The 121,896-nt window shown below is 38.7% G+C and overlaps 1 protein-coding gene across 1 annotated transcript; it reads left to right on the top strand.

Moving 5' to 3' along the window:
* The first annotated feature begins 82,421 nt into the window (after window positions 1-82,421).
* Window positions 82,422-121,635, top strand: LOC124169331 (nucleolar protein 10). The gene is made up of 14 exons (XM_046547914.1): window positions 82,422-82,560; window positions 82,644-82,689; window positions 82,877-83,091; window positions 83,168-83,304; window positions 83,404-83,616; window positions 85,740-86,013; window positions 92,892-93,011; window positions 93,107-93,251; window positions 94,050-94,210; window positions 103,315-103,496; window positions 118,826-118,919; window positions 119,172-119,464; window positions 120,665-120,764; window positions 121,299-121,635. The coding sequence occupies exons 1-14, from the start codon at window positions 82,495-82,497 to the stop codon at window positions 121,428-121,430; spliced, it is 2,178 nt and encodes a 725-aa protein (XP_046403870.1). The 5' UTR covers window positions 82,422-82,494; the 3' UTR covers window positions 121,431-121,635.
* Window positions 121,636-121,896: the final 261 nt, after the last annotated feature.

Here is a 121,896-nt window from a genome sequence, read left to right on the forward strand (position 1 = left end):
TACGGGTTAATGTCTAAATGTATGAACGCGAGAATGAACGGAAAAATTCACCGTGTAAAAACCCCAAAATGTACAAATGCATGAACGCGTGAACGGAAAATAGAACCTGTTCTAAGTTCGTTCATGCATTCGCACAAGTTGATAACAGAGCCACCTGGTGGGAAACGACACATTCAGTTGTCATCTGCAGGGCTATTCCACGGCCGTCTTGGCTATTCAGTAACTCTTTACGCGTATTTGTTCATTTGTACTGTATCGTAAGTGCTTGAATCCTACCACAAACTCACCATTTGCATCTACACTAATATTCGTATAGATTATCCCTGTATGTATGCCGGACATACCAAGTTTATGCCTATGGTATCTTATTGGTTGTATTATGCCGGAACAAAACAATCGATGAGGTTGTCACAGAGTTTTCAACACGACATTTGTGAAATACAACGGCTATCATACGACTTATAGAACACATTTAAACATAATTTATATCATACGAAATAACGACAATTCTACCTTTTATGCGTCCGAGGTGGGAATGCGCTGGCCCACCACAAAAATACTACTCACATTACGCAAGTTCATAAATCGACAAGGCCTCTAAACCAACATCTTTTCCATCAACAGCAAATATCTTCTTAACTTTATAACCGTCCCGGACAAAAGTAGAACAAAGTATTAAAAATATCTACTCTCATACATCATCTACACTCAGTGAAACAGATGACAGAAAAATGTCTAGTAAACACGGCTTAAAAACAAGATGCGTCTACAAATTTTCAGCTCAAGTATTAACTTTGATAACGGTTTAAAATAAATAGAGTACTATTGAGATATAGCATTAAGCGAGCGATAACGATAAATATTAAATATAAATAAATATTACTGGCACGAAATGAAACAACTTCGGCAAACTACAATGAAAACCACTGTTTACACGGCAGCGCAAATATATTAACAGTATGTGAAATTTCCTGGTCCTACAGGAAACAACGAAAAGGGAATTATTTTCTGGTAGGTATAGTCTGCTTCCTACCTAATGATACTGTTTTCACATTTAAATTTTGCGCACTGTAAAGGGAATAAACAAAAACTAAACGGCTCGCGTTACGAGAAAATGTGTGAAAACTTGTACGAACGCATGTACCGTGTAACCGCTCACTCATGCTCCTCGTTCACGCAAACGTCCATGAATTCAGACATGTAAACAGACACGCATTCATACATTAACCCGTCAGGTTAATGCACCGTGTAACCAGGCCTTAAGACTATTTCCAGTTCTTCCGGCAAGGCGGCCAGTAAATTAGTCTCAACAAATCAATAGCACCATCGAGTATGCATTGATGCTGTTTTACTTAAAACCAGATAGGCGTTTACTCTTTTTGAATGATTGCATTTTGCATTGCAACTACATTGCATTTTGCTGTATGGTTTCAGCGAAATTTTCATTTTATCAAATGTCGTATGGTGGCAGCACTTTGCAAGGGAACATATTTTAATGAGCGTTGGAAGGAACTGGGACATATGATAACATTCGCACTTGGAAAAATTTTTCGGTTTTTCAAAATTCCTTTCGAAATTACTAAAATAAAAAGTACAAAATACTTTCCTCCTAATTTCTTAGTAGTCTTCAGTGGCCAGTAATGAACCCGGAACTCTGATAGATGCGAAACACAGGGGCGCAGCCAGGAATTAAGGCTGGTGGGGGGGTTTAGGTGCAACTACTACCGGGGTGTGTGGGGGTATGGAATACCCACCAGGATAATCCGTTGGTGCGAGATTAATAAATTGCGAAATTTTAAGATAAATGGTTGAAAATGGTGAGTTTTACAGCTTTCCGAGGGATATTTTGTTAACCCTTACACTATTCTATTAGTAATATTAATCCAATTAAGTAAAAAGGATTAAACATATACATTTCTCTTAGCTCTTGGGGGGGGGGGGGTTTATCCCCCCTCGCTGCGCCACTGCTTACGACAATCACCAAATAGCCTGATTCAGCTTAGTCATCCCGCGATGTAAGGTGAGAATATTAATCCACGAGTCCTACGGATGACCACTGTTACTATGCTGGTAGAGGAAGTAGTCAGGGATATGGACAAGTGAACAAAACAACCAACCAACGACGTGTAATCTGGCGATTTACTTGCCAATACCAGTCAAAATATCCCGTATGCACTTTAAAATGCATCTCACGTCCTGCAAGCTGACTCATTCATACTCCTGGATAATTAATACTCACCAATATGAATTGCAATTGCAGGAGCGATCAGTGGCGGATACATATGCAGGGGGGGGCGCCCGCATTTGCGGGGCCACCCGTATTGCCAAATATGGCAGAACCACTATTTTAACTTTTCTTTATATCATAAGATGGCATTGTCTTGAATATGTGTATAATCACTTAAATTAAATCTTATTAACCTCAGCATTTGACTTTATTACTTTTTATCGCGATAAAAGTCAAGGTAACTCTTTTGCGACCCCCTCCCTCTTGAGTTTTCTCTGTATCCGCTAGTGGGCGCGATACAAAAATCAAGAATTGAGAAACAAAATGACGGTTCCAAGAAAACACTCGGTTCATCCCTGCAAATAAAATTCAATTGAACTCCAAATAAAGAACAATATACGGAATGTTAAGGAATTCCATCTCCCTGAAAAACATCGACCAATGAAAGTGATATTAATCAATGCCATCTGTAAAATAAATCAGCATGCATGAAATTCTCCTAAAAACCCTTATCAAAATATCCCAAATTAAGTCTTCCTGTCGATTTAATTGTTTCATCTAACGTCTAGTAAAATATCACTCAAACCAAGCAGGTTTTAATTTTAATCTGACAAAAAACAGAGGTTACCATCTTGATATGTTGAACGTTAGTACCTATAGGAGATCCCCTTCTGACATTTTCCCGATCACTGTGGTATGATAATTTGGTCATACTTCGATTAATAACAGTGAGTTGGATAGTGGTGAACCCCTTAGAGTCGCCCGAAAGTGCACCACCATAATTTTAAGGACGAACTCCCTTTATTTCAATCTCAACTCCTCACGATCTATATTCAATTTCTAGACTCGAAAATCGCGTATTTTTCCAGTCGTTACTACAAACAATATTTAAAACTACTGATAACGTGGACTTGTGCGCCTACTTGAAAAAATCTGAAGCACCGTAGCAAAAACATGAATAACGAATGATACTGAAATCTTGAAAAGTTGACAGCTCCACTCCTATAACCGTGAAAAATTCTACAGGGGAAAAATATTACTTTTGACCGGAATTCAACACCGAAGATTATGTAATAATGAAATAAATATAACATTACGACTGCATCTGGTGGAGATGACTTACTACTATTTCATGCACGGGTGAACTTCGATAGATGATTATTCCACCCACCACAATACTCAAAAATCCCGCTCTATTCTTCGAGAAATTTGCAAATGACTGTTTAGGCGTCAGCTGTGTCATTGTTATAAACTATTCCCACCAGGGCGAACGAGGTATTTATTTTCCGTAATCTATTTAAGTACCACATTCATCACGAGTAAACTAACGTGTTAGCACTTTCTCCCGTCAATAGTTCTGATTATAAAGCAAAATAAATGCAAAATATTTAACTTTGTAACCATCGAACAATTAGAGAAATTATAACGCTGGACTGAGACCAAAATTTCGTCGCGGATTCCCGATTTGCAAAGAAAGCAAAACACGAAATTTCAAAAAATATAATCTGGTGAGCGTGAAAGATGAGTTAGCCATATAAGTTGCAATACATACCATCGTCCGCCTGAACACCAACATGAGAACCACACACATGACTACACTAAGAATAGCAGAACATAAAAAAAGCAATAAGGGGATAAAGAGAAAGAGACAGGGAAAAGGGATAGGTTGCATGGGTTTCCTGTTGCCACCCAAAGGGGTACCATGCTAGCATCGCTGGGACCCTATTCTCGGCCTTCGTCATAGAAGCGACGAAGGCCGAATGGCCGGCCCAATCACGCATCTCGTATCTACATCTCTCATGATGATAGACACGAGAGACGTCCTACTGTGCCATGTTACAGCCCCGCCTTCAAAACGGGCGAACGAAAGGCTGCCTTCGGAAGTAAGAAATGACGAGACAATATTAACATTTCCTTAATAATACTTTATTACAATATGAACAGTCGCATATTGCTTACAACTAGGTACAATATAAATAAATTACACTACCATTTAACAATTACAGAAAATTGAAGGTCATACACAAGCATCCACCAAACATCAGAAAAAAAAGCAAACATTAGAAAAACAATATCTAACATTGAACCAAAATAAATGCTGCTATATTATTATTAATGGAGGAATGGGTGTTTCATAGAATTTCCTAATGCCTTTAAGTGTGTGTTTGTGAGCCACATTAATTGCCTAACATCTTTAAGTGTCCTACCTAACCCATCAGCTAAATCACTTTATTCTCCCTCCACTTCTCTAAGGGGTTTATACTCTGTACGCTCCAAGAAGATATTTAATTAATTAACACTACACGACACAACGAATTTCGATAACGGGCGCGATAATAGATTTATGATGTATTGAAGAATTTTGTTAACGCAGGTAGAACGATCTTAAGTTTTAAGAATAATCCTATTTCAAAATTAGGGTAAAATTTACGGAAATTAATTTATCACAGCCACCTGAAAAAAATGCACACGGCATAACGAAAACACAGTGTAAGAAATAAGCACTATCGAAATTTAAAGCAGTGCAAAAATAATGAGAACAAGCTATTTCTTTAACTATAATCTCGTCCACCTGAAAAAGAAACTACGCACTATGCAAATTGCCCTAATAAAAGTAACTTCAAATTAGGCAAATATGAATTCAACGTGAGAGAATTCGCAATATCATCAACTTGGAACTGTGAACAGAGTATAAAAGGTTTCTCTAAAGCCCCGTCGGAGGGCCCTACCGCGAAGAGACCATGTCTCGTAAAATAGCCTTAACCGCCCTACACACTATGTGCCCTGGAAGAGGAGTCGATCCCTTACCTCGAATCATCTGCAAGGTCCCTCGGCGGAAGAACTCTGCTTTCCATCGGCGATCCCGCGTCGCACTGCACTAATCACACAACTGACCATTTCACAAGAACACTATTACACTCACACTGCACTGATCACTCTCTTCTCGGCTGCTTGCTTCACTCATGATGATCTCGTAGAATGTGATGGAGGGTGAGAAGATTGAAGCCACAATTAAGTCAAACGAAGGCAATTGATTGATAATTTAAGAAGATTATGTTGTGACTATTACGAAAGAAGAACGTTTAAGGTAAGCTGCATGCTTCACAGAGAATGTCAGGAGACCTCTTCTGCCTTAATAAATAGTGTAAAAGAAGTTAGAAAAAAAATAGACAAAGATAAAAAGTCAGAACCCGTGCTTTTGACAGGTATCAAGGTTTAGAAATAGGCGATGAAATTGGATAATTAAGCAAAAAACCTAGGAACTAAACTGGACTTACTTAAGAGCAGCAAAGTTACTCTCAATGATGTAGAAGGAAGTGAAGATAATAGAATGAAGTTTCTAGACATACATTCGGAGATATGATCTTAGACCCCGTGAAAGATGCGTGCATTGAGGAGAAGATTCATATATATTTTTTAAAGCATGAGAGAACCCAGAAGAAATTGAATTATGGTAAAAAACAATAGAGATAAACCAAGGTCAACATTGGCGCAAACCGCTTTTGTGTAAGAACGTCAACGAAGTATAGAAAGACTCAGTGAAGACAGATTCAGGTGCACTGCCAGAAAATAGAGCATTGAATAAGAAATATGGCATAATAGAATGAAGGAATATGAACAACTTGCGAAGCGCTTGAAGTAAAACTAGAGTATATTCAAGTGAAGACTCAGCTGGGAGAGCGTTGGGCATGGCGTAGAAAACTGAAGAAATGACCGAAACACGATGACCCCCAACGCCCTCGCCTGAAATGAATGGATTGAATATATTTTAATATCTAATTCATATTTAGTACTTCGATGCAATTATTAAATATTTACACTAGAATTTCATATGGATTATGTACGAGTCATTAATTACGAGGGTAGTAGTAAGGCCCATGACATTGGCAGAGATTAATAGGCACTACGGAGTGAAAGCACAAATATTCACGAGTATACACGATAACCGTTTCACAATCTCCATTATTTCCGAATAAATTAATGCAGATAATTGAAATAATACTTGTTCTTCGGCATTCAATTATCGACTTACATTTTCAAAGCATGAGACGAGGCAACCACGATGTCCTGGAATCCGCAGACACTCCAGCGCTTCAACCTCCACATTACGCTCACAGACAGCACTCACGTAAGTTAACAGCACGGCGGACGAAGAACCATTGAGAATTCGAAGTGAACGCTCTTGGCCTTATATACGCATCTAGAGCCGTTGGTTGGGTGGAAAGGGGAGAGGCTGGGGGAGGACAGGGGTCCGTCTAATTCAACGTGAGCACTCTAGAAAAATTATATTGCAGAACTCTCGTTGAATGGTGTTCGTAAGGATAATGTGCATAGGATGGGAGAGGGCCTTTCAAAAGTGGAGAAAATGACGACATTCTTCAGAGCTGGCGTCAAACAACTGACAATCACACGACTATCTATCTCCCTACCACCCTTAACGCCAATGATAAGGAGCTGCATGCAGTCTGGCCCGCTAACCGATAGCCGTCAAGAGGCCGAGAGCGCGTTCGATGACTGTTATGTTCCGCACAACCCGAAAATGCACCCTCCGAATGCTTAAGCGGAGAATTGGATATTGTCCGATTCGACTTGGAGGCAAGCATTAGAAGCGAATGGGATTTTCCACAGCACCGACGACTCAGAAGAGCGTCTTCACGGAATGGCTAGCAATGCCGATGATGCCCATACGAACAGAAGTTATCTGGGCTTGCAATACGGAATTCTACTTTTTACCTGTGTTACTCACCTATCCCTGCTTTCAGTTTGTAAGAAAACCTATCTTCGAAGAGCCCTAAAAATTTCATTGCGTGAATTATAATTTTTAAATGGAAACGTTCGAAGAATAGCCAATGAAACACAATGGAACCCAAATTTTGGATATCGTACTAGGTTCATGATTACTCATAAAGTCTATTACTTATCGACCGACAAAACAGTGAACAGCTTAAAATGGTGTTTGGAAAAAGGAGAGGACAAAGACCCGAGGCCTAGGAAGCAGAGGAAACCAGATTTTGGTGTAATGACGCATATTTTAAATCTCCTCAATGGCATTCCTCAAATATGATATAATCGCAAAACAATCACCCTTTTTTAACACGTAGCAACGGGCAACGGATATTTAACCATTATTCACGTTCATGTCGTACCTGACTAAACGTCCTAAGAATGCGGCTTCTTACTCTCTCTAAGCATAGATATGTTTTATAACTGAATTCAAAGAGTGATATTACATTATTTGGCATGTATCGCGTGACCGCATGAAATATTTGTCAACTCAAAGGGCACTCAACTAGAAATAACAGAGACCTCAATGGAATCCGTCCCTAGTGGAAGATTTTTGGGGGGTCTGCTACTTCCCCCTGCAATTTCTTGAAAAATTGAAAAGATAGAGTAGGCCTTATTAAGAGCTGAATGAAAGGTCCATGAAAGGAGGAGATGTTGCCGAAATACTCAAAGCTAATCCACCCTAATCGTAAAAACACTAGTAATAATTAGGATCCTGTGTATGTACATAATGAGGATCACCTTGTCCAGAAGAAATCCCTTCTCCTGAGTATTAGCAAACTGTCTCTTCCTCAGGGAAGGATTAAGAGGGGGTCACAGGGGTCATGATTCCCCGAACCCTACTCTTATGAAAATTTTTCAATTTATATTAGCCCAATAGCTTTTATATTCTTGTAAAGGAGTGAATGGGGTGTTTATGCAAATGAATGGCTGCAAGTCGCAAAACCGTGAGAAGTTTGGGTTGTATTCATCGTAGAGCGAGTATTCCATGCTCGCTCTACGATGTCAATTAATTCACCTGCACTTCACAGTTAACACAACACTGACAATGAATTATTTGGTGAACCTTAGACACTCTCACTTCGCTCTTTAGCTGAATGAACACTCGCTCATGCGGATGAGTAACACATTCAGGTAACTTCACATAATTCCAAGAGAAATGCACACTGCTTCTTTCATAATGAAGAACTAATGATAATTATCCAAGCGTTGAGGCAAAGACTTGAATAGAACGTTGACAGCTTGATTTTTGGAATGCACAGTAATTCATTGAATCGTTCACTCCACCTTTCGTAAACTGTAAAAAAATTCAAGAAGTATCTTTAAGATGTAACACTTAAATTCGGTACTGATGAAAGGAGGAGTTGTTAATCATTTAACTCGGAAGGAACATGAAGTCTAAGCCAACAATGTGGGTACAAAAACTCCAATAATTGTGACCAAATCATATTGCCAGAGAATGTTTCTTTCTTGAACAAAATTATCAGCAAGTATGATTAAATTTGTAGACTATCATGGATTTATAGGTTATTTACGAGAGTAGGACTTAACCGTACACTTCAGCATCGGAGGATACACCACCTTATCCCAACCGAACTGCTGCGAGACTAAAACCTCACTAGGTAGAATGAGGAGAAAAACCCAAAGTGACGCACAGCTTATTACTACAACTAACAGCCCTGCTAACAGCACAACTAACAGTCCTGAGAGGTAATGGAGGACGGCGAATCAATAAGGATATTAGGGGAGGTTGCCGTGCACAACTCGCCCAAGTCAGAGTCAAAATTGTTGGCCCGATTTCGAGTCGAAGTGCATCGCGAAGGCGTTCGGGAGAGGTTCGGTTGGCGCGTCATAGGGTGGAGAGCTGGTTGTTAAGGGGAGGTATTGAAGGAGAGGAAGAGGGGATGGGGGAAGGGGAGTCAGGGCGCCACAAAAGAGCCCCTCTACATTCCTCTCGTGACGTCACATGAATTGGTCACAAGGTTCGTTTTACTGCGAATAGTCGCACAGTGAGCTCTTATGTTAATTTAACATTGATAAAGCAATGAATTTACAAGTACGAGTCAACACGTGAATTTATAAACCAAATCACATGAATATGGACGTATATTTTGCTATTATGCGTAATATTGCTATGGCGGTGCGGTGTTCATGCGGTGGTCCTTTTGCATGGTGCAGGTTGGTGATTAATCACCCCCTGCCAAACACCCTAAAAGTGGCTCGCAGAGTATTATGTTGATGTAGGAGAATTTGAACATGCTCTTTTCCCTGTTCAATTGCCTTCCCAATTGGGTTGGTTACACGGTGAATCCTTAAGTTACATCCAGGAGAAGGTCTTAATCATTATGCACGTAAGAAACATGTGATGAATGTTTCCAATGTCCTAACTCGATTATTATACTAAGTATTAATGGTTCAACTCAACTATAAAGTATCAAGGTTTTCACTTCCATTAGAATGTCAATTAATTTTCGTACCATGAACTGTGAACCCCAGAACTGCAATAAATTACTTATTATTATCACCGCTTAATATTTAATATTATTGCATAATTTTTATACCTGGGTGGAGGTCGTGGCTACGGCGGTTGGTGACGAGGATTGTAGTCCTCTGATCCCCTAGGAAACCAACCACCTGAAGTATAGATAGTTTAAAAATAATGGCTAATATTTTATGCCTGAATAATTTGATTTGGGTTCAGTATTTTCTATCTTCTTTTTGATCTTCCTGATGTGAGTTAATATTCTGTGCCTGAGTATTGTATATTTTTAAATTATTTTTAAATGTTTATTTTTCATTTCCGAGAGCTGTTTTTTTTTCAATCTCCAATGGGTCATGAATAAAAGACGAAGTGATTGATTAAAAATCATTTCAGCGCTAAATATAAAGTACAAATTTGCTTAATTTTCGTTGCAATCGCCTCGGCGATTGACGTCACAGATCGTTGCTGCGAATACCTTCAATGAATTTTACCGATATCCTGAATCTAATCGTACGCTTTAAGGCGCTTCCCATCCAGCCAAATTGTCACTCCGGAGAAATATGCAAGTCAAAAATCGCAAATTCATTACAGCACAGAGGGTAATCGTACACGCCCCATTGACATTACTCCAAGAACAGTTGGTTTTCACCAGTGCTTTGAGGACGGGCGTTGTCATGTATCAGAACACTTCCAGAATTCAGCACGTCTCTTATTTTATTTTTAATGGCTCCGCGCATTAAACCAAGCAATTGCTTTTATCGTTAAACCCGGAAGAATCAAATCTTAAAGTAACGCGCCTTATTGATCCAAAAACAGTGTGGCGTAATATTTCGATTTTTTAAGGATCGCCTGAACTTCATTTGTTTGCTTGGTGACTTTTAATGCCTCCATTGCTTTGACAGTAACTTTGTTTTAGGTTTGTCTTATGCAATCCGTCTCATCTTTAGTCACAGTTGATTTTTTTAAAGTTCTCTTTTATCAACATAAAGCACAAGAAATGTCAATGCTTAACCCATTCGTCAATTTTCGTCGGTGTCACTCCACGGTTTTCACTAAGCGATAGAATTAATGGCTATGATATCTACATCTTCATAATACTCTGCGAGCCCCCTCTACGGTGTTTGGCAGGGGGTGACAAATCACCAACATGCATCATGCAAGAGGGTCGCCACATGCACACCGCACGGTCATAGAAATACGACGCATACTAGCAAAATATACACGCTTATTCATTAAAAAATTGCTAATGGTTAGTAATTCCTAGAGCAAATACATGCAAGGTTAGAAATATGAAAAAGAAACATGCAATAAGTGATCCTAGCGAGCGACGCCAATAATCTTATCAGTTGAGACAATGTTGCTATCCTTAATAGTACGAGGGAAGAATGACATTTTAAATCTCTCTGTTTTGCAGTCTATTTCTTTTATTTTATTCTCATGACCACGTCTACTACAGTACGATGGTAAACGAAGAATGTGATTCACGTCGTCTGAGAAAATATCTTCTTCGAATTTCCTAAGTAAGTTAAGCCTATACTTCGATCTACGCTCCTGTAAAGATTCCCATCCTAACTCGTGTAACATACTGGAAACGCTGCATTTTTTGTCGTAACAACCCATCATAAATCTGGCCTCCCTGCGCTGTACTCGATTGATGTCATCTATTACTCTTACTTCGTAAGGGTACCATACGCTAGCAGCAAATTCCAAGTGAGGCCTCACTAGAGTCAGGTAGCTTATTTCTTTAACCTTTTAGTGCATTTACCGAGAATTCTTTTTACAATTCCCAGTTCACGGTTAGCTTTCCCGCATACTTCACGTATGTGTTTACCCCACGAAAGATCCCGGGCAATGGTGACCCCCAAGTATTTGACGAATTCGGCATTTGATAGTGGAATCCTGTTAGTGGTGCAGCTCCTCCTTGAATATATATCCTTTTCCCAAAATTCATCACCATACACTTTTCAAGATTTAATTCTAACCCCCACGTACTGCACCAGTCATTTATGGCAACGAGGTCCTTTTCCAATGCTAATCTATCGCTATGGTCGTAAACTTCTCTGAATACAACCACATCATCTGCGAAGAGGCGGATTTCGCTCGTGACCACGGTGGTAATATCATTAATGTAAAGAAGGAACAAAAGAGGGCCGATAACACTTTCTTGGGGTACTCCTGAGGTAAATTGATTTGTATACGACCTTACTCCATCCAAAACAACCATCTATTTGCGATCATTTAGGAAATCTTTGATCCAACCAATTACGTGTGTATCTATGCCGTATGCTTCCAACTTTTGAATGAACTTTAAATGCGGAACCTTATCGAATGCCTTTCTTAAGTCTAAAAATATGGCGTCGACTTGAACATGTCTGTCACGCGCGGATAAGATATCGCGAACGAAGAGAGCGAGTTGAGTTTCACCAGACCTCCCTTTTCTAAATCCGTGCTGTTCTTTTGCTAACAGATTTTGGCTATCTTGATGGCCCATTATCGAAATGAAAATAATACGTTCAAATATTTTGCAAGAAATGGAGGTAAGTGAAATCGGGCGGTAATTACTGGGCTTTTCCCTATCCCCACCTTTAAATATGGGCGTGACGTTCGCTGTTTTCCGATGTTTAGGGAATATGTGTTCTGCTTGAGATTTTTCGAACACTATCTTCAAGTAAGGCTCTATCACTGCTGCTGATTCCCTATACACTCGAGCTGGAATGATCTTGCTATTAAGGCTTTCTTCTCGCCTTAAACTGACATATTATGTCCTCAGATGACTGAGCTTGTGGAAAGGAGGGCGTGGAGTTACCCGCTACGTGCGATACCCTTCTGGATTACTCACACGATCCATGCACTAGACTGGAACTGCACTCAGCGTCCAAAAGAACGGAAGGGATGGCGGGCGCAGAGCCACTGATTGCTTTCTCTCTTCCCCAGATCCTGCATCCGAGTCGAAGTGGATCTGCTACGCCCTCCGAGTCTACCCATTTCAAACCGAGAGAACATCTGTGGCCCAAGTCCTGGACAGCGCGGCTTGCAATAGTCTAGGGGGACTGAGATAAGTCCTGGGATGAGCGGGTGTCGGCCATTGGGAAGGCGGACGGATGAGGGAAAAAAACGTTCTTTTCATCGAATTCTAATCTTAAATTGTCTTCTCTGATACCCATACTATCTGAGCTCTACTTAATCTTAAAATTTAGAGAAACTTCCTTTCACAGGATTGAATTAATATTTCATTAGTCATCATGTGATTCTAACATGACTTGATGTCCATTGGTCTTCAATGTACATCAAGCCATATTAGAATCACATATGTATAAGGTAGCTATCTGGCTCGAGGCAATTTAATCCAATATTCGCAATATTGTCGAATTTAATATCTGCCACATGTACCTGAAATAAGATTTCTTCACGACCTAGTCAAAATACGATAATATAAAATATTTTTTAAATTCCCAATTTAAAATAGCATAAAACCTTCCTTATTAAATCATACTAAATTTCACCTTACGTCCATTAGGCATCATGTATTTCTTTCCTTACTACCTTCCCTCAGCAGCATATTGTCTATCTTTTCTTCTCTAATTATCAAATCGATTAGTTGAGAGCACACATGATTCCATCGCCTAATAAATGATCAATCCCTTCCTGAAAATTCGAATGTGACCATAAAACAGTTGCTTTGGCAAATGAGAACTTGTGGGAACTGTTCTCCACCATTGAATTCAAATACATATTGTAAATTATCTCAATGACCTGAGCCTTATTGGCTAGGCTATCACAAAAAGGACAAGTTCTTTCAAACATAAAGTAGTGTTATAATGTATTAAACTAATTCCGCTTTATGAAAACAGTATCTCACAAACAGCGTCACCATGAAATTCGCTGTACCAACAATGCAAAGGACAACGAGAGCGCATCGCATGACAACACAGCGGACACTCTACGTCATCTATTCAACAGCCCTGATGAGGACACGGTGGTCTCTTTGGGGGTTTTATCGGCTTCCCTAAAGTTTCGGACGAATACCAGATCACAAGGCATCATGGAAGAAGAGAGTTCCGGATGATTTTGATTTAACTAGGTCTGCCACATGGTCATTAATAAATGTATTAAATAATAATAACTTATTGACAAGACTTGACGACGATTAGATACCATAGCAAGGATTTTGATGTACTTATCTATTATAACTTATTAAATGAGGTTCATGGATCAATTATGGGGCAAAGTTTGCTGTAAAATATTGCAATGCAATAATTTATGTCGATGCCAAAATTTGTGCAATTAGCATTTTGTACCCACCCATGAGAATCAGTTACTTGATTTTAGAATATGAAATGTATAACAATAATTTAATAATAAATAAAGATAAAACATCAGCATCGATGGAGGAGCAGCAGAAAGAGTTAAGATGCAAAGATAAGGTTGTTCTATCACGTTAGCATTTATGGCAAGTATTCATTGTAATGGCGGCTTGTCATAACATGCTATGACCAGAATGATGTATTCCAGACGTCCTCCTCAAAGTGCTGCCGGTGCAATCCTTCATAAATCTCCGCCTCCACCAGTATTTGTATCAGGGTGACAAGCCACTATATTTATCACAGCAATCAGACCTCAGAGTGTTATCTACAAAATACATTAAAAACTTTCTCTGCACCCTTGTCATTAAATCAATGCAAGTCGAATAATTGCTAAAGAAATCCACCGTTAGTGTAAAATGTTGTTGTAAAACATTGCATTACAATAATTTATGTCGATTCCAAGATGTGTACCATTAGCATTTTGTAACCAGCCATCAGAATTACTAGCTTGATTTAAGCAGATTAAATGTAAAACAATAATTCAAAAATAAATAAAGAATAAACATCAGCATCGATGGAGCAGCAGCAGAAGAAAGAATTAAGAGGTAAAGATAAATTTGTTCAATCACGTTAGCATTTATGGTAAGTGTTCATTGTAATGGCGGCTTGTCATACCATCCGAAGAACAGTGATTTGTTCCAAACGCACTCCTCTAAGTGCTACGGCATTCAAAGTGCAATCTTTGAAAAATCTCCTCTTACCAGTACTTGTATCCAGTAGTATAAATGTGTATGACTAGTATTTGTATCCGGTAACACAGAGTATGAAGCCACTACAATTATCACATCAACCAGACCCCAGAGTGTTACCTTAAGAATAAATTATAAACATTCTCTTCGCCCTTGTTGAAATCAATTAATTCAATGCATGTCGTACAATTGTTAAAGAAATCCGCCTCTAGTGTAGTAGGTTTCTAATTGTGAAATTTGTTTAAAAACGTAGCTCACAAAAAAGGGTTTGCGCCTAGTTATAGATTTTATATCAATAGTTTGCTTTAATAGATTCACTTTCCAACATCCGTTGAGTAGGATAATCCCCGCAGCCAGCAGCCGAGGAAAATAGTATCTAGGAAATCCCGGGTAAGAACTGTATCACTCAATAAGTGCCACAAATGAAACATATAAGGCTCACAATATCCTTTTTTATGTGACTCTCTAATTTTTATCAGCTACGAAGACTTACGTGTTATGAAACTGACAACTAGGTGATACGATTTCATGATCGTCAATTATAACGACGAAGCTGCAAAGCTGTCACATTTTAAAATGTGATCACATTTTTAATCAGAATTGAGAAGTAAAACGACCTTCAAGAAGAAGCTTGGATAAGGTGAAATGAAAAACGAACAACATGTCTATCGTGAGCGCACGTGAGGTTGAACCATCGAATCAAAGGTATTTTCTTCAATTATGGCATTGAAATCACTTATCTTTTCCTGGAAAGCTATTATCGTTTGATCAAAACCATAAACCTCCATAGCGCCTGAGGGTCAAATGCATTAACTGAAGTAGGTTGTCAAGTTACAGCCCTCTTTCCATGCAGTTTGAATTTGGATTTTAAAATGAAATCTAATTGTTTTAGTATTTAATACATTTTTCCCCTTAAGGGAACTAATAAAATCGGATAAGGTAAAAATTGAAAACTAAAGATTACTTTGATGCGTGACATAAGGGGGGTGTGGAGTGCCGGAGGGTGGAGCAATTGGAATTCTATTCGAAGTGTCCTTGGTTCCAATCTAGAGTGAATCTTAGGGATACCTCCCCCCCGCTAACAATAATGCTCGAAGCAGAAGGTGGCCTAGGAATAGCAGTTCCCACCCCCTCTCCTGAATACGCGAATGTCACAGCCCTGAGATGAACCTCGATTGGATTATTGAGACCAAGGGACTACATATAAGAGGCCCAATTCCATTCCATAGGAGGCTGATTGCTGTTCTCGCCTCTTCCGTTGCATTTAAATCAGTTTTCAAAAATGTCCGCGGCGCTGTGATCAGTGCAATGCGATCAACCTTTTCCTAATTTTCAGAATAATGTTTGTAATTATGGGGAATAGTATTGAAAAGTTATGAATTTGACAAACCGAAATTCTTTTACTAAAACTGCGGTTTCGGGATTTAAGAGTGGATGACGACCCTACTCTTAAAATACCGTGAGGATTGCCAATTTTTCGTTATTTCCTGACACAAAATTTCGTCAACATTTTCCTGACCGATGTCTTTTAAACTCTTCAATTACATACAACTATGCATAAGGTTTTAAAAAAACGTAAACATTTATGAAATGTTTCGATCGATATACCGGCAAAAAAAAATAAAATTGGTGGACACTACTCATTTTTTCCGGGAAGAGTTTTACTTTTTAGTGTATTACTCTCGAAATATGGATTTCATAGGGGTAACTTCTCTTAGATACTAAATGGACGTGACCATATAATATCGTCATCTTAAAACCCCCTGAAGCCACCTAAAAAATTAAAATTTGCATATAAGTTTCCTTTTCGGGTACTCTTCGTCACAATTCCGGAGCTCTTCCAAGCCTTACCACTCATCGCTAAGGAATTGATGTGGACGATAGATGACCCCTGGCAGTAAAACCTATACTACCCCGGTAACCGCACATCAACCCCCCAAAAAATAAAATTTTGCACATAATTCTACTTTTTGGGTACTTTTCGTCACAATTCCACCGCTGGTTCTTACCCCAACGACTCATCCCTACGAAATTCATGTGAACGACTTTCGACCGCAAGGAGTGCACACATGTAAACCCCTGGTATCCCCCTGAAACCCCACTCCCTAATGTAAAATGTGCCATTAATATAACTAATAACTTCAGGCTTTATTTTGTGAAACCTCTCCATATTGGAGGTAAGGAATTCATCCTAGGATGGTAAACCTATCAAGTCACAACTTCACCACCCCAGAAGAGGAGATCCTGAATAAAGGTATGAAGTTCGCACCACACAGACAGTTTTCCCACACCCGAGTGAAAAATTTGATGGTGGACTGTGAAATATCGCTATGGAGAGAGAAGAACGGCACGAAGCAACTAGTGGCAGATAACATTAGGAAAACATTCTCACATCCACCAATCCCCCTTATCACAACAATGTAACTTCTTCCTGCACCATTCACAACATAATAGACTCAGTAAAAAGTAAAAACCTAGTGATCACAAAATCAGATAAAGGGAACTCCATAGTGATATTGGACAGAAATGTTTATGCCGATAAGTGTCTAGATTTCATTAGAGGCAACGAATTCAAACTTCTACACAAAGATCCCACGAACTCATTCCAAAAGGAAACCCACGACGTGATCCACAGGAGCGACGGATTGTTCAGCTACAAAGAAAAGATTTGGCTATTGCAAAAAAATCCTCTCCCGCTCCGGTTGTATGGTTTAATCAAATTACACAAAGCTAACTTCCCAGTCCGGCCAGTGATCTCAAGTACTCCTTCACGTACACATTAACTAGCAGCAAAACTGAACCACCTGATTTAAGATTACACGAAATTCATCCCAAAGTATGGCATAAAAAACTCATTAGACTTAATTGAGAGAATCAAGGATGTAAAAGTACCACACAATGCCAAACTGATCTCCTTTGATATCAACAGTTTACTCACGAATGTCCCAAAAAATGAAGTTCCACCAACCATTAGAGACCACCTACAAAATAACCATGTCAATCCCGTAGTAATTAAAGAAATATTGGAACTTACTAACACATGCCTCAAACAAAACTTTAAACATGTTCACTATTGGTACAGATATGTGGACGACGTGCTATGCTGTTGGACCGGCACCACTAGGCAGTTAGAACGATTTTTCACATTTATCAATTCCCAGAACAGCAATATTAAATTTACTATGGAAGTAGGTAATAATTCAATTAATTATCTAGATTTAAACATTCAACTAAATGAAGGAACACATCTTTTTTATATTTACCGAAAACCCACCTCCACCGACGTTACCATTCCCGCGGACTCATGCCACCCCTTCCAACACAAGACAGCAGCGTTCCATCATTTAATCAATAGACTCATCAAAATTCCTCTCAATAAACAGAACTACAACAAGGAATGGAAAATCATTCAGCAGATTGCAAAGGTTAATGGCTATCAACCAGCAGTAATTGACAACATCCTCAAAAAAGTGCGGAAGAAACAGGCCTTATCAATGGTGTCCTCTCTCTCCCCCATCAACACCCCAAAAAATTGGTGCAGGATTCCCTTCCTAGGGAAAATTTCTCATTCCGTTACCTCTTGCTTCCCGAAAGAAAAATACAGAATCGCCTATTACACCCCCTCAACTCTCAAAACATTGCTGCCCAACTGCAAAGATCGTTTCCCACCAGAAAGAAGAAGTGGAATTTACTGCCGTAAGTGCGACGATTGTGGCATGAAATACATCGGCAGAACGGAGAGAAGTGTTAGCATCAGAGTGAGTGAGCATCGCAACTGCTTCAAAAAGAAGAAAGATCAATCCAACTTCGCCAATCATTTAATAGATGGCAAACACAATAGTGATTTTAAGCCGGATATCCTACACTCAGAAGGAAACAGGAGGAGACTCGATGCCCTGGAAACGTTGGAGATTATACAACATTTAAAGAGCAACACCCCCCTTGCCAATGAACAAATGCTCCCCTCCCACTCCCCTCTCTTTTCCATCCCCATCAATGAACTCCTACAGTGACAACCTTTAAATTTTCAAGTGCCTATCCACCTGTGTGCCGTTAAACTTTCCAAGAACGAATACTAAGCAGTGCCTTTACCAAAATTCCCCCAGTGACCCATGTCCTTCGGGGAAATCATTAACCCATACCAGCACCTTCCACAACAGGACTCAACGACCTCCCATAGACTATTGTGATTTAGAAAACTCAATGTACCCCGCTAATCATAGAGGTAGCGTCTAATCCTCTCTTTCTTCCCCAACACCGCCACCTTCTTTAGCTCTCGTCTCCTCACCCACTTTAACCCCGCCCTCCCCTGGCTGGTCAGATCCTCACAGGAAAAACCCTCGTCCCAAATCAAGGCTGCCCCTTTCCCCCTTACCCCCACCCCCTCTCTCTATTTCAGCCCGTGTTCAACCCTCACCCCCGCTCTTTCAACCAGTCCTTTTCCTTTCCAATAGATGTCCTCACAGTCACTTGTGTACTTTGTGTATAAATGTATGATGCATGCAAGATCAGTCACCTGACGATGTAACCAAGTTACGAAACCCGGGTCGTGCCCATAATTAAATAACAGTGAACCTTACAAAGTTTTATTTCCTTACTTCCAGTAAAATGTGCCATTAAGGCTACTATTTGGGAACTTCTCGCAAACATTACGCCGCACTACCCGTCCCCTCTGAGCTCTAGATCCGGAATATTTGGTGAGGGCGGGCCTTCGTAAACCATACGCGAAAAAATACCTGAAAACCCCCGATCACCTCCTGGAACCTCGCCGACAAAAAAATAAAAATTTCTTAAAGTCGCATTTCCGAGTAATTTTCGTCACCATTCCGCCGGTGTTCAACGCCTCTACCACTTATTAAAACCCCCGATAACCCCGTGAAACCTCCCAAAAAAAAAGAATTTTCTGATAAATCGCCTCTTACGGTAAAAGAATCGTCAGAATTCCGCCACTGTTCCGGACCCCCAGGACTTATGGCCACGGAATTTATGAGAACGATTGGTGACCAATGGTTTAACAAAAGTATAAAACCATCGGTATTCCGTTGGAACTCGCCGCAAAAAATTAAAATTTGCCATTAAGTCTTATTTTATGGGTATTTGTCGCCACTATTACACCGCATTGCATTACCCTTCACAATCATCGCTACATAATCACTGTGGACGATTAGTGACCGCATGTATAACACATTAAAACCCCCGTATCCCCCTGTGTGCCCCCCTCGGTGAAGAAGACTCATTATGAGGACTAAGCGGAGGTTCCGTTCCGAGGAGTAACTGGCATGGGCGAGGGGGAGCTTCAGTAACCCTCGGGCGGAAAAGCCGCCCGAGGGTTACTGCCCCGTGCCCCGTTCACACTACGTTCTTTTTACGCCGGTTAGCCGCGACCATGGTTACAAAACGAGGTGTGAACGCAAGTTCCCGTTAACCGTGGTTGGGATTCTGACCACCGTTTTCCGACCATGGTTGGCGGTAGTTCATGCGTGTGTGAACGCAAGATGATCAAGCGGCGCAGCCGCTGTGGGCTCCCTTCACCCCTGGGCGGCGGTGTCGCCCCTTATACGAATAACGGTGAAACAGTTCCGAAATGACCTTGCCCTTTGGGCGGCGATGCCGACCCCTGACGAGGAACGACGTAACCGTTCCGAGGAATAAGCGGGGTAGCCACGGGGGGGCACGGCACGGCACTCAACCCCTGGGAGGCGAAGCCGCCTCTCAACGAGGAACGGCGAAGCCGCAACGAGGAATGAGTGGGGCGCTCTCCTACCCCCTGGCCGGCTAATTAGGGTGAGATTATTCAAATTAAAATTCTTCGAACAACCACAAAAGTAGACGGTGAAGCCGGACCCTGGGTTCCAAAGGGGGGGAGCCCCTTAGCGAGCACCTATCCAACATAAAATGGCTCAATATGAGCTGTATCCGGTTGCTAAGGAATAAAACAAAATTTAAATAATAAAATTTCCATTTTGAATAATGGTTTAATATGTTATTTTGACGGAATGCAGAGTCTTTTTATGTAATGAAGATATCAACGCACGCAGTTTTCGAAACGGAAGGGAAAAACGGTTGGCAAACGAAAAATGGACAGGTTTCTTATTTGATATATACTTAAGCGAAATATGTTCAACGAACATAATAAGGCATCAATAAAATTTAACAATATATGTCAGTTAGATTGATTGAAAGTCGCACTTGGATGTGAAAAACAATGGTTACTAAAGTTACAGCTAGAAATATTTTTTTATTAACACCGATGAAAGGAAGATATAAAACAAAGCACGATGAAAAACATTCTGTGGGAGAGCCGAAACCTGCGTTTCAAGACATAATTAGTAGCTAATTCATAGTTGAACTTTGCGTCATCATTTTTTCTGATAAAAGACTCATCAGAAATCACCCCGCAAGCATTTTTTTATAATGCGATAGGGTGGTTTTGTGGTTTCCTACCATATTTTTATTGCCCAAATCGAAAGATTATTACTCCTGGAGTACGTATTTCATACTTTTAGATTTTTAAATGACGATACCTATTTTTCGCGATTAAAGCAAAAGTGAAAAATTTCAAGCGTGCGAAATCGCGACGGCTAAGTACGAATACTGGGAAAACTCCGTGTGACGTCGTTCTGGTTCCCGCTGTCGCAAGTGAGGTGACCTTGGGGCGAGGCTTTGAGCGCTGATACGACGCAGGATGCTAGCAGGTAGCAGAGTACCCTGCTAAATGGCATCGCCTGGCTTAAATAAGGATTATTAATACCTTATCAAGCGAAGGTAACTTTCCGACCTTGGGCAGTTTTAATAGGTGATTATTAAGAGATGTTTCTCTGTGCCTCATGAATGCATTGGTAATCTCAGACAATGTAAAACTCCTGTCTACTCGTATAGAAACTAGGTCCCTTTGACGTCACGTTAAGTGGAATCGCATGGGCGCCAATCTGGCCTTTTTCAAATGAGGTTAAAATTGATCATTAACATTCGTCTAAACTGGGATTTTTAAAGCCAAAAACTTTGCATATTATTAATACACTAATGGTGGGTAAGGAATCGCAATCAATGCCTTTCGTTTTCTTTGATGAAGGAAACTACCCTATTGTTGAAGCAGCATAGAAGTGCGAGGGCTTTTCAAAATCCATGTTACAGGAAATTTACCAGTAAAGAAAAAAGAAGATCATTATTGAAAGGAGTAAGAGAGGCAGGATATTATTACTACATAAAGAATGCTTGAGTAAACTTACTCATAGACATATTATGTAGGCAAAACTTAGCTAGCAGCATAAATCGGCTTTACCTCACCCTTTGTACATACTTAGGAAACCCTTATTTAATTTATTTTGAAAACATGTTTCGGCCTTCACAACTCTTTGAATTCCAACGGGTGCCATTGGAAAGCTACAGAATAAAGCATGCATCAAGTGAAATTCTCACGTCTCATAACCGGAGACTATTTCTTCACGAGGAAATGGAACCCATCTAAGTATTCAACATCAGCATGGCACTAACCAGAATATTTAAGCATTAGAAAGGCATTTCTTTGCATGCACTTATCGCATGTAATGCTGTCTAAACCAGCACAATCCAGTTGAATCATACCCAAACAAATCATAAACCATTCACAGTTGATTAAATTGAGGTTTAAAAAATCATTTTGCTCAGTCTTCATCTAATTAAGATGATTTTCCAGCCTCAAAAACACTTATGAAAATTTGAATGAAAAAAATGAATTAGGTCGCCCGTAGGTGAACCCATTAACGTCAAGTAAAAATAAAAAAATACCTAACGTTGCAAGGAACCAGGAAACGATTTCGAACGAATAGGTTTTGTCCCCTCTTTTAAATGAGTATCGAAATAAATTCCTGACTTGATTGCAACGAATATTACTTCCCGAGCAGATTAACCTAGTTAACCAATTAGTTTCACGCTATTTTTTTACCATCGTAGCTCTAACGAGGCCATGCGAGAAAATTTATTTCTCCCTCGCTAACATTCACCATAATATACAAGGTAAACATACAACGCTTACTTAATAGTTTTTATTTTGCCTTTAATAAAGGTTTAATTTTATCAGATGCATATGGCTATGGTAAAACAGCATTAAAAAAAACGAAAAACTTTCGCTCGGACATTAAAAATCATGAACCCCCCCACATTCATGTTCATTCTGCAGCCATGTCGGTTCAGTTAATTGACTAATAACATGTAAACTGTGAGTTGTTTGAATTTTAGCCGTTACTTTCTAACTTCTTAAGATTTTGTGTGGTTGGTAAGTCATATTCAAGCGTTTAAATTACAATAATTCTTTGTACGTGTTTAAATTGCATCTAATTATCGTTACTTTCATGTAATTGAACGTCTAAAGAAACTTTATATTTGGGCACCAGTCCCTAGGTAAGCGTAAACGTGTTCTTGGGGCGAAATGGGGATGAAAGAAAAAAGAATGATGGTATGGGAAGGGACATCTTTACCTGCGGCGATCTTCATTAAAAATACGCTGAAGGCGGGGTCGCTTGTTCCATTTGTAATAAATCAGCTCACAACTCTTGTGGAGGAGTGCATAGCGAAGCAGATGATTCTGTACTTGTGAGTGAATGCTGTACTTAGGCTTCAAAAAAGACTTAGCAAAAATTTACTGCACCTAAAAATTCATTCAAATTAAAAGACAAGAACATGCAAGTTGAGTTTTCCTTTTGTGTCACATATTATATTCTTTTTTAAATTCATTTTCACAGTACCTCATTCAACCCCATTCGTGGGGCAGTACGGGGCAAATGACATTTTTTTTATTTTGGGGAATAATATATAATTAAGATTTTTTCCATTGTATTATATTATTTTTGTTCAATACATATCAAAAGGTCAATTAAAAGTGAGAGGTAATTTTCTGAAACCATTCCGTACTTGTTCTTTCACGTTTTGAATTTGATACCCCATTCTGCCCCGGAACCCCCCAAGTATCATATTTTTGTCTATAAACCCGTCTTGAGTCATACACCTCAAACAATACAGGCTGTGTGTGAAATGGATAAGATTATAAGGAGAGAGGTGAAGGATTGACTGAACAAGAATTCAGTCGAAGGAGACGGAATGGAAGTATTGTGGCCCTTCGTAAGGGAGAAATGCAACATTCATGATGGGAGAGGAAGATTCGAGGATGTGATAGAAATCCGTTGGGAGAGAGGGTCCATATGAATGGGAATTTAATCGTGAGGAAGAAAGCTTGACATTTAGGCAGTGTAAATAACTAAGTGATATAAGCACGTTTTATGTGTGTGTGGGAAAGTTGCACCACTCATTATTCCTAACCTAGAAGAAAGCTTATTTCTTTTTGCATTGAGTATTCAGTATAGGAGGGTCCCCTGTCGTTTGACATTGCAAGAGTACAAGCATGGCCGCATTCATGATATAGAGGATTCAGAATATTATAACCCAGGATGGTCTGTATTTCCTTGTTAATAAAGTTTCATGCTTTGAAGTGAGCATTTTATGCATTCCAGCAGTACATGCCTCACAGTAAGACGGCAACCGCATCTATCAAAGAGGGATACCTTTCGTTTTTCTTCATTAAAGAGGCATGCATGCGTGAGCGCGGTAATAAATAAGCAACTGGGAATAGTAGACGTAATTTTGTCAACAGCGGAAGTTAAAAACGCATGCTATAAATCAACTTTCGACCACTGACTGACTCACTCAGACATAGTTATGGGGTGAACGAGACGGAATACAAAAAAAGTCATAGAACCGACCCCTCTGAAATCGTCCAAAGCTCTACGAAAAATTGCAGAAACACCAAGTTTTCTATTTATCTTTAATCAAACTAAGGTTATATATCACTTAAAAATGACTCTTAAGGAACCAACGGCGCATAAAAATTGTCAGAACTGGCAGATTGACAAGAACAGGCTACAGGTCAGGGGGAAAGTGAGCCCCCACAGGGAACGAAAGCGAGTTAAATCTTTAAACCTTTAAGTACGATAGTATTCTTCAAAAGAATCCCACCATACTATACTCCATAGGTATTTAGGAATAGAATCACCTTGATTCATTTCTTTTTAGCACAATAAATTAATAACAATAATAATAATAATAATATGTCTTTATACAGGCTAGTTTAAGACTAATAAGTCCCCTATTCCACCTAACCCCTTGATAGCTTCAATTCAAACTTATTAAAAAACTGTAAATAATCGTTTACAATGCAAAAATATACAATATACACTAATAGTGAAATGTCAAACAAGATTAAAAACTATATGAGATAATTTTATTTAAGAAAAAATATTTCTGTTAGTTGGAAAAAAAACACGAGGGTGTAGTATCCTTCGGATAAAAAGCCAATGCAGGAAAACACCCACAAAAGATAGAGGGCGTGATTAGGGGGGTGAAAAAAGGAATAATAATAGGAAATACAATATTGGCAAAGGAAACTAAACTTGGTCATTAAATAGGTAGAGAGTTGGTCTACGGATCGATGTGCTCTCGTTAAACCTAGTTAAGTAGGATAGTAGGAAGTAGATCCGTCGAAATAATCCCAGCACACTCTACTCTATAGGGTAGGTAGGAACTAACTATGAAAGATTCATTTCTTTGTAACTTAATAAATTAATAATAACAATAATATTTATAATATTAATGTCTCTATTCGGGCGAGGTTGAGATTAATAAGTCCCCTCTTCAACTTCACCTTCATAAGGGCTCTCAGTCGATGCCTTTGCAAGGCCTAAAAAAATCCGACAAGTGCAATGTGACCAACGGAAAATAATCGCCACGCCTACCCTGAAAGAGCGAAATTCACTCGTTTTTCGGTATATTCTAGAGTACGTTCCACCTTCAAGAATACAAACCAACCTCCGTTTTGAATCTCCGAGGTTATGGGGTTTTCCCTTGGAAAAAAGTGGCCAGAAAAAAATCACTTGTACCCTTCTTTGGCTTCTCACCCCCTCATTTTTAATTCACATGTATGTGGCTTAATCTCTATCCTCACCAACAGGGGCGGATCCAGGATTCCTTTCTAGAGGGGGCACAAGCAAGGCAGTATCCAGGATTTTGTTCTGGGGGGCACAAGGATACCTCGTAATGCAAAACGAACGCGATGATAAAGGGACCGTAGGTATTAAAAATCTTTGATATTTTTAAGGGTCTTGAGGGGGGGGACGTGCCCCCGTGTCCCCCCCCCCAGATCCGCCTATGCTCACCAATCCAACCAAACTTACTGTTAAATAACTGGGTTATAACTACGGAGTAATTTCATTTTGAAACAATGAAAGAAACTACTGACTGTTGCAATTTTATATTCTTGTCGCCACCGAATGGCGGCGTCTTACCCTTAATTTATTTCCCCTTGATTATTGCCTTATCGGAAAACAAATCGAGAGTAATTTGAGTGAAAGGGAGTAGGCCGTATTTATAAAAGGGAACACTGAGAAGGGAAGGGACACTGCCAAAATTCCTCTTAAACACTCCATGTAAACCTACCTGAATCCTTTAAAAATAAGTTCAATCACCCTCGGTAATATAATGGTCGATAGCCTCGCTCGACAGCTGATTGCCAACTGTCTATGATGACCTAAGGACATCTATAATGACTTTTTCATCCACGAAGAGTGTGACACCTTGGTTGTCTGTACACTCCACATAATACTTCAGTGTCCATTGACCTCATTCGAGCCGTTGGAGGTCGACTGGGTGACAAGAGGGATCTGTGTCCATCGACCTCGCCCATAACTTTGGCAACCTAAAATCCTTTGGTTAGTTATGATGGTTGTCCAGATTGTGCGGAAGAAACCTCGCAGAAATTAGACCCATAATAAAACAAAAAATATTGATAACATTTTACGTATGCGCCCAGATTATGGGGTCAAATATTTACCTTACTGCTGTGCAATTGTTTGAATTCAATAGCAACAGCAGTACAAATATATGTATATCTTACCAATTAGAAAAACTATTCAAATAATCGTGCAATGTCGATATTTTCCACCGAAGACATCAACATGAATGTATAAAAATAGTAGCAGCCACTGCAATCATGGAAAAACAATTGAAAAATGGTACAATGATATTTGGATGGCTCAGATGGATCAGTGCTTTCGAGACACGGTCAGACTTGTTCAATAATAACAGCAATGAAGAAAAGTCATCAGCAAAAAATAAATGGAAAAAGCCTAGTACTACAAATGTTTAATGAATAAAGCTAATTCTGCAAATAATTCACACAGAAAGGAGGATACAGGAAGGTAGTATAAACATAATGTTAAAATACAGCGCATAAATATGAAAATAATACACAACCAACTAAAAATCAGGTTTAAAAATTGTTTTAATAACTATATTCAATTGGTAAGCAAATTTGGAAAAATCCCCTTATTTTAAACATAGTATCAATTAAAATAATAGTATATTTTAATCATACCATTATCATATGATTGAAGAACGTTCTTCAGAGCAGTTACAATAAATATATCACTCAAACATCCATTCCGGTGATAGTGAGACATAAAAAGCAGATGCATTTCAAATTAGACAAATTCTATAAAAAATCAATAACTTTTACTCGCCTGATAATAGAAAAAAATACTTTAAAAAAATATAATGCCAAAAATTGATGCATACATAGAAACTGTAAAACGTATTTCAAGCATAATAACAAAAATAATATACAAGACAAACGATCCAAAAGGAAAACATTAAAAGAGAAAAAAAATAAAATCAAAATTAAAAATAAAAAGTACATAACATAGACCTACGTAGACTTTTAGATGACACTAAGATACCACACTGCTCTAGCCAGAGGAAAGTCTACTATCACCAATCAAGATATTAACAGCAACATACAGTTAATACACATTACAAATGGTATTGTATAAACTTTCCTCTGTTACTCCTCCTCCCCATGTAGAGGGAGCAGTTTGGATTTGAAGGGGAGGGAGGGTGGGGAAGGGTTGATAGTAAAGGAAGGGACAGTTAGTATTAGTACCACTTATACTAACACTACTACTACTACTACAACAAGCACACAATTCACTCACTCACTCACACCAATTCACACACCTACGGTGTACCCCATGATAATCTAAAGAACCCAACCATCGCAGCAGACCCTCTAACGGCGAAAACACTAGGAACCTGAACTAAATTACGCATGGCGACGACCGAAGTACTGAGTCGGTACCAAACTATTTTCCTGGTAGATAAGCTACGCATGTAGACGACCTACGAATCCTAGTAGATTCTTTCCTAATCTCCGGCCTAATTCTCTCACAAAGCTGTAAAAAAACACATTACAATAAATAAATAACAATCAAGCACAAAGCAATAAAATAGCACACACAAACAGTCCGCAGTTAACTGATGAAAACAACACCACTCCCGGCCTTCTGCTTCTTCATTTTTTTCAATCTTCGGCTCTTGGGACGTAGTTCCATGCACCTCTTCTCCAGGGCAGCGTGGCATTCAGCAATATCACCTGTTGCAATGAAAAGCATCATTAGTACTCACGATTAAACTATCTGTCTCATTGAGGTTTGTCCGCGGTATAATTATTAAAAATTGTAATATCTTAAGGAAGACATGATTAGCATGAACTGGATGTATCAATTATTCACTAAAAAGTTTACGCAAAATGATATATTCGAAGGTGACTGGAATTAATTGTTTCTTAATTGAAGTGAAAAGCAATGAAGAATTTAATAGTATCTATCACAATTATCCATCGAACTCAAATATTTTTTACATGGCCTTCATTAAAAATGTGCACAGTGATAATCTAGAGTTTGATTACAGAGTAGTAAAAGAGTAATCAGTTGTATTGCATTGCATCTTTGCTTTTAAGCTCGAGAGGACGTTTTTCCTGGGGGTAGGCCAGCTTTCATATTAGTGTCACACCAATAAATTGTCAACAAATTATTCAGAAAATTGAAACGTTCATACATAGTGCAGGAAATGAAGGAACTGGAAATGATAATTTAATGTTGATGTCTATAGAGAAAGGAGAAAGTACAGCATCATAATATAATCTCAATGAATAATTACAATAGACCTATTCGGAAACAAATTATTAAGTTTTCTTCATGATCGTTTTTCGAAAAAAATAATCACTCCTCACGGCAATGGACTTAGGCCCAGTTTCACCAACACGGATAATATTCTCTATAATCTCAGTTTTCAAAAACTCGGTTAAAATTATTATCTCAGAAATGTGAGGACCGTGTTTCACCAACGACGTTTTATCTTAGTTTTCAAAAACCGAGATAATCAGAATAAATGATTTGGCTCGTACGTTTTTCATAACTCTGACGTGGGAAAAACAAATGACGGTAAGCAACCGTATGACATGGAATCAGCTTTAATATGCCGGTAAGTGTACAATTTAGTACAGGGTGATAAAATGAACAGCAACAGTATTAATATAGGCGATGAGAGTTCGAAAAGCTCAACTATTAATACATAATAATAATTTTTTCGTGTAAGGATTTATTAATTTGCCTTACCGAATACCACGCACGGGTAGTAAAAAATAAATAAAAAACAAATAGGGGAACCGCGTTTAGCAAGAGCAAGGAATGCGAGAATATTGCGGTAAAAAAACTGGTAAGCACCTTTGTTTAATGCATCGTTATTTAAAAATGAAAATTTTTAATTTACCGAGACTCCCAGATTTAAACAAACACAGTTCTTGGTTATTTTGTGCTACAATAATTAATTACGTCTCACATTGGTCAAATTGCGATTTTGAAGATAACGATGCTGTTACATAGGTATTAATTCAGGAATAGGACAGAGATAAAAGGTTTTTGTATATATATATGTAAGAAAATTCAAAGAAAGGCTTGTGACATTTATGAATACGAACATATTTTGGCAAGAGTTGTCGGAATTATTGGCTCAAGAGGAGCATAGGCATGGGAAGTTTAAGAGAAAGAAACGTGAAATTTCTTTGACAAGGGGAGATCACGTACCCCATTATGATGATAAAAAATTTTCCTCATGTCTATGCTTGTTTCAATTAAAATTATTCATATACTTGTCGCCGTATGATCAAAACGAAGACGAGAAAAAAGCTATGCAAAAGTTGCAACTTCGAAGGCTCGAACCCTGATACCCTGGGTGAGAGTCGACGACGCGACGGTACCACTGCACCAACTACTCGAGATGGAAAATGTCGCGCTATTTTAGCATTATACATCATTATTGAATAAGGCTTGTTAAAAGTACCGCATGAAAATTAATTAATTACAGCCAAACTAAGGCTCATTCATTAGAACCACTACCAGTTTATAGATGTGTTCGCCATTCCGAATGCTATAAAATATACGGCATTGGAAACCTCCGGTTCCCCTTGTTAGTAAAATTCGTCTTCTTCGATGAGAGCGAGAACTGCCTTTGCAGTTTCATATGCCATTTTGGGATGAGTAAATAAATGTACTTCACCATATATATTAAAATAATCTGCACGCTCATTTATCCATAATGAACGTGGTCTCCGAATAGAATGTCGATATTCTTCATCGCTGTCATTCGTATTTTCCGAGAGCTGATGAAGCTGCATGCGCGCCATGCCATCTGCCCTCAGATTAACTCGGATAATAAGCTTTGGACTGCGGAATATCGTCAGTAAAAGTATAAACCGAGATAACAGCCCAAAACCGAGTTAATGCATCTGGTGAAACACGATTGTTGTAATATCTCGGTTTTTGAGAATATTATCCGAGTTAATTCAATTATCCTCGTTGGTGAAACTGGCCCTTAGTGTGAAACGCATTCTCTTACGAGTAGAAAACTTTTTAATGGTAGGTAATTCCATAATGAACTTTTTACGATTAATGGCTTATAAATTTTTACATCGAATATAAAAGCAGTTACCAGAGCAGCAATTCATCAAAACGCAATAATTTATACTACTTCAAAATCACATTTTACCAACAATTGGTTTACTTTTGCTATATTTATGAAGGGATTAATGCTTTTTGCATCCATTTAAATGCTCAAAACGCTTGTATAAGTTGAAAAGGAAATAAATTACTTCCATTCCTACCATGAAGTAATTCCGTTGAATCCGTTCTGATGTCTTTATAATCCAGAGCAGTTCCGTTTCCTTCCGAATCAATTCCGGGAATGAGAATACAGTTGAAATTCAAACTGTTAAGATAAGAATGCGTATATTAACAGAAATTCCGCATTTCAAACGAGAAAAGACTGAAATAATAGCGCTTAAAAATCAAATGAATGAGGCAGTTTATTTAAAAAAAAAATAATGATAGATACACATAAGAGTTTGATATAGGTACTTAAGTAAGTTGATATGATAATTTAGTGTTTTAGTTGTGTTTTAAGCCCGTGTAGCCGAGTAGTTGATCATGGATACGCTTGTATTGCCATATTTCTGATTTTGTGTGTCGAGGGGCAAAATTGGAGAGTGGGGCAGGACCGACAGAGGTTGGATACTCTTAAAGATGGGGATGATTGTAACGAAGGAGACGAGGAGGCTTGCAAATTTTGCATTTAGTTGTATTCCAGTTCCAAGAATAAAGTGCGTTGAATACAATGTTTGAACTGCAAAGGATGGGCTCACGAGGCGTGTTCAAATTGTGAAGAAGAAGATGACAATGTCATTTGCGATTTATGTACTTAAGTTCATATCCAACCTCACATATTGTTAATTTACTATTTCATGTTGAGGAATATCACACACGTGTTAAAAGAGTGATTGTAAAATAAATCTATCAGAATTGTACAATAAAGGTTTTGTAAATGCAAATTCAATGGGTGTCTGTTTTGCCCCACCTATGGGGCAAAGTCGTCATTTTGTCAATGGTTGAAAAAAAATCATAAATATACTTAATTACTATCATAAAATGCATTTACATTAATATTCTACACCCTATATGTATACATGTTACCATTAACCCCATTTAAAAGAATATTAGCAACAGAAGGATCAAGTTTTAAATGAAAGAAGGTTAACCGGTCGGTTTTCCCCTCCCCTTTCCCCTACATAAGAGTTTGATATAGGTACTTAAGAAAATTCCTCAAATACGCAAATACGTTTACAGATTTAAATAATTTATCAAGAACCCTCACTGTCTAGTGATCTTGAATTGTGAAAACATGTTTCCAATATCGTCACATTAACGTTAAAATTAAGATTGAAATGCAAATTTAAAAAAACGTTTGCTTAAAATTAATCCACATTCAGTTGAAAATTATTAGTTTACATAATTGATTTTATCCAATAAATAAGGTTTTTCATTTCAAAGTGAGATAACATGACATATGAATGTGATTGAGAGTGGAATGTAATCTTACTGTAACGTGATGGCGCCATGAACATATGTTCTCCAAGAAACGTAGAAGCATGCTCTATGTCCTCTTCGACCGTCGTTTTCTTTCTTCTGCTCGCCAAATCCGGGGCTGACTTGTGCCTAGGGAGAGATAGGATTAGTATGCACATGCAAAAATATAAAACCCTTGCCTAGCCTTACGTTACGTAAAACATTTGGCCCAGATGGCCCAAATCAAAGCTAACGCTCTCATCATCTTCTTGCTGTGGTCGCCTTCGAAGCGGTCTTCTGACTTCTTTTCTTCAAATCCAGAGATACTTGGCCGTCTTCATTATCTTGCCCTCTTCTACTGATGTCTTCTGCTCTTCAAAACCTGGGGAGAGGTAGGATTAGTATGCACATGCAAAAATAAAATAGGTACCCTTGCACTCAAAGCCTCGCATGCACACCACGACAACATACAGGGGATATCTTTGCACTCAAACCAAGTGAAAGTCCCATTCCTGTACGCTGCAATGGATTAGCGTACATTCTCAACCCTGGTTCAAAAGGCTAAAATTAACGCACGCATATAATCGCCTAGCCTTACGTTACGCACATGTTTCGGCCCGGATGGCCCAAATCAAAGCTAACACTCGCGTTATCTTCTTGCTGTGGTCGAACGCTGTCTTCTTTTCTTCAAATCCAGCGATGACTTGAATCTGCGGAGAGGTAGGATTAGTATGCACTTACAAAAATATACATAGCATTTCCCTCCCCGATCACAACCAAAATGTAAAGGGCAAAACACAAAAAAGGGACCATTAACACGTACACACGCTCGCACTCACGCACCCCTACCTATTTTTTTGAGCCCATTATCTAAGTACTAAGGTTTATAAATACCATTTAATTAATTACTTGGATCCATACCTTTAGCGCTATTTTCATCATTTTCTCAACCGTTTTCTTGGCCAATGGGAATTTGGGACTTTATTTCACGTAAATTGGTACCAGTTATCATAACCTCTCATTAGTTGCAACCATTTAACCATTCTTTACTCTTCGAGTCATTTTTGACTCTTTGATTTTTGTTCGTTCGATTGTCGTGATCCACGGAGATTTTATGTACCTCCATACCTTGATTCATACCATGTGTTGTTTGTTTGTGTATTGGAATGAATGTGTAAAAGACGCTCGCACGAAAGTATCACTCATTTGACGAAAACACCTTCCGATAATCAGCCTAACATTAAAACCACCGCCCCCTCATTGACGCCTCATCCCTTCCTTGTTCATCTATGCAGCCGATGACTTGAATTTCTTCATTTGGTGGTTTCACTCTTCCTTACTCAGTAGACACTTTTTCCAACGCTTTCATTCTGTAAAGAAGAGAGAAGAGAATTCAAGTTAGCTCGTAAATCACAAATTATCCTTCAGAAAATGTCCACATTACATTCCAACTCTTATAGTCTATTTTTCAAAAGATTTTTTTTAATATAAATACATCAGAGACAAAATTTACGGATTGAGATAAATTATATATATTCTTAAATTTATAGAAAAATGCCCACGATATGTCACATAAATAAGGTATTTTACACATTGATTTAAATTCGGTCAATATTTAATCAATAGATGAGGTTTCATTCCCTCTGGCAGATTGCAAAGTTAATATCATAAAACGAAATGTTCTTTTAATATTCCCGAGCATCGATCTTCTCTTCTCCAACCGAACATTACCAATATTCAAGCCAAATAATAATTATCTTTAATAGGGTGGTTTCCTATTATTTTTTTATTGCCTTAATCGAAAGATTATTACTCCTGGAGTACGTATTTCACGCTTTTAGATTTTTAAATGACAATATCTATTTTTCGCGTTTAAATGAAAAGTGAACATTTTCAAGCGCGCGAAAACGCGACGCTTAAGTATGAATGCCGGTAAATATCTCCGTACGTCGTATTTCTGGTTCCCCCTCCCGCCCGGTGAGGCGACCTTGAGGCGAGGCTTAGCGCTGATACGTCGCAGGCTGCTAGCGGGTAGCTAAGTACCTTGCTGGATTGTAGCGCTTGGCTTAAAAAAGGTTTATCAAACGAAGAAAACTTTCCGACCTTAGCCAGTTTTAATAGGTGATTATTAAGACATGTTTCCCTGAGCTCTGTGCCTCATGCATGCATTGGTAACCTCAGACGATGCATAACTCCTATCCTCTCATGTAGAAACTAGGTCCCTGTGACGTCATGTGGAGTGGAATCGCATGGGCGCCAATCTGGCCTTTTTCAAATGAGGATAAAATTTGACCCTTGCCATTTGTCTAAACCGGTATTTCTAAAACCAAATAATTTGTGTATTATGAATACACTAATGGTGGGTAACGAATCGCAATCAATGCCTTTCGTTTTCTTTGATGAAAGAAACTACCCTATTGAGCGTAGTTTCATTACTATATCCCAAGGGATCAGTTTAAATTCAAATTTGCTTTGATATCTGTATTATAGAAAGTTCACCGCTGTCCTTTGGGGTAGGCTGGGAAATTACTTTCTTCAACATACACATTAAAGCATAGAAAATTACTCCTCTTACGCAATGAGAAAAGAATTGCAACGGCATTATCAACATATTAACATACTTCAGTTATAAGGAAACGCGAAGCCATCAATTAATAATTATTGTTACTATGGTTAGCATAAAAATAGTTGTATGTGAGCTCCCCTTTGAATTTCTCTTAAATTCTACACTTCACGAAAATGCGAATCAGGAAAATTGTTTATTATGATTTATATCTGTTGGCAACTTCGAAGATAACAGAAATGTAATGGGGTGGAAAGTAACTTGAGTGAAATCGGCTCTATAAGTAAATAAGGGAGGATACATTTTATTTCTTGGACTTTTTCGTGTTTATTGAAATATAATATCCTATCCTGGATAATCCTAAATATAATATCATAGATAAACTTTGGTTCATATCAAGGACTGATACATTTTCCATGTTAATGTTAGAATACATCTCTTATTTTTAGATCATTTTCCCTGATTCAAGCGGAATATTTTCTAGATCCAATACAATATTTGATGGTGACATACTTTTCCAAACCCAGAGTACTCCATAAGAATTTATTGTCGACAGTTGAGATCATATATTTTTATTTTCTGTCTACATCGTTTGCAACACCAGTCCAACTGTCAATTTTCAATGCTCATTTCCATTAACTACCAATTACGTAAGTAAATGCCTAGAAAAAGCTATTTGGATAATTATTTTTCTATTTATGACGCATATTTTTCCGTAAAAATCTGGCGGCTAATTGGAAATGTATACTGCAAATGTATTGGCAATATTCGGCAAACACTATAATTAACGGGCTGGTGAAAAAAACTCTTTCTTGATCTGAAAAAGTCTTTTCAACTTAAAACGACCATAACATACTGTAGATAAGTAGATGAAATAAATTCGTTTATTTTCTCGCATGAAATCGGTCGATTGTATCAAATTATAACAATCTGAAAGTAAGGATGCAGCAGATGTCTACGGTCAAGTATTTCTAAGACTTCGAAATAACAATTAGTCCTCGATAATAATGGAATACTTTAAATCTTACTGATGTGCAATGAAAATTTTGTAGGTATTCTATTGCAGGCCAAAATTTTTGTTCGCCGAATCATTTGTTCAATGTTTCTGATGAAGTACATACTCAGACGCCCAGAATTTCAAGATTGAAAGAGTGGCTCTATACTTTCCCTTCCCTCAGCTCTGCGGAACTTAGTGGAGATTTTCCTTGGAATGGGGGAGGAAGCATTGGCTGTTACTAATCGCGCTTGAAGCTAATGTTTAGGGGCTGTAAAGCGTGGTTGGACGACGCGGAAAAAGTCAAACCAGTCGAATAGTCAAATTTCACTGCACAGTAAACTGCAGTGTAGAATGCATTAATTTTCCAAAATTTACATTTCAGTTGTACAAGGCGTATTCAAACAGTAAGGGCCGTTTGGTCACAGGAAAAAATATAATCATGTGAAACACATTTCATTGGCACTTTTAGTTAGCTAAAACCTAGTTCACTTGTCTAGATAATCGCCGTTCACTTCTTCCCGCAGATTCCCGCGTCGTTTGTTTTGATTCTCACCTCTCATGTTGTTGTTTTGCAGTACACACCAGCTGTAATTGTTTTCCCAAATTCCATAAAATATACCTTTTATGTCCCGTGAAACGGTAGCCATCAATTTTCGACTTGTGTACGGAGTTTCCTTAAACTTTTTCGGTTTCGGTGAAGATGAGCGTCGCCACTGCATCGTTATAGCTTTATCGTTTCTGAACCTTCTCATCTTTCCTACGGACTATTTGGATTATACCTGTATGGCTAGACATTCCTCTATGGCCTTCATAAGGTATGTACCTGTCCATTTTCCAAAAGCACGAATTTATTATGCTTCTTAAATAGGGAGGAATCTGTCAAATAATATTACCTTTTTCCACTACTTTGAAGGCTTCCTTTTATCTTGGTTGCCATAGAACTTTTTCCCGTGGCGTGTTTAAATTTTTTCTCTCTTGGCGTTGGCGTTTTAGCGTTTTATAGTTTCTTTATAGGTCTCGTAAGTTGGACTTATAATGAATATTTGTAACGCTTAATATATTTATAGATGGTGAATCCGCTCATTGATCTAGTTCATTGTTATTACCGGCTCTTACTCCGCATTATTTACTTAAAAGTAAACGTCATATAGCATCATATGAAGAGGTATTTCACTATCAATTGCGCATCTTATCGTTCTCTTACCTGAACTAAAATTTTCTCAATACCTATATCCCAATTTTCCTTTAGTTTGTCAAATGTACTCCTGTTTTGTAAGCCCTCACACACACGATCGTTTTCCCTGTCCCATGGAATCAGAGATCGAGTGATTGGTTTTAAGGATCCAAAATGTGACCGCCTGACCCATATTTTTCTGAATGCCACGCCTATTCCCACCGTCTCCCTCACCATAGCTTATCACCTCACATTCCACATTTGCAAATCCTCGACGCATTAAGAATCAGCGAAATAAAATGGCATGAAATGCTAGAAGGAAAAGAGTGGAAGCATCAGAATTATAAAAGCAGGATCGCTAAACGGTTACGCAAAAAATAAAGTGGGGATATTTCTAAGAAAGAGCGCCGATTAAAAAGCAACATACTGTTCAATGAAGGGTTATTTATGGTGAAGACAGAAACCAAAACCCAAAATTACTGCAAGCCTATAAGAAATTTTAATAAGATTCAGAAGACCACACACTCCTGTGTGCTTGGCCTGAGTCCGGCAAGCGAGCGCGCGCGTTGATTAAGGATAGGATGAGTGCTGCATGCTTGGTTTGAAATAACCCCCTGACAAATACCCCCCTGGTGGTGGCTTGCACGTTATCAGTGGATGCATTTGTACGCAACATTAACATACCACAGCCGAAGAAAACTCACTTAAGAGAAATGCCAGTAGACGTGAGATACATATATTGAATATATTCTACCAAAAAAATGAAGAAAAAAAACGACGACAAAAGTATAAGCGCGGACACATGCTGTAACGTAAGAGCGAGGTAGTGTCAACTAAAATAAAAAAACTAATGAAATCGGCGAAAATCATTTGGCAGTAGAAATATTGAAGGAAACACGGTATCAAGTAGATTTTCTGGAGGCAGAAAAGGAAATAGCATCGAACGTGACCGAGAAATCGGAGAAAGAGAATTATAGAGTCTTAAGCATCTTTTAATGAGAATTGTTTGGGAGAAGGAAAATCGTCTATGAAAAACTTAAAATGGATCACGCAGAAAGTCTTCGATCTCATTAAGACATTACTAAGCATAAGTACTCGAAAACTGAAGACTGCAAAAGGAGAATAAGGAATGAGATTTGTCGTATAGCCAGGGAGGCCAGAGAAACGTGGATAAGGAATACGAGGGTAGCCTTTTAAGTATCGGGAATAGAACGTTCCTTATCAACTAGCAACAATAAATGGTGTTTATAAACAACTTTCTGAGTTGGTTATTGCCCTAGCAAAGTTTCATTAAGATCGGCCTGATAGTTTTAAAACGGTGGCGCGTCAAAATTCACAAGTCGCTATACGAGATGGAATTATGTCATGAACAGTACGGCACCATAATTTTCTATAACTTTCGACGAAGCCTCACCCAGCAAGAATGCGTTACTGAACTTTTTGTTGTTTTTGGCAAAGAAGCACCATCAAAGACAACCGTTTATCGCTGGTATACAGAGTTTACGCGAGGACGCTCTAGCCTCAGTGACGAACCGCGTGAAGGGCGACCAAAAACCGCCGTCACTCAAGAAAACGTGGATGCTCTACGTAATATGAATATGGAAGATCGTCATGTTACATACCGTGAGATTCAGGCATCATTGGACATCTCAGGGACCTCAGTTCCAAAGATCTTACACGAAGAGTTAGGTGTTAAAAATTGGTTTGCCGCTGGATACCGCAGCTTCTCAGAGAACAGCAGAAAGCAGCTCGAGTCAAATGATGTCGAAAAACTCTACAACGATTCAACTCAGGAGCATCAAAGCACATTCACAACATCGCAAGTGGTGATGAATCATGGATCTAAAGCTACGATCCTGAATCAAAACTCCAATCTTCAGTATGGGTCTTACAAAGTGAGCTGAAACCGACAAAAGTTGTTCGCTCTCGCAGCGTTTCCAAGAAAACGACACATCGTTCGTAGCCAAATCAGGGCATCTGGCGACGATTGCTCTATAAAATCAAAGGAGATCCATCACCTGCCAGTTAATTCTCAATGCTATACGATCATTTTCTTTCCGGAAGTGATCGCCGAGTTTCGGAAAGATAACCCAAATCGACGCATTACGCTCCATCATAACAATGCAAGGTCACACACCGCTCGAGTCACAAAGTCGTTTTTGGAAAAAAAACGTCTAAATTGTTGATAATCCTCCATACAGCCCGGGCTTAAAGCCCAATAATTTTTTCACATTCCCCAGAATCAAGAATATGCTACGAGTAAAGCGCTTCCAGACGTCTGAAGAAGCGGTTGATGCCTACAAAACAGCCATTTTGACTACCCCCTACTTCGCAATGGAATAAATGTTATAACGACTGATTCCATCGAATGCAACAGTGTATTGACTATCGTGGAGAGAACTTTTAAAAACAATTTAAAAAATTGCGTTATTGTACCTCTTATAGTTTTCTTCATTCCCAACACTTAAAGGCTGCCTTCGTAAATTCTAAGACATATACTTATAAACATCACGGAGAAGTAGAAGCTGCCTAAAGGACAGAGAGGGACCACTTCAAAATAAGCTCTTATAAAAATTTTTTTTAAAAAACCAGCCTTTATATTTAGATTACAGGGGATGAGCAACGTTTATATATGACACAAAGCAAAAAAACTCAGTGACCCCGAAAAACCAAAAGTGACGTATTAAAAAAGTCACTATATTTATTAAATTTTCAGTGAATGGTAAGCCCCCTATGTTTCAAAATGCCACCCCTATGCTTTTAAATGCCTACCCCTATGTTAAAAATGCCACGAAACACGAAAATCGACCATTTGGAACTTCTTAGATCAAAAACATGTTTTGGGGGGCTATAGGTTGACTGGGGGGTGGTTAAAGGGGGGTTGGAGAGAAAAAGTTATATTTTCAAGTATTGTTATCGGAAATGAAGAAGTGTGCAAAATTTCAGCGTTTTTGCTTCACAGAAAGTGAGTCAAATTTCAGTTACAAGATTTGTACCAGACAAACAGACAGGTTGGTGAGTTGATATAAAGACTGTAATAAAAATGAGCGTAAGATTTACTACCGCAAGTGACAAAAACGGTGAACGTATGACTGAATTGTTGTGATCGAATGCTGTTTGTGTCCATTAGAAAAGAACTGCGGTAGTCCTCATGAAGAGAGCGTCGGGTGCTGCCTTGACCTTCTCTCCTTGGGTGGATAAACTTAGACGAAGTAAAGTTTAACTATAGCATCCGCAGATACAGCTAGACCACACGCAACTTAACTGAGCCTACCTCTTAATGATATACAATATGATAAGCGAGACTCTACGTATTCTTTAGGATTACATTATAAAGAAAACCTTAAGATGGATACCCATCAACTGGACGGTTTTTTATAATGTCAAAAAAATATTCTGTTCGTTGATAGCAATTCATTTAAAAAATAATTCATGTACACTGGATCACTTGTCGTAAGATACTACTTAGGAAGGATAATACCGTCCTTGCACTTCTATGCATAACAGCGACTAAAAGTTACATGGACTTGTTTGGGAAACACTATTTGTTGTTCTTGATACACGATAACGTTTAATTTAGTTCTCCAACGCCGTCAATACTGGCCCAGTCAATTATAGCGACTAATGTCAAAGAGGACCCCGTTCTGAGATCTCTCAGTCCAAATAATTCACCAGGACCAGACGAAATCCCTTCTCTCGTAAATAAAGAAATAGCCGCAGATATTGCTCTCTCATTGCCGCTGATATTCAGAAAATTCAAAAGGCAACATGAAGTATCTAATGACTGCAAATTGCCAATGGAACGCCGATATTCAAAAATAAAGACAAATTGGAGATGGATTGAATATCTGGAAGAGTTGTAAAAAGGAGGGACACTCGGTAGGTATTAAAGCAACCGAAAATGATATAGAATTTATGGAAGATGTAATAGGAACCCAAATAATAAGACCAGAATTTGACGGAGCAGAAGCGTGGATTGGAATTAAACGCTTATAATCATGAAATAATTCGGAGTACTTAACAAGGTGCTTGACAGGTAAATCATCCATAATTTATTTCCAAAAAACAAATTGGGGTGATAAATTTAGGACCCAACTATGAATAATCACAAATTAAGAACGGAGTGAGATGAAGTTGTGCTATTTATCCCTTAATTTCAAAGTTAACAACTGGAAATGGCATTGATGAAATCAAATCAAAGCCGCCAGGAGTCTTCAAGGCGAGTATTTCATTCATGAGTAAAGTTTAGCTGAGACTAATCAAAATTTAATAAGTAAAAAAGTGTAGGACAGGGATCAATATCATCTGGATATCACCATCAAATATTAGAGTGAAGCAAAAGATAAGAAGTCAAGAATAACATAAAGATTGGGAAACAAACACTGGAAGATGCCGTCCAGTTATACTATTTGTGAAGCACAATAATCAGCGATGGAAGAAGCAAGAAAGAAATAATCAGTAGAATAGCCCAGGGGAAGAGATCTTATCAGAAAAATAATGGATCAATATTCTTCTAAGAGCAGTATATTTGCTTGCTTAAATTATATTAGCTTGATTATTAAATTAGGAAACGATTCACCTGAACTTACAATTGGAGTAGGTTTCCCTATGGTAGTGACTAATGGACAATGCCAGACGAGGAGAAACTGATGGCTTTCGGCTATATGAAAATTCATCTACATCGAAATCTACATCAAAATTAAATGAGTGAGGAGTGTGGAATTCCTCGGAAGAGTGTGGTAGAATATAAACTATTTGAAAACTTTACGTAGAAGATAGACCAATACAATCGGACATATCTTGAAGTATTAATCTTGATGGCCTGATGAATTCAATGTAAAATAGTTGTCAACACAGCTAGCAGAAAACCATTCCCTCACCAACCCTCCCACTCCTCCCCAATTTCCCCCCCCCTGTATAACCCTCTCCCTCCACCCCTGCCAGAATTGGGTATATATTGGATTGTAGATATTACAAAGAGTGTACTTGATAATGACGCCTCAGCGTCGAAACGCGTCGTACGAATAAATTTTCCTGTGAAAAGTTACCAAGGTTGTACATTTTCATTTCAACATGGATTTTCACAAATTTAAAGCCGAATCAATTGAATTTAGCAGAATACATTTTTGCATGTTGCAATTCATTCATTAATCACTAACTACGACAATTTTCGCTTTCTATTACTAACCAATATTAATTATTTCAAACTTATCATAAAATTTCAGATTGTAGAATATCTTTTTCCCTTTATTTTATCCCTCACCTCAATCTCCCAAATTCTTCTAATGAATTGAGATTTCGGACCTGAGCGAGCAAGTCCATCACATAAATTAGTGGAATGAAAATAACCCACAACGGAGGTTCTCTCGTACATGACAAAAGAAATTTCTACAGTTTAGAGGAAATAGGTCCCTACGACAGTTTAGCTCAAGAATAAATGACTCCGTCAAGGTAAAATAGGTTCCGATTGTATGATTAATGACTTACTATGCTGTCATCACTGTCAATACTATCTATCTGCATACATTTCATGGCATGTTATAGCTGATGCTACGCTAACACTTGCTACGCTAACGTTTCTTTTCCTATAATTAACTAATACTTTATTTGCATTGTAGCATGTCCGTATCCTTAGCACTCTCCTAGTTTCTGGTCAGAGCGAATCTGTCCTGTGTCCGGCAAGCGAGTGCGTGTCTGGTTAAGGCTAAGATGAGTATTACCTGCCGAGTATGGAACCACCCCATGCCACACACCGTAATAATGGCTTGCACGGGAACACGTAGTGGTATCTGAAGGCAATCAACGCAAGACAACTAGATGACAAAAAATCAGGATCGGAAAACGTATTTAAGGATTCAGAAAGGAAGGGTAGGTATACAAACAAATTTGAGAGATTCTATCCCTGTCCACATTTCATTATTATAAAATATTATAATACATTCACTCAAAATTTAAGTTAGCTACTTAACACTACCATTTTTATTTTCTCCTAGTTGCCTTCATAGGCACCATAGCCACGTAGGATCAAACTAGTAAACCATGTGAGTATTCGTAGAATAGAACACTGTTCAAAAATAATAAAAATTAAGTATCGTCCACTTAAAACAATATCACATAATACGCTTTACGAACTGCATCGGTTTTCGCCAACATGTAGCGACTAAGAGAGACAAGAGACACAGGAGATCTATGCAAGGGAATATTTGAAGATTTATCAAATAATTTCTGAATGGTATTTACTCACCGTATTTCGTTCTGCTTCATCTTCTTCGCAACCACATTGCAATGACTCATTAAACCCCTCCCGTTTCACGAAATTGACCCGCAACCCCAAAATTACTCGTGCACCTGAAAAGCAAAAGTTCGCATTGAAGGCTGGTAATGTCTAAGAATTGAACGTTTACAGTTAAAATAGAGGATAACTGAAGGATGATGGTGAAGGTAAAGGCTACCACAAATTATCATACTGACGATCTCAAAGGGGAAATATGTGGGAAAATTAAATGCCAAATGGAGCGCTGTAAATCCAATTCCGATCGCCAACATTTTTTCTCTCATACAAAATATATGACCAACTACAACAGAGAGGTTTCGGAATGGCAGTAATATATCTGAACGAAATGAGTCGATTGCAGTTTATTACGCTGAAATATCAAGGACTTTCTAAAATGCCTTTTAGATACTATAAATACGTCAAATATTAGTAACTAGCCATTCAGGTAGCCATAATATAGTAATTTTAAAAGACTAATTAGGGTTGATAACTGGCAAAAGAAGTTATCACATATAGGAGCTTGATTTTTTAAATTTCAGGTTATCTCATAATCAATAGCAAAGCGGTATGGCTGGCATGAAATGCACTGTTCCGAGTTTAATGTTAATTTGACTTTGTAAAAAAGTATCTAAGAACCGGAGTACTGGAAGTAAGCTACCGGATTGCCGTAAAGATCATAATTCGTGTAAACAAACCAATATTTATGATGATCTAAGACACACGATAAATGTCAAGTATTACTACTTGCATGTCACTTACATCAATGGTCGACACACCATCACGGAATGCAATTTTCAGAAGTTAGACCTATTACACTCGTAAATGAATACATGTGTACTTAGTCAAGGGGGCCAAACGAGTTGTACAATGGAAATATTCGTCAATTAAAATCGCTTTGGCGGCAAATTAAGAATGGCTTTTTGTCCATCGTCGATATAATTCTCACAAAAGAAATTGCTTCGAGATTCACAGGACAGAGAGTAAATACTTTTGATTTTAATCGGAGAGAATGCTTCCCTATCACAGGCTTTAAAAAACTACTCTAAAAGAAAATTTAACCTAAAGGAAAATTCTCCACATAGCATTGAAAGTTCGAGCTTTGACACTACGGAAGTAATAAAAATTGATAATTCAAAATAAGTAATAGTCACCCTGGTCACGATTACTTCATGAAGTTGAAGAAATAGTCCTTGCAAATTATCCTCCACTTCAAAGAATTGAAAAGGCATTGAATATTATACACAAATGCTTCACCAAAAGAATAGTGTAGTTACTCACCTCTTAACCCCAAGAGAGCTTGCCGCGAAGTGAAGTCAGGATGCCGCAGAGACTTCTGACTCCGTCGGACACATGACGAATGCCTGTGACGTCACGATATTTTCGAACCGATTTCTTTTTAAGACAATTAAAAAAAACTAGAAACCTCTACATACCTTCGATTTTACGTTTAGTTTAAATGTTATCAATTTAAATCATCAATAAATAAGATTATATTAAATATTATTAAAAAAATATATCGCGCGGAAAATCAATAATCGGCTTAACCAATAAGATTTGTTCATACAAAATTAGCGCCGAATTTCTTTAACGGCCAACGGCCACAACACACGTGGAACAATATTCAAGAATTTTCTCGTCTTCTACGAAGGTCAGTAGGACTACAGAACACGACATCGCATCACGGAAAAAGATAGATCCAACGAAAAATTTTCAACGGTTGGCATTCAACTGTCGCTTCCAATCCAACACCCCCTCCTCCTTTTTACGAAGAAAAACAACACATCCCAGTCCCTCACAAGCCATAATTTTGTAAGTATCTCATTTTTGGATATTTGAACTCTTTTAAATTAATTTTCTAAACTTTTTCAGCCGTTTCTCAGTTCGTTGAAGTCACCGTCTCCTTCGGGGGAAGGAGGATGAAGAGCGATAACTACAAGCTATCAACAGAAATACAAAGAAGAAATTCAACAGTGTAGGCTGAGGTAAGTGAGAACATGTAATGGTATTGTGAACAGAGATGGTCATTGTAATTTTGGTCTATTCACGTTTATACCAAAGCATTATCATGTCACTGATATAACTAATCACGTAAAATTATTGCATATGAGAGTGAATAGCGGATATAGGCAGTGTGTTAATGCGGAGTTCGTGAGTGAAAAGAACATATTAATCCCATAATTCGATAATTGTGGTAATAAGTGAGAAGCATAATTTTGTTCGTATAAGTGCATAAAAATGCTCCGCATCACAATTCACTCCATTACCATCAATGTATGAAATTTATTTACGTTAACATTATTATTACCTTAAAAGTGAATGAAAGCCACATTGAGCATAATTAGCCTAACATTCTATTCAAGGATCGTATTCGTTTAGGGATCATACGGGTCAATACTACGTCGGAAAATATGTATTATTTCTGTAGTAAAAATTCTATGAAACGAATATATTTCATCGACATCCCAGCTTTATGGCAGCTACGTGTGAGTTTTTTTTCTATTTCTTCATCATTGCTGCCCTAGGTTCGGTCGCAGATAAACTATCAAATGACAAAAACATATTATTTGTTATCTTGTTAATTGGTCAAGCATTGACGGTGAAACCGACACAGTGCCGAAATAGAACTTTCAGCACCAATAAAGATCTCCAATTTTCGAAAAGATGTATGTTATTAAATTCAGTCAGCAACTTGATCAACTATTTCCATTTAGCCTTAGGTAACGCTAAACTTTCTAAGACTTATTCCATTTGTTCATTTCTAAAAGCGTTAGTTAGAAGCTGGAAAACTTTTCTTGGCCTAAATAAAAAGTCATTAATACTGAATAAGCCACTTGTCTTTTCCTCTGAACGCCGACGAAATTTATAACTGTTGAATGCAATATAAAATTAATACACTAGTATTTACTTTTTCTGGTCATTTGCAGATTCGCTGCCCAGATTCTCATACCCGGGTGGGATAGTCTGATGCCGTCTTTATTAGGGGAAAGGGATTGCTAAATGATTCATTGCAAGCAACAATGGAGCCTCTATTACCGACTGTAGATATAGTTTACCTGCAAAAGCTATTACTTCAGGGAAAATGTAAGGAGCGACTGATGGAATTGACCTCTTTCCGTGAATACAGCCCAAATTCTTGGTCTTCACCGTCGAATCTTAGTAGAGGTAAGCAATGTCATTTTCATTTCATTATTTGAATTGATCAGTTTTTCACGACTAACATTAAAAATCGTTCATTTTGTTGACTGTATTAGTGAATATTAGTTCGGAAAAGGCATCTTGAGTAGGCTAAAATATGTTTTTAATAAGTATAAATTTTGGTTTGGTTTGGTTACTACTCTCAACTATTATCAGTCACAATTAATGGTGCACTTTAAAACCCACTAAGAAGTATGCCTATGAGAGGTTTATAGATTTTAATCAACGCGTTTGGTATGAGAATTTTTATGAAAGTTTCACCGAAAATTCATACTGCGAGACTTTCTTATCAGTGTTGTGTAATTCAATAATATTGGTCGAAGTCAACTGAAGTTGAAGAGAGAGCCTTTGTCCGCCGATATTTTCGAACCGATTTCTTTTTCAGACAGCAAAAAATACAAGATATCGCTCATAGATAAAGATCGTAGATGTCAGATTTCATTTATATTTTATCCATTAAAATACATCAGTAAATACGATGATATTAAATATTATTAAAATATTTTCTCTCGCGGAAAAATAATGCTCGGCTTAACCAATAAGATTCTCTCATAAGGAGGCGTGATATTTCGATATTCGAGATATTTTGAGACCTTTAAGCATGAGAGAAGCTGACTAAATATTCGCCGAATACTTGAATATTCCGATGAGAATCACAATGAGTTTTAAAAAATAACCTAGAAAGTTTTCTCAGATTTACTTCAGCTTTGAAGTTTACAGTTACTGTGGACCCAGTGAAAAAGGAAAAAATTAAGAGGGAATAGTCTTTGATAAATTGACAAATAATCTTGACAAATGAAAGAAAAATAAAGGGCAGGAAACTTGAGTTAACCTAATATGTGGCTTGTGTTTCCGGTATACGGTTGACTGTACACAAAGGATCTATCGCAGGTAAATTCCATTGACAATCCAATAGAATACTTTATATGAATGGTGAAGGGTGATACTTGTGGAAGAATATTGTAGGATATGAAGTTAAGATACCTTGAACTTTTCCACATAAATATTTATTTAAAAATGAGTCAACATGTTTCACTGCACTGCAGAATCATCAGTTATCATGAGTCCAGTGATTTATGTTGACTCAATTTCAAATAAATATTTCTACATAACATCTACATAATACCCTGCGAGCCACCTCTAGGGTGTTTTGCAGGGGGTGATCAATCACCAGCATGCAGCATGCAATTGGACTCCCACATGCACACCACACCGTCCAAAAAACGTCCCGTATAATAACAAACTATACTACTATATGCTGTTAGAAATAGAATATAGAATAGAAATTCAGAAACATGCATTAAGTTTTACATAGGTTAGTAGGCTACACTACCAGTCATGCAATCTATTTACGAGTTCTATTGCTGCCGTTATAATCTCTTATTGATCGTGGAAAAAATGACATCCGGAATCTGTCTGTTCTGCAATCTATCTCTCTTATTTTATTTATATGATCTGATCTTCCGTAGTACGTTGGCGTCCGCAAGATATGGTTAACTTCGTCAGAAAAGACTTAGTCTATTCTAGTCTAAATAGTCTAAAAGGTTTAGTCTATTTTTGAATCTACGGTCCGACAGAGATTCCCATCCGACTTTATCTAAGAGGTCAGTTACACGAACAAGACTATCGCAACGACCTTTCACATACCTGGCAGCTCTTCTTTGCACGCGTTCTAACTCTGTTATTAAGCCTTTTTCATGAGGGTCCCAAACACTGGCAGCGTATTCCAAATGTGGTCTAACGAGGGAAAAGTAGCTAATTTCTCTCACTTTGTCGTCGCACTTTCCTAATATTTTTTCACAAAACCCATTTTACGATTAGCTTGACCGGTTATTTCTCGAATATGTTTATTCCACGATAGATCATTATTGAGTCTAACCCCTAGATATTTCACGGATTCAACTGCCTTTAACTGGGTGCCCCAAATGATATAGTTACGCTGTAGGGAGTTATTCTTCTTCCAGAAATTCATTACGACGCATTTTTCCAAATTTAATTCTAACTGCCAAGCATCGCACCAAGCTTGGATAGCAGCAAGGTCATTCGTTAGTCCATCTATATCTTTGCTGGAACGGATTTCTCTGTAAACTACAGCGTCGTCTGCAAATAATCGTAACTTACTCTGCACTACTTCGCCAATGTCGTTTATATAAAGAAGGAATAGGAGTGGGCCAATGACACTACCCTGAGGAACGCCAGAAGTGACTCTAACCTCATTGAAGACTGCACCGTCTAATACTACTCTTTGGACGCGGTCGCTCAAGAATTCTCTAATCCAGGAAATGACATCTTCGTCTAGACCATAAAATTTCAGTTTTATTATTAACTTTCCGTGGGGTACTTTATCAAATGCCTTTTTGAAATCAAGAAAAATCGCGTCTACTGGAATGTTGTCTTCCCCGGAGAATAAAATATCTTGGGGGAAAGCGCTAACTGAGTCTCACACGACCAAAAAAACAATATTTATGTGGAAAAGTACAAATTATCTTTACTTCATGCCCTCCAAAAGAAAAGTTTCAGATTTTAGCAAGTAATACGTCGGAAAAGAGGCATTATCACGATTAAAACCTTAATCTAGAATATATATTTGTACGAGCGTTAGTGGCACGTCCTTATAAGTATTGTTATTCAGGAGAGAGATAGATATTGGTGGTGACTTCGTATAAAGTTGCGGTCAAATAGGGTCCTCCTCGCCGCGATCACTGCTTCACGTAGGTTTGAACGTTCATGTGTCAACATAGCAGTGGGAAGGGGAAAATGCTGATCTACTGCCGAAGACGAAATGCGTTTCTCACTCCAACCCACTTCTTCCACGTGGTGACTAAGTTATTCTTATCTATCTCTCTCTCCCTAATTCCGCTCAATACATACTTCCTGAATAATTTTGCCAGCACGTCAATTCGGAAAGTCAAAGCGATTGAAGGGTAAACCTAAGATCAAATCTTTTGCGAAATTTTCAGGTAGAATACTATTTGCCTGATGTTCGAGATATTTTTAGACAGCCTCATTATAATATAGTAGAAACGATCGCTAGGATAAGATTAGGGACATAGGCAATAGAAACGATAGATTTAAGATGTCGTTTTTGCCGCGTAATACATGCGATAGTTTAGCTCTATGATACCTTGACGTGGACTAGATGAAATTGGCTCTGTATTTTTTATAACAATTTCCTATAATTCTCAATATCTGCATGAATTTCTTGGCATATTACAATTCATACATGACTCTTTTATTAAATTAACTATTCGTTCACTACTATTGGCATGGAATCACCCCGTGCCACACACCCTAGTGGTGGCTTGCACGGTATCTCTTAGCTGTAGATTTAACTTACACACATTTTATTGGAGTTTAAAGTGCTACTGAATGACGCATGATTGCTAATCCATGTAAGGTGTCAAATTAAAAGTATTATAATCTTGCCTAAGTCGAGCTTGTTTAAATTGGTGGGAGTGTTACACGATGGTAAATGTGCAATAATGGCATTTAATATCTATTGACCTCATCTGAAAATCGTTTTTATTACTTATCCTGCTATATCACATAGAACCAGCATGCAAAGAAAACTGCGGATTTTCAAAAAGACGCCACCTCAATCTCCGCCAGTCTCAATGAATTCTCCTTCTCGACATAAAAGTGGGACCTAAAACTAATTCGTTTTAAATAATCTTCACCAAAAAATGATTAAGCTTCATATCGACCAAACTGCAAGAAGAGAAGACTCCCTACCTTTTATTTTCTCACTGGTCCATGGAATCACCCCGTGCCACACACCCTAGTGGTGGCTTGGACGGTAGAACCATGGGCGTCAGAACTCAGCTTTACAACAGCGATTCTCCAAAATACTTATATTCACCAACACCTCACACAGAAAACGTAACTGACAATCGTTTTTTTATTAACTATTGGCACTTTCACTTCACTGCACAGCTGGATGATAACTCGCTACTTGCTTTGTGTAACATAGCATGTAGCTTTTCTCATTATTTCCATGAGACATGCATACTTTGAGCAGTATGACCGATGATGATACTCCAAAGGTCAACCAAATAGCTTGAAAGGGATCGTTGAAAGCTTGATGTTAGGGATGTACTTCCATTTAATGGATTAGTTGAATTATTCACTACAACTTTTGTAAGCTCTAAAATAGAAAAACAAGAAATACCCTATAAGCTATACCACAAAAAATTATATTAAGGACACTATAACTTTATTCATATGACAAGAAGGAAAAGTTATAGCGGAAATGTATGAAATGCGCACCTATTTAAGCCATTTTTAAAGACCTGATTTCATTGCACTTTAACTGATTCAAGTTATGTAAATTTCCGTGCATGTTATAATTGAACGAAAAACATGTGAATGCGTGAACCGATTTAAAGCGTTCACATATGAACTTGTACACGATTTCGCTCCTGCAGCTAGGTTTCGAAAATAGTTAACAAAACACGAAAAGTCTGAACCAAGTCAAAAACTATGATTCAACACTAGAACTACCGATGGAGTCATTTTGACTTCTCGCAATTTTTTTGAAAAACGTGTACTATTTTATTTTCTAGAACTATTTTAATCAAAAAGCCTAATTTTGTGTCAAAAATTAATAAAAGTCACGGAATTTCAGGTCAGAATTCGGAAAATTTTAGCCAGGGCAGAGAAATAAAAACCGCGAGAAGTCAAAATGACTCCATGCCGGTAGTTCTAGTGTTAATACAAAGAAATAGCATGGGAAATTAGGTTATTAACAAGTATTTAACTTACCATTTCTCTTGAGTGACAGATCGTTCACCTCTCTACGATAACCGAACTGCTGTGACACTAGAAATTAAACTTCGCATAACAGAATGAGGGGATAAGGCCAAAGAGACGCAATGCTTCTTACTTACACCACTGGAGGGGTAATGGAGGGTGAGGAAACACTAAGGATCGCAGGGGAGGTTGCCTAGCACAAATATCCGAGAGCAAAGTCAAAATGTTTGGCCGGATTTTGAGTCCGAGTGGGTCATGAAGGCGGTCGGGTCAGGTTCGGTTTGCGCGTCGTTGGGTGGCGTTGTGGTTGAGGGGAGGTAGTCAAGAGCGACGGTGAAGTGGGGAGGGGGACGTCACATGCCTACGTCAGTGGCGGTTTGCCCATAAGGACTCTCGGACGCCGCCCCTCCCAAATATTTGAAAAAGTAAAAATAATAATTATCCATTAATTTATAATTATACATTGATTAATGAAAGTGTTTTTCAGTCCCATGCATCGAAAGTGTTGGAAAAACACGAAAAGAAATAGCGCGAAAAGTTCGTATTTGTAGCCGTGGGGCGCTGGCCAGAACGTCCCAATCCATCCCCATGCAGTTATATGGAGAGTAGTAGTGGTGGGGGCTGCTGGTGCTATGACGCGTCTAACATGCTGCCTTACGGAAGCCTTGGGACGTCGTCCGAGATTGCGCAGAGCGACGAGTGAGTTAACATCGCTGCGCAGGCCGGCGGGCGTATAATCTGGCGTCTTCTTGGTGCTGCCACTGAAAAGGGACCTACGGAATCAGAACGGTCACTGTACTGGGTGTAGTTATACGATTTTAATTTTTAATTGCTGGTAGGTATTGCTACAGTAAATAAATTATCCCATTATGATTGCGTTTTTTGGTGTTTGAATTCCGGAACACATAAAATCCAACCAGTTAAAGGCCGTATTGACGAAGAAAAACTATTCTCGATTATTTGCCACATTACGAATTTCAAGAACCTTGGGGAAACTAATATTATAATATTTAGGCCTTAACAATGCATTAATATCTTTCCGATGATTAGAAATGCGGTACCTATTTTTCAGATAAATTTATCAAAAGACCTGCAGTATTAGGAAAAATCAGTTAACATTCCCCACTGATTTATAATTTAAGAAATAGGTGCGAGCGTGATAGGGTGAATGATTAAACATGATTCAAACCGTAAAACGTGACTTTAAATAGAGTCATCCAATGAATGTCAAGAAGTGCCGCGTACAATGCACCTTTTGTGTGTAGGTTCATCATTTTTCTAGCCGTCCTTGTTGTATTAGTTCATGTTCACCTAATTCATCAGCGGCAGAGCGGTAGCTGTCTGACGGAAAATGTCCACTTGGGTCTGATTTAAGTGGCTTCGAAGAGTTCACATCAGTGCGGAAATCCTTACAGCTCCCATCTGTGGCTCACAGTCGTCTTCTTTTACGATCTAGAATTTATATATTATTATATCATGGCAATGATTTCGAAGTCATGGTTATTCCAAATGCGACCCGTTGGCGTCTCGTGTGTTTACCACTTATGAATCTTAGACTCAAGGAGATGGTTCATGACGTCCTTTGTTTGCTTGAATGCCTTTGCTGACCTTAAATTCGTCCCTCAGCTGAATCAGCATTAGTGGACCACGACTTCTATCTCCCTTGAGTCGTCCTTATAGTAACGGCAAGACTATCGAAAAGAACGGAGTGAAATGAGTTCAGACATCATTTTCGAGGATTTAACTGTGCGTAAATGCCGATTAAGAAGTTTCTTAGTGCTGTGTGTACATTCAAGAAGACAATTTTGAATTGATCAACAGTGCTCGTTTTCTTTTAGGGAAATATAGGGAAAAATTGTCCCAATTCTGTGTCCAGGCACCTTGTTCTTTTTGGTGGTATTTTTCGTCGGCCTATTTTGTGTCGTCCCTTGTTTAGTTATAGACTAGTGCCCTTGCCATGTGTTCAATCGAAAAGAAATTGTTGTCCGGCGCTCATTTCAACGAACGTGTAATTGATCACTTTGCTGGACAAAAGGAAAGAAGGATGGACTTCTGCAATACAACTAAAGGCCTGTGAGTATTTCAGATTTTGTTAAAAATGTGTGAGAAATGTTTAATTATTGATTTTAAATCATACTGTATTCAAGAATCATCGCGAACACCGCCATCAAAATTTACATCTGCAATAGGAAAGCGCGTGCATTCTAGTGGTGTTTGTTGCCTAGTGGAAGTCAGTGACACTCCCCTCCCTCCTCAGGTGTTACAAGTGTCATTGCTACCTAAATCATTGCAAATGTTGTATAGATTTGACAAATAACGTATTATGATTGCAAAACGAACAACAGAAGTGTATTGCGGGCATATCCGCACGAAGAATGTATGCGATAAAACCTAAAGTTACGTATTTTCGTTTGTATTTGCAAAATATCGCAGCAAATATATTTTTATTCTTCAAGATCATTGATCAGTATAATTGAGAGTCCGGAATGAGCCGATCCGTATGACCGAGAGTCTATGGCATTTGGTATTTATTAATCAAGCTTTATTAGGAAAACTAGGTATTTTTGTTGAAAAAAACGGAACATATGGCATCACAAAATTTAATTCCTAGATTGCCGTAAAACTTAATAAAATACACGAAATATTAAAAACTTATGACCCCCCGGTGGAGTGCGCCCCCCCTAGCATTTGACTCACGAGCCGCCACTGGCCTACGTAGTCTGCAATGTTCACTAATAACGGTCACTTGCTCGACAGCAAATCTGATCATAAAAATAAAATATGAAATTGACTGTAGAACATCTAGACACTAGAGAGACTGATCGAGACTGTAACGGCAGAGTTAGGGCTTATTGATATGTTTGTAGACTTTAGCCTGGCCTGAATGATGATACATCTGTATAATACCCATCGAGCCACTTCAGTGGTGTTTGGCAGGGGGTGAGTATACACCAACATGCAGCATGCGATGCACTACGTCTTCGTGGTCGTCTAAACTAGTACTAGCGTGGTTGTCTGTGCGGTTACTACGATAGATCAGATCATAAAAATAAATAAGAAATATGGAATGTACAACAGTTAGATTCATAATATTGTTTTTTACACCATCGATAAGAGACTATAATGGCTACGTTAGAACTTACTAATAGGTTAGTTTAGGTCAATGTAGCCTACTAACATATGTATTCTTTATGCATGTTTCTGAATTTGTCTAGTATCTCTCACAGTATGTTTTGCGTGATCTAGCTTCATAAGCTGACTACCTTCAAAAGTAGTTGTCAAGTTTTGCCTTTCCATGGATATATAGTAGTGTATGGCATGTATAGTATAGAATGGTAGTATAATTTGTTAGCATGTGTAACTTTTTTACGACTGTGTGGTGTTCCTGTGGGAATCCTTGTGCATGTTTTATGATATTGATTGATCACCCCCTGCCAAACACCTAAGAGCAGCACTCGCAGGGTATTATGTAGATATAGATGAAATAGTTTCAAAGATGTTATGTTAATTTTACTCTGTTCAGGTAGAGCATTTTCTAGTGCGAGTTAATACGTGAATCAAGGAAACAAATCAAGGCATGTTCTATTTTTTTGTTTTTTCGCCTGCAAAATTTTTATGGTTTCACGGTGCTTTCTTAAGTTCGTGCATTTACACATTTCCTTTCACGTAATTATACTGTTGCCAATCATAATCACTAAGGAGGTGTTCTTAATCGTTATTTACAAAAATTAATATGTGATAATTTTTTTCATGATAAATCCTTATTCAGCAATTTCGACCATATTTGAAGGCGCAACTCAACTCTAAATGACTATGTGCTTAACTTCCATCCGATTCTCAATTCACTTACGCGACATAATCTGCGGTATCCAGAAATGCAAAACTTTTCTTAAAATTAACAATCAATACATAATATTTAATATTACTGATTACTGTCTATACTTGGGTGGAGTTCGGTGGAATTGTACTCTTCTGATCCTCTTGAAACCCGACCACCTCAGATGTAGATAGTACAGAATAAATGAACACTATGGCTAATGTTTTATAGATACCAGAACAAATTAATTTTTATACGATATTTTGTGTCTTCTTTTCGACTAACACGCTTGGAATTGAAAATCTGTACCAGAATATTTTACATTTTTGTATTATCTTTTGCAAGTTCTTTTAATTTACGAGGGCTGTTTTTTACATCCTCCGATAAGACATGAAAATGGGAGAAGTTTGTTGGGGGGAAGGTAAGCAATTCTGGCGGGAGTTAAGGTTCTATGGAACATCATCTACCGTAACGGGGGGGGGGATATTCCATAGCCCTTGAATGTTCCTGAAGAAAATGTTTAAATTAGCCTCTACAAACAACATTTTAAGAGCTACCAACGACAAAAATTTACTTAAACTTTTGATGTTTTTCATGATGTCATGAATGAAACAAATTGATAGATTAAAAATCATTCAATCATAAAGGTCACTTTCGGTTACTTTTCAATTACTTAGTCGTGTTTCCGGGCATGCTTTAAAATACCTTCTTCATAGAGCGTTATAAGGATAGTTTTCAATGAATTTTCCGCTATCATTCCGTTACATTTTCCCTCCAGCGAAAAGGTGGAAGTCAAAATCGCCAGTTCAGGATTTCACGGAGGGTGATCGTAAATGTCCCATTGAAATTCCTCAAGGAGCAGTTGGCCTATACCAGCGCCGAGAGGACAAGAGTTGTCATGGGTCAAAACGCTCCCAGAAGTCAGCATGTCTCATCCTATGCTTTGAATAGCGTAATAGCGCAATCGGCGAAGTGATTCACACTCTTCATATGCATTTATTTTTGTACCCACAAGCAACTTGAAATCCACAAGCAATACACCCTTTTCATCTCAAAACACGTCCAGTCTAACCATGCGATTGTTGAAGGATGGCCTGAATTTTCTTGGTTTTCTGGGTGTCTTTCGGTAAATTCACTGATCGCCAGTATGACGATGTAGATGACCGATCGGAGATCGAAAAAAAATCATCCCTCTTATATATTTTCTGTTAAAATTCTGCACTCTACATATCTAACATGACTTATTTCTGGTCTGGGACGCCGTCAAAAATGCTATTTTAAATTTCCTTCAAATTTCATAGGGCATATCTTAAGATATGATGGCTTGATGAATACAATCGTCCCAGAAATAATATATTATTCAACTTTAGGGTGAATGGCTTCATTCGGTAAAATGCTGGCTATTTTTAGGAATGACACAGTGAATACTGTCGAAACCTGGTTCATGCCATTGACAAAATTGTGAAAAATTCAATATTGGTGTACCTGTGATTATTTTTACTGATAATATTGTTTCCTGTAAAACTTTGAAAAGTAATAATTTATTTTAATGTTATCATAAGTACCATATGTATTTTGAAACCAACTTGATTAAAGCAGATACAATGTATGGTACCATTACAATAATATAATAATAAATAAAAATAAAACATTAACCCCAATGAACAGCAAGAGGTAAGAGGTAAAGATTAAATTACACTATCACTAATAAAATTCATGGTAATTATACGCATTGTCATACCATCCTACGGACGAAGTGCTGTGCTTCAACTGTCATCCACGATGTACTCTACCAGGTTGCGGCAGCTCTTTGAAAAACCTCCGCCTTTAATGGTACTTTAATCTGGACGTAAAGGGTGAAAATTCAACACTATAGCCACTGCACCTACCAAATCCTAGCGTGTTCGGCTAATAATACAAAGAAATTATAAGCATTCCTTGTGTCCATGTCCAATTTTTTTGACTCAACGGATGTCCTATTATTGTTAAAGTACCCAATGTATGCTAATAGAAATTGTTTTCATCGGCGCAGTCGCGTATCCGGCTTCTTCAGGAGGTTTGTATGATAAATAAGGTTGCCTTAGGCTATAATATATATAACTACGTCCATAAAGCACTAGGTGCCTTTTACGCATTATGAAAGATAATTTTATGCCAAAAATTCAACAACCGAATCCCATTAATTCGTTATCTTTTCTTCCAGGATACGTGACTTATTTCTGGTATTTAATGCCATTTGGAAGTTTTTTTTATTATTGAAGCTTTCGCGGAAAAATATGACGAAAATTATTCCTATCAATTATTTCCTAATAATAAGAAGTATTTAACAAGTATTCAGGCTCTCCACCACTGGTACCCCTTAGCTTCTCACCCCTCCTATTACCATGGAGAGCCGTCAGTCGGCTGGATTCGAGTGATAATTACTGCTTGGGATAGAATTGTAAAGGAAGCAATTGCTATTAGCCTTGAGGAGAAGAGCTAAAATAAAGATAAAGGCTTCCAACTGAGCAGTGCCTGGAATGCCATAATTAATCGCTACACCCGCACTCAACAATAACGGCAACCAGAGATATCAATAAATACATAAATAAGTACCGTAAGAAGTACCATTACAAGTGAACCCCTGAAGACGATGGCAGACTTAGCCATTGAAACGTTGGGAGAATTAACCCAATACCACACCCGGTGGGAATTCCGAGAAATTTTTCTTCAACTGTTGTAATTTATAAGAAACCTGTTGATCCAATTGTTGCAGCAGCAAAAAAGAGCGAAGGATTCCCGAAATCCATATTAAAAGAAATTACCAGTTAAGTGAGAAGTTCTCCATTGATAAGGAGAAAAAGAGGTATTGTTGCTAGATAAATTGCTACAGGAATTACTGACTTTGGCAATTTTTGCCCTTTCATGAATATACATGGATTTTTTTGTTATAATTTTTGTTGTTTTATTACGGAGTCGTGTGCTTGTGGCGGTCCTCTGCATGCTGCATGTTCGTAACTGATCACCCCCTGCCAAACACCTTAGAGGTGGCTCGCACGGTAGTATGTAGATGCACTTGTAGATGATGGATGAAAATAAGTTATTAAGGATGCAAATAGTTCGAAAGGGAACAACACCTTTAAAAGAGATAAGAACCTGTCGATCCAATAGGGTAGTTTTTTATTTTTTTTATTGCCTAAATCGAAAGATTATTACTCCTGGAGTATACAATTCACGCTTTTATACTATTAAATGACGATATTTATTTTGCGCGATTAAATGAAACGAGAAAATTTTCAAGCGCGCGAAAACGCGATGGCTAAATATGAATGCTGGGAAAAGCCCGTGTGACGTCATTCTGGTTCCCGCACCCGTACAGTGGTCGCAAATCGAAAAAAAGCTGGCCAAAATTAATAACGTTGTAATTTAACCTAAACTAGCAACGAAAATTGAAGTTACCTTCTGAGTTCGATCGCCTGAATCTGATTTTGGCATTATGTTTACGCTATCAATCTATTTTAGCATTTTTTGAGATGTTATTATTTTTTTAAAATCAGAAAACTCGGTATAGATGTCATTGGTGTAACACCTAATTTTGAGTGGTTTGTTTTGGTTGTTGGTGTGACGAAATAAAAGCAATAATAAGCAGCAGAGGTGGAGTGAGGTAATTGTTGGGATTGTTGACGGCGCAAGAGGAGATGAAAAGAGAGGACTCGGTTTGTGATAGTTATGGCGGACGGGTGTTCCCTCGCTCCCGAGTATGTATTATTTAAAGTGAAATAAAATGTTTGAAAGTAACGTGAAAACGAAGTGAAATTAATCGAAACGTTACATTTTGGCGCCGCAACGTGTAGGGCACGACTTCTCGAGAGGACGAGACCACGGAACGCCTTGAAGAACGAGTCGCGTCGTAGAGAGCGGGAATTCAAGATGGCGGGAGTGAAAAAATTTTACGAACTGAAAAAGGCGGATTTACAAAGTTTGTTGAGGGATCGGGGATCAACGACCCAAGGGGCGAAATTTGAGCTGCAGGAGCGTTTAAAACCGCTTTTGATAAAAGAAGGGGTAGATATAGAGACACATGAGTTTGAGATGGAGACGCAGGACCAAGGATACAGTGACCTACGGGTGCTACTAAGACAGATGCTAGAAGAACAGAAGAGTCGAAATAGAAAATGGGAAGAAGAACGGGAGAGTCGAGATAGAAAATGGGAAGAAGAACGGGAGAGTCGAGATAGAAAATGGGAAGCAGAACTGGAGAGGCGAGATAGCAAACAAGAAGAAAGAGACAAAAAGTTGGAGGAGACAATGAAAAGCATCAACGAAGGGCTAGCTGCGTTTCGGCGAGAATGTAAGGGGAGAAAGGAAAAACAAGTGGAGGAAGTGCCCGGGAAGATGGCGGACGGACAACAATCCACCACAAAGGCAGCTGGGCTAGATGAGGAAGCAGTCCAACGCATCGTGCGTGAGAAAGGCACGGGACCCGACGTCGCAGTGGCATCCGCGGTGCAGTTGAGGGTTCCGACGTTCGATGGGGGGCATACATCGGGACCCCGTGAGGAGCGTGCGTGGAGGACGTCGGGAGGCGCGTTCCAGCCCAACCAGCAGCACGGATGGGACTCGAAGAAATCACAGCAACGGGAGTGGCAAGCGTCGAGCCAGCAGAGAGAGGGACGACGAGACAATAACTTTCGCGGCGATGGATACGTTCACCGGCCGGGCGAGAGATCAGCTGATCAGCGGCCTGCACTAAACAATGTAGCGGAGGCGCGCCAACCGGAGCGACAGCACCTTGTCAATTCCATGATGGCGGAAGGAAGCAGTCACATAACCGAGCTTGGATCGGCGGGAGAAGGTGACTCTGAGAGGATCGCGAGAATATTTAGGATACGTGAAGGTAACGTAAGAAGAGACGAAGGTCGGGTGAAGAGAAGAAGGAGGAAGGAGAAAAGGAGGAGAGTAAAATTTAAAATGGGGCAATTAGATAGGTGGCGAGAGTGGTTACACCCTGGAGAGACGGTGGAAGGGTGATATGACAAAAAAAATGAGGGTAAATACATGTGTAATAATTTGATATGGATGATTACAAAAGTGTTTGTTGATTATTTATTAAGTACATAGTTAATATTTATATGCTTGGAATGAATGATGACAGTGATGAATGAATGAGTAAAGTGAACGGAGAAGGAAAGTGATAAGTAAGAGAAGTGTGACAGATGGAATAATGAAATGCCGGTATGTGAAGTGGAGTGAACTGTGTTTGTGTGATGGAAAGGGGGAAGTTCAAAACTGAAGGCGTTGGGGCCACGCCCGTAACCCATAATACTTTGTTTTTGAAGGCTTTGAAAAAGAAAATTGCATGTCATTCCATTTTCTTTTCCAATGGGGCAAATGTAACACCTAATTTTGAGTGGTTTGTTTTGGTTGTTGGTGTGACGAAATAAAAGCAATAATAAGCAGCAGAGGTGGAGTGAGGTAATTGTTGGGATTGTTGACGGCGCAAGAGGAGATGAAAAGAGAGGACTCGGTTTGTGATAGTTATGGCGGACGGGTGTTCCCTCGCTCCCGAGTATGTATTATTTAAAGTGAAATAAAATGTTTGAAAGTAACGTGAAAACGAAGTGAAATTAATCGAAACGTTACATTGGTGATTGGCGATAACTCGTTGTTGATGGAGAACTTAGTATAATTTTAAGCTAAAGGATGCGTAAATTGTCCTTAAAAGCCATGACAGAACTTACGACATGAAATTTACGTGATTCGAAGCCGCGACCATCGGCATAGTCGGCGATATACCGAAATCGGAAAAACTACTCACACTAATTATTTTTTTGGCTTCTATGTAATTGATAAGTCACTTTAGATCAAATAAATTTACTGATATTAAGGACATTGAGGAGAATATTGCTTAAATTTCATAGTAATCACTTTTTTGTATCACAAAAAACGAATTTTAAAAGAATCGTCTTCCGATATCACCCCATTTGACCAATTTTCGTTATGCGAATCACTTAAAATTAATAGATTTTCACCTCACCTGATTAGGAGACCACGTTTTTTGGAACTTCTGATGTAATTTAAATGTATGGTTCATTTATTAAAAGGAGCCTTCGAAAGATATCTTCATTATTTAACGCTCTTGAGGAGTTTCTAGCTCGGTGCTCTCGGAATTTCCTCATGTTGATGTCCCTGACCTCCAATGCTTCCTCCGATAAAACTCCAATTGGAAAAAAAGGATTCTTTTGCAATTTATGTTCCAAAAATATAGTACTCTATGTACCATTGGTGGCATGTAATACCAACCATAAAGCTCGATGTACAGCTCAGCTGTTTCCATGCAAAATTGGCTGAAGGCTTCATTATTTATCTCATAGAAACAGGATAGGTATTTATATATACCAATGAAAGTCGATGGATAATTCTTTCATCGATACCTGTGGTGAAAATAGCAAATCACATTAATAATTATACTTCATGCATCTACAGAATCTGTTGAAAAAATTGCATACATGAAACAATTACACATTATGACTGTAAAAATAGCAATTACACAATGATATGAAATGGAATAAAGACCACAGTAACATATATTATATATTTTTAAATGGTTTCACACATTCATACACAGACCCATCACAAGTTATTACACAAAATTGTAAAATTATGTCCTTGACTTAATTACATTTAATGTTCACAAAAATTCAATGTAAAATGTTTTATTGTTATGTCTTCATTCACAAATAAAATAACGGAATTCTTTTTAAAACATTTCCTAAATAATACAGTTTAACTAAATCAAATAAAAACTTCATTGTCGTCAGTTGAACAAATTAGTTTAGAAAAATTACAGGCACATCAATATATAGCATCTAAAATCACCTCAAAGCACAAAATAGAAAAACCATTAATACCAATAGAAATTTAAAAATGTATAAAATTTATTCTGGTCAGAGTGATGCTTAAATATATTTTCAAAATTGCTTATATGAAAGAATTACTCATTATGACTGTAAAAATAGCAATTTCACAATGATATGAAATGGAATGAAGACCACAGTAACATATGTTATAAATATATATATTATATTTTTTAATTATTTCACGTATTCATACACAGACCCATCACAGCTTAATACACAAAATTGTAAAATTATGTCGATGACTTAATTGCATTTAATTCACAAAAATTCAGTGTAAAATGTTTTATTTTTATGTCTTCATTCACAAATAAATTAAAGGAATTCGTTATTATTACATTTCCTAAATAAATTAAATATTTCATAATAAAAATACATTTCCAAAATTGCTTGTATGAAACAATTACACATTATGACTGTAAAAATAGCAATTTAACAATGATATGACATGGAAGAAACACCACAGGAGGACATCATATATTTTTTTAATGGTTTCACGTATTCATATTCAAACCACAAATGCACCAACTGTTTTAGCCAGGGATAAGTCATACTTGCATTTCATCAAATAACCTATACAATTTGCAATTCACTACATCTCAACTCAAATGAGGGTGTGGTTAATGATTTCAATAAGGATTTGGTGCAAATTGATGACTTATCCCTGTTACACCCCCTCCCCACGATGAGGGAACAGTTTGGATTTGAGGGGGACATGCACTACACTACCAACTACACTACATGCGAAATTAAGAAGAATAAAAAAACTACATAAAATATTAGTAATGAAGTGCTACTACTACTACTAATACCATTCACTCATTCATAAATCACATTCCATTCACTCATTCATAAATCCCATTCATCCATTCACACAGCCTACCTAAATAAATACTTCATTCGCCTGAATTTATCTAACGCAATAATAATACGGATTCGTGGCCACGATATACGAAGACCTGCCTAATCTGAGTTATTTCTAATCGACGGCAAGACGCAATATAGAATCCCTACTCTCCTGCCCCAATCTAAATCCAAGCTAGAAAAAAATACATGCATTAGTAAAAAATATACAAACACACCCTGTACAATAATACATACAAAAAATGCAACAAAAAAAACAACTATCTTCAGGCTTGATGTCTTCTATGCTCCTATCTTCTCTCTTCTCCAGTCTTTAGAGCTGTAACCACACGTTATGTCTCCAAAATCCAGCGGTTGTTGTCCACAAGCTTCACCTATATAGTAGAATGACCAAAGAAAACATCCTCAAAATCCAACGTAGAGGACTCCAAAAGAGTTAACTCTTTGCCCAAGACATACCATTTCAAGGAAGACACTCAGAATGTTAATATTTTCAATGACTAGAAACTTTAAAAAATCAAATATACAGCAGTTTATAATTCCTAGTATTTCAAAGCTGATATAATCGGAAATATTTCAACATATTTCGGAAATATTTCAACATATTTCGATTATTATTTAAACTGCTGTAAGATATAATGGGGCATTAATGAAATTTTGTCAGAAGAGTTACTGCGAGCAGGGTGTCTTTTTAATTTAAACTTTTTCAATGACTGACTTATGATTCATCGGTATTATTGAAAAGTAATATCAAATATATGGGCTTCTGTATTTAATATATACTATAATAGGAATTGGAAAAAATAAAAAAAATAATTATTTCCCTAAACCGTTGGCAATATTTAATCACAATGTAAAACATGTCAACGAAAATAAAGTAATCAACATGAAACAAAAAAGACCAGTCTAAAAACCTGAGTTCCCATCAATGATTGAAACTTTGTTGTAGATCTTATGATTATTATGATTATTACACTCATCAAAGTCAAGGAAAAATTCAGAAGGGTAGAAAATATGAATGCAAATTCATATTTTCTCACAGGTGGGGTATCCGAGAATGGAACACGCATATTATTAATTGCTGACTGCTCAAAAGCGAGGCCATCGTGGAAACCTCAACATTAAGATAGAAATGGAAGGATCAAATAAAATGAAAATATTACATCTACAAAAATCCTTCCTTCTAAATGAGCATGAAATTGATTAAAATTGAAGTTTCGAATCGAAACACCCGAAAACAAATGCTGTCGTCATCATGAGTTTCTTGATATTTACCACGGGATCTTCGTTTTTATAATATTTTTTAAAAATTGGATGTTCTTAATTTAGGGTATGGTGGAATCAAATTTTCTCGCGTTGGGAAAGTGAAAATATGTATTTCTTTTCTCACGCAATGTGTATTTTTATTATAGAAATTCCTTAATCAAAAGAAAAAAAAACTGAAATTACAGCATCTGATCCACTAGTTAATATTTCTGAACCTAACTTTCAATAGCCAAAATAATGAAAAACTGAACAAAACAAAGGCAAATGAAAGAGGAATGAATGAAATCTTACCGTCTGCCAGCAGCAACAAGCAATTCTCCCAATCCATTCACCAATGTGGTTTCAGCGAGGCCTGGAGTAGTCAACACACTCACAATCAGTGTCCAATGAATCTGTAGTTGTAAAAGAAACGAACACTCATTTAAAGGCAAAGCAGAGCCCAATAAAGTCAAGTATATGGCCAAAGCAATCAATTCATTTTCACAAAAATTATGGCAAATGGACATCACAGAGCAAGTAGGCTCACCTTTTAATTGAATTTAAAAATCTTTATATCTCAAAAAAGAGTGAAATATAAAATTGCCGGTTTTGCAGAGGCAAGTGAAATAATATGCTTTTAATTATTTATAACTACTGTCAGTTAAATAGTTAAATAATTTCAATTAAATGAATCTATAAATTTGCCTAAAATAGGAAAACCTATGGATTGATGAAGCGATTAACCTTGCGCAAAATAATAAAATTGTTTAATAATTCTATTGAAAATGAAAAATCAAGATGGAAAATGAAATTTGTAATTATATATTAGATAATTAAAATTTAAAAATGTGATAGTTATTAGGAAAGCTTTATATTTGGAAAATATTATTAAAACACTTTAAATGGAAGTGATATTTTGTTATGAATTTGATTAAAAAACATGCCATTAAAAATATTTAAGTGTGATTATTACGTGTCCATTCAGACAAATGTAAAAGCGCAGATTGAAAAAATGTTGTGCACATTCGAACAATATAAATTAGCTTTTCAATTGAAAGTCAAAAGGTAAAGAAACCTTTGTTTCGGAAATAGTACCTTCGGTTACTAAGTACCATAAACAATTTTAAATACTTTTAATTAACTGTCAATGACTGAATATAATATTAAGTCCATTTGTGAATATTAAGGTCATGATGGGCAAATTAGTAGTTCAATGCAAGCGTGAGCTTAATTGAGTTCCGTTAAAGAATGAAAAATTGAACATACACAACGTTTATGTATTACATGTATACGTTGTATTACACATGCAACAGAAGTGAACAATTTCAAAATTTATGTGGGAAGAAAAAATCAAATATTAATGAGATCATACCGCTCCCCATCTAAAGGATATCATGTAGAAGCCGGCTCCGTAAGGTGTCACCATCCCAACTTCTTCTATTGTCTCCTTTATCCTTATCATGATGTCCTGCGATGACTCGTGCCCTAGGGAGAGAGCGGATTAGTTCATACACAAATAAATAACCCTTCCGAGGATTTGCTTACACCCCAAAGCAGCACACAAGAACGTGACAATGGCATCGATAGGAGATCATAGATTTCCTACCTTGCCACAATCACATTCCTGCATGATACTATGGAATGCGTAGTGCAAAACCACGGCACACTAAACTATAACTAACGCACGGAAAAAACGCCTAGCCTTACGCAAATAAAATTCAACGGCCAGAAGGGCCCAAAGCTAACATGTCGTCTTCTTCTGGGGGTCCCGCGATGCCATCGTCTTCAGTCTTCGCTCCTTGAGATGTCTTGATTCTTCTCTTCACATCCAGCGATGGCTTGCACCTAGGGAGAGAGCGGATTAGTGCATACACAAATAAATAACCCTTCCGAAGATTGCATCACTCCAAAGCAGCACACAAGAAAGTGACAATGGCATCGATAGGGAATCATAAATTGCCCACCTAGCCACAGCCAAATTCCTGCATGACGCAATGGAATCCGTAATGCAAAACCACGGCACACTTAACTATAACTAACGAGCGCAAAAAAGCCTAGCCTTACGCAAATAAAACTCAATGGCCTGAAGGGCCCAAAGCTAACATGCCGTCTTCTTCTGGGGGTCCCGCGATGCCATTGTCTTGATTCTTCTCTTCACATCCAGCGATGGCTTGCACCTAGGGAGAGAACGGACTAATGCATACACAAATAAATAACCCTTCCGAGGATTTGCACCACTCCAAAGCAGCACACAAGAACGTGACAATGGCATCGATAGGGAATCATAAATTGCCCACCTAGCCACAGCCACATTCCTGCATGACGCAATGGAATCCGTAATGCAAAACCACGGCACACTAAACTATAACTAACGCGCGGAAAAACGCCTACCCTTACGCAAATTGAAATTCATAAGCCAAAAGGGCCCAAATCTAAGCTGCAAATGTCGCAAGTTGTCTTCTTATGGCGCTCCTTGAAGGACAGCGTCTTCAATCTTCTTTGTGTAATCGTCACTCTTCCTTCCTTGAATTCCAGCGATGGCTTGAATCTGTGGAGAGGTAAGATTAGTTCATGCACAAACAAAAAAATAAATCAATAACACTAAAATGCAAGCCCTAACGCCGATCAATGGAAATTAGCTACGCAACAGATCGATATCTCGCAGCACTCGCAAACGTAAATAATCACACGCAAGAAAATATCACACGACAGAGAATACAAAGCACACGCAGTCGCATTGTTGCCGTTCTTCGAGCTCAATTTGATGTCTTCAATCTTCATTGCTGTAAGGGAAAGGGGTACAGACATATTACAATTAATTACAAAAGACACACCCAGTTCAGACGAGGGATTATCAATATCCACTCATTCCCGATGCACACCCATATTATCTTCACTCTTCGTTCTTCAGGCCCCAGCGATGTCTTCAATCTTCGGGGCCTCGATTAGTTCTTCATCCTTTATTTTGTTTTCTTCTTTCTTCACTGCTGCAACAAATTGCGTTAGTACAAAACCCACCCAAATACATATTTAAAAAAACACATGAAAATACCCTAATTGTATTTCCTGCCTAAGCATGCTTTCTTTGTCTCCTAGGACCGCTCTCATTATTAGATAGTAATACCTTTAAACTGCACTTTCTGGTACCTTCATTTCAGCGCTGTTTAGAAATCTTTTTAAACTTGCTCCCTCGAGCCAATACCTTTCGTGCACTTTTGTCACCTAGGGCTCGAACCTCGTTATACCTGAGTGAATTCACTTTCCACCACGACTCTCCCATAACTCGAGTTGTGTGGTTCAGATGGCACCTCATTTACCATTTCGAATCCAAGATAACCTGATATACCTCCATAAAAAGATACTCAAATGCACAGCATCTGAGGAAAACTGCACTCTTCACTGCCGTAAACTCAAAGTGACGAATGGTGTCCAAATTCTGGGAATCAATTTTCCTCCGATATTCATTCTGGAATTAAGAAAAGAAATATGAATGGTAACACAAGTCAAATATTCCATAATAACATAAGGATATTAGCAGTGGAGGTCCCGCGAGGCCATCGCCTTAAATCTTCCTTTCTTCTAAGGATGAGAAATCATTCTTCTCCTCACATCCAGGAATGGGTTGCACCTATGGAGAAAGAGAGGAAAATTATATGAATTTGGTCTTTGATTTCTTAAATATGTGTCATTACACCTCAATTCAACAAACGTTTGTCCTTTAGATCTAAGATTTAGATAAAAATTTCTGTATGCGTTTACAACCACGTCAAACTTTATCCCCTTAGAACGTTTTAAGAAAAAAATGTGGTTTTAATGCTCACTGTGATTTTTCGCATTTTTTCCTTAAATATATGTGACGTGAGTCATATAAATCCCTCTATTTCACCATCAAATCATACTAGTGCCAATATTTAAACATCATTCGCAGCTAAGGCTTTGCGTAAGACATAAGTAAAATAATCATTAAATGCCCTTCCCTACCATTGTGATATTGAAATGCTTAAAAATGTTGATTAGCTTTCCTCAAAAATAATAACCCTAAATACCTAACCTTTATTTTAAAATGCAGTCTCATCTACCCTAGTGTTTCAAATATAAAATTTAGTATAAACTCCTGCACGAATTTTCAGAAAACATTTAATTTTTTCCGTTATGGCTGTCCGACTCCTCTATTGAGAAGGCCTTCCGTGGGCTCACAATATCAGTCAGTGGACGTGATGACTACTCCAGACCATAGTAGTATGGCCAACAGCTTCAGTTATTAACTATCACCAATACAGAAAAGCCCTACGGGTCATGTCTGTTGCTTTGTGGTGGAATGACCATTAACGATCAATTATATCCTTATCTCCATTTAAAAATCGTATTAACGGGTGATAGAGCAAGGGCGATTTATATTTAACGGCAACCACCCGAAAAATTCTCATGCAATAGGGTTGTTCACCATATTTTTTTTATTTAAGAAATTGAAATATCGTGCTTCAGAAGGAGCAATGACAATTATATTACGCTATTTTCTTCATTGTACATGTTTAGAGAAGGCTTTAAACAGTGACAAATTTTACGTTACGCCAAAAAGCCCTACTTCCATCTTGAATTGATGTGTGACGTCACAAGCCTGTAGATGCCCTACTGCAGTGTTTGAAGTGGCTCAGCAGGGTTATTCCACTTTTTTTTAAAGATCTCCAGCGTCTGCCGCCAGACCAGTGTTTAAAGGAAATCCAAATTTATCCTTTAATAAGAGTAATAATAAGCAAAATTACCCTTACTTGTACATATTTATTGCTCATCATATCACAAATAGCACTACAACGCACACATTTCACGAGCTGTCTTTTTGATACGTATAATCAGTATATTCCAAATCAACTGATTCAATAAAAACCTTGGCTCACAATAAATATAAAACACAATAATGTAACACAAATAAAACATGACAATCGGTTTTCCAATCACTCTGCACACACAAAAGAATTTGCACTCCTTGAAGTTCGAAAGGATTCTCCACACCTCACTTACCACTCATCACTAACGACTTAGAATCAGTTTACGTTATTTTACATTGACATTACGAAGACAATGAAATGAATGGGCTGAAACAAATTATTAAACTAGCTAAACCAGTTATTGTAGCATCAAAAAACTTCGCATTTCACTTTCACTCTTACCGTAACCAAAATATGACCAAGACAAAAACAAACAACAGCGCAACGAAATTCGTGAAATGTAAACACTGACGAATGCTCCAAATGAATTGGCAATAGGTAATAAAATCAAACAGAACTTAGAGGCGAACAAACGAATGAAAATTATTATACGTTCGATGTATCCTCTAAGTACAACTAGCTCAAATATGAAACATATCCTTCGCAATAGTTAGATACCTTAGATCGAAATGTATATCGAATCCTTGATAGATGCCACCAACACCCAATGCAAATTAATGGAGTGATAACTAAAATGATTCACCGATGCAACATTCCCACCGACGAGGAAGAATCTTAATTAATTAACGAACATACTCGTGAGCAGTGGCGTAACTAGGAATACGCTTTGTGGGGGATAGAGGGGGCCTTTGGGGGGGGGGGGGTGAACCTCCCCCAAGCTAACGGAGGGTCCGTGAAAAGTTTTGCAAAACGACTTATCTCGATGACTCAAATGACTTGCTGCCATGACAATATTAAATGAAATTTAACTTTAAGCAGATGCAGTTGTTATGTGCCAAAACAAGACAATAGTTTTAAATATTTTTTTATTTCTCCGAGGCTTTGAGGGGCGGCCTATTCTCTCGTCTCCCCCCCCCCCCCCCCCCCCCCCTTCCCCATAAAGACGCCACTGCTCCTGAGAAGAATGAGTCTATGGCAGAAAAGAAATGAGGGCGACCAACCCCCGTAAATTAAGACGCCAAGAGTTGAAGAAGAAATGATCGACGAGCAGAAAAAAGCCTTCCTGTCTAACATGGCAGGAGTCACGCATAAAATATCCAGAATACTACAAAAAGACCATATGTAGCCCGTGTTTACGGCACGCAAACAAATAATGGTCATTATCCGAAAAGTTGAAGGAAGAGAAAAATAGGAAACGGAGGGAGTAAAGCAATTAAAATTCATCCGACCAAGTGCAAGAGGGTGAAACAGGACGCATATTAAGGACTATAATAAAGGAGCAGAGCGCGGCAATTCGACTGGGCCACGGGAGAGATAAATCAGCGAACACGCCGCACCAAGCCATACCACAGATGCAAACAACCCTCGACAGGGAAAAACATTCATAAACGGGAATCTTCCGGGAGGCCTTGGAAATGGACAAGCAAATGAACAACTTCAACAGAAATAAAGGACAGAAGATTAGTGACACGTGGCTCCCAATCATTTCTAGAAAGAAAGACATCCCGAAAACTGTCACAGCTATTAATTGATTGCTATTAAAAGGAAAAACGGTCAATAGCTTTGATGAGGTCTCTGGCATTGTAAAGGATAACGTTAGCTATTTTAAAATATTGACACAACACAAAAGCCATAAGATCGCGAAATTTTTGTTAAAAAAAACATAATGCTAAAGTAATGTCACATTATGATTTCTTTTCTAATAACGGAAACATAGTTAGGTTAGGTTCTAAATCCGGAAATTTTGGACGCATAAAATTCCCGATAGAAGAACATCTTAAATCAATAAAGTTACAATAAGTGTCTTAAACGTTTCAAAAACTGAATCCTCTCCAAGGATATCCTAATTTCACAGTATCCGCAATGGATTTTATAACTAAATGGTTTTGTAGGAATTCAATGAGCAGGTGAGAGCCTTTGCTATGAGTTTTAAGCAGTGCCGTAACTGGGAATATGCTTTGGGGGGGATGAGAGTGGACGGGGAAGGGCGACCTCCCACCCACCACCCCATCCCCCTTTTGGGAAAATTTTTTGAAAAATGGCATGCCTGCAAATACATTTTGCGTAATATTAGCACTTAAAATTTGGGTTTCATTGAAATGTTACGTTAAAATTTACTAAGGGGGGATCTATCCCCCTCATATCCCCCATAGTTGCGCCACTGAGTTCAAGCATACTGTTGATACCAATGAAAGAAAGATAATGATATCGAAAGCGTTGCAAAGAAGAGAGATCATTGAAGGTTAGAATATTTTCAGCAAATTTCTATGCGACAAGACAAGTAGATTATTTCATTAGGTTAAAATTTTATTTAGAAAAAAATGGCAGGGGTATCTATAATAAGTAAAATTGGAAAAAAAATTGAATTTCACGAAGGAGCAAATGCGCAGCCCACAAAAGTAATAGCAACGAATTGAAAATGGCCAATCAATCACCAAGTCATAGACCAGGAAAATCACTCGTCTACAACATCTAAATCTACAAAATATACCCTGCGAGCCACCCCAAGGGTGTTCGTCAAGCGAATTCAGATTACTCCAGCATTCATAATATAAATACCCAAGGGTAGCAGAAATTATAGGAGCCACTAAGAGGTCTGAGTGCAAGATTTACAAACAAGCAAACTACGCAAGGGAAATTTGAAAATAAATTTGTCACTTTCATCTCGAGATCTACAGCAAAGATCCCATAAGCACAAATTCCCATACATCTATGAAGTATTTCTGCCGGTGTAATCTATTTTTTACCATTCTAGTTACGTAGGAACAAGCAAAAAAAATAAAATAATTTTCGTGGACTGATGACAGAAATCTATTGCATATAAAACGTTGCTGCTTTTTCATACTAATATTTAAAAAATAGTATATCATTAGCAACTTTTTTTGCATATAGCATAAGAAAAGGTAATATTCTATAGGCTAATCAAATTTACTTACCATTCATTCCTGCGCATCTCTCTCCATTGCAGATTAATCCCAAGATAAACCTCCCGCAAAACTGATACACCATTACATACACACTGGCTCGTATTACTGCAAATAATTGGAAAGAATCTCATATTACAATATTGCTCTTATCATACACGAACCGATAGTGCAAAATTCATTAAAAACTAAACCATGAAATATAATTGCAGCAAAATCCAGCTTCTACCATGAGGGAAATCTTAAGTAAGGAAATATTAAAAGAGAGCTTTAATTTGCGCTTTAACTTATTCAATCATCTGCCCTTATTGATTACTAATGCCACGTAAATTAACTGCCGAGAAGAGAAAATAAGAGGAGAATTATGTAAGGCCTTGTTTGATTATACTCTGCGAAATTCGCGTATCATTGTTTCAAATTTTAGCAATACAATCACAAGCCGACTGCGCAAATGAGAGGCGTCTATGACAACCCTCAAAACGAAATATTAAGAAATAAATCCCAAAGGCTCTCCGCATTGTGAAAACCATGTGATAAAACCCACTGCACATTACTGACTGACTGATTCATGCAAATATTATGGGCAAACGAGAGGAGATACGACAAGAAGTCGCCACAACCAGAGCACGTCATACGTCTAGAGACCAATATTCAAACCAATCGGAACACTTATACTTTTTTTCCAAATCGCAGAGTAATACTATTTCACGAATTATAATCTCAACAACGAAGGGAGATATCGTGTTGCGTTATAGCGTTCAATAAAAATTTCCGAGTCTGGGTGGGTCAAAGCCCAATGCGAGCGCAAGTGAGTCATACCACGTGACTGACCATGGCAAGGTCAGGCAATCGGCGGTCAAATGCCGCGGCCTTACAAAAACCTCAACAACCTTGGCCATAAGACCCCGAAAATTCTTCCATAATATTCTTGTGAGATGAGCTATTACTATATCGTAATCTTTATTTCCCTACGACGGGGAAAAATCACTATATACTTTAGATGCTATCAAAACCTTTTCGAAATCACAAAGAATTACACGCGAATGACCTTAGGAAAAGCACTTCGTCCCCGATTCACGAATAGGAACTCGAAGTAAAATCATTATAATCAGAAACCAACTTACAAGGGGAGACCACGAACCTTGCTCCGCCTTTTTCAATGCCGTATTTTCCATGGCCTCCGGAATGGTGAACACATCCCTGAACTAGTAGTGGTTCCGTTGAATGGGCCTTAGTTTGGCTGTAATTAATTAATTTTAATGCGGTACTTTTCACAATCCGCATATAGTCCCATGATATCACGTGCCTCTCAAGCGGGTCGGGTGGGGTAGTGGTTAGCGTTTACGGCTGCCACCCGGGGGACCAGGGTTCAAGGCTCTGTGATGGCGTCTTATTTTCTTGCCTCCATTGTGATCATACGGCGTCAACTTTTTTATTAATTTTAATTGCGACAAGCACAGACATGAGACTATTTTTTTATCACCATAATGACGTTTAGGTATTTAAGCAGTGTCATTTTCAACGCGGAGAAGTGAAGGCTCCACTCTCTACTCAAAAACATAACGAAAGATTAACGGGGGGCTAAAACAGTGGCTTTTTTTGGTAGAAATGACATTTTTTGGTGCATATCTTGTTATTACATTGGAAGGGCTACGGAAAATTTTGGGAAGCGGCGAGCACAAGACACATTTGGTGTAATTGTTGCTTTTAACCCTCTAGCGGGCGCGATTGTTATTGCTTCACAACCGGGCGAATGGCGTACTTTGCCTATGTTATATGCATATATGATAATACTCGATTTTTGTTAAAAATAATCTTTACTTGTAGAAATTAGTAAAATCTTGTACATTTATAGGTGATACAGATATAAAGGTACAGAGGTGGTATACGGCCGGTCTCCCGGCGTAATTTATACTCCACGTGTGACGGGTTCCTCTTGCTGATCTAAAAAAAATTAGCTACAATACCTCGAACTTTGAAAACTCACAATATAGACAGTCAAAGTACATTGTAGGAATACACGAGACCATTCTAGCCCAGAATGTACGTACGATGTTGAAATCCTTGGCTTTCGAAGATTGACGTATTTTATACGCTACCACGTCCGGTCCAGGGTCATAAACTTTTATTTCATCCTATTTATTAATGGAAATTATATTTCGGAATGGTTATTTTAGCACATAGGTACTGTGTAAGTAAACTCCCTTTGGAGTAAAGTGAATTACAAGTGTTCGAGAAATACGGCATTTTATAATCGTTTTTTGTTCTTATTAATTATGTCTGTACGAATGTTGTTGGTCGCCGCGAGCCTTTAATGACATGTGCTCTAGCAAGAGTGGTTTCCATTTTTAATGTGGAAGTTCATCAGTATAAGCAATGAAAAAATTAACAATTTGGCGCACACCAACACCATGCTAGTGTAGTCGTCGTATCTCCGTGTTTGAAATGACACTGCTTAAATACCTAAACGTCATTATGGTGATAAAAAAAGTCCCATGTCTATGCTTGTCGCAATTAAAATTAATAAAAAAGTTGACGCCGTATGATCACAATGGAGGCAAGAAAATAAAAAGCCATCGCATAGCCTTGAACCCTGGTCCCCCGGGTGGCAGCCGTAAACGCTAACCACTACCCCACCCGACCCGCTAAAGAAGTACGTGATATCATGGGACTATATGCGGATTGCGAAAAGTACCGCATTAACATTAATTAATTACAGCCAAACTAAGGCCCATTCAACGGAACCACTACTAGTTCAGGGATGTGTTCACCATTCCGGAGGCCATGGAAAATACGGCATTGAAAAAGGCGGAGCAAGGTTCGTGGTCTCCCCTTGTTAGTGATAAAAGGATGACATTATGACCATTGAATCGCTGCAAGAATCAAATCATAATCTGAGCATGAAAGCAAATTAGACTACTAGACGTCGCACTCACGAACAATTTACATGCGATTCGATTCACGACAGTAATTGCATTCATGAGCGCGAAAGAGAGGAAGCAATTAGGCACGATAGAAAATCTAAAAATATATAAATACTATCACCGTATCTTTGGCAGGGAGAAAAAAAAGTACACAAAGCACATGCGAGAACAATACAAAAACACTTTCTTCAAAACCTTGAAGTTATTCCCGAATGGTAGAACATAATCGTAGGTGTCACAAAGCTTGATAGAGAATAAATCTCGAAGAAATAATCATAGACTATTATCACGATAAATTAACTCACATCTTAAACACTAAAAAGTACCAATAACGGCCTACTCATAAAAACGGGGAAACGATTAGTTAATCATGGCTCAATATCTTACCTCTTAACTGGAAGCCGGTCAGCAGCAAACTGTGAATGTCCCCGCCATCAAACTGGGAAGGCGCCACATGATGAATAGTCACATGATTGGGTAACGGCTATGACGTCACGAAATAATAGGTCAAATATATTTTCATGAAAATAATGCAAATGGAGTTTAAGTGTGAAATGAAAGAATTGAGACGTACAGAAACTAATTTTTTTAAATAATATTTTAATTCAAATCGTTCAAAATAATTTATTTTACAAATAGAATGTTTTCATTTCGCGGAAGACTACAACGCCACCTGTCGAGGACTATTTCCGACACTGATTGTCTTTTGTCTTGTGTGAGCGGGAGACGCAGGGAAGCCGACTTACAAAAAATATTGGGGGGCCCAAACCGGGGTACTTGCTCCGGGAAATTTTATGAGTAGTGAGTTTTAAGTTTTTTAAGCATTTTAGAAGAGTCATATGATCAACATTAGAACACTGATAACTCGAATCTCGATATCTGGACACTCCGGGGAAAATCGGCAATCCTGACACATTTTTTCCTCACACCCATTACGAATTTTTGAGGGGGCTCGGGCCCCTTCAGGCCCAATGGAGTCGGCGCCACTGGGGAGACGTGATGATTCGGACGTTCGTGTGGAGCGGAAATCGACGTGAGTAATCGTGATTAGGTACGTGAGTTTTTAATTACAATTCGTTATGCATTAAGTGCCCCTGTCACAGATCAACAATCCGAAGATTGATTTGATGTACATCTTCAATTCTCTCTTCTTATATATGTCCTTTCCATGTTTACGTATATCAAAACAGGCGTTATGGATGACGCACTGAGTGAGTAATAATATTTATTTGCAAACCCGCTAAAATGTAATTTTAAACTAATGCACCTAACCTCAAACCGATGTCGTTTTCATTTCTCCAATTTCCAGCAGTGTTCGCGTAAGCTTTTTGCAGGACGTTTATCCTAAGGTTCTTCTTAGATGCTGTCACGTACGTAACGATGAAGTTAGAAGACACGTAATTGTGGATTCGTGGTAAGAGCACGCCCATGGAGCAGTAATTCACGGAAATAATCGTTGCACGTGAGTGAAGCATTAATTTTCATTTACACTCGATCGAAATAGCAATAAATGTATACCATGGGGCCAACCCTTTATTCTAGCTCTTCCAAGGCTAACCCTCACCAAACTGACGGCTAAAGCACCTGAATACAGATGATTCACCACACATGTTTCAAATGGCCTACTATTTCTTACGGGTGGCTCTGAACGGCTATTATGAATGATATTTTTAGCACCAGATCTCATTGTTTGGTAATAATTCAATAATGCGGAGGGATCTCTCTTGGGAATTTACCTTGAATTAAATTTTATTATGAATATTTCCCCAGATAAATTTCACCATTTACCGCAGAAATATTGAGGTTGGGGTTTTTGATTTTTGACTTCAGCTTTTGGTAATTAGGAAGAAAATTTTCTATTGCCGCCGGATGCGAATTATTAAGACTACTTAAACATTTAAAGAGGACGAAAACCTTAAGCAATTCAGCAGGAGGGTCACACTTATAGGATAAAGGGTAAGAGTGGGTTAGTGCATTGGTATATGCAGATTGCATCTTGTGGTGATGTGCAAGATCAATACATGGATGGTTATGATAATCAATTTTGAAAAAGAATGCCCCATAATACTCTATATTTGAATTGGTGTTAATTTATGAATTTTAAAAATGCTTATAAAGTATGAAAGAAATTGTTGGTGGAAAGGGAGTATTACAATAACTATTACAACTGCTTAAATAGAACCGTGGCTTGGTGCTGTTGTACAACGAGCTCTATTAATAAAGCCAATGCAACTGTATAGATGAAGATAAGATTACTTAGAAAAGGTAAAGACTGTCATTAGTTGATATTTTACCTTTTATTTTTAGCCTTTTGCCTCTTCCCACGAGAATGAATCCAAATCTTAAGATCCAATGATTGTTATTCCTCTTATGTCCCTCACATGACAACTCCACATGAAACACCATGTAACACCATCACCACAATATGCTTCCACACAATCACCATTGAACACACTTAATTAACACTGTGCCATGCGCTGACCGTGTGATTTCCAAATTGAGATTTTATATTCCTTCACACAGAGTATGAACTTCTTCAAAATGCGCAGCGAGCAATTTATGTGTTTCAGACGCACAAATCACAGCCTCCCTACTATGAGAAGTAATTATTTCACATTGAGGATAACACACAGCACTCTGGAACAAAATTCAACACTCTCATTGCATCGCTATCCAGCAAACTGAGCTCTTTACTGAATGACTTCGCTCCGATCCGAAATTTTCTCCACCCTCAACTCTGAATTGCGTCACGCCAAATTCCAAAGACACAGCCTCTTCCACGCGTTTGCACATTACCTCAGTTCACAGGCGCTTTATTCCATATACAATACAACAAGAAGGACGGGTTGTACACGTTGACCGCGCGTATAAATGCTGGGCGATTATTCATGACGGCTTCGTACGGAGTAGAGAGCACGTCTTCCCTTCGAGAGCATTGCTTAAGGTAATATGAAGCTATGGACAAAATACCATTCCTCACAGCGGCACACAATGGGGTCGACTCAATATTAGAAGTAGATGGCGAACCGAGGATTCTCAAGTCCATGAGATGGAATTATGATCGCAATAGGTAGTTCAACATGATCGTTAGTCACTGCGATGGCTGTGGACGTGATATTAAGTAACTCTTTACACCTAGGTCTACACACACGAGTCTTATCTCCGAGAACGGCTAATGGGGCCTTTTATGTTTTAATCGCGTCCAGTCAAATGGGACCCGTGGGCTGTAGGAACGCGTCGGGCTCCCGCTTTGGGTCTTCGCCCAGTCGAGTCGAGTTCCATCCCTTTGCGGCCTCAGTCACTGTGGCGCTCATGGGATTTCAATTTTGTGGTTGATGAACATGGCAGGAGATACTATCGGGGGAGGGGGCGGTGGAACAAAACCTCTGGAATGTCTTCTCCCCGCCGGTGGTATGTGTATTGCAGCCAAAAGCGTACGTAAGAAAGTAACTTTGTGGCTCGCAGTAATATTGCACATAGTTTTACTCGTTTGCTCAGTTTTGCAGTAATTGTTGTACTCCTTTTGCTGAACCAGGGCCGGAAAGTAGCGGCTTGGCCATAAGGACTCTCGGACGCCGCCCATCCCAACGATTTGAAAAAGGAAAAAAAATTAAATGCCCATTCAATTATAATTATACATCTAATTATCCAAAGTGTTTTTTTTTCAATCGAATACATAGAAAATATAGGAAAAACACGCAACAATAGCGCGAAAAGTTCGCATTTGTAGCCGCGGGGCGCTGGCCAAAACGTCCCAATCTATCACCATGCAGTCATATGAAGAGTGTTAGTGGTGGGGGCTGCTGGTGCTATGACGCGTCCAAGCTTGTGCGCTTGTGCCTTATGGAAGTCTTGGGACGTCGCCCGAGCATGCGCAGAGCGACGTATCCAGTGAGTTGACATCGCCGCGCCGACCGGCGGCCGTATAATCTTGGTGTGGCAGTATTACAAAATACCTTTTTTGGTGACCAATTGACTTATTATGTGTAAATTGTTTTTATGTTAATAGGCCTAGTTGTAGTTGAGTTAATCGAGTTAGTGATGGTTAGTGTTTTAGTGTCGGTGATTTTTTTTTAACATTAGGGAGTCATAATGGTCTCTAGATTGTCTTAAACGTTCAGTACAATGCACAAAATATTCAAAAATGTTGACCCCCTGGTGGAGTGTGTCCCTCCCAGCATTTGACTCACGAGCCGTCACTGGAGCCGGATCATGCATGAGGGAATTCCAAGTGAAGCTGGGTTGTTTCTTGTTTCACTTGTAGTCGTCAACAAAGACGTTAATAAATGGATAATAGTGTTCTTTGCAATTCCTGTTATTACGTTACAGATTGCAACACCCTGAAACAGTGGACCCCCCACCACAATGGGCCACCAACACCCTAAATCGAGCCCTGAGCAGAACTGCATTAGATGAAAAAACTGCTGTGTTTTCAAAGTTAAGATGCAAACAATAAATATTTCTAAATGTTATTGTTAGCCTTTCTGATTGTTTTCTCAGTGTTCAGATCTTCGATCAAGTAATATCATACTCATGTACAACTTAAAAAATTGTTTTTTGAGGGGATTTTATTCTTAAAAATATTTTGTGGAGTGCATTAGCATCTATTTCACTACACTACTCTAATTATTATAATATCCGTCTCCTCATTGTTACTCTCATCTATTGTGAGTCCAAAGTGAGATTGGAAGGTATAGCTATTATTATTACAGTATTCTACCGATTAAGGTAGGTTTCCATGGAGTACTAAAGTAGTGACCTGGGAGCCACCCTTTCCTTCCAGCGCTACCTTCTTCAATTCACTGTAAGGCCTACTCTCTTTCAATCTATCTAAAAATCCTATTCTTTTCCTTCCCCTCCCTCGTTTCCCCAACATTCTACCCTCCAACACCATTTTCAACATCCCTTCACCGCTAAGCACTAACTCCATCCAAACCTTCTGTCTCTTGCGTATCTCATCTAAAAGCTGCCTCTCCTCGCCAACCATATCCAGCACTTCGTCGTTCCTTTTCCTCTCCGTCCATTTCACCCTCTCCATTCTTCTCCATACCCACATCTCGAATGTCTCCAATCTTCTCTCGTCTTCTTTCCTCAGTGTCCACGTTTCCGCACCGTAGAGAGCTACACTCCAAATCAAACTCTTCACTAACCTTTTCTTTAAACTCTTACATAACGATCCTCTAAGAAGCTCCTTCCTGTTCATGAACGCCTCCTTTGCTAATGCAATTCTCTTCTTAATGTCCTTACTACTGTATCCGTTTTCCTCTAACGTACTGCCTAAATAGTTGAACTGCTCAACCTGTTCAAGTTTTTCACCACCCATTTTTATCTTAAGTCTCACATTCCTCGCTCGTGATGCTTTACAAAACCGCATCACCTTAGTTTTCTTGTGATTAATTCTCATCCCATACTCCTCGCAACGCTCGTATAACGCATCCACTAGAGCCTGAAGCCCCCTCGCTGACTGGCTAATCAGCGCCTGATCATCCGCGAATCTCACTGATTTGAACATCATTTCTCCCACTTTTATTCCAGCTTCTAACTCATCCCACGCTTCCCTTACCATCTCTTCAGCGTACATGTTAAAGAGCAGCGGCGATAGAGGACAGCCTTGCCTCACACCTCGGCCAATGCTTGTCCACCCAGATTCTCCGTCCGCTACCAGCTCACTTGCGCAGTCTGGGCCATATACAGATTACGAATCAGTCGTCTATCCCTCCAATGTACACCTATTCTCTTGAGAATATCCAATAACATTACCCAGTTCACTCTATCAAAAGCTTCTTCAAAATCCATAAAGCAGACATACACGCCCTGCTCATATTCTAGGTTCCTCTCGACGATGGACCTCATTACTGCTATTGCATCACGAGTTGACTTCCCTTTTCTGAAACCAAACTGATCTTCGCCCAAATACTCGTTTGCCCTCGCCTCCATTCGTCTGTTCAATATCCTTAGTACCATTTTCGCCGCGTGCGATATTAGGCTAATAGTCCTGTTATCACCGCATTCCACAGCTTTCTTCTTTTTCGGTAGCGGAATTAAAACCGTCTTCCTCCGGCCAACATCCCTCCTCTTAGACCCTGCGTACTAGTTCGAAAAACCTTTTCTTACCTTCCTTCCCTAGATTCTTTAGAAGCTCACACGGGATATTGTCCACGCCTACTGCTTTCCTAGTCTTCATATCATGAAGTGCTCTCTTTATTTCCGAATCTAATATCCCCGGCCCAAGATTATCTTCCATCACTTCACTTTCATACAATTTAAAAAAAGCTAATGTTCTTCGATAACCAAATATTACGTAGGTACTATCCTTGGCCCATTATGTGACCAAGGCACGTGGAGGATACGGACCAACGGACTCCTCAATCACGATTCCGACATTACGGCGCAAATTAATGAAAGGAGATTGTGATGGGTTGAAGTGAACTTTAATTAAAACTTTCTTAAACTTTTTTGCGCCCACCGCCCTTGAGTTTTTTCTGTATCCGCTACTGTCCACACTGATGATGGCGGCGGAAAATCTTCCATTAGGCAGACGACCAATGTGGCGCCCAAGGCTACATGGGGAGATAAAGTGATTCAAAAGACTCATCGTGACACCTGAGGCTATAATGCACGACCGAGAAGGAAGGAAGGGCGAGCAGATGTTGACAAACACCTTTTGGGGTTTTGGGAGTGCCCGCCAATGAAAGGTATTTGTAAGTGCTTGGAGGGTGATTGATTAAAGTCGCCCGACGAAGGTATCTCAGCCCGAAGCAATTAAGACATTTGTAGAACAGCCCGGAAGAAGCTGTTGTTGATCACGCATGCTGTGGGAATACTTTCGGATGAATGGGTAAGTGAAATGGAGGTGCTACTTGGCGCTGCATCGCAATCGTCAGTCTGCACTTCGAATACGCGGCAAGCAGAGGGGAACCGGCGCATAAAGATTCTGCTCGTGAAATAAACGGTATACAAAGGGAATCTTAACATAGTTTATCTTCTCTTGCGTGATATCAGTGAGGAGTATGTGGAAGGAACTTAAATCTACTCGATCACAATAGGGTGGTTTCATTTTATTTTTTTATTGCCTAAATCGAAAGATAATTACTCCTAAAGTACGTATTTCACACTTCTAGATTTTTAAATGACGATTTATATTTTTCGCGATTAAATGAAAAGTGAAAATTTTCAAGCGCGCGAAAACGCGACGGCTAAGTATGAATGCTGGGAAAAGCACCTGGTACGTCTTTCTGACTCCCGCTGCCGCCATGTGAGGTGACCTTGATCGAGGCTTTGAGCGCTGATACGACGCAGGATACTAGCATGTAGCCGAGTACCCTGCTAGCTGGTAGCGCTTGGCTTACATAAGGATTATTAATACCTTATCAAACGAAGAAAACTTTCCAACCTTAGCCAGTTTTAATAGGTGATTAATAAGACATGTTTCCCTGAGCTCTGTGCCTCGTGCATGCATTGGTAACCTCAGACGATGTATAACTCCTATCTTCTCCTATAGAAACTAGGTCCCTGTGACGTCACGTGGAGTAGCATCGCATGGTCGCCAATCTGGCCTTTTTCAAATGAGAATAAAATTGACCATTGTCATTCGTCTAAACCGGTATTTCTAAAACAAAATAATTTGTATATTATGAATACACTAATGATGGGTAACGAATCGCAATCAATGCCTTTCGTTTTCTTTGATGAGGGTAACTACCCTATTGCGGCTGTGAGAAGACTTGGGTCTGCCTTGCATCACCCGGCATTATGTAAATATTTCTTAGTAATCTGAGTTATTTGAAGACTATAACAAGATAATATGAAAATACGTTCATTTTTGTTCCTGTAGATTACGGATTATAAACTATTTTTTATAAAGGCCTTCAAAAAGCATGTACAAAATGAAGAAAATTCTCTATATTTTTAAACTTCGCGGTACTGTACCTAAATTCTAACCTTTATGATAATTTTTAAGGTTTATTTAATGGAATTAGTGCACAGTTTGTGCATTTAAAAGTGTAATAGCTATCACGAGTACTCGGTTCTTACTATTCCACGATTTGAGTTTGGCGGCGGAATGGATCAAAGGTGAAAAATGAAGTACGAAACGCTGGACAACACAAATGAACTACGAAATTCGTTTGTTTCGCACATGTGATAATGTTTACAAAATTCAGTTGATAGTAGAGAGTAAAAATGCAGGTTTCCGACCCAAATAATGTGAAAATATATAATTTAAGTGCTGGAAAATCGTTACCTGAGGTAATATTCGTGTGATTTTTCGATGTAAGTAGTTACTAACTCGTTCATAGCTCGTGGGTAGTAATTTTCTGAACGTTTTTCAGTGGCTGTCCGACAGGAAGAGACGAGCATTACTTAAAAAGGATGTCGGTAAGTCAAATATTTCTGTAAATATGATTTTAATTTCAATGCGTTCTGAATACATTAAAGTGGAGTACGATAACGAATCCGTCACAAATGAAATGCCCGAAATCTCGGTTCATGTTTTTGTGCTGTGCGGACTGACCCTATTTTCGAAGGAAGTATCGATGTGCATGAATATCACTTTCGTTTTCAGATGTCCGGCGGAGAATTGAACTCATTCAAGATTTTGAAATGCCGGGAGTTAGCACTTCAATCAAAGTATCCCATGATGGGCAATACATTCTTGCCACAGGAATATATAAGCCCAGGGTGAGGTGTTACGATGTGAACAATCTCTCAATGAAATTTGAGAGGTGCTTTGATTCAGAAGTAGTCACATTCGAAATTCTATCGGAAGACTACAGCAAGGTGAGCCGTATTTGTATATTCATTGATTACAGCCAAGATATGAACGTTGGTTTTGACTTTCACTTTCAATTTTCAGTTAGTGTTTCTTCACTGTGATCGTTATGTGGAGTTTCATGCTGCCCATGGTAGATATTGCCGCCTTAGGATTCCCAAGTTCGGACGTGACATGACTTATCACGACACAACCTGTGATTTGTACCTCGTTGGTGCTAGGTAATCGATGTTTTCTTGAATCAATTATATCGAGTGAAAATTTAATTGTAGTTTTCGAATGCCAACTCTGATTCGCTCTTCTTGATGATGTATTTTCAGCCATGAGGCGTACAGGCTTAACCTGGAAAGGGGTCAGTTTTTGGCGCCCTTGCAAACGGAAGCCAGTGAGATAAATGTGGTGAAGAAGAGTGACCACCACCACTTGATCCTGTTCGGAACTGCAGAGGGAAAGGTTGAAGCCTGGGATCCGAGGTCTCGCTCCAGAGTTGGCATACTGGATGTCGCACTTCCGTGTATTGCCAGTGGAACGGAGTAAGTATGACCACTGTTCAGTGGCGGATACAGATGGGGGTCGCAGGGGGCGCACGCCCCCCCTTTGCGGGGCCACCCGTATTGCCAAACATAGCAGAACCATAATTTTAACTTTTTTATATCATAAGATTGCATTGTCTTGAATGTGTGTTAAATCACTTTAGTTAAAATTTCTGAAGCTCTGCATGTGACTTGATTATTTTTTATTGCGATAAAAGTAAAGGTAACTCAAGATGTCTTTTGCGCCCCCCCCTTGAATTTTCTCTGTATCCGCCACTGCCACTGTTCAATCTTTGTCTCTTGTCTTTCTCTAAATAATTTAGTATTATGTGAATCATTGGCATAACTGTGGTGTAATAATTGGAATTACCCCCCAATTATGCTAAAGATAAAAAAATTAGTATCACTGCAATCCTACTTAGTTGAAATAGGGGCCTATTACGTAACTTTGACTCGGAGCTAGAGCTATCTGTAACTCCGCCCGGATTTGTTTTGATTTGTAGCTCCAATCCTATTACGTACCGGCAGGAGTTACGAGAAGTCTCCGAAAGAATGCGGAGCTACAGTGGCTATGGAAAATTCGGAAAATTCACTACACGCAGTAAGGAAGGAAATGCAGAATATCTGAGACGCAGAATAAGAAGATTCTACATTACACACGCCCATAGTGGTATAATGAAAATTCTTTAATAATATTTATCTGTTTTTCCACGCTTAGTCCAGATATTCTGCGTTTCCTTAGTGTGGGTCCCAGAGACCGGCAGAGATATTGAAAAATGTCTTTCGACACTCTGAATAACATTCGAAAATGGTCTTCATATTATTCGATCGGATAGTGGGAACCCCTTATTCGTCTAATTTCTAATGTCAGATGCCTCCTTCTTCTTACATACTCCGCAAACACCCTCATCATCCTTCCCCAAATATATGTTTATTGGTCCATCCATTGCCAAATCCTTCAGATTCCGACCTTCCGACGGCAGAAATCAACAAATGACAGTTGAGAAGCGAAGGAAATCGGGCTGGAGTTATCATTGGGACGGGTCAGAAGCCTGCGTTATTCCAGCCCCGAGATAGCTCCAGTTCGCAACTCCTATCGGAGTTATTTTGACTACTGTAATCGCAAATTGAGCTATGGCAGCCATCATAACTCTTATAGCTCCATAGCTCCGGAGTTATGACTTACGTAATAAGCCCCATACACTAATTATATAATTGTTTTAACTTTTACACTTCTAATTTATTAAATTCGTGTATTGTTAATTAATTCTGAGAGGTTTCTATTATTAACAATCTCAGGGTTTTTTTTGTGTTTTTCCATCATCACCCAGCGTGGTGTGCTATTAGAATCTGATTTGTTCCCCTAAAACCAAGTCAGCCTATCTGACGCCACTGATGTGGATGGCCAAAACCTTCATGTAAAGCAAATCACAATTAAAGTCCTGACATCGGAATGCGTTTTCATAAATGAGTAGTTTTGGGTTAAAAAGAGACATTACTTGTACTGGTATTATTTCATAAGATGTCAAGCTAAGCCAAATTACTGTGTTCTTAGAAAATACAATTGGAAAAATATAGGTTACGCCTCTTTGCATGATATATTAACATGGACAAGTTATGCGTGAATGACTTTTATGGATCAGAATGGAACTTGTACGAAGGCATGAATAAAAATTAGAACTGATTCAATTTTCTGTTCATGTATTCGCACGAGTTGGGTGGTTGCACAGTGCATTTTTGTGTTCATTCACGGTTCATGCATTTAGACATAAACTCGTACAATGTTAATGTATCGTGTAACAATGAGTAAAATAGAGAATGAATCTAAGAAAAAAGTACCAAAGGTGTATCTGTGGAGTCCTAGGAATTCATTTGTGTTTATTTAGCTAATGCATTCTGTATCTTAAATGATGTCATCAAAAAATGTTGTACCTCACGAGTGTGTGACGAAATGCAAATGCTCCCTTGCAGCTCAATGGTTATGTGGTTCTGCAAAGCGAAGCCTCTCAATATGTTATTCATCACATCAAGGCTCATCTTCCCTGCACTCTAAGCCTTTGGTCTTCCTGTATCAATTTGATATATGTATGTATTCAGCTACATGAAATGTGATTTCTTGGCAGGAGGACCCCCAGTCTGTATGGGCCCGTCTTGCCCTCTGTCACATGCATGGAGTTTGACGGCCCTCTCACGCTGGGCGTTGGTTCCGCATCGGGCCAGGTTCTCCTCTATGACCTGAGGTCCTCCAAACCACGACTGGTGAAGGACCACATGTACGGCATCCCCATGCGCTCAATTGCATTTCACCACGGAGGGCCTTCGGGAGAATTCGACTCGTCAGGGAGTATGGTCATGTCAATGGATGCCAATATTCTGAAAATATGGCATTCTGAAACGGTGAGCAAGCAGAACTAAACATTAAGATTAATGATTTCAGAGCCTTGACCACTATAATAATATTCATTTTCTCGAAGTTGGTCTGTATTTTTTGCATCAATTAAGTACAGTAGGAATGAGATTTAGCGAATGCATGGATAATGAATTTTGCTGTATTTCTGCAGTCCCAACAAAATTTACATGGAAATTGTACAGGGGAGCTTTGTGACAACAAAATTTCACGTTTACAAGCAAGGTCATACTTAAGTTATTTCTCATTTAAACTGCAGATTGTGGTGGAGGTCAGTGGTGCAGCGAGGTTTTGTGGGTTAAAACCCCCCCAGAGCTCAGAGAAGTTTTAAAGTTTAAGCCATTTTACTTAATTGGATTGATATTACTAATAGAATAAAATAGTGTAAGGATTAATAAAATATCCCTCAGAAAGCCGTAAAACTCACCATTTTGAACCATTTATCTTAAAATTCCGCAATTTAATAATCTCGCACCTACGGCTTATTCTGGTGGGTATTCCATACCCCCACACATCCCGGTATTAGTGCACCTAAACCCCAACCCCCCCCCCCCCCTCCTCCCAGCCTTAATTCCTGGCTGCGCCCCTGGTAGTGACGTGTGGAGGAAATAGTTTACTTTGGGGATAAGATTTTCATAGGAACGCAAATATAGATCAGAGAGACCAGTAGAGAGTACCCTAGTGACACTTCGCACCACAAAAAATATGCCTAGATGCTATCTATACCCTAGAAAACAACTGATAGACAAGCTTCTTCCATAGAAATAACATTTTTGTCACATTATAGTCGATAAGGATTGGGTATTAACTAGTGATGGGTCGATTCCAAAATTTTATCGATTCCGATCCCGATTCCGATTCTGACATTTCGATTCCGATTCTACCGATACCGATTCCATCGATTCTGGTGCCATTGGCTCCAAGAAAAATATCACTTAATTCCAGGCAACAAGAAAACCACTTTTAAAAATATTACTCCGTGAAAGAGTCAGTTGACAAAAGCATCTTTCATATTTATATGCACTACATACTTTATATGCTTATAAGCACTATGTAATTCAAATATAATAGCTAAATTTCAAAACAGAACATACCTGCAAAGTGGTGTTACATGATGGGTATTACTTTAGAATATTGGCACTCATAATATGTATCCAAACTACAAGGGAGAGCCCTGAGTACACAAATTTTCATAGCTGTAATAAAGATTGCATACTACGTATATGAATCATGTAATATTTGGCCCTTTCAAATTCTCAAGCAGAAAAAACAATTATTCTACATGCTCAGCCAGCAGGTTTTGACGTCTCCATGTTACAGTATTACTGCCTGCAGAAAATTGCCTTTTGCTACACATGTGTGTTATTGGGCAAGTACTTTCCCACCAAAATTGCAAGATTTCTGAGACTTTGGAATTTTTATTAAAAATAATATCAACGATTTTTTTGGAACTTGAATCTTCATGGAATTCAAGTGGACGAAGCGAACGAACTATAGAACTAAACTTTAGTTTTGTAGAGCCAAAAAAATTCTATACTTCTCACGTTATTTAATCAACCTTAAAATCTCTTGCTTTTTTAAGTTCAAGAAAGAAACTAAACGCTACAAATGAATATCACATCGGACGGACGCAGCAACAAAAAAGAGCCTTGTGGTGTGAAAACTCCCCCTTCTGCGCGACTCACCTCGGCGAAGGTGGAAAGGGAAAAAGGGTATCAGTTTTTGTCTTTCGCGGAAACAGTTCATTTTTCTCTCTCTTAAGCATGCTGACTAAATCTCTTCACTTTACATCAATACCCGAGGTATATTTCTTATGCGTGGGATGGTTTCGAAAAATATCCAATCCTTAGTATTTTCACTCGAGTAATGCGCTAAATGTTCCAGTCGATCTATACATAATCCTTTTTAACATCCTCATTTTAGTGTTTTAAGTCAATGAAGACGATTATCAATGCTTTAAATGACGATTTTGAAGACTAATGTTTTAAAAAACTTGAAAAATCAGCCTCAGTTACCGAGCCTTAGAGTTCCGCGGCGTGTAGCACAGCCTCGACGCGCGATTGAAAAATCGCTCTTATTTCCTTAGTTGCAAACTTTTTTTTCCAAGATTTCTAATTAGTACTCTTTAGAAATCTCTACTTTATATTGTGGTTCAAATTTTCCGAGTTATATTTTTCGTAAACGAAAGATAATGTCTACTTTATGTCAAATTTCATGCGAAAACGGGTCAGCCATTTTGCGTTGTAAAACCAGACCGATGAGAGCCAAAATCTTCAAAAGTCATTGAAAGTATAAGAAAAGCACCAGATCAAAGGAATATTGCGTTTTTTTATTCCATAAAACTCATACCAACGCAAAACCACTTGGATAAATTCAAAGATTTTTTGAGGAAAAACGATATCTCGTGTGGCATTGAAAAATTGGTCATGTTTGGGCCTCTGTATCTCACTAAAGGGTCGTATTTATGTAAAATGGCATATATATCTATATCTGGTAATGATTTATGAGTATTTACGCTGAGTTTCAAGTCTCTATCCCCAAAAAGGTTATTTTGGACTTTATTCCAGCTTTTTCCAATTTCGGACCAGTGTGCGCCGGGTAGGAAGACGATCGAGTTTTTTGCGAAACTTTCGACGATCGAGATTCGAAAATTTTCGAGTACTCGCCCATCCCTAGAAGATATGTGTTTTGTTATTACGATTACGTGGCTCAAAAATTCGAATTACTGTTGGAAACGCGGTCGTATATTTTGTTGTTTGAAGTACTACTGGAATCGGAATCGATTTTTCACCTAGGCAAGTACTCGTTTTCGATTCCGGTTCTTGGTCGAGAATCGAGGAATCGAACCGACCCATCACTAGTATTAACCTCTTTGAACATTGATGCAATGAATCCATCCAATACATTGAAAATCTGCTGATAATTGAAAAGCTGATATCTTTATACAGTGAGTCCTCGTTTAACGTCACTTACCGTTCCTGAAAAATGTGACGTTAAACGAAATGATGTTAATCGAAGCACAATGTCCCATAAGAAACAATGTAAAAAGTGAATATCGGCTCCTAGACCTCACAATTCCTACGCGAAAAAATTTTAGCGTATCATATTTGGGCCATTTCTTACGATGGGAATGCCAAACTATGGCATAAACACGAGTCCCTGTCTTCATTGACGGCAATACCAGCAGCGACGTACATCCTTCTCCATTTTTGTATCTTCCCGCGTTTGTTTTTTCGGCTTCGGTCACCTGGGCATCATCGCCTGGGCATCATCATCGCTGAAACATCGTCGCAGTTACAGGAACCAAGATATTGAGAACACGGCGAAAAAGTGACGACAAATACTCCGAGTTCTACCCGGAAAAATTCCTAGAAATCACTTTTCAGGTTCCAGAAAACCGTTATGTCAAGTAAAATTTGCTAAAACTTTACTTGACATTTACGCACTTAACATTTGCGCACCTACCTAAGAATTCATTTTGCAGAAAATTTTCTATAAACGTAATTGAAATTGACAATAAACACACCGTTTTACACTTCGTTTAGACTGACTGTATTACCGCCCACAAAACGAACAACCTGCAACGCCCGCCGCTTTGCATTTTTTCTCGCGCGAAATTTAAAAGACCTGACCAGACCTGACGTTATCGCGAAGCAAAGGTGCGATAAACGAATGACGGTCTCAAAATTTTCGTGACGTTATCGCGAAATGACGTTAAACGGGGTGACGTAGAACGAGGACTCACTGTACGTAATTATTTTTAATTACAGTGTATGTACTAGTCAATTCGAAGAATGCATTTGGTGTTAATGATTTTGTGGGATTCATTGAAACTTATTTAATATAAGCTGCTAAATCATAGAAAATGAGCTTCACAATAAGGAATTTGATACTTTATGGGACCCTAGAATTTTGTTATTAATAGGGTCTACAGTAATACTTGGTCTTGATAATGTTTCAGTTTTTATGCAAACCCTCATTCGAGGGCTTCAGTCTTTTTTCCCACTCCATACCATTGCTATACATATTAAAATAGGCATTACACCTTCACCACACTCTCATCACCACAACCCTACAAGAAAATAAATAGTTGTCGATGTGAGCAATCACAAAGTTGAAATATCATATTTGCAAGAATCTAAGACGAACACGATTCTAAGACGACCCCCCCTTTTTTGGAACTGCACTAGGGAAAATATTTTTTTCCTAATAACGATACGAATAAATGATGAATGCGGGAAAACCATCAATGCGGTGATGTTTGGCTAGGTTGCCTGTCCCAAGAAACTCAGGATTTTGGTGCGTAATTATGATATTCATTAAAGGATTCAAACAAGATTTTAGCGAATTACAGGAATACTAGTAGGTACTTTATCGAAACAGTTAGGTCATATTGCTGATTCGACTAATATCTCTTTCAAATATCATAAAAAACACGACACCTTGCTAAAAAATGTTTCTCCAGTCGGCATTTACGCTATTATGGATTTCTGTCTGATGTAAAAATTCTTAACCATCGAGCGCCATTTCCAGTAAACATATTCACGAGAGCAATGTGCATTTTGTGCCTAAAACAACCGCTTTCGCCGGCGCAGTGATTGGTTGTGAGATGGATCAAAAAGGCCAAAAATAGTCTCTTATTTGAATAGTTCCTGTCTAATAAATATATTTTTAATATAATTGAGGCAGTGTGGAAAACGTGAACAATGTAGTTTTAATAGTCAGCAGCACGCCCACCTGGATCCTCGGCTTCATCTCTCTACTTGTTTTTACCAGGTAGCTCGCTCTACCCCACCCCTACCGTCATGTGCTAGCGGACAACCCAAGGCGTTCTGCAATATTAACGCGCTTCTAGCCCGGATTCTTTTCTTCATGTTCAATTATTTTCAGTCCATCTCTTAAAGTTCTCAATAGTTTCTTTGAAGGGGCCATGGTCCGAAGACGAATAAAACTAGTGAAAATGAAACCTGACTTTATTAAACTCACGCGGAAAACACTTGGTGGTTTGAAGTCAAGCCACCCTGGAAAGTAGGGAACCACTCGTGCGAGGTGAAGTTCGGAACTGATGCTATCGCGCATGGCTTATGCAGAGCATACTGCAGAGGGTGAAGCATGACCATATGACTGCGCCATGAAATATTTTGTCGTAAAGATACCCATTCTTTTCTAATTAGCGTAGCGCCAGAAGGGCAAATGAATTAGAATTGCTGGCAGGGAGAAACCAAATATCCTGAGAAAATATCCCTTTGTCTGTGACAATGGAGATTTATAGCATAACTCATAAATTGTAACTTGATATATGTTTTCGGAAAAAAATACCGCATCAACTTCCGAGAAGCTCAGCTGCGAGGATATCGAGTTTTGCCAGAATGCTAAGTCTCCCTCGTATTTTGACATTTATTTCCTTGCGTAAAATGCTTAAATAAAGTCAGAAATGCGTCCTGTTTGGTCTTATTCTTTTTTTAATTACGCGCACATTACTAATATTTCAATCCAATAAAGGTGTAATATCAATTGCCGTAAGTCATTTTTAGACACCTTTTGGAGTAATAGATGACTCATGCAGCAGTTGACCTCTAGAAATGGGGAACTTCGGAGCAGGTAGGCAGAAATAGGTCAGTGGGGGAGAAAGAGGGATGGGTGAAACACGATTTTATGAGTCTCCTGTAACTTGATATTTTCTTTCAGTGCTAAGGTCTTTGTAATTCAATCCCTGAAAGAGCTGGGACCTTTTGTTTGATTTTGGAGAAGAGGAAAGCGTCAGAGGGGGGAGGAGAGTGCTGAATGGAGGGGGATAACGGATCTTGGGAAATGCGCTAATGTTACTTTCCCATGGCATTGAGCTTCTCCTTATGGTAGTTCCATCTCCTGGGGAAGAATCAATCTGTGTGCCTGTTGTTATTAGCCATAAATGACACGTAGTCATTTCGTCTCATTTTCGTCAAATGATGGATGCGGGAATAATTTTTCGTCGAGACCTTGATCTTCAAACCATCAATACGGGAAAACGATACTTCCGGGAACGATAGATGCGGGAAAAAATTACATTTTCTATATGGAACTTTATTTGGGACCAGAAACTGCAAACGATGAATGCGAGAAAACGATGAATGCGGGAACGATAGATCGGGATTCCACTGAATAACTTTTCTTTCGAAAGCGGCAGTGTAGTGACCTCTTTTCTCTGCCATTGTAATATTCTCAAAGGCACGGAATTACAACTGAATCGATCTCTCTACACAGAGGCAAATCATGTTGCCTTCTTACCGTTGCTCTGAGAAAAATGCGACGACTTTGTAGCAGTTTATCCCGCGACGGCATTGAGACTTTAACGTTACTATTTAGGTAAATTGTAACCAATCACACGAACATTTTGTGAGTTGATCAAGGTTTAACTTGAATGGAGCCGAACCCAGGCTAAAGTAGGCAATCTCGCGGACACGGCAGAAGTGCACCCGGCGACTGATCGGAACGCACCGAATTTTTGCCTGCCTAAAAATGGAATATGTTTTTTTTTTTTACTTGAACGCAAAATTAAATAAGCTAAATTACTGTTCAGCTATTTTTGACGTTGATTTTTCATTGTTTAGCTATCAGGTGGCAAACAGGTATCCGTAATTTTTTCCGAAGTATATTATGCAACCCGATTGACGTCGAGAATTTTGCATTCGATTGTAAGACGAACCGTCTTTTTTGCAGGAGTTAGGAGGGAAAAAAACCTCGTCTTAGATTCGTGCAAATACGGTATAATTGGTACTTTTCTTTTTTATATTATTGGCCAGTTTCAATGTTCTTAAATATCAGCGATCATTTTCCATGACAATTCCTTTCTTTCTAATTTTTCACTCTTGGTTTTTCTATTTCTCAGGGTAAACTCTTCACTTCAATTGAATCGGACGTGGAGTTTAATTCACTGCAGCATGTTCCTGAGACAGGAATGATCTTCATCGCCAATGAAAACCCAAAAATCCTAACCTACTACATTCCAGTGAGTTAACCTTTCCCCTATGTGCTTGTTTACTCTCTATCATGCTCTGTACTGTTGTTGAACTTTAAGTGATTTCAATATCTGTGCTCCCGTAGAGTTTGGGACCTGCTCCGAAATGGTGTTGCTTCTTGGACAATTTGACGGAAGAAATGGAAGAGAACATTTCTGATGTTGTGTATGATGATTATAAGTTTGTTACACGCAAGGAATTGGAAGAACTTGGTCTAACCCATTTACTTGGTAAGTTGGCCATCATTTTTGATGGTAATTTTATCATCAACTTACATTGCTGGACATAGGCGGATTTAGGGGGGGGAAGGGGGGACCCTGAGGCGGATGCTTGAAAAATACACAACATTTTTTCATACTTTCATCATTTCGTTTGTTTTGCTTTGTTTATTACGGAGCCTCAATCGTTTAATTTCATATTAATGACTTTCATTCTCAAGTTTCGAAAGTGATTAATAAGAAAAAGGTAATGGAAAATAGAAAATGATTCATATAGACTGATTGTTTCGTGCTGCAATCTGATCGTAACAAAAATTCATGTCAGGGACTGGAAATAAAAACGATTGAGATTTGATTTGACTTGCCATGGGGCATCAAGAAAATGATTCAATGGGAACATTGCAATTTATTTGAAAGTAATAGCTTGTGTCTATTTTTTATTCTCTTGGGTCTATTTTTTATTCTCTTGGATCTTTAAGATACAATTTTAGATTTCCTGTAAGATTGCTCTGCATTTTGAAGTTATTTTTGCAATTACATGTGGTTACCACCGAACCTTGTGTAGGCATGCCTAGGCCCTTATAGCATAATCTATGCTTTAGATTTCTCATATTTTCCAAGGTAATTACAATATCTGTACCATGTTCCAATCAAATCACTTTTAGTAATTCTGCATTGCCTTGTAAGTGAATTCCACATCACCGGCAATAAATTATTCACCCCTTTTTTCATTTATGTATTTAAATGTTTACTTAGTTTATACCTTAATATTGGTGTTCCATTTTCCTCATCAATTTGTCATCATTTAAGGTACCAATCTACTGAGAGCATACATGCATGGCTTCTTCATGGATGTTAGACTTTATAGGAAAGCATTATCAATAGCTGACCCATTCGCCTTTGATCGGTACAAGAAACAAAAGATAAAGGAGCATATAGACCTTGAAAGGAAGAACAGAGTGCAGGTGAAGGTAAGATTACTTGAAAATTGTGCATTTTATCACTTTTGTTTGGAATTGCTGGCACTTATTGATCGATTCTTTTTCATAACTACATTGCTTCTTATGCATTTGTTTAGAAATAATTCCTATGATTTATGTTATGTTGGTTTCTGCACAAATTTTTACAAATTCCTATTCTGATTCAAATCTTCTGAAATGTATTCCTTTCTTGGTGATCCCAAATGCGTTAGAGTTACTTAAAAATTTAATTAACACTACATTTATGAAATAGCTTAAAATATAATCAGTATTTAATATAATTTATTTCCATGCATGTAAATAATTAAACTCTTGTCAAATTATGATTAAAAATAGCTCAATTTCAGAAAACAGAATTCTTTGAAGGAGCCAAAACTCTTAATCATATACAGTAAAACCCCTCCTTTACACTTTTGAGTGGGACAAGGAAAAAAAGTGTAAATCGCGGGAAAGTGTAAAATCGAGGTTAGGCACAACTTTATGGAAAATAACCCCTTTAAATATAGTTAAATGTTCTATTTTTCATATGGATCATGTTCTAAATGAATAGCAAGTATAAAACCTTTAATTATGATAACAAAAAATTCTTTACTAGTACTGAACTCTCAGTGAGGTAGATCATACAAAACATCAGTCTTCTGAAAGAGATCCTTTAACACAGATAATTGCTGATAAATAAGTAAAACGGATAAACATATTCCATTAACTCCATAAAATTTAAAAAATCTTTTAAAGTAAAAATATTTTAATCTTTGGACAAACTAAAAAAAATATTTGACTTAAAATCCATTTAACATTTAATTAAAAACAATACTTATCAACCTTAACTCTCAAAAAGTCTTCTTAAAATTGAAAGCAAATAATTTTATATCACAGAGTTTAAATTAAATATTCTGGGATGAATTCAGTGATGAAAAAGAAGCACCATTACAATATGTTCTTTTAATTAGCCTTCTTCTGGAAATATTCCATTATCTTTGTTTGATTGGTCATTTTATTTGTGCAAATTATTTATCCTTTTTTTTTCTATGATGTCCAACACCTCTAATTCTCTCTCATTTCCTGCAACAGTTGGTAAATGTAGCCTTAGTGCACTTACAGCAGATATAGCATTGATTGCTCTTTCTTTTGGCATTTCTGTATCATCATCATCCTCCTCACTTGTCTTGATATTTTTAAAACATCTGGGATTTTTGGATTTTCCAATGACAAATGGCCTTAACTTTTCACTACCATTAGCATTAGCACCTCACAATATGTACTGTTAAATGCACATTGCTATGCTTCCCACCATGGCAAGATTCACCTCTAAACTCTTAAAGTCTTATGGGGAAGTGTATTGAAAAAAAGGCCCGTCTCATCAAAATTGAAAATGTCTTTTGGAGCATACCCTTCTATATGCTCACTTAAACAATGTTCCTTCCACTTTGCTACTGTTTGGGGAACAACACTATTGGACTCACCACAAATTGTTTTGTATACAACATTATGCCTAGTCTTAAACCTGCTTAACCATCCCTTTGAAGCCTTGAAGTCTTCAATTCCCAGCCTCATTGCCACATGTTGCGCTTTTTCCTTCAAAATAACTCTGCTGATGGGTATGTTCGAGGACCTGGTGCACTGAAACCATTCTTTTAAAATTCCTTCTAGTCTATCATATTTCGAGTACTTAACATATTTTCACCTCTTTGCAATGGGTCCGCAATCCACTGAACTGGTTTCTATGTCTTTGCGAGTTTCAATAACAGTGTTTTATGTGGACACTGGAATCCAAAGTTCTTTGGCAAGGGAAACGCGTGAACCTATACATGCGAGTCAACTCTTCCCAACATTTTTATTTTATTTTCGATTGAAAAAGTTTTCCCGTCTCATTTCTAGGCCATTCCATATTTTATTTGCGTTTATTGACGCTGTCACGAAAAAAAGCAGGGAAAAGGAAATTAGGATTAAAACGATTTTAAATTAATCGAAGAACTTGGTAATAATATACGCGAAGGAGAATACGAGTATAAACATAGCGTCTATATTTGTAACTACGATGCTTACAAGTGAAGTGGAAAACCTACAATACTTAAAAAGAAATTTAACCTTTGCAAACAACCTGTCTCAGGAAATCCCACGATAGTGGTCAGAAACAGATGAAGAAGGAATTATTGTAGTAGTTCAAAGAGGCCGTATTAATGATAGCTGCTGACAGGTATGCCAAAAAGGCAAGGAGGTTGTAAATACAACTTCCTTTCCTATATTTGCAACCTTCTTGCAAAAAGGTTATCCCTGCCTCCGATCTCTAAAACTCTTTCTTCTTGATTACGGTGCGCTATCCGCCGTGTTCCCTATGGCGGCCTGGTGTAAATAGCGGGTCATTTGAAATTTCGTCAGCGTAAATGCGGGGAAGACTTGACATTGTAAAGATGCTTAAATCATTGGGACTCGACGAAAATGTCGCAAATTGAGGGAGAACGTAAATTGCTGGGGCGTAAAAGCGAGGTTCTACTGTATTTAGTCTACCCCTGCAAATCTATTGTAGAACTTGAAATGTGCCATTTAAAGGTGATTTATTCTCTGTAGTATGTGAACTGAAATTAAATGTTCATTTTAAAGTTAATTTTATATTTTAAAAGAAAATTATATACATACCACACTTGATACATGTTTGTGACTGGCTTACTGGTACCGTAACTAACAAGGGGAGACCAAGAAACTTGCTCCTCCTTTTTCAATGCCGTATTTTTTATGGCCTTCGGAATGGTGAACACATCCCTGAACTAGTAGTGGTTCCGTTGAATGGGCCTTAGTTTGGCTGTAATTAATTAATTTTCATGCGGTACTTTTCCTAAGCCGCCTATAGTTCCATGATATCGCACCACCCAACAGGCGGGTCAGGTGGGGTGGTGGTTAGCGTTTACGGCTACCACCCAGGGGACCAGGGTTCGGGGCTCCGTGATGGCTGTATATTTTGTTGTCTTCATTGTGATCATACGGCGTCAACTTTTTCGTTTATTTTAATTGCGACAAGCATAGACGTGAGACTATTTTTTATCGTCATAATGGTGTTTAGGTATTTAAGCAGTGTCATTTCCAGCGCGGAGAAGTGAAGGCTCCACTTTCTACTCTCCTCAAACACATTCCGAAAGATTAGCGGGGGGGCTAAAACAGTGGCTGTTTTTTCGAAGAAATGACATTTGTTGGTGGGCATCTTGTTATTATATTGGAAGGGCTACGGAAGATTTTGGGAAGCGGCGAGCACAAGATACATTTGGTGTCGGTGAATTCTTCTCGGGTTTCCATCCGGGTGAGCTCCATCTCCATCGCTGCCGACGTTTCGATAGAATCCTTTTCTATCGTCATCAGGGCCGATGATGCCAGTAGGAAAGTGCCAGGTTTATATATCCTCGGTCGTTATGTTGGGTCGTTCTGATTGGCAGAGAAAGAGTGCGCTTTTCCCGCCACTTTCAAAATCGGGTTCCATGCCTTACTTAAGTTGAAACCCTCGTCTCTGTTGAAGTTTTTCTTGGAGAGTCGTATTTCAATTGCCTCCTTGGTGAGGCGATCCCAGTAGCCGCTGGAGTGGCAGAGAATTTTGGTGTTTTCCCAGCGAATCGCGTCGAGATTGATGGCGTGCTCCGCAACCGCCGATTTCGCTGGTTGGCACAGCCGGAGATGACGCTTATGCTCTTTGATTCGGGTCTCGATCGTTATTCCCGTTTCACCGATATACTCCTCACCACACTCGCATGGTATGCTATAGACATCAGGCAATTTCAGTCCTGCAGGGTCTTTGGCACAGACTAAGACTTGTCTTAGTTTTTTGTGAGGCAGATGCACTGTCCGTATGTTGTGTTTATGAAGAATGCGCAAAATCTTGCCAGATACCGTAGAGACGTACGGCAGGTATGCCTTGGCCACCGGTTTCCGCTCTTTTTCATGTGTCTTCCTTTTTCCTTCATAGGCCCTTTTCAGGGCCATGGAGATTTCTCTCGAGCTATAACCATTTCCACGGAATGTCTTCTTCAGATGTCCGAGTTCTGCAGGAAGGCTTTGTTGGTCGGAAATGACTTTGGCTCTATGTAATAAAGATGAAAGAACCGCTGATCGTTGTGCTGGATGGTGGTGTCTTCTTGCGTTTAAGTATAAGTCGGTGTGAGTCGACTTTCTATAAACCCTATGGCTCAAACTCCCATCTTCTTTCCTTTGCACCAATATGTCAAGGAATGGCAATCTTCCTTCTTTCTCCGATTCCATGGTGAATTGGATGCTCGGATGTCGGCTGTTCATGTGGTCCAAAAAAAGGCTTCAGGGTGTCAACCCCATGTGGCCAGATGACAAAGGTATCGTCCACGTAGCGATAAAAGTATTTTGGCCGGAGGGGAGCCGAGTTGAGCGCATGCTCCTCAAAATCTTCCATAAAGAAACGACCAAGGATATATAAACCTGGCACTTTCCTACTGGCATCATCGGCCCTGATGACGATAGAAAAGGATTCTATCGAAACATCGGCAGCGATGGAGATGGAGCTCACCCGGATAGAAACCCGAGAAGAATTCACCGCCATCATACGCCAGGAAAAAGTGAAATCTTACACATTTGGTGTAATTGTTGCTTTTAACCCTCTAGCAGGCACGACTGTTATTTCTACACAACCGGGCGAATGGCGTACTTTGCCCATGTCATGTGCATATATGATAACATTCGATTTTTGTTAAATTAATCTTTATTTGTAGAAATTAGTAAAATCTTGTACATTTATAGGTGATACAGATATAAAGGTACACAGATGGTACACGGCCGGTCGTGCGGCGTAATTTATACGCCACGTGTGACGGGTTCCTCTTGCTGATCTAAAAAAGTTAGCTACAACACCTCGAACTTTGAAAACTTGCAATATAGACAATCAAAGTATATTGTAGGAATACTTGAGGCCATTATAGCCCAGAATGTACGTATGATGTTGCAATCCTTGGTTTTCGAAGATTGACATATTTTATACGCCAGCACGCCCGGTCCAGGGTCATCAACTTTTATTTCATCCTATTTATTAATGGTAATTATATTTCAAGATGGTTGTTTTAGCACATAGGTACTGTGTTAGTGAACTCTCTTTGGATAAATTGAATAGGGAAGTGCACTAATTTTTTTTTATTGCTGAATTTGAAAGTTTAGCCTAAAAAAGAAACATTAGTAGAGTCACTTTTATTTTCTGCATCTGGGGTATGCACTTTAAAACGTTTTGAAAGCCGGAAAATTTCATGTTGCGCTGAAACACAGTGCCTCCATCTTGATTGAGATGTGACGTCACAAGGCAGTAGTCACCAGTGGAGTATCGCTGAATTCCGTCGCCTTCTTTAGCGCGGCGAGAGTTTCCGGGAATCGGTGGAGTTCGCTTCCTTAAAATGTCGTCTAGTACCGAAAGCATGAATTCAAAATAGAATTATAAATGATTTTTTGTTCCAAATTTCATCTCGACGACGAAAAAAAAGCCTGGAGAAGATATTCATTGCTGTGCCTTAAGCACAAGCTATACGGAATAAATGGTTCAAGGCTGCTCCTGACTCTTACCTATCGATGATATTCTGTTTTGAAGATCATTTGAAGGTATTGTAAGATCAAATTGATATTTATATTATAATAATTTACTTAATAGGTACCTCAGTCACATCAGAAAGTGTGCTGAGTCAAAATATAGCATCTTCCGCGTAGACCTACGTAATTTATAAACTGAAAGTAGTTTGGTTAAAGAATTATGACCCGACTGTTTTTTTACACGACCGGGCAAAATGCGTACTTTGCCCATGATATGTGCATATATGGTAACAAATGATTTTTGTTAAAGTTAATCTTTATTTGTTGAAATTAGTACATTTATAGGTGATACAGATATTAAGGTACACGGCAGGTCGCGCGGCGTAATTTGTACTCCACTGGTGACGGGTTCATATCTTGCTGATCCAAAAAATTAGCTACAATACCTCGAACTTTGAAAACTCGCAATATAGGCAGTCAAAGTACATAGTAAGAATACACGAGACCATTATAGCCCAGAATGTACGTACAATGTCGAAATCCTTGGTTTTCAAAGACTGACGTATTTGATACGCCAGCGCGCCCGGTCCAGGGTTATCAACTTTTATTTCATCCTATTTGTTAGTTGAAATTATATTTCAGAATGGTTCTTTTAGCACTGCTACTGAGGTAAACTGGTAGGTACTGAGTACAAGTTACTGAGGTATGTACTGAGTAAGTAAACTCCCTTTGGAGTAATGTGAATTACAAGTGTTCGAGATATATGGCATTTTATATTCGCTTTGTGTTCTTATTAATTATGCCTGTACGCATATTGTTGCTTGCCGCGAGCCTTTAATGGTATATGCTCTTGCAAGAGTGGTTTTCATTTTTAATGTGGAAGTTGGTCAGTATAAGCAAAGAAAAAATTAACATTTTAGCGCACACCAACCCTTGTAGTCATCGTATCTCTGCGTTTGTAATGACACTGCTAAAATACCTAAACGCCATAATGATGATAAAAAATTGTCTTATGTCAATGATTGCTGCAATTATAATTAATGATAAACTTGATGCCGTATGATCACAATGAAGACAACAAAAAATAATGCCATGACGCAGTCTTGAACCTCGGTCCTTCGGGTGAGATCTATCTTGAGAATCGTGCACGCTACCACTACCCCAACCGACCCATTACGATATTGTGGACATTTTAAATTTATATACATAACTTGTAACAAGTAACGCATGAAAATTAATTAATTACAGCCTAACTAACGCCCTAATTGAAAAAGATGGAGCAAGGTACGCGGTCTCCCCTTGTTAGCCTTAACGTCTCGCATTTCTATGGAGCGTTGAACCTGTCCTCCTTATTCAGTAACCATGAATACATCAAAGTTTGGTATACCATTTATAAATCGTTGGAATTTTCCTTCTCCCAACCAAGATTATATTTTCTTGAACCCATCCTGGACAGCGAACCATTGCAACAACCAGCCAGCTCGGAAATAAGGCTAACATCCCATGATTCTAGTTGCGAAGGGCGAACGTTCCGGCCGGCGTGAATACATATGCAACGAATAAGTCTTGCAGCAAACGTCTGAAATAGGTTTATTAGTTTGACTCGGTTCTTACAAAATAAGTTTTGGCATGATAAACGGCATTGTGTCAAAATATACCCAGCGAAAAATAAATGCCATCATGCATTTATTAAAGATTCAATGTGCTATTCGTACTACTCTTTCCAAACTTGAAGTTGACACGTAAATGAATATTAATATATTACGCAATGATGAAGTTGTTTACTCAAAAGAGAAGCAGCCACATATATATTCTGAAGATATTTTATGACAGCAAAAAACGGATACCCTCAAATTCTGTAATTTTTCTATGCAATAATAGTGGTAGAACTAAACGGTGTAGAAGCTGCCTTCTGCTACTGCCTTGTGACGTCACGGCCAATATTCAACATGGACACCCGTTTTCGCGGCCTTTGAATTTTTCCATATTTCAGACGGTCATCTCGAATAAAGTATTCACTATTAGGATTTAAACTGTGGTTTTACGACATTATGTTATTCTGAACTCTAATTTAAGAAATGTGTTTGGTGCATTTGAAACACTAGTGCACTTCCCTATTACAAGTGTTCAAGAAATATGGCATTTTTATAATCGTTTTGTGTTATTATTAATTATGTCTGTATGTATGTTGTTGATTGCTGCCAGCCTTTAATGGCATGTGCTCTCGCAGGAGTGGTTTTCATTTTTAATGTAGAAGTTGATCAGTATAAGCAATGAAAAAATTAACATTTTGGCGAACTCCAACCCTTGCTAGTTTCTCTCCATGTTTCTCTCCATTTTTGAAATGACACTGCTTAAATACCTAAACGCCATTATGATGATAAAAAATAGTCTCACGTCTATGCTTGTCGCAATTAAAATAAACGAAAAAGTTGACGCCGTATGATCACAATGAAGACAGCAAAATATACAGCCATCACGGAGCCCCGAACCTTGGTCCCCTGGGTGGTAGCCGTAAACGCTAACCACTACCCCACCTGACCCGCCTGCAGATGGACATTATGGAACTTGTATACGCGGCTTGTGAAAAGTACCGCATGAAAATTAATTAATTACAGCCAAACTAAGGCCCATTCAACGGAACCACTACTAGTTCAGGGATGTGTTCACCATTCCGAAGGCCATAAAAAATACGGCATTGAAAAAGGAGGAGCAAGTTTCGTGGTCTCCCTTTGTAAGTAGGCTTGTGTGCAGAGGGCCTTGGGTACACCCTTGTCCTCTTTGTATTCATATAACCTCGTCAATTTCCTTGCTGAAGAAGAGGACGTGCACTCTCCTATGGTTGTATTTTTTTGGTTGTTGAATCAAAACCACTTCTTTATAGACAAAAAGTGACTTGGATGAAACTCTCATCGGCTTGGTTTGTGATAGCTCCATGCTAACATGTCAATGGCTGACGTTGCTGTTTTCCACTGAGAATGAGTGCCTTTAAGAGGAGGACAGTGGAGTCAGCTGCCAAAATGTCAGCATCAAACCAAATATTCCCTAGAGGGTTTCATCAAACTCACTCGCCAGGAAAACCATAAGTCGTGTATAAAGAGGTTGTTTCCTTAAACTTTTCTGTGTTTTTGTCATCTTTGGATATCATTTTAATTAATTACAAATTTGTCAATTTCCCGCTGTTGGATTCAGTGCATTTTGTGTCAGTTAGTTCTCAAAACACCTCATTGAGTGCCCCTGACACTTTGGCCCAGCAGCCGGAATTTTCTGGGTGTGTTTTTATTATGTTGTGCTTTTATTTCAAAAGCTTTTTCGATATTTCCTCTATTTATTCTCTTCCTCTACTTGTTTACCCTCCACAGTAATTGAAAGAAATGTTTTGAGAAGAAGTCGCCTGGATATTGTTTAAAATGTATTGAAATGGGTCGTGGAATTGAAGTATTTGTTTAAATTTGTCGGTAAATTTTAATTTATTTATAAGTGAGAATTCTACAGTATCAGGCCTGAAAACTTTATATGTGCTCAGATATGATGTTCTTGTGATGTATATGTATTGACTTTTCTATTTTCTGCAGAAACTTCCGCAAGTGAACAAAGAGTTGGCGTTGAAATTGATGGATGAGGATAACAAGAGGAAAGTGAAGCTGGAGGAGGGGAAGAAGGTGAAGCCAGGCAGCAACTTGCTTGCCGACACTCGATTCAAGGCTCTCTTTGAGAATCCCGACTTTGAGGTGGACAAAAATGCCGAGGAATACAGGTGAGGGATTATTTTTCAGTGCAGTGCGCATAGGTGGCTAGATAGAACCTCCCAAAAATTTTATATGTACCTATGTATTTTTAAATTTTATGGTAAAACAGTATGTAGCAATTTAGTTTGTTTCCACCCCTTCCCTCAACAAATGTCTGGATTAGCTCCTGCCTAAAGAAATGGGGAAATTATAATTTTCTTAAATGATCGTAGTTTTTCCCGGCAAATCGAATGAATAAAATCTTCTCGGGTTAAGCACCGGGTCAGGCTTTTTAAGGCCAACGTTTCAATGAGTACCTCACTCATCGTCTTCAGGGCTGAGACTGAATTCCGAGCTTGGTCTACGCCGGATATTTATAGCGAGCTAGCCAACGGACGGTTGAGGCCCATTGTTGACCAGCCGATTCAAATTTGGCTCAAGGGTTTTGGAGTCTGAATTGTGACCGCGACTGTTGTATTTTATTTATCAGCGGTCTCCATATTTGGCTGATGTTCTGCCCATAGTCTCGGTTAAGCCTTTTGTCTTCGAGACGTATTTCAATTCCCTCCTTCACAATTCGATCCCAGTACCCATCAGAACGGCAAAGGATTTTGGTGCCGTCAAAATTTATGGAGTGCGTCATATCGAGGCTATGTTCTGCCAAGGCCGATTTTTCTGGTTGACAAAGTCTTATGTGCCTCTTATGTTCTTTTATTCTTGCTTCTACTGTACGAGAGGTCTCTCCAACGTAGGCAAGGCCACACTCACAAGGGATGTGATACTTTCCAGGCACCCTAAGCCCAAGGTCGTCCTTGACTCTTACGAGCCCATCCCGAATTTTCTTCGGAGGTCTATGGATCACCTGTAGATTGTGCCGAAGTAAAATTCTCCCGATTTTCCCCGAAATGGTGGATACATAGGGAATACAGGCTCTTCCTAATGGCTTTTCATTATCTTCATCCGTTGGTTTACGGGGTCTGATGGTTCTTCCCAAGGCCAAACGAAAATCTCTGTCACTGTATCCGTTACGTTTGAACGTAGTTTTTAAATGTTTAATTTCAGCGGGGAGATTTTCTGCATCAGCGACTATTTTGGCTCGGTGTATTAAGGTGGTCAAGACACCTTGCTTTTGGGAGGGATGGTGGTGGCTTCTCCCATTAAGGTAAAGATTAGTGTGGGTAGGTTTTCTATACACACTATGCCCTTTCTATACACACTATCAAAGACACGAAGATGGAACCGGAATCAAAATCCAACCTTATGGTGCGGGGAGCCGTTCCACCAAGGTTCTATGGTCTACCTAAGGTTCACAAGAATGGCATTCCACTCAGGCCCATCGTGAGTGCTATCAACGCCCCAACGTACAATCTGGCAAGGTATCTCTCTTCCGTGTTGTCGCCTATAGTTGGGCATTGCGTACATCATATTAAAAACTCGGCCGAGTTTGTGAAGACACTTGGAGGTATACGGCTTAAACCTTCAGACATCATGGTGAGCCTTGATGTAGTTTCCTTGTTCACAAGAGTTCCATTGGAAGACACATTTAACATCCTGGAAAGTAAATTTGACGAGATGACAGTTAGACTGTTCCGACATGTCCTAAAATCAACCTATTTCCTTTATGGAGGAAAATATTATGAGCAGATGGATGGAGTTCTTATGGGATCTCCTCTTTCTCCAGCTGTTGCCAACCTCTTCATGGAGGATTTTGAAGAAAAAGCTCTGCAATCGGCTTCACTTCGTCCGAGGTATTTCTTCCGGTACGTGGACGACACTTTCGTCATTTGGCAACATGGACGGAATACACTTGATGACTTTTTAAGTCACATGAATCAACAGCATCCTAACATCAAATTTACCATGGAGGAGGAAAATAACAACTGCATTCCTTTCCTCGACATCCTAATTCAAAGGAAACCTGATGGGACTCTTGGGCATAGTGTGTATAGAAAACCTACCCACACTAATCTTTACCTTAATGGGAGAAGCCACCACCATCCCTCCCAAAAGCAAGGTGTCTTGACCACCTTAATACACCGAGCCAAAATAGTCGCTGATGCAGAAAATCTCCCCGCTGAAATTAAACATTTAAAAACTACGTTCAAACGTAACAGATACAGTGACAGAGATTTTCGTTTGGCCTTGGGAAGAACCATCAGACCCCGTAAACCAACGGATGAAGATAATGAAAAGCCATTAGGAAGAGCCTGTATTCCCTATGTATCCACCATTTCGGGGAAAATCGGGAGAATTTTACTTCGGCACAATCTACAGGTGATCCATAGACCTTCGAAGAAAATTCGGGATGGGCTCGTAAGAGTCAAGGACGACCTTGGGCTTAGGGTGCCTGGAGTGTATCACATCCCTTGTGAGTGTGGCCTTGCCTACGTTGGAGAGACCTCTCGTACGGTAGAAGCAAGAATAAAAGAACATAAGAGGCACATAAGACTTTGTCAACCAGAAAAATCGGCCTTGGCAGAACATAGCCTCGATATGACGCACTCCATAAATTTTGACGGCACCAAAATCCTTTGCCGTTCTGATGGGTACTGGGATCGAATTGTGAAGGAGGGAATTGAAATATGTCTCGAAGACAAAAGGCTTAACCGAGACTATGGGCAGAACATCAGCCAAATATGGAGACCGTTGATAAATAAAATACAACGGTCGCGGTCACAATTCAGACTCCAAAACCCTTGAGCCAAATTTGAATCGGCTGGTCAACAATGGGCCTCAACCGTCCGTTGGCTAGCTCGCTATAAATATCCGGCGTAGACCAAGCTCGGCATTCAGTCTCAGCCCTGAAGACGATGAGTGAGGTACTCATTGAAACGTTGGCCTCAAAAAAGCCTGACCCGGTGCTTAACCCGAGAAGATTTTATTCATTATAATTTTCTTATTCAAGCTTTTGATTCACTAATTGCAGTATTTTAAAAAGAGTCAGCTCATATAATTACTGTTGGTAAATAAATGTAAAGATGTTTCGTTGCATGGGATTATACTTTGTTACATTGTTATTTTTATTAACGTATAATAAGATCAGGTAGGTAGGTTTCTTGGACAAATATTTGTTACTAATGCCATTTTTCCAATGCAAAGTGACCTGGGTATCAGTGGATAATCATCATCTTCAGGAATAAATTATATACTATTTAGTGGTCTAACTTTTTTTACTAGCTTTTTTCTGCAAAAACATCCAAAATGGAACAAGTCACTAATATACAGTGGAACCTCGTTAAAGCGAGTGCCAGGGTTCCCACTCTACCTGAATAATGAAATCCACGGCTTTTTCCAGGTTTTCACGGTTATTTTTCAGGTTTTCACGGTCTAAATTTCGCTAAATTCACGGTCCGTTAATATGCCAACAATACGAAAATCACTGGCCGTATATCAACAGAAAATTAACGCACGCGACAAACGCCGTGAATGTTAATGAAAAGTGATATCTGTTATGACGTGATCTATCGTTTGCAAAATTCAGGGCCGACTAAAGGACTAGCCCAACCGCGCTCTTGCCTGGACGCCGAATACCCTTCGGACCCTCTTCCTTACTGACACCCGATGTCCTTTTTTAATTCCTTGCCGAGAGATTGTTTTTTGCGCACGTTGTTATTACTGCACAGTAACCGAATTTCCCCCACCCCAATCTTTCTTATTTAACGAAAACTATTTTATTTAAATTGTTTTTCGAGTTTAATAATTTGATTCTTTCTTATTTAACGGAAAATATTTTATGAAAATTCTTTATAGAACTTAATAAATCGAAAAACAATTTCATACACCGTATTAGCACAAATCTAAGATGAACACGATTCTAAGACTACCCTCCTTTTTTCGAACTCCACTAGGGGAAAAATTTTTTTTACTAATAACGATACGATTATAAAATGAATGCGGAAAAATGATCAATGCTTTATTTTTTGCTACGTTGCCTATGTCCCAGGAAACGCAGGATTTTGGCGAGTAATTAAGATATCTATTAAAGGTTTCAAACAATATTTTAGATAATAACAGGAAAAGTAGTACTTTATCAAGACACATAGGTCATATTGTTGATTCGACCCATATCTCTTTCAAAATTCTGAAGGAAAACGCCACCTCACTAAAAAAAATGTTTGCTCTCCACTCGGCATTTACACTGCTATTACGGATTTAAGTCTGATGTAAAAATTCTTATCCATCAAGCGCCATTTCCAGTACACGTATTCACGAGAGCAATGTTCATGTTGTGCCTAAAACAACCGCATTCGCCGGCACAGTGACTGGTTGTGAGATGGATGACGAACGCAAAAAATAGTCTATTACTTGAATTGTTCTTGTCTAATGAATATATTTTTAATATAATTGAGGTAGTGTGTAAAGCGTGAACAATGTTGCGTTAATCGTCAGTGGCACGCCCACCTGGATCTTCGCCTTCATATCTCTACTTGTTTTCTCCAGGTAGCTCACTCTACCCCCACCCCTACTGTCATGTGCTAGCAGACAACCCAAGGCACTCTGCAATATTCACGCGCATCTAGCCCGGATTCTTTTCTTCGTGTTCAATTATTTTCAGTCCATCTCTTAAAGTTCTCAATAGTTTCTTCGGAGGGGCCAAGGTCCGAAGACGAATAAAATTAAACTAGTGAAAATGAAAACTGACTTTATTAAACCCACATGGAAAACACTCGGTGGTTCGAAGTCCAGCCACCCTGGAAAGTAGGGAACCACTCGTACGAGGTGAAGTTCGGAACTGATGCTATCACGTACAGGGGTACGCAGAGTAAACTGCAGAGGGCGAAGCGTGACCATGTGGCTGCGCCATGAAATTTTTTACCCTAAAGATGCCCATTCTTTTCTAACTATCATAGCGCCAGATGAGCAGATGAATTCGGATTGTTATTTTTTATTTTATTTTTATTTTATTTTAATAAAGTGATACACATACAGCAATACTGCCAATTTAAAGTGCACTTATAACAACACATATTAAATAATTAAATAATAATGATTTGATTACAAATTTAAATAGAATAAAAAAGAAAAACAAACATTTATCCGGCTATCTAGTCATTTATGTGATAAATATGTTAATGCCCGATGAGTAAAATTTTTAAGTGTCAGACCAAACGGATCAATATCACTGGGCAGAGTATTTATTAAAAGGGAAAGCCTATGGAAAAGAGAGCGCTTAATTACAGATAGCCTGGGTGTAGGAATGTGGAGTAAAGAAGTAGATCGGGTGTGGCGGGAAGGTACTCTAATGTTGAGGAAGGAAACAATGTCAGGACTGTCGAAGTGGGAATTAAGGGTATTATAAATGAATTTGATGTAGGGGGAAACAAAAATCCTGAGAAGATATCCCTTCGTCACTAACTCTGACAAGTGAGACTTATAGTATAGCTCGTAAATTAATAACTGATAATAACCTGATATCATGTTTTCGGAACAAAATGCCGAATTAACTGCCGAGAAGCTCAGCTATGAGGATATCGCGTTTCGCCAAAAATCAACATCGTATTTTTCCATCTATTTCCTTGCTTAAAATACGTCGCGTTTGGTCTCGTTTTTTAATTACGTGCAAATGACTAATATTTCAATCTAATAAAAGCATAATAGCAATTGCTGAATATCATTGTTAGATACCTTTTGGGCTAATAGGTGACTCATGCAGCAGTTGACCTCCAGGAACTGGGAACTTTGAAGGAGTTAGGCTGAAAATGGTCAGTGGGTGAGAAGAGGGTGGAGCGCGAAACACGTTTCTATTGTTCTCGTGTAACTCGATATTTATGTCGAAGCTAAGGTCTTCGTAATACAATCCCGGCGCGAGCTGGGACCTTTTTTTATTTTGAAGGAGAGGAAAGCGTCAGAAGGGGGGAGGCGAATGCTGAATGGAGGGGGATAACGGATCTTGGGAAATGCGCTAATGTTACTTGCCCACGGCACTGAGCTTCTCCCAATGGTAGTTCCATCTCTTGGGGAAGATTCCAACTATGTGCTTGTCGTTATTAGCCATAAGTGACACATTGTATTTATTTCGTCTCATTTTCGTCAAACGATGGATGCGGGAAAATTATGCGTCGGAACCGCAATCTTCAAACGATCAATGCGAGAAATGATACTTCGGGGAACGATAGATGTGGGGAAAAATTACATTGTCTATAAGGAACTTTATTTGGGACCAGAAACGGCGAACGATCAATGCGGGAACAATAGATCGAGGTTCCACCGTATAACTTTTCTTTTGAAAGCGGCAGTGTAATGCCTTCTTTTCTCTGCTATCGTAATACCCTGAAACCAAAACTGAATAGATCTCTCTAATCAGAGGCAAATCATGTTCCCTTCATACTGTTGCTCCGGGAGAAATGGAACGACTTAGTAGCAGTTGATATCGCGACGGCATTGAGGCTTTAACGTTTTCAATCCTAGGCGGATCTAGGGAGGGGCAAGGGGGCACATAGCCCCCAGACACTTAAAAAATATGCAAGATTTTGAATACGGTCACATTATCATTGCGCTCGTTTTGTATCATGAGGTATCCTAGAGGTATCCTGGATCCACCTCTGGTTAAAATTTAGGTAAATTGTAATCAATCACAAAAAAATTTTGTAAGTTGATCAAGCTCTAACTTGAATGGAGCCGAACCCAGGGTAAAGCAGGCGATCTGGCGGACACGGCAGAAGTGCACCCGGCGATTAATTGGCACGCACGCTTTACCTGCTGCCTAAAATGGCAATAGTTTTTCACTTAAACACAAAATTAAATAAGCTAAATTACTCTTCAGGTATTTTTGACGTTGATTTTTCGTTGTATTGCTATAAATATTAGGTGGCAATCTCAGGTAACCATAATTTTTTCCGACGAAAATTACGCAACACGATTGACGTCGAGAATTTTGCATTCGATTGTAAGACGAACCGAACCCTCTGTTCTGCAGGAGTTAGGAGGAAAAAAAAACCTTGTCTTAGATAGGTGCAAATAGGTACATTATAATTCACTTGGTTTGAAATATATAAAGACATAATAAATACCTGCTGAAACATGTTATTTTCACTTTCACTTTACTTTATCACTCGTCAAATATTTCCACACAAACTTTCCGGTTGCGACGTAAAACTGGCAAGTCCCAGGTCGACGCATGCGAAAATCGTGTAATGCTGTGTTGCCATAAGCGGAAATCTTCTCTCGTTTTCAGGCCGCAATGTGGCGAGAACCCGGTTCAAACACAGGGAGCGTAGTGTGGTATAGAGCGTTCCACATTTAGTTGACAGTATGGGCTCTTATGGAGAATCGTTTCCCATGTTAATCTCCATAAGGCCGGGAGTGCGGTGTTGTCAATAACAGCACGAAAATTAATGTTGCGTTATGCACTGATTAAAAATTGCATTCTAATGTAGAAAGAGATGCTGCATTCATTCGTGCCAATATTTTTTCGATAAAAATTATAACAATAGCTATAAAAAACATTTCGTTAAATTTCCGTAAGAAACGTGTATTTTTTTACTTTATCTTCTTCTCGCAGTTTCTGCCTGACCGTTGTCTGTATTGAATTGAATCTTCTGCAAAAAATTTTGCACACTATTTTCTCCTTGAAGGTCTTCACCAATTGTACAAACATTGAGTTAAAATGTTGTTATGCCGACGTAACACCCTTTAGGACAATAAAATTTTGATTTTTGCAAGGTAAAAAGTAGTCGCTTACTAACTTACGTTTCTTACGTCGTAGGTCCCTATATGCTGCGTATCAAATGTGGAGAAAACTACAAGGTCATTTTTGGTGAAAAAATCATTAACTTACATCAATTCTGAAGTGAGTTACAAGGTTTTGATCTTAAGAAAAAATATTACAGTGCCTCTGGGCCGGGCTTCTTACTTTTTCTTGCGCGGAGAGGGAAAATTCTCAGGTGGAAAAGGAGTTTTTTGTCAATGCATACTATGAAATGTATTTATCTATTCGTTTGATATCCTAAATAGAGAATACTCATACGTCGTAACAGCAGTGTTTTCATCTGAATACATTGATACACGAAAGTAAGCAAGCGGCTTGGAAATAAGACTCTTTCGCCTTGGGTGTTTAGGTCCCATCGCGGAAACCAAGAAAAAGAATATCTCATAATCTGTGCGAAACACTACCCCATCCAGTGCACGCCTTTTACAAAAGGGGGCTTGGGTTTTTTCTGAGTTCCTTTCATAGGGTACCATAAAACCTACACCAAAAGCGACCCAAGCCGATGGGGCCGTGGGAAGAATTTACGAAGGCGTTCAGTTTGTCATTGCATATTTTTGGAGTGAACAAGTGTTGTGTGGTCTGCTGAATTTGAGAATTGTGAAGTGTGTTTTACACTTATCTCTGCTGTAACACGCCCGATCAATATGTCTGATACAAAGAAGAGGGGAAAAGGTGAGTAGCTCATAAGCTGCGAAAGACAGTTGGTGCTCAAAGTCTTCTCGTACTTAAGGAAATCTCTCAGTATTAGTGAGGCCTGCCGAGAAGCTTCGAAGGCTACTGGGTGCTCGGAGTCCACTGTTTACAAAGTGAGAAAGGAAAGGTCCCGTGGTCCATTGGTAACTCCTTCAAAAACTAAAGAAATTAGACAGCCTTACAAAAATTCGAGAGCAGTGATTTTCGACGGTTTGGTAAGATCGGGAATTAGAAGGAAGGTACATGAATCCTTCGTGAAAAATATTCCTCCGACTTTAAAATCCATATTAAACTCGGTAAATATGGATAGTATTCTCCCAGATTACAAAAGGACAACACTATATAGTCTTCTTTTGGACATAGCCTATGTGTATGAACGCAGGGGAAAAGAATCATCCTTATCGAAAGAGATGATATTATTCGTTGGTGGCACAATTAATTATTTAAGGCAGCTAAAAAAATATCGTCGCGAACTCAGGACGAGTGTATTCACAGGCGAAAGTTGGATTAATGTTGGACAAATAGTGAACATTAGTTTGCGAAACAAACAATTAGAAAATCCGCATCAAGATTTCCTTGCTGGACTAAATACAGTGCAACCTCGATATAACGACACCCCACGGTGTACTAATAAACACTTGCTATAGCGAATTGTCGCTTTACCGGAGGTAGAGCAAATAATAGCCAATATGCCTGTTGCGAACAGATATACAGGAACAGGAGTGGTGCGGCGACAGATAAACATCTATCCGATAAAGGTAAGCATAAATCCAGACGAAAGGCGATGTTTTTTTGCATCACTAAATTTCCTTACTCAAACAATGACTAACTATTCAAACAATTTATAAGCGCCGCACTGAGTAAAAATCATGGAAAGCATTGTTTCGTCAATCATTATGCCAATGCACAACCGACGAAGCCATTTTTCTATGCACTTAATTAGTTCATTTACGTGATCATTCTATTATTTTGGTATTTTCCACTGAAAATTCAAAAATTAACTGATAAAACAGTACATATCGCGGTTATTTAATGCCTCAAATGTTTCCATTGGTGTATGTTTATTGTTTCTGTACGTTATGCGGCAGTGAAGTGAAATAACCCATTACATTTGTTTCTACAGGCGAAAACGGTGGAAGCTTGTATAACGTTCCCGCCTTGGAAGTCTTTTTCTATCAAATAATGTAATACCTACATAATGTACGGTAAAAAGTTTGCTAAGCTTGAAAAATGATGTGATTAAAATTGCCGTTGTTGAAAAAAAGTTATTTTGAGTGTTACGCTCGCGACGTATTTGAAGTAATACACCGATTTTACCACGGCACTGCAAACGAGAGTTAGTTGTTCTGCGAGTTCTTCCAGCGGCCACCAGGGGATGCTCGGCTACCCACGTGACAAAAGAGAGTGCCAGTACGACTCCGACCACTGACGCGAATAGTTCACCCTTGTAAATCCGCAACGGAGAATAAATACGTCCATCCGAACAATTCACCCTGAGTATCATTGCTTCGTACATCCTACATCATCGCTAAGGCGCACTACCTACCTTTAGAGACATCATTGCAAGAAATACCTCATACTGCAAGGGTTTTGTCGAGGAGTTGTATGTAAAAAAGTTCCGTTTCGTCTATGTTATATGACGCGGGGAATACTTCTAAAGATACTTACGATCGGAGTCCTTTCTTCCACGACTTCGGGTTTACACCGCAGGCATGACCAGCAATTATGAGGGGAGATAACGCTTTGGTGCTTCGCATTAGTATAATCAACCTTCTGCACTCTTAAAATTCTCGATTCGCAATCTATCCCTGAAATGTTCCGCTTTAGGCTTGGGCGTAGCCCCTTTCTCAGAAGTTCCCGCAGATTGGAATGAGCAAAACCACCCGAACAAAGCTCCTTATAACTATTCATCGTCTGCATTCCTTGGGCGCTTCTGTGTTTTTATAATTTTGCAGAGCGAACAGGAAGATAAATTAATTTCGACACTCTCATATTACTCCTTTATTTTTATTTTCTCACTTAGACGTGTTTGGTGTTTTTTTGGCCATGGTGACTGCCATCAAATGCTTTCTATTCACGCAACTCACGGACGTGCGGGTATGCTGCCGACTGCTTTCTGCCGTCCGAGGAACAAAAGAAGATGAAGCATTCGCGAATGCTAATGCCACAATATTTTCACCAAAATTAACTACTTATTTATCGAACGACAGTTTACCACATACATTTGAGACTGAGCACTCCATTAACTTCATTTCTAACAGATCGCTAGCAATTACAGAGGTTAAGGAGTCTTGATGAAAGTCTTCCGGTGGTGAAACCCTCGCTATGGCGAGAGCCAGCACCAAAAGGGTCTCGTAAAAAACAAATTTTTTTTACACGCTTATTATAGGGTCAATTGACGGTGCATCGGCTATCTCTCGTTATAGCGGGAGTGTCGCTATAGCCCGTACTCGCTTTAACGAGGTTCCACTGTACTGAGCTTGGCCCCCACTTCCCGAGGAGGACGATTTGCAATTATACACGCAGGAACGGAAAAAGGATTCATAAAAGGAGCATCGCATGTGTTTCTGTACAAAAAGAACTCAATGGATGAGCATGAAGAAGTGGATGGCGAGTGTTGCGAGAGATGGTTTGAGCACTCACTTCTTGCAAACTTACCCAAAGGATCAATTATAGTGGTAGATAAAGCCTCTTATTACTGAAGGAAATTGGAATCCTTGCCTACTTTAAGGTGGAGGAAAGAGAACATTAAGGAAATTAGCTTTGAAGATGTCAGCTTGAAAAGAGATCTTTAATTTACAATAAACCAAGTAAGGGAAAATTTTGAAAAATTAAAGATTGATGATGTCTTATACGACATCGCCTTTCATGTAATACTAGTCAGAGCCAAAAAATATTGCATAATATGGAAGGAATAGAAATTTTGTCTCATTCAGGAGTGGCGATAATTTTTATTATCCTTCAATTTATTATTTTTTACATTACAGATTATTCATTATTCAGCTTGTGCATTGAACAAGTACGTGCATAAAATAACAAAAGACTTTTCCTCTTATATTGCAGCAAAGGTATTGTAATTTACGCTAAAAAATTCCTTAATTCACGTCGTCTTTCGTGCGATCCCGAACTCCTTTTTGAACTAAACCATTTTGGCGCTCTATTTTGTGTGGTTGCATACGCTGTTAGGATGCCTGCCGGCGGAGCGGAAGCTTGGCAACACTGTTATCCATAAGGCCCGTACTGTCAACTAAATGTGGAACGCTCTATAGTGTCCACAGCGCATAGCAGGTTGTCAAGGTTAGCGGTCTTCCAATCACAGGATTGAGGGTGTTGAATAAACGTTCAAATTTTTCGACACAAATGCCATCTAGATTTAGTTTCGAAAGTGGTAGCTGCAGCCAGTCGGAAGCCTAAATGGATGGAAGGGCGAATAAGCAGTGCCCGAGGGAGGGGAAACCAAGCCAGTCGTGGAAAGTAAACAAGCTGATGAGAATTGGTGTCATATTTCAGGAGGGGGGAGAGAAAAGGCCTGCGCTGGGGAAAGATGTTTTTTTTCTTCAGGCAACATTCATTCCCACGCTTTTCTGACCCATGCGACGATGCTCGCCACAATGAATAGAAGTGCGCTCGCTACGAACGAAGTTGAAAATTTCTGGGAAGGTATTATTATCAAGATTGAAAGATTTTTAAGGTTTTAGGACGAAATTCACGGCTTTTTCCAGGTTTTTTCACGGTAGACGAAATTCACGGCTAATTCACGGTTTTAAGGTTTTCACGGTTGAGTGGGAACCCTGGAGTACGGGCTATTGCGACACCCCCGCTATTACGAGAGTTAGCCGAGGCACCGTCAATAGACCCTATAATGAGCATGTTGAAAAAATTCTTTTTTACGAGTCCCTTTAGGAGCCTCCACTCGCCATAGCGAGGGTTTCCATCGACGGAGAACTTTCTCCAAGAGTCCCTAATCTCTGTAATTTCTTGCGATCTGTTAGAAATGAAGTTAACATGGAGTGTACAGTCTCAAATTCATGCAGTAAACTGGCGTTCGATAAATAAGTAGTTCATTTTGGTGAAAATATTGCGGAATTAACATTCGCGAATGCTTGATTTTCTTTTGTTCCTCGTGCGGCAGAAAGCAGTCGGCAGCGTACCCGCACGTCCGTGAGTTGCGTGAATAGAAAGCATTTGATGGCAGACACCACGGCCAAAAACACCAAACACGTCTAAGTAAGAAAATAAAAATGATAAAGTAATATGAAAGTGGCGTAATTAATTTATCTTCCTAATCGCTCTTCGCAATAAAAAAACAAAAGCGCCCAAGGAATGCTGACCATGAAGAGTTAGAAAAAGCTTTGTTCGGGTGGTTTTGCCCTCTTCAATCTGCGAGAACGTCATAGAAAGGGGCTATGCCTAAGCCTAATGCAGAGTATTTCAGGGATAAGTTGCGAATCGAGAACGTCAAGAGTACGGAAGGTTGGTTATACTGATTCAAAGCACCACAGCGTTATCTCCTATCATAATTGCTGGCGATGCCTGCGGTGTTAACCCGAAGTCGTGGAAGAAAACACTCCGATCCTAAGTATCTTAAGAAGTATTCCCCGCGTGGTATAACATAGACGAAATGGAACTCTTTTACAACCTACTCCCCGACAAAACCCTTGCAGTACGAGGTATTTCTTGCTTTGATGCTTCTAGAGGTAAGTAGTGCGCTTTAGCGAAAGTGTAGGGTGTACGATACAATGATACTCAGGGTGAATTGTTCGGATGGACGTATTTATTCTCTGTTGCGGTTACAAGTAATAGTCACGATCACAATGTACAATGTACATAGTACATACTATTCACAATGGTGAACTATTCGCGTCAGTGGTTGAAGTCGTAGTGGCGCTCTCTTCCGACACCCGGGCGGCCGAGCCTGGTCGCCGCTGGCAGAACTCTCAGACCAACTGACTCTCGTTTGGCGCCATGCATTCGGCGCCGCCACAGATGGCATATGTGAAGAGTTGATGCTGCGCTTTCAGTTTATTTATTTTAAAAATTCTGCTTTCCTTTTTCATGTTTCTCAGTCATTACTGAGAATTTTAAATCAATAAATTCAAACTCGTAAGATTTTTTGGCCTTAGGGTCCATCAGATGCGTATGCCTTTCCGTTTCTTTGCCGAAAATAATACCCATGTGAGTTATATTTGTCGCAGTTTCTGCATCTTGCTTTTGTTTTATTTAAGTGACATCAGCATAATACCGGCGTGATATTTTTTCGTGAAATAATATCACGTTAATATCTTTTCTTATATTATCAATTTTAATTCAAACTTTTTTTTGCAGTGCCGTGATATAATAGATAGACTTATTGTCAGTCTATTATTTCAAATACGTCGCGAGCGTAACATTCAAAAAGAGACTTTTTTAACAACGGCAATTTAGTCACATAATTTTGCATCCTTAGCAAACTTTTACCGTAGATAATGAAGACATTATATTATATGGGAGATAAAGTCTTCGAAGGCAGGATGGTTTTACAACCTTCCACCATTTTCGTCTGCATAAACAAATGCAATACGTGATTTCACTTCACTGCCGCTTAACGTACAGGAACAATTAACATACACCAATGGAATTATTTGAGGCATTAAACAACCGCAATACAGTTTTATCAGTTATTTTTTGAATTTTCAGTGGAAAATGCTAAAATAATAGAATGATCACGTACATGCACTAATTAAGTACATAGAGAAATGGCTTCGTCGGTTGTGCATTGGCATAATGATTGACGAAACAATGCTTTCCATGATTTTTACTCAGTGCGGCGCTTATAAATTGTTTGAATAGTTAGTCATTGTTTGAGTAAGGAAATTTAGTGATGCAATGCAAATATAAGCAATAGATATTCATCCAAGAAACCTTTAAATGGAACACCACATCGTTAAACATGAATTAGTGAATTTCGGATTAGGTAGTTCTGTATGGAGCATTAATCCGATTCTCCCCTCTCAACTTGTTCTTCCCCCTTCGGTCCTCCAACCTCCCTTTCATTCCATCTACATATGTATTATGCCTATTCTCTTCCTCCCCTGCCCTGCCTACCTAGCGTTCTACCCTCTAACATGGTTTTCAGCATCCCCTCGGTACGCTGTCAATCCAAACCATTTGTCTCCTTTGTATCTCATCCAGAAGCTGCCTCTCTCCACCCACCATGTCCTGCACTCTGTTGTTCCTCTCCCTCCACTTCTCATCCTCCTTCCTCAGCATCCACTCGCAAAGCGCTGCCCTCCACATGAATGAGGCTCTTTGCCAACCGTCTTTAAACCCTCACATAACGATCATATCATCATTCCTTTCGTGTTCACGAACGCCTCCTTTGCTAATGAAATTCTCTTCCTTATGACTTTATTGCTGTCTGTTTTCCTGTAATATGGTGCCCAAATAGGTAATTGAATTGCCCACAAGTGTTTGGGCACATTCTTACATCTTTGTCATCACTCCTTGCTCACAATGCTTTTCAAAACCACATAGCTTAGGTCTTCTTGTTATTAATCCTTAATTCCTCGCAAGAGAGGAAACACAATCCTGATACATATAATTTTCCAAAATGTCGAGACAAAGCATCACCCGATCACGCGAAGCCTGAAAAGCATTTTTACATTCGATTCACCACGTAAATCTAAAATCATTTGTAAGGTGCAAGCTGACTATGAGAATCATTATGAGCCATACTTCATAACTCAAATGTGACTATTATATAATGAATATGAATATTTCACGTATGTGGTTAATACATACACAAAATATGAAAACCTGCTTTGAGAAAGCAGTTTTACTTGACTGGAATTCCAATGCAAAACGATTTTTTTTCTCATGAAATTGTACCTTTGGTGTGTCTCTCTCTCCCCTGGTGACTGGATACAAATTCCATTTTTCATAGAGTGTTCGTGTACTATGCCATTTGTTTTCCCGCAGGTTGCTGAACCCTGTTGTGTCCAAGTTAGACAAGCAGAGGAAGAAACAATTAGAGAAGGAGATAGAGCAGCAGGCCAAGTTCGATGAAGTTGAGGTCAGTCATTCAGTTCCACCATTGGATTTGCTTCCACATTAGCACTTTAATGTCTCTCTCCTTGAATGCCTTGTGTGAATGTTCATTTGCTTATTTTTTAATGCTTAAAATTTCTAAAATGTATTTTTTTATCATCAATTTCATGCGCTATTGGTTGTTTTTATTTTTTATTCAGTTTTTGAAGTTCTGATTTGAGAAGTGGGAGCAAAAATAATAAGCACTTATTATGTTCTTCTTGTTCTCCGTGAGTAGGACGAGGCTGAGGGCAAAGCCAGTTCGGATGAGGACAACTACATTCTCCATGACGAGAGCTCTTCGGAAGACGAGCGCGAGTGGACTCAGGAGGTGAAGAAGCAACACCGATTGATCCAGCAGGAGAAGCGACGTGGCTGGAGACAGGAGGAAGAGGCAGAGAGTGACAACGACGACGACAACGTCAAAGTGGAGGCTCCCAGGCCTAAGTTCTATGCCATTCGCCCTGGAGAGGATTTTGACGGACTCGCTTCGTCCGCAAATGCTGCCAAGAAAAGGGCAAAGAGCGCCAAGTGAGTATTTTGGCAATCTGTTGTTTTATAGGCGGCTTAACAACAACGATACTCACTTAAGCCTGGTATGCAAACACAATTAGCTGTAAAAAGGCAGTCCGATGAGATGTTAAACCAAGGTCCCCTTGTCCCCTTTCGTTAGGAGCTGGCAAAAGGCTGGATTATAAAATTAATCAATGGAACTCCATTAAAAGAGGCCCAAGAACTTGTTGGTTAAGCGTTAAATCTATTGCAGTTTTGCATGCATTTTATGCAGCGATGCCACTGGCAGCTGTATCTTGTTCAGTGTGACAGTTGTTTATTAGCCAAAGTGCTAGTGGTCTTTTGGTTGTTGACAATCGTTTTGAATGCATTAAATTTTAGTTTATATGATCTATTGGCACAATTTCATATTGCTGCCGTGTATTTCCTCTTTAAAAGTGGATATTGATGACTGTTAGTTCTGCTAATAGTGATCTAAAAATATGATTTTATTGCAAGTGGAACGACAGCAATTCTAGTGGCATGTTTGATCACCCTCAAATGTAATATTCTTGGAAAAAATTAGCGATAACTTTAAATTCTGTACTTAGGAAAAATTAGTTTCACAGCTTTTGGGCATTTCATAGTAAAATGCACATATTCGACACCATCTATCATTCTCTCATCTGAATGTCTGACAGCAAACTGCAGCTGGTTCACTTTTAAAATTAAGTTGAGTTGTTTTTTAGCCACAATACATATCTTTTCTGGAGTTCATTCCTTAATTCCATATTATGTTCATGTTATTTTTCATCTTAAGATGTCCTCTTCCTAGATTCATAGTCGGTCCTAATGAAACAAAATCCCTCTATAATTTTCCCATTAATTTAGGGAGGGTCAATGCTAATTTTTTCCATGTATGTTGCCATTGACGTATGGTGCAGAAATCTCATGCTTAATACTCCCTTACTTGCTTTTTTGCTAAATGAGCATTTGCTTACTCCTGTGGCCACTCAAACCCAAAATGGTCTTTGACCTCATCAAAATCGGGCTGCAGTTTCTTCTACCTTTGCCAGCCCCAATTAAGTTTGCTCCTGGCTTCCTCAAGCCCTTCCAAACGCGGCATTCCCACTGCATTGTTTTGCACTGGCCCAACACTCCCTGCCATAAGCTGATGAAGCAGCAATCTGCTTCAAATGGATACCATCGGACTCACGTATTCTCGTATAATTCTTTCAGAATCAGTCTTGGGGAGCGAGTGAAGAAAGACGAAGATTCTGGGAGAGTGAAGCTGTTGGGATCCGTTGGGAGCCGAGAAATGACTTTCACTCTTCGCAAGGTAAGTAACACTCTTAAGTAAGATGCCTCTCATCTTCACTCATGTCCCCAGTTCTCTGGTTCATTGTGTGTATGAGGCGACCACTATGGACACACTCCGTGGACCAAGCGTGAAGCACATACATTTAAGCCTTTGAAAATTTTATAACGAGGAAGGAAGAAATCTCTAAGGGTCCAATTGACACTTATAATAATAGTAACTTTTACAATTCACCATGGTCAAAGAAAAAACTTGCACAATCTGGATTTCAATGCTTGAGCATCATCATCAGGTCGTAACTACTCTCTGTGACGATGATGAAAGTGAGGGGGGATGGAAGAGAATAGAATTTTAGGATAGAATCTTAAGAAATGAGCATTATTGTGAATTGAAGAGGGAATTTCGAGAAGGGAGGGGAGACAGCCAGTACATATAATTCATTAGAGCTCCATGCAAACCTACCGTAGCCAGTGGAATACTTGAATATGTAATAGGTACCTATTTATGCTGATACCTCTCTCTCTCTTTCTGATTTTCAAATGCTTTGCAATGCAGGAGAAGAAGAAGAGGATAAACCGGGAGGCTTTGAAGGCACACCAAGAAGAGAGACGGAAAATTAGGCGCAGTGCTGGCTCTGTGCTCGCCAAGCTGAAGCCCAAATTTTGGATGGGAAGACGAGTCCAGTGAAACAATTGTTGTTGTTTCGCCATGAAATAGCAATTGTATCATTTAAAAAGAAAATGACTTAGTCCTGGACCCAAAGGAATATTTAAATATTTTTCTCTTTTCATGATCTTTTATGTGTTGGGAGTTGCAAATGTGACATTCAAATTTACTGTTTTTTAAATTTGTAAATATGTATGTTCTGTACATAAACATGTTCGAAAATGAACTTTTATTTTCACTAAACCATCACTTCTATGTCCATGGAAATTATCTCTTGTAATTAATGCATGTAACTTTAAGTTCTTGAATATTATTGATAGCTTTAGATGGATCACAGATAAAGTCTTTGAACTCAAGTCTTATTTATACACCCCAGACAAATTACAATGGAATGATATCACTTAACATCTGGATTTTTATTGAAATTATGGTAAATAGGCTTCCTAGATCAAGACTTTCACACATATAACACCCTGAATTTTATGAC

This window comes from Ischnura elegans, chromosome 12 (assembly GCF_921293095.1).
Source record: "Ischnura elegans chromosome 12, ioIscEleg1.1, whole genome shotgun sequence".
NCBI lineage: Eukaryota > Metazoa > Arthropoda > Insecta > Odonata > Coenagrionidae > Ischnura > Ischnura elegans.

Coding starts and splice junctions, on each gene's coding strand:
- LOC124169331 (XM_046547914.1), top strand. CDS start 82,495: ATGCAGGTTTCCGACCCAAATAATGTGAAAATATATAATTTAAGTGCT. Junction 82,561..82,643: donor CTGGAAAATCGTTACCTGAG/GTAATATTCGTG, acceptor AACGTTTTTCAG/TGGCTGTCCGACAGGAAGAG. Junction 83,617..85,739: donor TGTATTGCCAGTGGAACGGA/GTAAGTATGACC, acceptor ATTTCTTGGCAG/GAGGACCCCCAGTCTGTATG.